The 144,179-nt window shown below is 41.7% G+C and overlaps 4 protein-coding genes across 9 annotated transcripts in view; 3 read left to right on the plus strand and 1 right to left on the minus strand.

Moving 5' to 3' along the window:
* Positions 1-5,439, minus strand: part of LOC137619614 (zinc finger protein 676-like) — a 39,926-nt gene extending 34,487 nt beyond the window's left edge. The window contains exon 1 of the mRNA XM_068349799.1: positions 5,354-5,439. The gene's annotated coding sequence lies outside the window, so the exon portion shown is untranslated. The remainder of the gene's footprint in view (positions 1-5,353) is intronic.
* LOC137619613 (gastric triacylglycerol lipase-like) overlaps positions 1-8,770 on the plus strand; it is a 15,359-nt gene extending 6,589 nt beyond the window's left edge. The window contains exons 5-10 of the mRNA XM_068349795.1: positions 1-101; positions 1,830-1,922; positions 2,557-2,715; positions 6,518-6,602; positions 7,350-7,492; positions 8,096-8,770. The exon at positions 1-101 is cut by the window's left edge and continues 50 nt beyond it. Of these exons, the coding sequence (XP_068205896.1) occupies positions 1-101; positions 1,830-1,922; positions 2,557-2,715; positions 6,518-6,602; positions 7,350-7,492; positions 8,096-8,248 (734 nt within the window). The 3' untranslated portion in view covers positions 8,249-8,770. The remainder of the gene's footprint in view (positions 102-1,829; positions 1,923-2,556; positions 2,716-6,517; positions 6,603-7,349; positions 7,493-8,095) is intronic.
* Positions 8,771-10,990: 2,220 nt separating this feature from the next.
* On the plus strand, positions 10,991-73,899 carry LOC137619615 (zinc finger protein 436-like). 2 transcript variants are annotated; one of them, XM_068349800.1, is made up of 9 exons: positions 10,991-11,127; positions 14,749-15,724; positions 20,515-20,627; positions 25,007-25,174; positions 27,004-27,170; positions 28,032-28,143; positions 54,185-54,312; positions 68,943-69,040; positions 73,060-73,899. In XM_068349800.1, the coding sequence occupies exons 2-8, from the start codon at positions 14,798-14,800 to the stop codon at positions 68,975-68,977; spliced, it is 1,650 nt and encodes a 549-aa protein (XP_068205901.1). In that variant the 5' UTR covers positions 10,991-11,127; positions 14,749-14,797; the 3' UTR covers positions 68,978-69,040; positions 73,060-73,899. The 2 variants fall into 2 exon arrangements, with proteins under 2 accessions (XP_068205901.1, XP_068205902.1); XM_068349801.1 differs by lacking the exon at positions 54,185-54,312.
* An 18,590-nt stretch (positions 73,900-92,489) lies between these two features.
* Positions 92,490-144,179, plus strand: part of LOC137619616 (transcription factor IIIA-like) — a 169,589-nt gene continuing 117,899 nt past the window's right edge. Inside the window, exons 1-5 of one of the 5 annotated variants that reach the window (XM_068349805.1) lie at positions 92,498-92,727; positions 118,138-118,209; positions 124,138-124,973; positions 125,028-125,305; positions 141,914-142,090. In XM_068349805.1, coding sequence (XP_068205906.1) covers positions 124,274-124,973; positions 125,028-125,305; positions 141,914-142,090 — 1,155 coding nt within the window. In that variant the 5' untranslated portion in view covers positions 92,498-92,727; positions 118,138-118,209; positions 124,138-124,273. Of the gene's footprint in view, positions 92,728-118,137; positions 118,210-124,137; positions 125,306-141,913; positions 142,091-144,179 lie in introns of all 5 variants that reach the window. The other 4 variants (XM_068349804.1, XM_068349802.1, XM_068349803.1 and 1 more) reach the window with 4 other exon arrangements.

Below are 144,179 nucleotides of genomic sequence, written 5' to 3' on the forward strand. Positions count from 1 at the left end.
GAACCAAAACAGGAGCGAACCAGCTAAGTTACATCGGCCACTCCATGGGAAACATGATGTTCTTCGCTATGATGAGCATACATCCTCACATTAATTCATGGGTAATTAATTTTTCATTTTTTCTTTTTTAATTTCATGTCACTTATGCAGAAGGCCGTTAGCTATTAGAAATGTGTAAACTGGAGGATATTCTCACATGTCAGAATATCCGATACTTTAGCTTGTTCTCGTTACCATGTTGTTCTTTTTTTCTCTCAGTGTTATTCCATTTATTATTCTTTCCATAGCTCTTTAAGTTGTAACTAGCTTATGTTCTAAGACTTTAGTAAGGCTGTGAGTTTCCAATGCACAAGTCAAAACTGATAAGAGCATCCGATTAAATACCTATCTTTTTAGAGAGAGTGACATTTAACATTTCATAATCTCATTTTGTTACCAAAAGCTCTCCATCTCATGCTTGTCCTTCTTTTAATTTCGGTCTCGTGTCCTGGGGAAACTCTTACTGCCTGCCCTATAAATACGTAGATTCATTAACAATCTCTAGAGGTTCATCCATAACCCTTACTTGTTGTCTCTCTCACTTCCATAGAACATTATCATAGTTTTACTTATATTCATTTTCAGTCCTACAAAATCTTGATTTCTCTATTCAAATCTATCATCTTTTTGTAATTCCTCCCATGATTCACTAAGCAAAACTTGACATCTGCAAAGCTTAAATTGTTAAGAAATTCTCATTCACTGTTACTTACTACATTTTCACAATTTTGATTTTTAAAAACTTCTTCTAGGCATGCCGTGGATAATTTAGGAGAGATCGGGCTCTCCCATTCTAACTCATTTTTTCAATCGGAATTGTCTCACTATCTTTGTGTAGTTGTAGGATTGCTGTACTTCCTGTATAGATATCTTCAAGTGTTCTTACATCATCATCATCTCCTCCCACGCCTATTGACGCAAAGGGCCTCGGTTAGATTTCGCCAATCGTCTCTATCTCGAGCTTTTAATTCAACACTTCTCCATTCATCATCATCTACTTCACTCTTCATAGTTCTCACCCATGTAGGCTTGGGTCCTTCAACTATTCTAGTGCCTTGTGGAGCCCAGTTGAAAGTCTGGTGAGCTAATCTCTCTTGGGAGTGCAAAGAGCATGGCCAAACCATCTCCATCTACTCCTCACCATGATATCATCCATATATGGCACTTGAGTAATTTCTCTAATAGTTTCATTTCTAATCTTGTCCTGCCATTTAATTCCCAATATTCTTCTGAGGGCTTTCATCTCAAATCTACTAAATCTGTTGGATAGTGTTTCTTTGTCATAACATGATTCATGTCCATATTGTAACACAGATCTCACTAAACTAATATATAGTCTGATTTTTAGATGTAATTTCAAGCGATTTGATTTCCAGATTTGACTAGACTTTGCCATTATCTGATTTGCTTTTTTCAGTCTTTCATTAAACTCCAGATCTAAAGACTTTGTATCAGAGATCATGGTTCTTGAATATTTAAATGATTCCACGTCATTAATCCTTTCTCCTTCCAATGATATTTCATCTTCCATTGCATATTCTGTTCGCACCATCTCTGTATTTCTTCTATTTATCTTGACCCCAACGCCCTGTGATGTTTCATGCATTCTGATAAGCAAGCATTGTAAATCGTGTGGTGTTCTGGTAATAAGAACAACGTCATGAGCATACTCTTGGTGACAGCTAATTTCCTATTACTAATCCAGTCCAATAGATTCATCTATTCCTTGTCTTTGAATATAAATATTTACTATGTTTTTGTCTTGGTTCTCTTTTCAAACCAATCACAAGGTCAGAGTCATGGCAGGATTGGGACCCGTTGCTTACATGTATAATGGACATGCGCAGCTTGGACTACTGGCGCCAATCACTGATAAGCTCGAGGTATGTAGAATTACAGTCTGTGGAATAATTGTTCTAATTCCGCCTCTAATAAACACACACGTTATATTTACACACACATTTTATATATATATATATATATATATATATATATATATATATATATATATATATATATATATATATATATATATATATATACTGTACATATATGTGTTTGTGTATATATATATATATATATATATATATATATATATATATATATACTGTACATATATGTGTTTGTGTATATATATATATATATATATATATATATATATATATATACTGTACATATATGTGTTTGTGTATATATATATATATATATATATATATATATATTGATATATTGTGTATCTATCTATCTATCTATTTATCTATATATATATATATATATATATATATATATATATATATATATATATATATATATATATATATAAACTGTGCGTGTATCCGTGTTTTGTGTATGCTTATATATTAACTTTTATGTATGTGTACATTATATACCTTTATTCAAGCAAGGGTTCTTATTTTTCTTCAGTGTCATTATTACGATTATCATCATTATAACACAAGTCTATCCTTAACCTTTGCACCATCGCTCAATTTCTTACAACCGCCTTTTCTCCGGCAGCGTTCACTAGCTAAAAAAGGACTGCTGGAATTCATGGCACCTACAAAAACGACATCAAAAATAGTCTCTGGACTGTGTTCGGACGCCATCTTCATTCAACCGATATGTCAACTCATACTAGATCTCATCGCTGGACCCAGTTCGAGGAACGTGGACCCGGTGAGATTGTATACCTACGGTATTACGTTATAGTACGACCCCTTCTCTAACTGTCTTATCTCTACTTTGTCCGTCAGTATCGAATATAATAATTAGAAAATTGCCTTTTTGAAAAACGGGTATTTTCGATATTTTCAATTTCCGTAACAATATCGACCTCATTTTCCAAATTACTTGAGATAATGAAAAGACGTATATTTTTTTGCTTTTCATTTCAGATTAGTACTATAAAAATGTGAATGTTAGAAGTTTAAGGTGACCGTTTCCTTTCATGTGACATTATTATTATTATTATTATTATTATTATTATTATTATTATTATTATTATTATTATTATTATTATTATTATTAATATTGGTGTTGTTGTTATTGTTGTTACCTCCGCCAACGAAGTTGGAAGAAGGATATGTTTTACCCCCTGTTTGTGTGCGAGTGTCTTTGTGAATACCTTCCTGGCCACAATTTTAATAGTAATGAAACTTGCAGGGATTAACTTATGTAAAAAGCTGGAAATCATTAAATTTTGAAAGGTTAAGGTCAAGGTCACAGTCATGTAAAATGTCCAATTCACGTAATCAGCCATAAGTTTGGACATCGTTGTCACAGACTTCAAACTTGGTTCAAATTTAAGAGTATGAAAATCCACGCCAATTAATACATGTAAAGGTCGAAGGTCAAGGTCGAGTCCAAGGTCAAGGTTAACCAATAAGTCAAATTTCGGTCATCAACCATACGGCCACAATTTTAATTGTAAAGTAATGAAACTTGCTGGGATTTTAAACTTATGTAAAAAGCTGGAAATTATTACATATTGGAAGGTCAAAGATCAAGGTCACGGACAAACAAAACGTCCATATCACATAATCAGCCATAAGTTTAGACATCCTTGTTACAGAGACTTCTAATTTGGTTCATATTTGAGTGTATGAAAATCAACAACAATTAATACATGTCAAGGTCAAGCAAAAATCCAATTCTAGGTCAAATGTCAAGGTCAACCAAAGGTAGAGAAATAAGCTGCCGTGGCGGAGGTCTGCGCTCTACTGCGTGCTCCTCTAGTTAACTTGAAAACACCATGCTGAACCTTGTTTCTAATTAACCTAACAAGAGACTCTCCTTCCTTTAACTGGTTGATTTCAGGTACGCAAAGTATAGAATTCAACGTCTTAAGTTAATGTCTAAAAATGTTTGTAGGCTTATCTAGCAAATCAAAAACTCTCTGATAATTATCATCCCTAATAGGAATATTATCAAATACGCTAAGAGCCTCACCAGATAAGGGATTTTTTAAATAGATAAGCTTTTGTGTTCCGGTAAGATTGAGCATGGCAGCCAAAGCATTTTTTTTTCTTTTTTAAACTGTAATAAGCAAAATTATTTGTAAAAGCTTGAAGCTGAATATGGGGCAAAGGTAATTTAACAATTTTGCCTACGGGATTCGAACTTTGGACCCCGAATCCTTTTAGCATCCAGCTCCCCCCCCCCTTTTTTTTCGTTAAAGACATACAATCTCAAGCTATGGTTCAAGGGATAACTCCTAGCAGAAGACAATATATCATCAATGTCCGATTCGGACCTATCTTCGCAAATGGACGAATTGAACCTTTCTATCAGCCAATTTCTCAGTTATCGAGTCAATATACTGATCTAGCAATTAGTAGAATGTTAAATCTTTATCACTAACAGATTCTATGGCCTTTATATCCTGGGTTATTTGACCCTTTATGTGGGATCTTTTATTGACCTTCTTAATGGTCTTAGGCATTATTGGCAAGTGTGTTAATAGTCAAAATATTGCAAAATTAATGATTCTGAGATGACCTAAAATTAAAATAAAACTGATATTTATCATACAGGCGAGTGATTCTGATTATAGGAACTTAAAATCCATTATAGACAATCATTCTTAATATAAACAACAAAGAAGATTTAAAAATCTAACCAACAAATAACAGGCCTATGAAACCCTAAAGGGAACTTGAAATTATAAGGTACGACATTCTAATTAATTGTGGACAAAACTTATCCAATAATTTGAAGGTATATATTCATAGAGTAATTCGGCAAATACTCTGAGAACAGACATCCTCGGTGCCATCAGTATAATTAACCAAAGATTTACAAAAGTAACCACAGAAACTTTATAATAGTATAAGCACTAACGCTTAAAATCAGACAAGGATTAACAAACGCTTACCTAACCAAATGAAAATAAACATGTTACTTACAACCATTTCGCCTAGATCAAAACTAACACGAAAAAACGAAAATAGACTAAAATAAATTACGAATATGAACTGCCATTAAACACAAAATCATAGACAAGAAAGAAAAAATAGGAACAGAAAAATGTAGCCTACAGATAACAATATGCACATATCATGCTTAGGCTACAGTATAATAAACAAAACACACTCGATGACAAAGAGCCAGCCATATAACCACAATAAGCCATAGAAAATAACAAAGGCATAAATTTAATAAAAGCATTTACGAACTTCAAAACAAATTGACCACATGGCAGGGAACGCATTGGCCACCGAACACATTATTCAATTCTCGAAAATATTGCGTTTTATGTAAATAACGGCATTCATTTAAATGATTTAATATTTGAGATAATAAACAACTTTCTCACCTGTAAATATCTGCCCTGGAACTTCTTCAATTTAATCTAAAGTTCGAGAATCAGAGCTAAACTTAAATTAACACTTAACACACCTGTATCTTCGAACTGACTGAAATTTCCATCAATAGTTTCCAGACTTCTACTCAACCATTTATAATAACCAATATAAATGTCAATCATAAAGGAAGTAGTAGTAAAGAGAAACAATGCATGATTATTAATAAGTACCATGTTTACCATTACTATTACTCAAAACGGCATATCAGGGAAGAATATTACTTTATAATTTACGTCAAATGATTAGCGCGGTGTTCGTATTTATATATGACCTTGGCTTAAGTACACAACAAATGTTACAACCACTGAAATATAACCAAAGGAAGAAACACAATGATAGGAGAGAAAGTGCCGAAATAAAAATAATATACTATACCAATATTTGCAACAGCAATGCCCAATTTAAAGACAATATTAAGAACAAAGTATTATGAACATCGAAAATTACGAAGACAAACACTAACAATATACGATGAAGAACAACACGAGCAACTGCTATGCTTAAACCGTAATTACCACCAATAGATAAAAGAAACTAAAGGTCTTCCTAAGAGGAAGTTTATAGTTCCATTTTGATGATTATAGGTCCTTTATCCATAATATACACGATTTAGCACAACTAATAATGTTACTAAATAATAATTTCAATACTATAGGGAAAGTAATCCAATTTAGAAAGACAATAGAAAAATAACAGATACATTATACATGAGAAAAAAAGTAAAAGAAAAATATATGAAATATTTTAAGGTCTGTAACAACGTTAACTAGATCAGTTATATTATAAACTATGAACTTTTGCAAATAATAGATATTTAACTTTTCATTTAAAGAATCGGCTATAATCATGGGCTCTATGTATGACTGCCATGTTTATTCAATGATTTTAGCATACCAATAAGACAGACTTGAACTTCTTTGTTACCATAGGATAGATTTTAATAACTCTTTGTAGACGAAATTGATGTATAGCCAAGAGACAGATTTGAACTTATTTTTATTTTCTTTTGTCGAATTATTGGACATTTTAAACTTCTTATTTGCACCCATGAGGAGGATTAAACTTTAATCTGGCAATTATTGGGCAGATTTCAATTTGGAACTTTTGTCTTGCAGGCTTACATATCAGTTATAGCAGCACATACTCCAGCTGGGTCCTCATTCCGCGTCTTTGCTCAACTTTTACAATTTGTTCGAGACAGTGAGTGTTTTTCTTTTCATCTATTTCTTTATGCAGTAGCGAGCCATCAGTTCATCTTTCTGAATATATGGAAAAAAAAAATCTTAACTGATGAAACTGTAGTAAAACGCTTGGTAAAATGAATTTTTAACAAACAAATTTAAAGTTGCATTAGTTCCATGTCGAGTACAACCATGTTTCTTTACAATTACTTTAATTATTCAATTTCAAGAATGTATATCTTAATAGCAACTGGAATCTCACGGGTGTTGCTTAACTTGTTTTGTAATGTTTCTTTGATTTAGCATCATTAGCATTTTATTCCCAGTACGCCTAATCATGGATAAATAGGCTAAACTAATTCATCTTACCAGTGCACAAATGAGTAACCACCAAGAAAATCAGAAATCTCAGTGTAACTTAACTTTTCGGGTGTGTGCGTTACACACACACACACACACACACACACACACACACACACATATATATATATATATATATATATATATATATATATATATATATATATATATATATATATATATATATGTATATATATATATATATATATATATATATATATATATATATATATATATATATATATATATATATATATATATATATAATCAAACTAGAAAGTTTGCCGGCGTGGACTGGCACAGAAACCATAAACAAACGCAAATAGAAGGACATGTATGAGGCATTTGTTCTGCAGTGGACTAGTAACGGCTGATAGATGATGATGATACTTTATATATATTTCAGGATCCTTCCAGGCATATGATTGGGGCCCGACCCAGAACTACAAAGAATATGGAAGCGAAAAACCTCCTCTTTTGAAACTGTCAGCCGTCACCGTTCCCGTTGCTGGGTTTTGGTCCTCAAGTGATGTGCTGGCTCACCCAAAGGTAATTTTCGGGCTAGGTCTAGGCCAAGACTCTACACACATTTCCATACCACCAAATAATCAGCAGTCCTTTGATAGCAAACATTTATACCATGAAAATAGTATATTTCCAAATTTAACTGTAAAAGACAAATTCAATGACAATGGCAAGGATTTTAATTCATCCCTAGTAAGGCTATGTGGATATTATTATTATTATTATTATTATTATTATTATTATTAGCTCAGGTACAACCCTAGTTGAAAAACAGGATGCTATAAGCCCAAGGACTCCAACAGGGGAAAATAGCCCAGTGAAGACAGTAAATTAAGAAATAAATAAACTATGTGAGAAGTAATGAATAACTAAAGTCAAATATTTAAAGAACAATGGCTACATTAAAACAGATCATTCATAAATAAACTATAAAAAGAGACTTATTTCAGCCTGTTCAACAGCATTTGCTGTAAGTTTGAACTTTTGAAGTTCTACCCGATTAGGAAGCTCATTGCACAACTTGGTCACAGCTGGAATAAAACTTCTAAAATACCATGTGATATTGATCCGCATGATGGAGAAGGTATGACTAATAGGATTAATGTAGTTACTCTCTTATTATTTCAGGACGTTGAGCGCACGTTGAGTGAGCTGCCCAATCTTGTGGTTAACCATCGAGTTCAGCATGACAACTTTAATCATCTAGATTTCTTATGGGCTGAGAATGCTAAAAGCTTAGTCTACCGACATGTCATCGACTTCTTTAATCAATATTACTGATTCAACACTGTGTGTGAACATATCTGTAAATAGGTAAAAAAAAGAAAACAAAATGCAAAGAAGGGAGATAGCAACGTCTGATATTTTGAACTTTGACTATATACCTCAAGAATTAAGATTCAGGGATCGTTCAGAAATACAATTTTCACATATTGTTTTGTTTATCGTCAGTCTGGTAAGACTTGGGTACAACGAAATCTCTAGTTTGATTATGTAATAACTATTAGGGATCTAGTTTCAATATTCTTAAAGTTATTTTGAGGATTCAAAGTCTTCGATGGTTATGGCATTCGTATGAAGCGAGCGTGGACCTCTCTCGAAATATTTGACCCCATCGAAGCAGTGTCGGTTGGCCCTGTTACCAATTGTGACTTTCCCAAGTATCTTGAAACTATTTTGTTAATTTGAGCTATTTTCTATTATGATCGTCCTCTTTTTGTGTTTATGTTACTAATTAATTTTAATTCATTGATTGTTGTGTTTGTTATTTACCTGTATTGAGACTACTTGTTGTCAAAATTATAGAAATAATATATTTAACTTGATCTTTTTTTAATGTGAACCCAACGTGAACTAAAGATGAAATTGATCAAGAGAATGTTATCGTTCAGTAGTAATATATTAGACAGGAAAGACTCTCTCTCTCTCTCTCTCTCTCTCTCTCTCTCTCTCTCTCTCTATATATATATATATATATATATATATATATATATATATATATATATATATAATATATATATATATATATACATATATGATAAATCCGCACATGGGAAAATACAAGGAATATGTTCATTTTGAAAATCACCGGTAATTATTTGAGAGAGAGAGAGAGAGAGAGAGAGAGAGAGAGAGAGAGAGAGAGAGAGAGAGAGAGAGAGAGAGAGAGATTTTATAAGAATCTTAACCCTACGATAAAAAATCAGAGTAATATGACTTGGAGTTTGAAATACTGTAGACCTACGTGAATCATATCTTAAAATGAAAAAGGCGTAACCCTTTAAATGAAGTGTGTATCAACTTATAAAATTACAATAGAATATTCGCATGAGAATATGATGAAAACAGCATGGTGTCACAGAATAGGGAGTAAAGTTAGAAAAACTAAAGAGAACAAATAATAACGAGACGAATGTAGGCACAAAACCAGTGCCTTGTGACCTCGAACTCTGAATTGTCCAATCTGCGTTAGCCAAGTGTTGTGGCGGATGCCGCCTATGTTTTGCTGATCTGTCATATTGTTGAATCACATCCTTTGCCCCACAGGGCTGGAGAAGGAGAGGAGGCAGCGGCGGAAATGTAAATCGTTAGAAAATTGGGATATCACCCCTTCCTAGACCCAAGTGGACACCCATGGTACCCCATCCGGGTTCGTGCCACACATAAGGAGGAAGTATGGCCAAGACTCCAGAGTCAGTCTGTTAGTACCGACCCGCCGCCGGAGGCCGATCCTGGCTTTACTGACATCTATTACAGAATTTTTATAATGTAGATTTTTTTCAATAACTTCCTAAAAACCCCGCTGTTTGTCTCTCCGTTGCCAGACCCTAGAACTTTGTAACTTTGATGTAGGCTACCATTAATCATTAAGGAGCACTTAGAAGATTTTGCATTTTGAATCCAACTTTATAATTTGTGACTAACATTTTCAAGGAAACTCAACGCTACCGTAAGATTAGTTATGTGCTCAAATCTTGTGAATTACTTTTTGTTAAATACACGAAATGTCCGAAAAGATACAGAGTAACTTCTGTCATTATCCTTGTTCCCATATTTTTATGTCTTAAGCCTCTATTACCACTAGGGCACGTGACAATGGGGAAAGTGGAGGGAGGTAGCAGGAGTGGTATGCGATAGAAAAAGGACAATCAATGTAACAGTAAAGATCTATAGCACAGTAATAAGACCAGTGTTAATGTGTGGATCAGAAACGTGGGCTTTAAGTCGAAAAGATGAAACAAAGCTGGGGAGAACAAAGATTGGTGATAAGGTGGCTTATGAGAATATCACTGTTTGAAAAATTGGAAAATTATGAATTGATAAGAACGGTAAATTAGTGAAGATTACTGAGATGATGAGTATCACGACTGGGATGGTGTGGGCACGTGTTAAGGATGGATTATGGGGAGGGGGTGAGGGAGGCAGAGAATTAGATGATGAGACAAGGTGAAGGATGATATGGAGTGATGTTTAATGGAAGATTATGCCTTTGATAGAAGGCACTGAAGAGGGCGCATCAAGCAACCAACCCCTTAATGTAGGGTCAATGGTGGGGAAGAAGAAGAACAATATTAGAATATTCGTATGAAATTATATATTACATGGAATATTCGAATTAAAAGGTTGGCTAAATGAATGGAAAATAATACAAAGAAATGTATAAGATATCAATTATCAGAGCTGGATTGACTAAATTAGAAATTAGATTATGAGAGGTATAGATGGGGAAATATTTTCTATTATATGAATTAAGATGTATTTTATATAAAAAGATTAAGGTAAAATAAGATGACAAGATGTAATTCTAAGCATCACTAGGGTGACAAATATATCAACTTTAGTTATTATTCCTAAACCTATATCCTTAAATAGCAACAAATGATAAAATGTTTAAAAATGTATTATACTGTTAAAATGTATTATGGAGTTAAAAAAATATATTATACAGTAACAGCATCATCAGTACACCATACTCGGGTACACCAAATAAAAGCAAAACAAGTAGCCGTTCTAGAGATTATTAACTACTACAATACTTGACATAAAATTTTTATTTAGTGAAGTTGACAAGTAAATACGCAAGATATATTTAATTTAAATGACTCCTTTTGATATATTACTGGATAGCATGCTATTGAAATGAATTTCTTCAGTTTGGTGTAAGTTGAAAATCAACGTTATGTAATATGGGGTCAAATCTTTCTCTTCTAGTGGGCCAATTTGCCAAATTCGATATCGGCTTCGCTCTACTAGTTTCGGCCAAACCTACTTGTCCATAGATAATTTGACACTTGGCTAGGAATTGAAAACAACAACAACCTTCAATTAAATGACATTGGTTAAAAGGATAGATGAATTTTTAGCTAAATGAATCAAATGAATATCTTTTTGTCCTGTTTATAGCATAGCATAGCCTTGTTTTAACTTATCATTGCCTTACGCTGTTTATGCTAAATGTATTTAAGGTTTTTTTTGGGGGGAGGGTAAACATAAAACGAGATATTTATGCCAATTTAGGGTAGTTTGTAGCGCTACGGCCAAGCGTCCTAATTTGTTTATTATCGCTCCGACTGTTATCTTGTATAGAATAAAAACGTTTGGAAATGGTCAACGGATCTTAAATATGTTGTGTAAGGGGGGGGTCCTGGGGGGGCGCAGCCCCCCTGGGTAAGGACACGGCTTTTAGCATAGGTTAGGTGGGTTTTTTAAGTTAGCTTCTCCCGTCGTACTCGTAGGTAAGGAAACTGTTGTGTAGGGGGGAGGGTCCGGGGGGGCGAAGGCCCCCTGGGTAAGGATACGGCTTTTAGCATAGGTTAGGTGGTTTTCTTAAGTTAGCTTCTCCCGTCAAAATCGATTTTAGAACGACGGCCACACTTTAGAACGACGGCCACACTTTAGAACGACGGCCACAGTTCAGAATATTCCCGTTTTCTACGGGATCTGGCCGTCATGCTACAAAGGCTCCCCAATTTCAACTCTAGTGAGCAATAATTGAGTTGTAAAGCAGCTGGAATTTATTTAGCTCATGTGCTTTCTATCAGAGTGCCAGACCACCTCAAATCCATCAATCAATCAATCCTGCTTTCTATTGTTCATTTTGCTGTCCGAGCTCCTTTAACTTACTTCAGTCAAGGTATTTCCTTCAGTTGCACTTGGGTGTCAAGTGGTTTTGCAGGCCCCAGTGATGGGCTTGATATCCAAAATTCATAAATTCCAGCTGAAATCCTATACAGTAGGTCCTCTGGTTACAACTGAGATCCTTTCCTAAGGTGTGTTGTAACTCAAGTTTTTATGTAGGTTAAGTTGGACCACACCTACCTACAGTACTTTATGTAATCAACAAAGGCACTCGCCTATACTGGAGCCTTTGTATATCAGTGGCCAGTTCCTCCCATTTGGAATAAAAATTGATATAAACTAACCTAAATTTTTCCCCCTAACCTAACCTACAAGCTGTGTACTTACCTGCCGTATTCTAAGTTAGCTGTAATCATACAGACAGGTGGCCGCTATCATACATACACCCCCTATGCTACTATGCTAAGGCACTAGTAAAGTCATAGGTAATATTACGGTAGATTCCCACCCAGCATATAGGAGGTTGATGTTTTTTTTTTCGGGAGCGAAGTGAGCACACGGTGGAGCAAAATTCATTAGATTTCGGTAATATTTCAATGAAGTCTAATGGTTTTTGCTCCGCCGTGCACTTGCTTCGCTTGCAAAACTAAAAACATCAAGCTTCTGTGTACTGGCAAGTGGTAATGGCGCTGGGTGGGACTCTACTGTAATATTATCAAGTTATAATGTGCGATGTATTGTATTGTTTATTAACTATATTGTACAGTACTTTACATAAATTGCTACATGTACTGTACACTACAATATGTAAATGTAGGCTATATGTGCGTTGAGTTGTCAAACAGTGCGAGTACTTCGAACCGAAGCAGCAAACACTTATAGTACAATTAAACTGTACTGTAGTGATAGTACAGTACATATATTACAGTAATATACTGTACACTAAAGTATTAGCGAGTATTATATTAGATAGGAACAACAGTATTTTGTTGCCATGTGTCCCGATGACTACTGTAGTGTTACGTACTGTACCGTACCATAGCCTTACTGTGTCCAGTAATAGTTTACATGTGTACTGTTCACTTATTGAAATGTCTTCATTGAATTACAAAATACTTATACTGTGATAGAAACCAAGTAAAAACAATATTAGCTTTGTATTTAGTATATTAATCGACTGCGCGTAGGCAACAGGCAGTGAGTTGGTAGGGTTAGGAGTTATCCCACCCTATGGCAGCAAGTATTCTCAGTTTCTCGTTCTTTGCGCTTGTCTCTGTTACCTTAACCCCACAAAGAGCAAGGGCTGACTTTACTCCAACCGGACCTGAGACAGATTCCACTATTTTACAGATATTAACCTGCATTTGTAGAGTTAATGACCTTGGAGAAGTACCTTGCTCTCCTCCTAAGGGGAGGAGAGCTTCCATCAATCGGCTGTGTTGTGCACCTCAGGATATTAGACCTCTCCTAGAGTTTCTCTGGTCAATCCTCACCTTGGAAGCACTAGGAAAGGTCGATACTGTACACAGATCTTTGTAAGAAAGAATTCCTTAAGGAAAGAATTCCTTAAGGGCAGAGAGATCCCAGATGATTCCTCCAGCTTTCTCTCATTAAAGGAAGTACTACCATATACAGGAGGCTTCTTCCCCCTTACCTCTTGATCCTGTAGTGGCAGCTCTGACCCCAAGTGTCACTGCGGACCGCCTAACAATGCAAGCCATTACCTTTTCATTGACTGTGGCTACAAGTATGGAGAGCTCATTGATTGAGGCTACAAGAATGGAGAGCACAGCAATGGCAACTCTTCAGGCCACCTCCTGGATTGATCACAGTGAACTTTTTAAACGGTCCGGAGGACTTGTCCGACTCTGACACAAAGAAGGCTCTCAAGAACATTGTCATGATAAGAGCCAGAACTGCCGAGTTCTTGACTCAAGTGGCCAACCAGTGTGCGAGCTGGGTCATGAAGAGGCGCAATGCAATGGCCTCCATGTTTCATAAACTGATTGGCCAGTGGGAGATCCTAGATATCAGAAATGCATCACTGCAGGGTCCTTCTCTGTTTCTGACAGGAAATTCAGGCACTAACCTAGAAGTGGAAGAAAGCAAGCCTGGACTCACCTCTGCACTGAGCAATGTCCTTCCGGCAACCTCAGTTTACCTCCACTTCCAGTTAGGCAGCATCATTGACTCCAGCTAGACGGGCACATATGCCTGCACGGAGAAGCAACCTTCACTCTGCTCCTTCCATCCTGAGCTGGGAAACAAATGAGCTCCTTCCTCGCAGACAAGGTCAAGGATGAGGCTGATGCAGGGGAAAGGATGAAAGCGACAACCTTGCTAGTAGGGGCCAATCCTCTCTTGATGCCACCTGTGGGAGGATGCCTCTAACCAAGATGGAGGAGGTGGTGGTATCTCAGGGCAAAAAAATGGACGGTAGACATCCTTTGATCCGGATACTAAAGGACCCAGGTCTGTTTAGTTAGGAAAAGTACAAACTACTTTTAAGTTTTAGGACCTTAAATGAATGAGGTTTGTATAGCTAAGAAAAATGCAAATTAGTTTTAGACTTTGTTATAATTGATTTATTAATTGATAGTGATTGAATTAATTAAATGTGGAAGCATTGTGTACTGTACAGTATATTCATTGTTATAATGCCAAGGTATTGCTGAATTTAATAAATATTTAATTTGTTTCAGATCCTGAAATTGTAAATTGTGACCTTTTAAATGTTGACTAGTTTGATATATGAAAGTTATATCATTAGGAATTAAAATGGAAGTCAAGGCTAGTTTGTCACAGCTTCAGGATACAGCCATTCAGCTTACTTCTAATTCAAAGGTTAGTAGTAACAAGTCTTTTTTACCGAGTGAGAATGAGACTCTTGATGGTAAGACCTTTACTGTGGATACTTCAGCAAAACAGCATAATCTGGAAGAGGATATCAGGCAAGAAGACTCTGATAACAGTAGATGTACAGTGATAAACCATGATCTTGAAAGATGTGTAGGTGATGATGTAGAAGCAGGCAATTCAAAAAATTGTGATAGGAAGAAGCTAGAAACCCATGAAAATTCAATTGAATCTTTTCATATCAAAGTTGAGCCTCCTTTAGAATGTACTAATGAACCTAGTGAAGGAATTACAAACAATGCAGTTATTGTAGATGGTGATAATTATAATATGTTGTGTAAGGTAAAGGAGGAAAATGCCTCTATGAAGTGTGGAACAAGTGAAGATTGTAATTCTGATACTGATACTGCTAAGGAAGCTGAAGTAAATGTGGATGAGCAGGTAAATCTAGATGTCAGAAATCATTTGTTGTGTAAACTGGAGGTGGAGGATGAGGTCTTGAATTATGATTCGAGTGAAGACAGTTCCGATACTGAAACTGAGAAAGAAGGTAAAAAAGGGAGTGTTGGTGAAACTAGGGTGAGTGAAAATGTCAAGAAAAATATTTTTCGCATGTTGGAAGAAGAGCAGGCAGCCTTGGACTTCAGCATTAGTCAAGCTTGTGGCAGTGATACGGAACGTATGAAAGAACTGCAGCACAAGAGGAAGATGGCTGCATCGGGCCTGGGGTTTCCATTATACGTCTGCCCTTATGAAGGTTGTGAGAAAGAGTTCAACAGACCTTGGCGACTTGCTGAGCATGAACACACACATACAGGAAAGGTGAATATCAATTCCTTATCAATGAATAATACTGTACTATTTCCATGGCTTACATGATATTTATTTTTCTATATGCTTCTGAAGATACCTTTGATGCCGAGAATAAGAATGAGACTCTAAAATATATATGATGGGTAGTTAAGAGGAGATCAGAGGGCCTTTTGTAAAACATATTGCTGGCTTATCGGGAATTATGTTGCATGCTTAATTTCCTTTTGTTGCTTTTCATATGGCTACATATAGAGCTGCTTCTCCCTGTGTCACCAAATCTAACACTTCTACTCATCACACTGTCAAGTCTAGCACCTCCGCTCCTTGCTCCAACAAGTCTAACACTCATAATGAGGGCTAAGTTTATGGCTGTCAGAGCTTACCATTCGTTGGGATTAAGTGTCAGAGACACCAGAAAATTCAGGAAAATATCAAATAATGGCTTCACTTTTAAGGAAACTTCAAGATCCACTGTATTTCTACATGAAATCAAACCATTGTCCGTTAATAAGAGTATGACTTTCATAAAGCTAGAACAGCTGTTAAAATTCAACAAGGTAGTTATAACTACCAGCAGGTGGCAAGGAAGTCCTGCCCACTCACTTATAACTTGGGCTGTAAGCATTACACACATATTTGACTGCCTCTCAAATTTTGGCTGTTTTGTTTGTGCTTTCTCATGTTAGAATAACTAGGTAAGTGTGGATATGTGCTGTTGTGTCTGGGTAAATCTGGATAAATAATGAGAAGAAAAATGATATGCAGTTGTTTTCAGGTAAAGCCGCAAATGTGTGGCAGGTATACTGTATGTGGAAACCTACTTTAATCCAATCGTCCTTTTGCCTTTTGTGGAGGCATGACTGTTTGGAGTCATCCCCTTGTTACGTGTGGCTGTACAACTATACTGTAACGTAAACTTAAGGAAGTTTGTCTTTCTCGGGCATTGCTGATGTTCCATCAACAGTGCTATCTTAAGAGTTCTTAGCGCTTCAGTCCTGAGGTTCAAAGATTTTTCGTAGCACCAACAGGACAAAGAGAAAGATATCCAAGAACACTTGTTTCTTTCTAGCTTTGTTACATTATAGTTGAGCCTATTCCTCAACCAGTGAGGTGGTTGAAGCTCCAACTTTGGCAAGGGCTCACAAAGTTAGCACTCAAGAACTTGTAGCTCATGTGTTAAGACAAGAGTCTGCTAAGCCAGACATCCCTTATCTCCCACTACCTGCGATAGTTTAACCACAAGTCTTTGGGTACCTTTACCCTTGGTCCTGTAGTGACTGCTCAACAAGCTATGTAGCCAGCCTAGCTCTACAAGATAAGATGCAATTTGTTTTAAGATAGTTCTCTTGTTTGAGGGTACACTCAGGCACACTATTCTATCTTATTTCTCTCCCGCTTGTTTTGTTACAGTTTTTGTAGCTTATATATGAAATATTTATTATAATGTTGCTGCTGTTTTTAGAATACTGTATTTTATTTTTCCTTGTTTCCTTTCCTCACTGGTCTATTTTCCCTGTTGGGGCCCCTGAACTTATAGCATACTGCATTTCCAACTAGGGTTTTAGCTTAGCTTTTGATAATAATTATACTGTACAGGATTTGGCATAAAACTTAAAGGATAGGTCGAATGACTTGCTTTCTACTGCACTGTCTGCCCCTCTCTTGGGGATGCAGCAGCTGTGGGCACTAAGATTTGAAGTGGACACCAGATACTGATGAGCTTCATAACCGAGCAATCTTTCTTTACAGTAGGATCTGTTAAGAAGTATCTTCCCCATCCTCTCATCCCAGACTAAGGAAAGGATAGATAGAATGTACTGTATTCAAACACATTTATTAAAATAGCTGCAAATACATTCGGACAAAATGTCTCGTCCGAGCATAAGGTTATCCTGTGACCGAGTACCCTTTTCTCAGTACGGGCCTAACCTGATGCCTGTGGCATCCACATGCGCAGACCGTTAGGAGCTTGGCATGATTCATCATCTTTGCTCTTGTACAAGACTAGATGCTCTGACAATTCCTGGAAAGTTGAACCAGTCAGTAATTGGGTTCATAGTAACTTCCTCCCCTTCAAGGATGAGCCTCCTAGTAAATAACAATGGTTTGTATAGGAACAAATCACAAATTATTTTAGTAAATAGTATTTTTCATAACTCAAACAAACCTGAGCCCTTTAAGTTACACTTCCTGACTCGACCACTACGCAAGTCTCAAGCCTAAATGTCAAAAGTTAGTTTCTTAATGACTGACATGTAGGCAGGGTTTCCTCACCACCTATGGGTAGTTATAAGTACCTTATTAAATTTTAAAATCCATTCCAGGTCCGATGAAGTCGAACTCCTAATAAAGGACTCAAGTTTGTATAATTAGGAAAAATACAAATTACTTTTAACATTTGTGATATTTTCTAATAGTATACAGAAACTTGATAACTTATCTATCTCACCCTTAAGAGGAAAGACAAAAGTAATAGTATTCAGATATATAACACAAAATAAAGGAAAGTATTCATAGTCATATAACACCAAATATAAAAGATAAACAGCAATGATGACTCAAAGTGGTTGGATATTCGCTTACAGTACTTAACATTATCACTCTTCCCTGTTATATGACTGAGAATCCTGTGGTGCTGTACAGTATTTGTTCTTATAAAGCAACCATCCTCTCCAACATGGGGCTGATTACAGTAGAGCCAAGTGATCGAGGAGCTTTAACACCCTCTTTCACTGTTTCCCTTGGTCTCTCTTCTTTCATGTGCTATGGACTGTACCAACCAGTGAGTGACTTGTTCCTGATCAGGGCTTCTGAATTATGAGCTTGGTTGACCACATGGCCATATCGATTTACCAGAGAAAGGGTACACTGTATCACTCTTGCTTTCTAGTACCAGGGAGAGGAAACCAACCCAGAATGGATTGACGACCACATATCTCTAGCTTTCAAGTACCGTTAACTAATTGATGGTCGGTCAAGGAAACATTTTGGGCACATAGACAATAGTTTCTATTAGGATCTGATAGGTGCTGAACTCCTTGTCTACCTCTCCGGAGTGTGATGATAAGGTAATGGTGAAGGGGGATGCCATATATCACTGTGCCTTCGTCCATCATGTGGTATCCTAAATGGGCTGTCGTCTTTCAAAGGAGACCACATCTAAGTCTTCTGGGCCAATTATGCCATTTGGCTTGGGTGTGAGGAAGGTATTGACCTTCCTCAATCCAAGCTACAGTTTGGCCACCGGCAAGTTCCTGTTGAAGGGGTAGGACCTTGCTCCACTCACTCTTGCCCTTCCAAGGCTCAGTTTAGGAGTGTTGTTAGGAGGAAGAAAAAGTGGTGGTGAGCAATGCAGAGGTAAGTCTCTCTTCCATCCAAGTCTTTTTCATATTTACCCTCCAAGTTCCATCTCTGGACATGCTAGAGAAGTGGAACGATCCTGGATTTTTGCCTAGGAAGTCTGATATGACCATTTGCTCCTCATGAGTCATCGCAAGGAAAAAGCACAATTAGGTACTCCACTCAGCTGAACCAGTACTTGCCATGCCATGTCCAGTTTCAACTTTTACGCCATACTCAGCCTTCAGCGAGAAACTCTTCATGTATTTAGTGACCAATCATTCCGAAAGCGCCTCTCTCCTTCTGCAGGTGTTCACAGAAGTGTCCACTTCTGTTGGGCCTCTTGGAATGACCTCAGTGTCATTTTAGGATGACATCAAGGCTATTTGTTGCTCTTATTACAAAATGAGGGTTATGATTGAGGGAAGTCTTATCTCAAGGCCAAGCAAAGAGCAAATGTTTGTGAATACTGTTCAACTGGAAATTTTTTCTTGTACTTGTATCAGCAAACTCAGAGGTAGTGCACCTGTTTGGTAAGAAGTGCTGAATTACTCATGGTAGCAAGGAAGAACTATTGCCAAGGGGGGAAGAGTGATTGTTACCAACTGTATAATATTGATATATAATACCGTTTCTTGGATCCGGCTCACCTCTTAACCCTTTTACCCCCAAATGACGTACTGGTACGTTTCACAAAACTCATCCCTTTACCCCCATGGATGTACCGGTACGTCCTTGCAAAAAACTGCTATCTACAGTTTTTTTTTTGCATATTTTTGATAATTTTTTGAAAAACTTCAGGCATTTTCCAAGAGAATGAGACCAACCTGACTTCTCTATGACGAAAATTAAGGCTGTTAGAGCAATTTGAAAAAAATATACTGCAAAATGTGCTTGAAAAAAAAAATAACCCCTGGGGGATAAGGGTTGGAAAGTTCCAAATAGCCTGGGGGTAAAAGGGTTAATATCACTCTTGAATGTTTTAGAAATATTTTTGGAATAAAATTTTAGCATCTAAAAATGTAAATAAACTGTTCTAAAACAAATCTTTACAAGCGTTCTTTTAAAATCATTATGATGTCTTGATAAGTGATCCGATTGTCTTCTTATGGTAAACCAGTCAGATTATGAGACACATTTATCTCCGCTGGAGAGATGTTGCAATTTGGGAAGCTGAATGTATTCCTTTTACCTGAACAGAGATGAAACAATAGAAGGATCAGAAGTGGAAAAACTAGAATCAACCTTGAAATCTGAACCCTTTAAGAAGTGAGGTTCTTATATGGGGCAATTGCATAAGCAGTGCTGTCAACCAGCTGCCAAGTTTGGTTTGGGAATCTGTAATAAAATTCTTAGTAAATTCATTGACCATACATGTGAACTAAATCATAAGTAATGCTATGTTGACAATTTTTTTTTCTTTTTAATCCTTACTGTACTGTACTATTTCATTTGCACAGAGACCTTTTGTATGCCCTGTGGAAGGATGTGGCCGTACGTATGTGCGTAAGCAGCACCTTCAGAGACATACAGCAACTGCACATGAGGAAAACAAACCTCAGGAATATTTTAAGTAAGTTTTTATGATTTTTATTTCAAACTAAATTCTTTTAAACCCATTTTATATTATTAGTCCTTTTTATGCCTCAACTAGACATTTCTGTCCCAGTTCAAAGAAAAAGAAACTAGCACCTATTCAGTGGTGTGTAAATAGGTGAAGATTCTTGGGGTTTCTAGCAGTCGTCAGGATAATTCTGCATTTTCCAATCTGTGAGCAGCAAGAAGTAAGCGGGATTGATAGGAAGGAAATAGGTTCGTTTATTTGTAAAGTAAGAATGAATAAATTACAAGTGGTAGTCTGAACTTTTGGCAGGTTGACATTCTCAGAAAGAATGATAGTTCACCATAATGCTTTTAAGCTAATATCGGGGTCCCTACTCTACTCTTATTTTATGTATTGCACTATACAAAAAAAGGCTTTACAGACTCTGACCAATCTATAGCCCTCAGGATTACTTATGGTCCTGCAATTTTGAGTAGATTAGCAATGCATTCTAAGTTTTCTAAGAGGATCCTTGGTCTCATTCAACTCTCTGTACTTCAAATGACTACCCTACCGGCTTATATTGATCTGCTATCTCTTGGTTTACAGCTTACTGATTTATCATCATTTAATCGTTCCTATGTGGCATACAAACCCTCGTTCTTTAATTAAGGAGATTCTTTTAGCACAAGCTGGAATTGGTCATTGAATTTGGATAAGGAGAAGTTATCCGACTGGTAAGGGTGCACAGCAAGAAGTCCCGCCGGCCCCTCTAGTTGGAGAAGACTCAAGTTTTATTTGGCCGTTGTTGAGTACAGATGTACAAAACAGCTCCTGAAAAGATTGTTAAATCTTTCTTATTTACAGTGTGTTGTTAAGAATGGAATGGAAGCAATAATTTTGTGTTTGCCGGGGGAATGGTGAATGTTGCAACTGCCTTATGGTGAAGCCGGCTGTATATCCTCACTCCCTCTGTGCTTCGTGTAAGGGGCATGTCTGTTCACAGGCATTCCCATGTTCCCGGTGTCAGTTGTGGCCTTTGGTGCAGTAGCAGTTGTATGCCCTAAAGAAGAAGAGGCGAACAAGGCATTTATCAGTGTCAGACTAGGCAATGCCCAGGAGCACACCAGCAAAGTCTAATGACGCTTCTGTCTCCTTAGGCTGCTGCCGCTGTAGTAATTAGTGGGGTCAGCCAAATATAACACGCATACTTACTATTGAGTTGCGACCTTGATCCTGCTAATCAACAGCTAAATAGATGGCTCCAGGAGTGTATCCTTTAGGAACATCGGGGCACCACCCCTTGTTTTAGTTCTGGGCAAGGGGACCCAACAAGTTATTGAACCTCAGGTGAGTTCTGTCTGTATGAGCATCTTTACAGTACTTTAAATGAAAATGTTTTCTTTTATACATGAACTCTATTATGTTAATACTGAGGAACTGAGTCAGGTTAATAAATGAGTAAACAAATTAAATTATGTAGAGTAAAATAATTTTTAAAGCAAAATTAAAAAGAAAGCTTAATATCCTTTAACAGGAAAAAATAAGGGGGCAAATACATTTGGCATGCAGATACAATTATAATTAAATTTTTTTACCTTTGTTCCTAATCTATGCCTATGTTAAGAATAATACTGACCAACTGTTGTAGAAATATAACAAAAAACTAAGCATTGCAGGGTAATATGAGCGTAATATGAGCTGTTGTTGAAATTACTATAAAAATATATAGGCTTTTCAACTTCAAAAACCGTGGGAAAAACCTATTAAGATATTTAGCATTCCAATTAAATTCTAATTTTTTTCCCAGAAAAATCTTTATACAGTTACATGCAAGTACTGACTCCTGTTTTCATTTCTGGTGAAAATAAATCTAAAAGATCCACCTTCAAATTAAAATTCAATTTGGAGATAACACCACAAATTAATTTCTCAAACTCAACTTTACACAGACTTGCACAACATACAGCATACTATAGTCAGCTTAGACACTATCACTTGAGGCAAAATAAGATTAATGACATTCTACTGAACTGTTCAATATTACCTGTTGTACTTTATTTCCTTGATAACGTTAAATCTTTGTCTCCCGAAGTCTTAATAATCTCACAATATGTAATATCTTGGCTCGCTTTAAGTTCTGTAACATTGTTGTTTCTTGAAGTTATTGACTCTGATGCTTCATTCAGAAAACAAGTTACGTCTCCTTAATAGCTGTTTCTTAGCTCTTTAGCAGTTAGGGAAGGAGTATTATCACTTCACAATGTGTAAATCTTGAATACCAATAACAACATTTCATGAGCTATAACCTCAACAATTATGACTTAAGAATAGCCCTTACTTTTAACATCTATATTTCTCAAAAGATTGAAACACTGTAGCCGGGTACAGCAACAGGGCTTGACTGCACTAATACAGTAACACAACAGCTTGATCTTGCCTGCAGCACTACTTTGTGAGCACGAGGAGTCACAAAGAAAGTGACCAAAAATACGATCTCGTTATTGGCCATACATATTTACCACCCTCAACTTCTGCCCCAAGTAGAGCTTGGGTTAGAACTCATGATGTCAGAGGGGTCAGCATAACCTTGGCATTCTGTAAGAAACTCTGTGTGGAACAGGTATTCCAGGCAAGTGTCTGGAAAATACAGACTACATTCAATGCCATTACGTGTTAGGCTTGGAGGAAAGTGGAGAATGACTGGCTGTTTCCTTTTCTTTTAATCTTCCCCTCTCTGGACACAGTATTGAAAACCCTGTCTGCTGGAATTGATTCATTTGCAGGTAAGCCTAACTCAGGCGTGACTTTTCTATTTATATAGCATAGAAGTGTCATTCCCCGCATTCCTTACGAGGGGGAGTGTAATGTAACTGGGCCTACCTGTTGATACTTATATGCCTCACTTTTACTGCACAGAGATATGTTGTAATGAGGCAAAACCATTAATATATATATATATATATATATATATATATATATATATATATATATATATATATATATATATATATATATATATATATATATATATATATATATATATATATATATATATATATATTCCTAATTGTTACTACACATAGATGTGCAGTAACCATACAAAGTCATTGAGATATAGGGTATATGCCCCAGTGTTACTACATAGCGATTTTCTGCTTCGCACCCTGTTTTGCACGGGCCGTGAACCCGATGGTATTACCAAACCACCGGTGTACAAGATGTAAGGAACCTTAACTCTGCACCACTTACAAGGGTCCAAGTTTTGGTATCCCAGGATAATTACCCAGCCAGTTGTAATATAGACTTCCTCCCACCTAAGGATAAGTCTCCCAAGTAAAGGACGAAAGTTTATGTTTGTGCTGGAACATGACAGATTTGGAGATAATTTGTATTTTTCCTAACCATATAAACCTGAGTCCTTCACTCATACTTTCCTACCATCACCTACCCCCGAGAAAGACCCGGCTGCAGTCGGAAGGAGTGATCAGTGAGTAATCAGTGGCATAGGGCTTTGCCTCTCCCAGACAGTATTTACTGGCCACCTGTTTGCACCTTGTGATAAAAGTTTAATAGCTGTATGCTCCACTTTTGCTGGTAATCTATCCCTATGTAAATGACTCGGCTTTATATAGTTAGGAAAAATGCAAATTATCTATAAATTTGTCATTCATATACCTACCCAATTTCATAGATATCTTCCTACATCCCCCATCTAATAGGCTCAGAAACTAACTGATTAAAAAATAAAACATTATATGCTATTATGCTCAAAATACTGGCATTTGGTGATGAGATGTCTACTCATGAGCAGGCTGTTTAAAATCCAGGTTAGACTCATTTTCATTTTATCTTGCTGACAGCTAGAGTTTGAAATGTAGGCAAATAAGTATTGAGTATTAAGATTATTGTCATTGGGAAAATATGTTTATTCCAATTTACAATTAAGCATTAAGGTAGATTTAATTTATAATTTGATAGTTTATTATTATTTCCATCTGTAGAGAGATTTGTACAGTTTTGGGAGGTGGCTCTCCCTTTTCCTCAATAGCCCCATCTGCCATGGGAGTAGAGGAGGAGGAGGAGGAGGTTACATGTGTGAAGCTATCCTTTCTCTCATGCTTAATTGCCATTGTGTTTTATTTCAAATAATTTTCATTTGATGGAAAGACTTATTTGGCATAGTTGTAATGTGGAAAACACGTAGTATCCTCTCTATACATTCAAATATTTTCTCAAATAATGCCCTCAAAGAAGGACAACCAAGTACAGTACTCTAGGAAGTAATAGTTTTCCTTTTTTTAAGAATTATCACCCAAAGGTCACTTAGTTTGATATGTATTATATGTCAGTACAAAATATGTTGGAATTCAACTCCTTGTAAGAATTCTTTACCATTTATCTTACAGGTGTGATGTCTGTAACAAGATGATGAAGAATAGGTATAGTTTTGCTAAACATTGGTATCGTGCGCACATAAGGCAGAACTATAAATGTGAAGAATGTGGACAGACTTTTCCAAAACAGCAGCAGTTAAAAAGCCACTCATTTGTACATACGGGTGTTGAACCATACTTGTAAGTTCAGAAGTTCTTTATAAGATGTTTGTTTTCTGGAAACTCTTAGTTATCTTGTGACACTTGATGATAAAACAGTTTATTAACTGAAACCTTTGATGAGGTAGGGTTTAAAAAAGTATAGCATCAGTGGGGCCTTAAAGGAGTTCCTCTTCATCTGAGTTTTTCCCTATCTGTAAACAAACCTTTCGTCCTTTTAATTAGTTAGATATCATCGGCGGCCCTTGAACGGCCATTGAATCATTAACAAGGTTATTGGTTGACAGTAGGGAGCCCGAGTAGGAAGCCTCGCCCAAGTTCCTGCACAGAATAGCCACTTTTGTTTTTGGCTGCAATAAGTACTGAGGTATAGTTGCCCTTTCTTGATTGTTGAGTCTTTTTTTTTTTTCTTTTTAAATTTGTTTGTGATTAATGCTGGGTTTTTATTTTATTTTTTTGTGAGCACTCACTTGCAGGTAGAATTGCACTGAAAGGTACGCATTTGGTGAAGTAAATTACATATACGTACTTCTGAAACCCCATGTCTAGTGTACCTTTCTGAGAGGTTCACTGTAAACAGCCATTCCTTTGGGATGTTCTCACTCCTCCGATCAAGAAAGCAATGAACTCATAGGTAAGTTGTCTCTCTTAGTGATAATTTTTCTGCCTCGGGATGGTTACTTGATTCAGACTGAGTGTCGCCTGTACCTGCATGCCCAATAGTGGAAATTATTCATCTGGCGTGCTCCCCTGGTAATGACAGTGTTCCCCGGAAGGGCATCCTTGTTTAACAGTCAGTTAGTGTTTCCAGTGCTCCTCTTGCGCCAAATCCCCAATGTAGTAGTTTGTGATGTGGCAGGAGAAGCTCTTGGAGTGCAGCATTAGCAACGAATAGTAGTTGGCAAGAGGAAGGAGTTTACTCTGTCTCTTCCTCCTTTACCAGTCTCTACTCCCTCCTCCATTCCCTTCATTGAATATTTCTTCCTTGAGAAAAAGAGTTGCATTGGAAGGCCTTTTGCTTAAAGTTCCTTGAAACTTAGAGCGATCAAGGTCGGGTATGATGGTACTCGCCTACTAACTAGTACCTTTGGCGTCAGTCAAGTGAGAGTGAGCCGATGTTAGTTACCATTGTTGCACTAGCAGCAGCTTAGCTGGTTTACTTGGACTGAACATCAGCATCATAGGCCAAAGGAGGGTGGGAAAGTACGTGCCCACCTTTCTTGTTCCTTCTGCACATTATATGTGAGGATTTTATGAATTGATAACAATGTAGCATGAGCCTATTGAACATTCCCTGCTAGATGTTGGCAACAGGAACAATACTCTTCACTGTGGACATAGCGGTTATGTTATTAGACCACCTCTGTAAATAGTGGTTATCAGTGGATGATGCGTTCAGCTTTTGGAAGTCTTTGTTCCATAGTATACAGTTTTAAATTCTATGCCTTGCAATCTAGTACAGTACAGTTATCAATTATGTATATCACTGTATCTTTAGCTTGACAAGACAACTGCAGTTTAATTCTGTCAAAGTTTAGAAATTATGATAGTTGATTAAAATCAAGAGAGATCAATGAAAATATTATAATCACATAGTTAATTGTTTTTTGTTCAACTATACAACAATGGATGCCTATACACAATATTAGTGAATTATAAGAAAGGTTGATTAGTCACGTGTTTTCAGAAGATTGTAATACTCCCAGGACTGGGGACAAGGAGAAGGAACACCCCTCTCATTTTCCCTTTCCATTAACCCTCTTCCCTACTCGGGGAAAGGGAAGGAAAAAGGTACCTTTATTGCATCTTTTCATGTATGTCCTAATTTACTATACTTTTCTCACTTACAGATGTGATTCCCCGGGTTGCGGAGCACGTTTTATGCTTCCAAGTAGATTGAGGCGGCATGCTTTAGTGCATGTGCAGAATCGTTATGCCTGTCCTAATGAAACTTGTGGCGAGACATTTAATGTGTACCATGATCTCCGAAAACATCTTGCTACCAGCCATCCTAAAGGTATTTACAATAGGAAATATGTTTTTCAGAGAGGGCTTTGTAACCCCTCAATATAACAGACTTTTTACTTATAAGTTCCTTATTAAAGATGAAGAGGATAATTTTGTGTCGATCGTCTTGAATACAAATGACCCAGTCATCAAAATATTTTTCAACAGTATTCAAAAGGGTAATTTTGATAGCTTTCATCCTAATTATTACCTTATCAAATCATATTATTACCATTATACCATTATATTGGAATCTCAATTTACAAGGCCACCATAGAACTATTTTCAACATGGTAAAGTTACCTTTTCAAAGTTGATATACTGCTTCATGAGTTCATTTTTTTTTTCATATCAAATTTACCCTTTACAGTAATAGTTATCATTGAAATTGTTTCATGGGGTAGATTTTTATGAAACATTTACAGTAGCTAAAAGGTACAGTATAATGATATAGATGTTCTCAGTTGATCTTTGTCTTTATAACTCAGTAAAATTCATCCTCAGTATTTCAAGTGCACTGATTGTATGTCATAAAATGGCGAGTGGAAATTCTAAAATCTATCTAGAATATATTCCCTGAACTAGCGCTGTATTGCAATGTCATCTTAATTCTGTGTAATTATTTAATCAGAGCAATAAGCTAAGATTATATACTGTACTCTTAAGATAACATATAGCCAGAAAGAAGCAGTGTATCACACTATGCAAGCAAGTGTATACAGTACAAGCAAAAGGGGGGTGCCAAAGAAATCCATATACAGTACACTGTATGTCTTTATATGATATGAAAATATTTTAGTTGAAGTGAGTACTCTGAGTCCTTGTCATCATACAGCAATGAAAAAATGTAATAAACTTTTCTTTTTTCCAGTGTGTAATATATGTGGGAAAGAATTTAAGCAGTTGCGTCAGCTTAAAATTCACCGTGAGACCCACGGTGATGTACACAACAGATTATTTAGTTCAGTCAGAGACTTAGATAGGTAAGTCTGTCGTAATTTTATTGGATTTTTTGGTAAGGTAAACACATCGAGGATTATTTAATTCTGTTTACTGTACTGGGCATATTTCAAAGGAATTTGTAACTCGGTTATAGTGTAATACTGTACATATAAATCAATTATTCTGCTTCAAAGGCAAGTGTACTTGGCCCAATCTTATTCTGCATCTATACTATTGGTCTATCGAAAATGCTACAAAGGCGTGGCGTGAAGTTTAAACTATTTGCAGATGACACACAATTTTACTTCTCCATAAATGAAATACATGACACTACTGAAACTTTAAACTGAATCCTTGATAGTGGTAGAAAATGGATGACATTTAAACAACTAAAATTAAATGAGAACAAAACTGAATTCATGGTGGTGGGCAAGAGGAGCAGCGTGAGAAACTTAGGTGATATTCAAATGAACATAAATAATGACTCGGTTCCGATATCTAGTAAAGTTCGAGATCTACAGTAGGTGTATTTCTTGACTGTAACCTGTTTCAAAATGCCCAAATAAATAATGTAAAAAAAACTGCTGGTTATCATCTAAGAAATATTGAATTTATAAAAAAGTACCTAGACAAAAATCCAACTGTATTCTCTAGGGCCTGTCACGACCCTCCCCTTTGATGAAGGGATTATCTAAATGGAAGACAGCCTGTGAATAGTGGTTTACACACGCCTTTGTTAAATACACGACACCAACAAGGTGTTCGCGCGAGGGTTGTAACCTCTGCATTCCATGCTTTTATCTTTCTCTAGTATATTTGGAAGATTTATATTAGAAAAGTGTAAAGAAGGACCCTTTTCACCAGCCGTCACAGATCGACCCAGAAATTGAATTTATAAAAAAAGCACCTAGATGAAAATTTTGTAAAGAAACTTGTGATAAACCGTGTTATTACCAGGATTGACTGCTGCAACTCTGTCTACTACAATTTACCAAAAGTGCAACTTAAGAAATTACAAAACATAATAAACAGAGGAGCAAGACTGATAAAAGGTGTCCCACCTAGAGAAAGGATCACCCCTATACTAATCGATTTACACTGGCTGCCGATTAAAGCGAGAATTGAATTTAAAATAGGTACAATAATCCACCAAGTTATCAGAACCGGGCATCCAAAATGCTTAAAAGAATTGCTACACATTGCTCAGCCAACAAGTCGTGTCAACACCAGAATAGTTACAGATGGCTTCAAACTATTGGAACCTAGATATATGTCTACTATATAATAAGCTCCCACGAAACATTTGAATGATTGAAGACCTTGAGGCTTTCAAGAAGAAACTGAAGACTCTTATTTCATGAGTCTTTTGACAGTGACGATTTGACAGTAAATGAACAATATATGATATGAAATGTTAATACTCTGAACGAACAAGGTAAAACGTCACTGGAGGTCCTGTAGAGAGTGGGGTTCCCCTGCTGTATGGGACCGGTAAAGCAGCCGTCAAAGTAAAAGTATCAAAGTAAAAGAAGTGATTTATGACAGTCAGAGATGTCTGACTTTTTATCCAAAGAGATTTAGTGTTTGTGAACTTTGAATTTCTTTTTAAATTAGTTGTGTTTGTGGTCCTGTTTGTTTAAGAAAGATCAGACTGTTTGGTATATTACAAATAAAATTGTAAACTTTTGGTCCTTTTACTTTTATTATATACTTAATTAAGACTTTTAAATTACTATAATTTTGTGGTGTACTATAAATATTTTCTGAAACTACATCTCTAATGTATAATACAATAACTTCATATAGAGAGAGGTAAAATATCTACCTTCAGTAAAACAGGAGGCTATAAGCCCAAGGATTACAACAAGGAAAAGCAGCCAGTGTGGAAATTAAATAGAGAAATAATTAATAAAATATATATGGGAAATAATGAAGACAAAAATGAAATATGTGTTCATATGCATTACAAACTGTCTTACCTATACCAAATAGTTGATTGAAGTAAAATAAGCAATAGGTTGGTGACATGTGAAACCTCCTTTCAAGGAGAAGTCCCCCATTTTAACTGCTGAGAGCTTTTTTTTTTTAAACTTTATTTTCTTTAGTTTTGTGTATTAATTTATTTTCATAGCCCTCCTCTTTGCATATTCATAATAGCTTCAGAAAGTACATATCGTCCAATTCTCTTTTGTTTCTGCATAATTTGTAATATAATGTCAATAAGTTGTATGGTCTTTAGGAGAAGCTGTTCAATTGAGTATGGTCAATACTATATAGAACTTGTCTTTTGCTTTGTGTTCGTTCCTACATGAATACAAACCATTGTCCTTTGATAGAAGTATAACTACAGCTAATCTGGATTGGTCTTTGAAATTTAACAAGGTAGTTATCCTGCAGGGGTTGGGGAAGCCTTCCCCACCTGGCGGTCATGTAGACACTTAATTTTGTCTTTGACTGCAAGCAGTACACATGTATTATTGCTGCCTCTTAATTTTGAGTTTTAATTTTGCTCCCTCTTTCTAGAATAAATAGATAAGTATGCAGACAGGCTATCATGCTTGAGGGATAAATTAAAGAAAGGATGCAAGGATATGACATTGTTTCCTGACAAAGCTGCAAATGTGTGACAGGTTTATATGCAAACATGCCTATAATTTTATCAGCCTTATTCCTGTTATGACTTGCATGACTTCCAAACCATCAATCTGCCTTGTATGTTGGTATGACAGTAACAGCCTAAACATGAAGTTGATCTTACTTGGACACCTCTGGTGTTTTGTCAACAGGAGAAGTTTTTGGGTGCCTCCAGGATTTCTAAGGTTGCCCCTGCAGTGTTTTCCCAATTCCTGCTACACCCATGGAGGTATAGAAGTACATTATACAATAGTACCTTAGTTTACAAGTTTAATTTGTTCAGGAATTGAGCTTGTACAGTATATAGAAATACACGTACGTATGTAGAAATACTCGTATGCCGAAGAAATTTTCTACATAAATACTCCAAAGCTCAATACTGTAATGTATTCCACCCCCCAGAAACTTTGAAATATACAGTACCATGAATATCTGGAAAATATATGTAAATAATTAATGAAGCATAAATAAATAATGATTTTTTTTAATATGTTACTTTACCTTGGAGACTGACGACTGGCGATTGGAGATGTAGGCTGTGATAGGTGGAGGAAGAGGGAGACTAGGAGGCTGAGCACGTACGTATGCCATACACAACACTTATAAAACTTATGAATTTAACAATCACCTTTAATTTTATTGTGTACAATAATATATTCTTACTTTTCTACAATTGTATTTTAGGAATATGAAAATTACGAAACACTTAACTCAGGGAATGTAATTTTTATACCCTGTAATGCATTTGCTGTTTTATATTTTTTTGTATTTTTTATTCTATTTTTATTTTCTTATGTAGATTTTGCACATATGCCATAAGGTTTACCAGGTTCACCTTCCCTTTTCAAAGACCTTTTTAGGAATCTATCCAAAGAGATTTGCTTCTGCCTACTCATTAGCATTCTACGAAAACGTGTAAGGTGTACGTCATTGAATTGGGCAATTACTTGATGGTTTTATTTACTTGATAATTTCTTTCTATTTTCAAATTAAGCAGATTGTAGAAGTACTACGCTCACGTTGGCGGGCAAGTCACTCACATGTACACCACAGTCATGCTTTTCTCTCCGAAACACAAAGGAATACCTGATGCGAAGCACGCAAACGAAAACAACATATAATGGCAGACAATAAAATACAATGAAATTCAATAAATCGGCATATTGAGAAAATGGGAGAAAAAGGAACATGGCGTAAAAGGAATAATAGCAAAACTTTCCAATTTCGGGTAGTTGCCGACTTGGAGAGGAAACTATACCATTTTAACAAAACTTAGTCCTCCAGAATCGGGTATAATACCGATCTTGACAGGCAGGACTAAAATTAATGAAAGCGCGTTCCAATTCCCCCTAAAAACTCAACAAACCAAGAATTCTCGCATGAAAGGCTACCGACCGAAGCCGCTAACTAACACTGTCCAAATAGCCTAAATAAAAGATAAAATCATGCCAAAACATTGAATTAGATGTCCATAACAAAAATAAGACTACAATTAGTAAAAGGAACTAATAGAAAGTCTTACAAAACAAAGAGATCCCGAGGAAGCGACACCAAAAGACCGCATACACACCCGTAATGGAGCGTCAACAAAGTGGCTGAGCTAAAACCCAACAAGGGTATAGAATGAACGTGTGTCGCTAACTAGAAATCCCAAACAGACAAATATAATACTGTACTCAATTTGGGAGCATGGATCTCCAAAACGCCTGACATCTTCACAAACAAAATAACACAGAGCTACGAAAAACACGTTCGAACGTTACGGGTGCTAACAAGGAATGATGGGAGAAAGATAGGTGGTGAGGGGGGGGGGGGGAGGTGCTGTAGTGAACGACACCTCGTAGTAATGGGGGATTTTGAGGAGGGAGAAGTCTAATTGGAGAGGGATCTCTGGTAGTGGTATCACTCGCCCCAGTTTTAATACCGACACCCTTTAGGGGTGAGCGAGCTGGATATATTCCTAGCATTCCATGCAACTTTTTTCTCTGGTATATATAGCAGTATTTATACCTTTGAAATGGTGCTTTAAGGAGCATTTCACTGGGCGACACAGGTTCCTCGCCCAGAAATAGATTTTTCCTTTGTCAAAATCCCTTTTCTATAATTTCCTTCCTAATCCCAATTGACATCATACATTTCTTCTTCTCATTACTACCCTTACCACTCAATTTATTTCCAATCATGGTGAATAATCACACAAATGTATAATTCTCAGAAAAATGTTAAAAATAACACAAGGAAATGCAGGAGATGCTTTCAGATGCTGACAAATACACGACTGGGGCCTATTTCCGTTTTTTCCTGTAGTGTGTAGTGTGGCGCTACGAGCCTGAGCTGTTCTCGTATCTTGGAGTTTTCCTCGTATGTCGAGCCGAATTTCCTCGCGAATTTTACCTTGTATCTTGAAAAACTTGTATGTTGATACACTCTTAAGTCGAGGTTCCATTGTACCTGCTGGTATTGCATCTGCTGCTGTGAAGAGTCCACTGTGTCCTCATACTCAGTGGAAGCATCATCATTGGTTTCCATAACCCCCGAAGAAGATGAGCAAGAAAAAGCATGTTGGATTCTGATCCTCTTCTAGTTCATCCTCCTGCTCTGCCTGCTTTTCATTAATTTCTTCAGATCCTTCTTCTTTTAAGAAGAAAATATCATCACTGAAGTCTAGGAAAATCTATCAAAAGGAGTCTTGTAAGACTACGACCAATCTCTCCCCCTCTTACAAGTGAGGGAGACCTTTTGGTATCAAGAAAAAACCCAGACCAAAAATGCAATAATCTTAATTTCCAAAATTCCAAGCTAGAGGTCCTTAAATTGCATTCCCACATCAACCACACCATAAGTTCTAGGTTTTAGGTCAAATGAGTTTTTAGCTAACCTGACATGTAAGTGGGGCTTCCCTGCTACCTACTGGTAGTTATAACTACCTCGTTAAATATTAACAGCCATTGCAGCTTTGCTGAAGTCATACTCTTATTAAAGGACTAAGGTTTGTACATAGGAAAAATACAAATTACCACTTTGAAAGATTTTGAATTTTTTTTTTGTTAGGCCTGAAGAAAGGAAACATTTATGCATGACAAATCATTTATACTTTAGTTGAAGTCCAGGATACAGATGATTCCATGACATCATCCTCCTTATTTTTACTCTTCATGTAATATGGCATTTTATAAGATGTATGTTTCTGGAAATATTGGTCTCTTTCTAACATCATGAAGAAGTGTTGATTACTCTTACTTTTTTGCAGTGTCAGGAAGGTTTCATTTGAGGTTGTTCCAAATATATATTGCAAAAAAAAACAGGTAAATGCTTATTTCCAGATACAAATAGCTTGGCTTGGCTTGGTATGGATAGGGAAGTGGGGAATAGGGGATAAGGATAAGGATGAGTACCCCTGGATACAATCCAGTTTATAACCCGAAGGCAGGAACTCGGGATGGGAAAGAGTAAGGAAAAAAGGGGGGAAAAAGAAGTATAGGAGGAGAGTAAAAGAGAGGGGCAGACCCTCTTGCAATGTTAGGTAGAATAAGGTAGAGTGGATAGGAAAGGAAAGGAAGGGTTTTTTGGTTCACGCATCTAGCCCTGCTGCAATAAGGATGTTAAATGGCCCCCTTCGAAGGCAAAAATGGTATGATGGCAAATTATTTATGAGTTATGAATACAAATAGCTTGTGTCTCTAACTACTGCAGGGTTTCTGCCATTTGTTTAGTTCCTTGCTTTTCTAGATCTTGGACACTTTTACTTTACCAATGCCAGATGCCCGAAGTCAGCTGTCTGTTGTTCTTAGTCTAGTTTGTTGGCTAGGTGCTTAATCTATCCCACCTAAGTGTCATTTCAAGCAATTATAGTAAATGGAAACATCATGAATCAGACATTCAGACATTCAAGTCAATTATAAGTACTTTACATGGGTTTTTTGTTAATCAGACGGGATTCTTTAAAATGATTATAAATTTTGTTACAATCCCATTATCTGACTTCTCAACCCCTACTTTACAAAGCAGTATATTATTTTTTCTTCATGAAAAATTACTTAGTTCTTTGCTGTACAATTTAAGGACCCTTGATTGCAGTCATGTATACACTTAAATGTATTTCTCTGGTATGCTTTTCCGTAGATGATACTATTTTCTTGAGCAAGATTTAAGGGTTTCTTGCAAAAAAATGACAATTTATGAAAATAAATTAACTTGATTCAAAAATTACCACTTTGGGAGTTGTGAAAGTAAATATTTTGTGTTGTATTTTATTTCATTAAAAAAATTTTAATTTATCAATGTTTTGAGCATCCTGCTATTATTATTTCTGGGCTCCGACCTGTGCCGCGCAGTGAAATACTCCTAGAGCACTTATTTCTAAGGAATATAACTGCTATATATTACCAGAGAAAAAAAAGCATAGGAATGCCAGGTTGAACCCGGCTCGCTCACCTATATAAGGTGTCGGTATAAAATACTGGGGCGTGATAATTCACAACCAGAGGTCTCGCACTATTTAGATATCTCCTCTTCAAAATCCCCGCCACAGCGAGGTGCCGTTCAACACTACTACCACTAACCCAACCCACGCCAGTGACTTCACTCCTTTATAGCACTTGTTGTTATTAAGTCCAACATGTTTTTTTCTCGTGTTTATCCTTGGATTTATCATTATTTTATATCGATGGCCGATTCCCATGATACCCCATCGAAGTTAAGTACTTTATCCATGTATGTTAGCGAGATTGGGCAGTGTAACCTCTGTTTTTATTAATGGAGAAGTGTTTATATATGAACGGCGTTCCCGTTCTTACCGTTCATGGTTCGGCTCTGCCCTTTTTTCTCGTTAGTTCGTCAGTCATTAATATTTGTTCGAACTTTTAGGAGTTTTTTCCTTACATTTATATAGTACACCGTCTTTATGCTTTCATCTAGCATTAATTTTATGTTATCCTATGATATCAGTGTTAGCGTTTCATCAAGGAGTAGGTTATGTTGGTATGCCTGCATTCGTGCATATTGGTGGATTGCGTCACCTTTGAGATTGTTTCGCTAGTTCTAGGAAGACGACCATCTCACTTATTATTATTAAACATTTTAGTTTTATTTCGTACGCTCCACCTAGTTTTACATTTGGTTCGAGTGGGACTCGCGTATTTTGTTGTTTTTACTGTTCGATCTACCGCTTCAGTAACTAGGTTGGTACCCCTGCTTTCCATCTGCTGATGGCGTCATGCTTCCTCCGTTACCACTCGCCCGAGTCCCTCTCTCGCCATATTATTTCTGCATGCCTAACCTTACTTACGTGATTTCGCTTTTAATTCATTAATTATTTTTATGTATTTGTACATTGATATTATATTTATTGCTTTACTCCGTTATGATCATATTTTTGGGATTTTCATGTCATGTTGAGGGGATCTCCAGTTGGTAGCCCTGTCTACCACTACGCACTGGTGATTCCCCGGTACCATACCCCCCCCCCCACAGGTTGGGGAGGCTATTCCATCCCCCCCTCCTCCAGTGTACACCCTTCCTCTCACTCGATGGTTGTTGGTTATGACATACGGGTCAAGTATGCTTGTTCCTCAGTCTTCCCTCAACGTTCCGACATATTGAGGACTGAGTGTACCCACGGGGTGTGACTTAGTCTCATTCATTCATACCGGGCTGTTTCGTCTCCTCCCCTCCCATCGCCCCGATTGGCCATCGGTCGGGGGAGGGGGAGGGCCGGGACCACCGGGGACTATCACACGTGATTAGTCGGTATGACTACACCTTGGTGTAACTTTTGCTTTTAGCTATGGTTGTAAGAATGAGCACTTAAATTAGGAGTGTCCCCACCTACGGTACCTCCTGCTATTATCGTCCGCATAGGACTTATTAATATCATTATATTATATTCTACATGAATCATTACCTTCGTCCCGGTACCTCTGGTTGGGTAGTGGGGGTTCCATTGGCTCCCCCGCGCTCTCCCGTGGTACCCTCCCGTCATCAGACATCGGAGCCTCCGAGCTCTTAAATACAAGATCTGTTGATACTGACACAGTTTTGATTAATATCCTCCCTTCGGGAGCCCTATTCAATTACAGACATTAGTTTTAGATCATAACTGGAGTTTTCTATTTATGTATTTTAAGGATGTATCTTAGGTTACTTTAAGTTTACTTTAAGTTACTTTTAAGTTTACTTTAAGTTACTTTAAGTTTACTTTACCAACCCTGTTCCCTTTTTATTTTATACCTCCCTGGTAATGACGGGATGGTATATTCCTCGCTATGACAATATTATTTCATTGATAATCTTATCTTATTACGGAATTGTTTCAACATTTCCCCGGTTACTATACCGGTTCGAAATTTTGTTCATAGCCTTTTGTCCCGATTTCATATCGGTCTATTTTAAGAATCCGGAACACCCGGATCTTTTTAGGTTATTAACCTATTATGGGATACTCACGTATCTGTATTTTATTCTATACTTCCCAAGTAGCGACGGGATAGTGTATTTCAAGCTATGACAATATTATTTCATTGATAACCTTAACTTATTACGGGATTGTTTTAACAATGTCAGTTTATTTATAAGTTATTCCCCGGTTACTAAACCGGTCCTAGAGTTGTTCATAGCCTTTTGTCCCGGTTTCATATCGGTCTACTTTAAGAACCCGGAACACCCGGATCCTTTTAGGTTACTAACCTATTATGGGACACTCACGTATCTTTCTTTTATTCTATACTTTCCAAGTAGCAACGGGATAGTATATTTCTCGCTATGACAATATTTTTTCATTGATAACCTTAACTTATTATGGAATTGTTTTAACAAAGTCAGTTAATTTATGATAAGTTTTTCCCCGGTTACTGTACCGGTCTGAACTTTGTTCATAGTCTTTTGTCCCGATTTCATATTGGTCTAATTCAAGAATTCGGAGCATCCGGATCTCTTTAGGTTACTGACCTGCTATGGGATACTTATGTATCTTTATGATATTCTATACTTTCCCAGTACCGACGGGATAGTATATTTCGCGCTATGACAATATTATTTCATTGATAATCTTCACCTTTTATGGAATTATTTTGACAATGTCAGTTAATTTATGAAAAGTTTTCTCCCCGGTTATTATACCGGTCCGAAATTTTGTTCATAGCCTTTTGTCCCGGTTTCATACCGGTCTATTTTAAGAATTCGGAACACCCGGATCTTTTTGGGTTACTACCCTACTATGGGACACTGTAGGTGCCCCTGTCGTTACTATCTATAATTATAACTTCGGATATATTATTTTGGGATTTTCATTTTATTTCCTTTGTGATTGATCGATTTAAACATTTATTCTCGATCTATTTATTTTACATTCCCAACGGAGTTACCTTGTTCATTAGTAACGATATACCCTCTTTCGGAGCTCGCAGTCTTCCATGACTTCTACCTTGGCGACTCTTTAGATCTGGGTTGGCGGGTTTGCCTGGAGTGTCAGGGCAAAGAGATCCTGTGTCTCTTCCTTTTAGGGTTTTCAAGGAAGCACGTGGCTGATGTCGGGCCACGTCCCGTTGTCCCTAAAGTTAAAGCTACCTGCCAGCCCTAGCAAAGACTCACAGGTCTTCCAAATCACCAAACCAGTTAAGACTTCTCTTGGGCCGAGAGCGAAGCCCGGCCTGAAACCTACGACCCCGGAGGCTCCCTTCGATCCGGCAGCCCTTTCAAGATTGATGCATGGCCTCTCGTGGCATGGTTAGTTTCAACCTGACCTTTCATTAGAAGAGGCCAGCGACCGATCCCAGGGATGAGGTAGAAATTTATTTCTATTTGAACACGATGTTGTGCTGATATTTATCCATATATATACATATATATATAATTTACGGACCTCTGTAGCTCACTGGCTCAAACCTCGTGTCACATACCGAGTCACCACGATTATAGGATGGAAGATTCCTGGTGCCTCTGTGAACTTGACAATTGAATGGAATTATTGCCCATTAGGGGGAAGTGAGTGCTAAACCAGATAGCCTCATACAGGGTCTCATTTGTTATGGGCTACCTCAACAGCACAATATATCATCCCGGATGCCTCTAGGCTCCCGGAATTCGTCGAAAGCAATCCGTGGAAGGGGGCCTTGCGCTCTCCCTTCAAAGATGGTATGTTAACCATCGAATGGTTTGGCACCCGGACTGTAGAAGATTTTGAATTCTACCCGCCGGGTCTACAGTTCCCTCTCTCTAGTTTCGCATGCCTTACCGAGGAGACACTCGTAAGGTTTGACAAGGTCCCCAAAGAAACCAAAATGTACCCAAAGGGGCAGGCTCAGTCCACCTGGGTCCGGCCCTTAAACGAGTGGGAGTGTGTTAACACTACGTTAACACCTCACAAGAGCCCGTACACGATGTTTCTAGTGGAGGAGTAAACCCCTACTCCGTGTGTCACTAAGATATCGGACCTTGCTCGGCAGGCAATAAACGAGGGTCAACCCCAACAGGGACAAGCCGTTACCGCAGCTGAAGGAAACGCATCCGACCTCCCTCCTGTCCCTGGGGGATCACGATTGCTGGGCTAACGCCCCGGCGACCTTCACATTGGGTAAATTAAGCGCTGACTGTGCTCCCATTCAGTTCAGTGAGTGGCTACCCAGGCTTCCGGAATCTCTGATATGCCTCGAGCTCGAAGCCTGTATGCGCCTGAGTGGACCTATCAACTCGGCTACAATGGCAGAAAAGACCTCTTTAATGTATGAAGAAGAACCACCTTTTAAGGTCTTGACAAAGTCATTACTTCAAACCTTACTGTCTGATTCCTACGACTTCTTTGCGGCCAGACGTCGTTGCTGTAGGCATGTCTTGTCTGAGGCCACTATCAGACATGAGCCTAACAAGCTCATTAAAGCCCCAGTCTGGAGCTGCTAGGGTCAATCAGAGCCTCAAGGTTCGATGGGCTTAGTCCCCAAGCACAAGTTCGAACCGGCCAGCAACCAATCTCGAGGTAGAAAGAGTCTGAGATCTTTCCATTCCTTCCAAACCGGCAGTCCCAACAGGTGGTTCACACCATCCCGGTGGCACAAGGGAGTCAACCTTTCACTTCGAAGGGTCAACCCCAACAGCAATACGTGCTGGTTCCTCAGTCCCAAGTAGCAACTACCTCCTATGCTACTTCCCCAGCCCTTAAGCCCACCTTTGAAACTCAGGGTGCTTTCCAGGGTTACCAGCGCCCCAGAGGCGCTAGCTCGAGAGGAACTTTTCGCAACAGCTACTCTCGAGGCCGGGGAGGTAAATCCGCAGCAAATCATTGGGGGTTCTCAGGTAGGGGTAGGACTTTACATCTTCCGGAACCGTTGAACGTTCAACATTTGGGCTTTCAGTATAATTTCCAAAGGTCTGGGGTGGAGTTGGATAGAATGGCCCCCTCCACCAACCAGTTTTCATCAACATCCAACGGAAGAGCTAGTCTTATATGAAAACGATTTATTGCAAAAGGAAGCAATAAAGAAAGTAAATCGTTTGTAATTTCAGGATCACTTGTTCAGCGGGCCAAAGAAAGACTCAGAATAGCGAAGAGTAATCCTAGACCTGTCGCTTCTGAATTCTTACATTTAATGCGACAAGTTTCACATGCTGACCATCTCTCAGGTGCGGACCTTGCTTCTCTGTGGGGCCGTCACCTCCCCTATGGATCTTGCAGACGTTTGCTATCATGTTCCGAAAGCAAGGCATTTTCGTCCGTTTCTAGGCTTCAACTAGGCAAACTGCCTCACAGCAACTACAGAGTGATAATCTCTTACAACAGTTTTGGTTCCAAATCAACTTCGAGAAATCTCGTTTAGTCCCGAGGACAAGTTTCAATGGTTAGGATTCAATGGGTTCTATGCTCCCACACTCTGTCTCCCAACAGCCAAGAGGAACGGTATAGCAAAACACAATAAGTTTTCTCAAAGACAAATTGTCTTCCAGAAGAAATCGAGAGAGAATCCTGGGTGCCCTCCAGTTTGCCTCAGTAACAGATATACTACTGAAGGCCAGACTGAAAGATATAAGCCGAGTATGGTGCTCCAGGAAAACGAGTAATATCGAGACAATGGGCTCGACTCCAACCAATTCTGAAGAAAAGACTTCAACCATGGACAAAGGTCAAAATCTGGCAAATCAGTTTCCTTACAATATCCACCCCCAAGCTCGTCAATTACACAGACGCCTCCCTAACAGGCGGGGGGGGGGGGGGGGGGGGATACTCTCAGTACACGGGAGTCCTGGGACTATGGTCGACAATATTCCGCCAACTTCATATCAATGTTTTAGAAGCCATGGCGGTATTTTTGACCTTAAGCAACCGGCTCCAGCCAAAAACCAACATATCAGGTTTCTTCTAGATAGATAGTGGCGGACGCACTTTCGAGGACAACTCCGCTGGAGTGGGAGTGGTCACTAGACCCAATGTCCTTCAGTTGGATTCTTTCTCAGGTTCCGGATCTCCAGATAGATCTGTTTGCAACAAAGTCCAACTACAACTAGAGTGCTACGTAGCTCCCAGCCCGGATCCTCGGGCTTACGCCACAGGCGCACTATCATTAGTCTGGAACACTTGGGAGAGAATTTACCTATTCCCACCAATAAATCTGTCGATGAAAGTGTTAGACAAGCTCGGGACTTTCAAAGGCCAAGTTGCTCTAGTAGTCCCCATCTGGCCCAAGCACAACGGGTTTCCCCTTCTGGTGGAACTGGTTCTCCACCTCGACAGATCCCCAATCCAATACAAACACAAGCAGTACAACTCGCTGTGTGTTAGCTTCCTTAAATTCAGAATGCCCTACCTTTCTGGACTTTAGGAAATTTGCAGCTCAAGAGGTGCAGATATTGATCCTCAAATACGTTATTTTTAGAATCAGATAAGAGGGGATCCACCCTTCGACAGTATGATTCGGCTGTTATGAAACTTGCCAGTTTTTAAGGGACTCAAAGGTTGAGACAATGACTATGAATCTGACAGTAACCTTCTTCAGAATTTTATTTGAATCAGACTTAGAGACTTGTACTATTACCACAAATTAAGTCACCCTTGAAGGTTTTACAATTGGCTTTAATATTGCCCTTACAGATTCATACTTCTCATCCATCCCGAGAACCTGCGCCAGATTGGAACCATCAACTCACCATAGCTCAGTTCCCTGGTTTCTGAATGAAGTAATTAAATTGGCTTCAGACACTCTTAACGAGACTTGCCATTATATTCCATTGGTTAGGAAATCCTTGTTCTTAATGAACCTGACTTCTGGCGCCAGAATATCAGAACTTTCAGCCTTGTCTAGAGATCCAGGTCATATTGAATTTTCTCTCGTCAGGGGAAGTACTCCTTTCCCCTGACAAAAGATTTTTAGCGAAAATGAGGACCCCCAGGACAGACGGTTCCCCTGGAAGATTGTCCCACTTCCGCAGGACCCATCTTTATGTCCAGTAAACACTCTGGAAGCCTACTTAAACATATCTCCCGTTCAGTCCTCGGGGCCCTTACCCATTAGAGAAGGTGAAGAACCATCATCCTGAAAGGACTCAGACAGAAGATTCTGCATTTCATTAACGGGCTACCTAGAATCATTCCCACATCACTCCCTTACGTCCATGATATATGAGCTGTAGCTACCTCAGTTAATTACTATGAACTTCACTGGACTTACTAAATATACAGGCCGGAAGTCTCCAACAGTATTTAAACGCCACTGCTTAAAACCTCTGGAAGCCTTATATTTGCTACAGTGGCAGCAGGGAATGTGATTCCTCCTGAACATAGTGAACCTTAATCAACTATGTCTTGCTATCCTCTTACCTGTTATTTTGGATTTTGTTACTTCCTCAGGTATTGTTCCAAGTTTTGGGACCATTTCTCTGGTACTATTTCACTGCGCGGCACAGGTCGGAGCCCAGAAAAGGGATTTTGACGAAGGAAAAATCTATTTCTGGGCGAGAGACCTGTGCCGCCCAGTGAACCCTCCCTTGACTTCCCTCCCAACATGGGCCCCAAACCTTGGGTGCTATGAGGAGTGACGTCACTGGCGTGGGTTGGGTTAGTGGTAGTAGTGTTGAACGGCACCTCGCTGTGGCGGGGATTTTGAAGAGGAGATATCTAAATAGTGCGAGACCTCTGGTTGTGAATTATCACGCCCCAGTATTTTATACCGACACCTTATATAGGTGAGCGAGCCGGGTTCAACCTGGCATTCCTATGCTTTTTTTTCTCTGGTAATATATAGCAGTTATATTCCTTAGAAATAAGTGCTCTAGGAGTATTTCACTGGGCGGCACAGGTCTCTCGCCCAGAAATAGATTTTTCCTTCGTCAAAATCCCTTTATTATTATTATCATCATTATTATTATTATGATGGGAGATGAGAATGAGAGAGATATTACAATAGATGAAGTGAGGAGAGCACTAGATGAAACGAGAGTAGGAAAAGCGTCTGGTATGGATGGTGTGAGAGCTGAGATGTTGAAGGAAGGGGGTGTGACTGTACTTGAATGGTTGGTGAGATTGTTTAATATGTGTTTTGTGTTGTCAATGGTACCAGTAGATTGGGTTTGTGCATGTATTGTACCACTATATAAGGGTAAGGGAGATGTGCATGAGTGTTGTAATTCAAGAGGTATTAGTTTGTTAAGCGTACAGTAGTTGGAAAAGTGTATGGTAGAGTAATGATTAATAGGATCAAGGATAAAACAGAGAATGCAATCTTAGGAATACAGGGTGGTTTTAGAAGAGGTAGGGGTTGTATGAATCAGATTTTTACAGTAAGGCAGATATGCGAGAAACATTTAGCAAAAGGTAAGGAGGTGTATGTTGCGTTTATGGATCTGGAGAAAGCGTATGATAGAGTTGATAGGGAAGCAATGTGGAATGTGATGAGGTTATATGGAGTTGGTGGAAGGTTGTTGCAAGCAGTGAAAAGTTTCTACAAAGGTAGTAAAGCATGTGTTAGGATAGGAAATGAAGTGAGTGATTGGTTTCCAGTGAGAGTGGGGCTGAGACAGGGATGTGTGATGTCGCCGTGGTTGTTTAACTTGTATGTTGATGGAGTGGTGAGAGAGGTGAATGCTCGAGTGCTTGGACGAGGATTAAAACTGGTAGACGAGAATGACCATGAATGGGAGGTAAATCAGTTGTTGTTTGCGGATGATACTGTACTGGTTGCAGACACAGAAGAGAAGCTTGGCCGATTAGTGACAGAATTTGGAAGAGTGTGTGAGAGAAGGAAGTTGAGAGTTAATGTGGGTAAGAGTAAGGTTATGAGATGTACGAGAAGGGAAGGTGGTGCAAGGTTGAATGTCATGTTGAATGGAGAGTTACTTGAGGAGGTGGATCAGTTTAAGTATTTAGGGTCTGTTGTTGCAGCAAATGGTGGAGTGGAAGCAGATGTACGTCAGAGAGTGAATGAAGGTTGCAAAGTGTTGGGGGCAGTTAAGGGAGTAGTAAAAAATAGAGGGTTGGGCATGAATGTAAAGAGAGTTCTATATGAGAAAGTGATTGTACCAACTGTGATGTATGGATCGGAGTTGTGGGGAATGAAAGTGATGGAGAGACAGAAATTGAATGTGTTTGAGATGAAGTGTCTAAGGAGTATGGCTGGTGTATCTCGAGTAGATAGCGTTAGAAACGAAGTGGTGAGAGTGAGAATGGGTGTAAGAAATGAGTTAGCAGCTAGAGTGGATATGAATGTGTTGAGGTGGTTTGGCCATGTTGAGAGAATGGAAAATGGCTGTCTGCTAAAGGTGATGAATGCAAGAGTTGATGGGAGAAGTACAAGAGTAAGGCCAAGGTTTGGGTGGATGGATGGATTGAAGGAAGCTCTGGGTGATAGGAGGATAGATGTGAGAGAGGCAAGAGAGCGTGCTAGAAATAGGAATGAATGGCGAGTGATTGTGACGCAGTTCCGGTAGGCCCTGCTGCTGCCTCCGATGCCTTAGATGACCACGGAGGTAGCAGCAGTAGGGGATTCAGCATTATGAAGCTTCATCTGTCGTGGATAATGTGGGAAAGTGGGCTGTGGCACCCTAGCAGTACCAGCTGAACTCAGTTGAGTCCCTTGTTAGGCTGGGAGGAACATAGAGAGTAGAGGTCCCCCTTTTTTTTTTTTTTTTTTCATTTGTTGATGTCGGCTACCCCCCAAAATTGGAGGAAGTGCCTTGGTATATGTATGTATGTATGTATTATTATTATTATTATTATTATTGGTAATTATTCAATTATATCTTGTACAGTAGATCCTTGTAATGGAGATAGGGTTACAATTTTTCAAAGTCATTGCTCCTTTTTGTGTTACTTGAGTTTGATTTTGAAAAGTAATTTATATTCCTAGATCAGTCATCATTTGTGGAAAATGCATATAGAGAAGTACAGTATGAGAGATAGAATGTTGAGTTTAGAGTAATTCTGTTTAATGAGAATGTTTACCCTCAATTTTTCATGGGGCATTTTATGTGATGAAATTTGATACTGTATTGTAACCCATTTTTTATGTGTTGTTGAGATGCAAAAAATGAATAGTAAAAGTGTGAATAATTTTGTCAGTTGTTTGATTAATGATAAATTTGTTCTGACACAAATACAAACCAAGTCCTTTACATAGGAAAGATAACAGCGAAGCTGTAGGACATGGTAGTTAAAACTTTTATAATGAATTGTAAACAAGCAGCCGGCAATTACCGGATGGGAAAGGGGAAGCACCACCCCTCTGTTTGCCTACTGAGTAGTCACTTTGATAGCAGTTGTCAGTGAGAACAGACTTTCTTCCACAGGCTAGACATTTTGTCGTTTAATCGCTTTCCAGCCTATTTTCTTCTTAACTCTTGGACACTTGTTCCCTTTGAGGTTGCCAACAGCATCTTGGGACATTATCCTTGGGTCTGAGACATGTTTAATGCTAGCATTGATATGATGATAGGATGTCTACTTAACAACCATGAGGTTTACCTGGAAATAGATGAAGAATTGTTAGTAATTATTCCTCAGCTGATCCCATCTCTGGTCGTCAATATTTTTGGTGGGATTTAATGATACGTTGGTATTCTTAAAATACAACTTTAGTAAATCTTCTGACTATAATGCTCTATGACAGCCAACTCTCAAGTGTGTGTGGAGCGTCCTAAACAATCTGACAAAACCAAAACATTGCTAAACAACAAAAGAGCATCGCTCTCAAAAGACTTAAATCCTACTCCAGTACAAAACTATAAAGAATCACATTCTGTCTTTGATGTACTGTAATTAACAAATGCTTGAATCCTAATATCAAAATAAATCATTTCACTTATATACAAAGCATAACATGTTTTATTCATGCAATATGATGCAATGTTGCGCAATACATGTAACACTTGAAATAATACAGTACATTATTACAATAATACATAACAAGCATGTCTCCCATGACTAGAACAGATACTCAATATGCTACCCATGAGTTAGACTTCTCCGAAGTTGAAAGGAAGCGGTATTGGGAGGAACAAGCTTCTTCACAAAGGAATACCTTATTCTTTGGATACATGTGCTTGCAAGCAATATAATATCTCCTCCAGTGAGCATTGTTGAATCAAAGTTCCCTGACTGGATTAGAATGGCAATCGCTTGACTTTGTGTGAGATCAGCTCGCTTTTTAACGAACTTGTGTGTGCTTAACATAACCACGCTCATCCTTGTGGATTAGATATGCTTAATGTTAGCATGTCTCTCATACACCTCTCTCTAGGATGTAAGCCCCACCAAAGGATTCCTGTGTTTGATGATCAACATGTCTGTCAACATGCACAACGCAAGTTCAAGCAAGAACGTGTGCTCTCACCTGAGCGCTCAATTTCCGATAGAGAGACTGAAAGTATTACTTCCTCTGTCTAACATGTTCTACCAATTACACACCCATAGACCTCACATCTCCATGGAATCACTAAAGCGTCACGTGAGAGAGGTTATCCAGTATCTCCTCTCAGAGACAGACTTTTTATGCAGAGTTGCACGAGAGGTGTCAAGATACACTCAGGAATCGTCAACTTCCTTATACCAAACCTAGTTGGCCATCCTCTATGGTTGGGGAAGGAGGAGCTTTCTCCTTTCTGAGCCTTTATGCCATGGTTAGTCAAATTTTTATTTTACCTCCGAAGATAAAAGCCCTGCTCGGTTTCGTCAATGTGAGGCCATCATACAGCATTAAAGTTAGTTTTTAGGCTGAAAGGTGTTGATACCATTATGGCAGAGCTCTCCATGCTCATACTGAGTTATGAACAGTACTGTCCTCCGAGAGAGGTAAGAGCACCACCCGTGGATATTAATAAGGTCCTGCAGTCAAATTGTTGAGGCTTCCTCAGACAGGAACCTTCCCTCAAACGGCATTCTTGCTTGCCTTAGCCTCTGACAAGTGAGTTAGCAAGCTTTATGGAATCTCCTTTAGTGTCACTCATATAGAGCGCTTGGGACAGGTCTTGTCCCCCTTAGTCCCTGAGCTTCTATCTAAAACCAAGTATTAGTCAATTCTCAATTCCAGGATTCCTTTGTCTCAGATTGCAAGCCTTAGAGATGTAGCTGACAATCTTGATCAGCTACTTTGGGTTCTGTAAGGGCACTTGTACCTTTACCTGAAACCTACAAAACAACTCGACCTCACCTGCAGCTTCTCTTCCTCAACATGATTAGAGTGAGGGAAGGTGACTAAATACGATCCTCTTTTGGCTTAGGGAAGTCATTGACTATACACATTAACCACCCTCACCTCCTGCTCCTTGTGGAGTTGGGGGTTAAACTTGTTCCGTAAGAATCTCTGTTGTATAAGTGCTGCAGGCTGGCGTTGGGAAACATCAGACAACGTTCACTGCCCTATTACATGTGGGAATCGACCTACAGGTCCCTAGACATCTTTTTACTACGACCTGTTGTAGCTACACAGCAGGTGGTATAGCTACCTCAGTTCCTTTCATAGGACTTTTTAGCTTCGCATCGAGGTTGGAAGTTGTGTGTTAGACTACGGTGAACGTGAAGATTCACTGGCCCTTACTTTTCCCTTTCATCTTCCCCCTATTGGGTACAGCATCAGAAACCCTGTCAGCTAGCTTTTCTATAACATGGTGTAGAAGTGTCATTCCACGTACAATACTCCTTACGTGGGGGAGCGTATACAGTAATGCCTCACAACACAAAATTAATTCGTTCTGGAGTGGCTTTCATAAAGGGTTTTTTTTGTTCTGTGAGTTGCATCTCCCATGCAAATTGCCTAATTTGTTCCAAACCCTACAAAACACCACATTAAATCTCATAATAAAGCTACAGTATAACCACAATGAAATACTGTACTGCCAAATACATTTGAACTATTCAATATACCTAAAATAACTGTTGATACCTGTAAATTAAGTAGTTATTACAACATAATGTAATAATAAATGTAAAATAATACAATACATACAGTACAATACTGTACATACATACATATACAAAGGCACTTCCCCCAATTTTGGGGGGTAGCCAACGTCAAACAAATAAAAAAAAAAGGGGACCTCTCCTCTCTACGATCCTCCCAGCCTGACAAGGGACTCAACCGAGTTCGGCTGGTACTGCTAGGGTATCACAGCCCACCCTCCCACATTATCCACCACAGATGAAGCTTCATAACGCTGAATCCCCTATTGCTGCTACCTCCGCAATACTGTACATGTACTAAATATACAGTTCCATATTTACTGTACTATTATAGTTACCCTTATTATAGACTGCAACTTCATTTTCTGTTGTCTGAACCCATTTTCTTCAACTCTTTGTGATGGGTGACTATTTTATTCTAGGCCTAGCTGGTAAATCTCTTTTCTTAAAATGAAAAATTTTTCGTAAAGTGAGTCATAAAAATATTGGCATCTCGTTTCGCAGCTTGAAAATTTCGTAAGAAGATTTGGAGCCTTTGTAGGGTGACGGCCAGATCCGTTTTCATTCATAGAAAATGGGAATATTAAAAAGTGGGGTGGACTGTGGCCGTCGTTCTAAAATCGAATTCGTAGAACTGTGGCCGTCGTTCTAAAAACGATTTTGCCGGGAGAAGCTAACTTAAAAAACCCACCTAACCTATGCTAAAAGCCGTATCCTTACCCAGGGGGGCTTCGCCCCCCCGGACTCCCCCCCCCCCCCCATCTTACACAGCAGTTTCCTTACCTACGAGTACGACAGGAGAAGCTAACTTAAAAAACCCACCTAACCTATGCTAAAAGCCGTGTCCTTACCCAGGGGGGCTGCGACCCCCCCCCCCCCCCCCCGACTCCCCTTTCACAACAATATAATTAACTACATAGTTGAATACTGAAATCCATGTGTACTTACATGATTAATATTCAAAATCGCTGAATTCCGAATCTTCGGGAAGCGCGCTGACGATCTTCTTTCTGACTTTCGCTGGGCGGGATGGAGCGGGAGTTATGGATGGTCCAGGAAAAGCGTGTGTAGCGGCCGTTGTTGCTGGGGTTTGGTAAGTTTTGAGAGGGTAAACACGATTGATTAATTTCAAGAATGCCTTCAGTTTACACTCTGATCCCTCTAGATATCCCTGACAAGGGACTCAACCGAGTTCGGCTGGTACTGCTAGGGTACCACAGCCCACCCTCCCACATTATCCACCACAGATGAAGCTTCATAACGCTGAATCCCCCTATTGCTGCTACCTCCGCAATACTGTACATGTACTAAATATACAGTTCCATATTTACTGTACTATTATAGTTACCCCTATTATAGACTGCAACTTCATTTTCTGTTGTCTGAACCCATTTTCTTCAACTCTTTGTGATGGGTGACTATATTTTATTCTAGGCCTAGCTGGTAAATCTCTTTTCTTAAAATGAAACATTTTTCGTAAAGTGAGTCATAAAAATATTGGCATCTCGTTTCGCAGCTTGAAAATTTCGTAAGAAGATTTGGAGCCTTTGTAGGGTGACGGCCAGATCCGTTTCCATTCATAGAAAATGGGAATATTATAAAGTGGGGTGGACTGTGGCCGTCGTTCTAAAATCGAGTTCGTAGAACTGTGGCCGTCGTTCTGAAAACGATTTTGGCGGGATAAGCTAACTTTAAAAAACCCACCTAACCTATGCTAAAAGCCGTGTCCTTACCCAGGGGGGCTTTGCCCCCCCCGGACCCCCCCCGCCTTACACAGCAGTTTCCTTACCTACGAGTACGACGGGAGAAGCTAACTTAAAAAACCCACCTAACCTATGCTAAAAGCCGTGTCCTTACCCAGGGGGCTGCGCCCCCCCGGACCCCCCTTACACAACAATATAATTAACTACATAGTTAAATACTGAAATCCATGTGTACTTACATGATTAATATTCGAAATCGCTGAATTCCGAATCTTCGGGAAGCGCGCTGACGGTCTTCTTTCTGACTTTCGCTGGGCGGGATGGAGCGGGAGTTATGGATGGTCCAGGAGAAGCGTGTGTAGCGGCCGTTGTTGCTGGGGTTTGGCAAGTTTTGAGAGGGTAAACACGATTGATTAATTTCAAGAATGCCTTCAGTTTACACTCTGATCCCTCTAGATATCCCTGACAAGGGACTCAACCGAGTTCAGCTGGTACTGCTAGGGTACCACAGCCCACCCTCCCACATTATCCACCACAGATGAAGCTTCATAACGCTGAATCCCCTATTGCTGCTACCTCCGCAATACTGTACATGTACTAAATATACAGTTCCATATTTACTGTACTATTATAGTTACCCCTATTATAGACTGCAACTTCATTTTCTGTTGTCTGAACCCATTTTCTTCATCTCTTTGTGATGGGTGACTATATTTTATTCTAGGCCTAGCTGGTAAATCTCTTTTCTTAAAATGAAACATTTTTCGTAAAGTGAGTCATAAAAATATTGGCATCTCGTTTCGCAGCTTGAAAATTTCGTAAGAAGATTTGGAGCCTTTGTAGGGTGACGGCCAGATCCGTTTCCATTCATAGAAAATGGGAATAATATAAAGTGGGGTGGACTGTGGCCGTCGTTCTAAAATCGAGTTCGTAGAACTGTGGCCGTCGTTCTGAAAACGATTTTGGCGGGATAAGCTAACTTAAAAAACCCACCTAACCTATGCTAAAAGCCGTGTCCTTACCCAGGGGGGCTTTGCCCCCCCCGGACCCCCCCGCCTTACACAGCAGTTTCCTTACCTACGAGTACGACGGGAGAAGCTAACTTAAAAAACCCACCTAACCTATGCTAAAAGCCGTGTCCTTACCCAGGGGGCTGCGCCCCCCCCGGACCCCCCTTACACAACAATATAATTAACTACATAGTTAAATACTGAAATCCATGTGTACTTACATGATTAATATTCGAAATCGCTGAATTCCGAATCTTCGGGAAGCGCGCTGACGGTCTTCTTTCTGACTTTCGCTGGGCGGGATGGAGCGGTTGTTATGGATGGTCCAGGAGAAGCGTGTGTAGCGGCCGTTGTTGCTGGGGTTTGGCAAGTTTTGAGAGGGTAAACACGATTGATTAATTTCAAGAATGCCTTCAGTTTACACTCTGATCCCTCTAGATATCCCTGACAAGGGACTCAACCGAGTTCGGCTGGTACTGCTAGGGTACCACAGCCCACCCTCCCACATTATCCACCACAGATGAAGCTTCATAACGCTGAATCCCCTATTGCTGCTACCTCCGCAATACTGTACATGTACTAAATATACAGTTCCATATTTACTGTACTATTATAGTTACCCCTATTATAGACTGCAACTTCATTTTCTGTTGTCTGAACCCATTTTCTTCAACTCTTTGTGATGGGTGACTATTTTATTCTAGGCCTAGCTGGTAAATCTCTTTTCTTAAAATGAAAAATTTTTCGTAAAGTGAGTCATAAAAATATTGGCATCTCGTTTCGCAGCTTGAAAATTTTGTAAGAAGATTTGGAGCCTTTGTAGGGTGACGGCCAGATCCGTTTCCATTCATAGAAAATGGGAATATTATAAAGTGGGGTGGACTGTGGCCGTCGTTCTAAAATTGAGTTCGTAGAACTGTGGCCGTCGTTCTAAAAACAATTTTGGCGGGAGAAGCTAACTTGAAAAACCCACCTAACCTATGCTAGTAGCCGTGTCCTTACCCAGGGGGGCTTTGCCCCCCCCCCCCCCCGGACCCCCCCGCCTTACACAGCAGTTTCCTTACCTACGAGTACGACGGGAGAAGCTAACTTAAAAAACCCACCTAACCTATGCTAAAAGCCGTGTCCTTACCCAGGGGGGCTGCGCCCCCCCGGACCCCCCTTACACAACAATATAATTAACTACATAGTTAAATACTGAAATCCATGTGTATTTACACGATTAATATTCGAAATCGCTGAATTCCGAATCTTCGGGAAGCGCGCTGACGATCTTCTTTCTGACTTTCGCTGGGCGGGATGGAGCGGGAGTTATGGATGGTCCAGGAGAAGCGTGTGTAGCGGCCGTTGTTGCTGGGGTTTGGCAAGTTTTGAGAGGGTAAACACGATTGATTAATTTCAAGAATGCCTTCAGTTTACACTCTGATCCCTCTAGATATCGCTGGCAAACACAGTAATTTGCAAAAAACTGTCATACATGTGTTTCTGTGTGCCGAAAGCAGGTATGACAGTCCTTTTCAAAATGTGCCACTGCGATTCTATAGAGTTAGTGTGTACACTGCGATCGTCCAGGCTCACAAACTTAATGCTATGATTAACTGTGTGATGTTGAAAAAAATGATTCTTTATATTATTATAAGCCTTCCAACAATCCGAAATAATAGTAGTTTCGGGATGGACGAATTCTAATAATATAGGAATCAACATCTTAGCCGAACGATCATCGACAACCTTGAAAAACGTCTCGCGTGTTTCCCGATCAATCCCTCCAAACACCCAAGCACCGTCGACCCTACTACCCCGGTTATACTTCCGTGTGCCAAACTTGCTCTCGTCGATCTCCACCACGTGACCAGGTCCGCCAATCTTCTTACTGTCGATCACAAGAATATCGACACACACGTTGTACCAATCCACGAGAGTATGCGAGGCAAACTTTTTATACGTCTGGCGAATGGTGTATTGGGGAAATTTGTAAACAAAATCACAGATGAGGATAAAAATATCCTGGCACGACAGTTGAGATTTTTAAAAAAAACTGCCTCTTTTCAAACTAATCTTTTTCCGGCACGGGATAATTACACCGCCAAAAGTACGTGTTTTCACCGGTTCTTGATTTGCCGTCGTACTTTTTAGTGACTTTGCCGATATTGCAAGTAGAACGCACACCGGAAAAATCACCTAACAGGCCTTTAAAATACAAATAATCACTGAAATTGTTAGTGGCCATGAAACTGAACACGAAAAAAAGTAGGGTCGTTAATTTGGTCGAAATTAATGATATCTTCAGAAACACGAGATGTAGCACCGGACGCCATGGTGTCTGCGCTAGAAAGAACGAGCGTGCTTCATGTGAGGTATGGTATGATCGAGATTTTTGAATTCTTGAATTCTGATTGGGCAAAAAAAGGCCCGTAGGCTAATTCGCAGGTCAAGTGGGGTCTCATTGGGTCGTTTCAAAAGTACCGCGGCCGTGATGAGTTCGGTAGTTTGACACTACAGCGGTGCTATCGCTATCGTAACGCCATCTACAGCTAGTTTTTTTAACTACGGGAGCGAGAAGATTCGTGGCCGAGTAAGAACTCGAGCCACATATAAATTTTCAGGTAATTTAGGGTTTTCGGCAAAAAACATAAAAGTGTGCGTTTAAGCACATATTTAAGATCCGTAGACTATTTCCAAACGTTTTTATTCTATACAAGATAACAGTCGGAGCGATAATAAGCAAATTAGGACTTTAACCATGCCACATGGTGTGAACCAAGCAAACCCATTGGATACTACTGCTACTTGTTTGGAACCAGGCAAACTTATTAGTATACATATGTCTCAGTGTTACCACAGAGATTTTTTGCTCAGTGTCCTTTATTGCACGGCCCATGTACCCGCTGGTAATCACACCACTGGCACACAAATGTAAGGAATCCTAACTCTTGCTACCTACAAGGTCCAAATTTAGAAATCCTAGGATTAGTTTTCCAACCAGTTGAAACAGAAATTTCTTCCCACCTAAGGATGAGTCTTCTATGTAAAGGATGAAAGTTTGTGTAGTATTTGTGGCGGAACAATTTACAAATTTAGAGATCATTTCTATTTTTCCTAACTATACAAACCATAGACCTTTACTTATACTTTCCCTCCATCGCCTATCACCTAGGAAGTCCCAGCTACAATCAAAGTGACTACTCAGTGAGCAAGCAGAGAGGTGGTACTTCCCCGCTCACCTGTTTATATCTACAGTAGTTGCAAAAGTTTTAACTTTCGTGTTCTCCAGCTTCACTGTTACTTCTCCTATGTGAAGGACTCAGGTTTGTATAGTTAGGAAAAATACAAATTATTTCCAAATTTGTTCTATTGATAACAGGATAGCCAAGGCTGCAGTTGCGTCTTATTCAGGACAACTGAATAACGAACCTGATTCAACTACAATAGAAGATACAGGAAATACGAATCAAGGAATTGTAGAAAATATTAAAGTAGAATCTACAGATGGTAAGCATAGCAAATTTCTCTCTCTCTCTCTCTCTCTCTCTCTCTCTCTCTCTCTCTCTCTCTCTCTCTCTCTCTCTCTCTCTCTCTCTCTCATTGAAAGTAGAGGCATTCAGAGTCAAACTATCTAATTTTCTATAGTCATTATGAATTTTATAGTAAAAGATTGTCTTTATCCAACCTTATTGACCTTTTCACATCAATTATAATATTTTTTCCTATGTGAATGTAAACCTTCATCCTTTACTAGGGGTAAGATTCTGGCAAAACCTGGAAACAGCAAATGAAGAATTATTGAGGTTCTGGCAGCCATCGCCCTGTAGCCACTGGTGGTACGTGTCTGATAGTTCTCAGACCCTTCATTCCCATTCTGTCCGTCAAACTGTAAAGACGTGTTCTCGATGCTCGCCAACTGGCTTGAAGTTTTTCTAATTTTCTCTCTTTTTCTCATTTCAGTATGTGTGTGAAAGAACTTAGCAGAACACGGACGTGTCCAGAACTATCAGATCGACGCTGTGGCACCTTTATAAGTAAGGTTTAGATTGATCCTCACCCTCTATGTTCTTCGTGTAGAGGGCAGCCCTGCACTTTGGATTTCCCTTGTGATGTGTGCAGGGATTTATCTTCCTCCCAACGGACGAGGTTTCTGAGTAGGAAGAAGAGATCTAAACACAATTGTTCTCCTTTGGATTCGTGCTTGAGGTCAGGAAAGTCGGCGAGATTCCGACTGCTAACTACAGAAACTCATCCATCTAGCCCTTCTTCAGTTAACTCTTTGGAGACCAAACCTGAGAAGACTGACGACTTTATGATGGCAGAGGTAACTCCCAAGGCAGTAGACTTCCCTGCATCCCATAGAGAAACAGGGAGACCATCCCTTGTAAAGGAGCTCCAGTCTTCAGTTTTGGAAATCTTGGTCATCAAGCTTTCTCCACCCCCCATAAGCATCAACTCTTATAATAGAGACATTGTCTCCGAGTTCTCTGCCTACTCCTCTGGAAGTGCTGTAAGCAAGTTTTCAGACTATAGCCCAGTTGAGCTTAGTGGCACCAAGCAGCGAGCGACGAAGAGGTGGGCCATCTACTATTGCGTACACTATCCAATTATGATCAGTTTTGTTTTTCCTCACAAGAGCAGACACCTCCACAAGTAATAGCACTAGCTAAGAAAAGGGGGCATCTGGAGGACACGCCTCTCAAAGTTCTCTACAGGCAAAAGACCCAAAAGCGAAAAGTCCCGTCAGGTGACTGGCCAGTTTCTTTTCCCTCTTTTGATCATAAGAGGGAGCGCATCAGAGTAGTCAGAGCTACTTGTTCCTCTGGATGTTAAGAAAGGAGTTTCATGTCATACAGACCTTAGGTTGTGTCAGTCAAAGTTAATCGGTTAATATAGGCTCTCTCCTATTGAGATTGTATATCGAAGAGGGTCAATACCAAAGCAAGTGATATCACAGTTATGTCTGGATCCAGAGTCCCCAGATGAGATAAAAGCCCCTCTTTCCAAACATTACGGTTCATCTTACATCTATCTCTTTTCCAGAAGATAGAAAGTCGGGGAGAAGAAGAATGTCACTTCCAAGAAAAATAGATGGGCGTCATCCGCAAGTGACTCCGTGGAGTCCCATGATCAGATGACTCCACCTAAAAGAGAAAGACTTGATTTCCCGAGCACGTCGACTCACCCGGTCCAGCCAATGAGAGACCCTTGGAGTTCATCTTTACTGAACTTAAGGAGGAGTCTTCTTTCCTGAGGGTCTTAGGACTTATCAGGAAAAGGAATAATCCAGGTGATGTTCTGAAAGCCCCCTTCTCTGGAAGGCAGACCTCCATTGATTCCTTCTTCAGGAAGAAACATACATCGAAGCAACACCTTGAGTTGCCTTGGTCAGGACAGAGAGAAGACTATCTAGGTACTGAAAGCACAGGTCTGTGCTACTAAAGTCTCTCTGCAAGCAGCTCGCTCCTCTAAGTTGATTCCTCTTGTATTTTGGAAACAAAGGAAATTCTACGTGACAGAGGAAGCCCATCCATCCCTTTTTCCCTTAGACCTTAAGGTATCAACCCTTCCCACCTTTTGTCTCATAAGGATGGTGATCAGCAGAGCCTTAATTACACTCAATCTCCAAATGACTGGTAGAACTGAAATAGCCACACGCAGAATGGTACCCAGACCTAAGCCTTCTAAAGAAGTTCTGAGAGGTCTCGACCCAGTACGACCTTTTATGTCAGCCGCACGTGAAGAAATACCACAGTGCAGTGAACTGGCTGTTACTTCATGGTTAGAGGTTATCAAACATCTCCTCAAAGTGAAAACTAAAATTTAATAGGACCAGCTCTGTAAGAGGCAGGCTTAATTCACTGGGCTGGAAAATCACTTCCCTTTTAATAATAATCCTCAGAGAGAAAAGCTTTTTTTCATGTTCAACTACAAAGCAATGCTCTAAATACCTCCAAAGTCTTCAACAGTAGTCTATCTAGCAAAGTGGGTACTCTTCTGTGCTTGGTGTCATAGGAGGAACCCTTCTCCACTCGCAACTGTTACATTAGTTGCAGATTTTTTTGTGTACCTGAAGGGTGAGAAACTCTTCTTAGTATCGGGGATTAAAGGCTATCGCTCAGCCTTGAGCCAAGTTTTCAGACTAGGAGGAGTAGAGCTGTTTTTCTTGTGGGAATTATTAGCTTTGGCTTGGAGTTTTGAACAATCTTGTCCCCCTCGGGAAATCAAATCCCCAGCTTGGAATGTGACCAGAGTCCTTAGATTACTCTGGAAGGCTCCATACAAACCAGAGCCTCAGATGGACCTCACAATTGAAACAGTGTTTTTATTAGCCTTATATTTGACCAAAAGAGTGGGAGAGCTTCATGATCTATCATACGTAGTCTCACATTCCTAGTGGTGGAGGCAGATCTCGTTCTCATTCATTCCTGAATTTGTGGAAAAGACCCAAAACTCACTGATCAGTAACTCTATGTTTGATTATTTCAATCATATTGCTCAAGGAGATGACCGATAATCCTGATGACTTGCATCTGTGTTGTGTGCAGGCAGTGAAGCTCGACATAAAATGGACAAGCTCATGTAGACCCCCCTTACAGAATCTCTTTACTAGTATAGGGATGACAAAGTAGAAAATCTCAAGAAATACCATCTCCTTCTGGTTTTGTGAAGTCATTAGTTGAACCTACAAGGAGCAATGGGATACAGCCTTGGCCTTAGCCCCTCCTACAGCTCGTGATGTCAGGGGGGTTGGTACCACTTTAGCCTTCAGAAAGAACCCTTCAGTTGCCCAAGTGTTGAAGGCAGGTGTCTGGAAGAAACAGACCACCTTTAAAGCACACTATCTTTGGGATTGCATCTGCATGTCCATGAATACATCCTCCATAGGACCTGTGGTAGCTGCCCAGCAAGTGGTGTACCATGCCTCACTCCTGTTGGTACAAAAAAGGCATCATGTCTAAGATAGGTTTTACATCATAAGTCAGGTTTAAGAGTGAGAATGTCTGACCTTCTTTCCTTTTTTCCTTCCTTTTCTCTCTTTGGATCAGCCGGTGTGATGTTATGGAGTTGGAACGGACACTGATGCATGTGAGCACGCTAATGATGGGTAGTTATTATATTAAAATAGTAGAAGTTTAGAATCCCTACACTCTTTTTGATGAGGTTGTGACAGTTACTTTTGTACTTTTCCTAGCTATGCAAACCTAAGTCTTTTAGGTTTCAATTCCCACAGCATTCATCCCACAATTCCCAGACAGAATTAAAATGAAGGCTCGTAGTGCTGTCAGACCCATAACACCACTGGATACTGGGTGATGGTTGCCAAAACCTTAATAATTCTTCATTGGCCATTTCCAGATTTCACCAGAATCTTACCTTTACTAAAGGACTTAGGTTTGTATTGCCATGAAAAATACAAATTACTGCATTTTTTACATTTGTGATATTCTGCAGTTTATGATAAAAGTAGTTCATCTGATGCACTATCAATATCCAGAAAGCAATTGACATGCTTCCCCGTAAACAGTTAATGTTATGAGTAAAGAGTTTAGGTATCTTGGAGGGAGCAGGGAACTGGTTAGAAGATTGACCAAGAAATGTGAAAAAATTATTATTGGTAGATCATTTTTTTTTTTTTTTTTTTTTTGGTAAAAATTCACAAGTGGTGCGCCTCCATTGTGCTTCATTATAAACTTGAGTGACTTGGATTTTAAGTTTGTTAGCTAAAAAAGACTTGTTTGGTGTTAATGTAAAAATAGTTAATATTATATGGTAGTTATAAAGCAGTTGCAGGAATACTGAAAAAAATAGGTGACCGGCCCTTGAAATGAGAGATGATATTCAGCTTAGACTCTTATGGAATTTACTCATAAAAAAAAATGCCAATTATGGACTACTTGGCCAAGAGATAGAGTCATCATCAAGGGGTAAACCTAAGCGCTATTATTAGTAGTGACTTACAACCTTCTAGGCAGTATATAAAAGTTGGAAATACATGAAGGAATAAGTGTCAATTCACCGCAAGGTGAAAGGGGACACTACTGACTTTATACAATGCACCAATTACTAATAAAAGACAAGTTATAGAGTTTACCATCTAATTTGGGGTTCCATCACATAGGAGGAAGTTAGAAAGGCTAGAAATAGTAGAGGGAAGAGTAACCAAATTAATACCATGAGATACTTTGGGTATTAAATGAAGTTAGAATGCCTTAACTTGTATTTTCTAGAGAAGCATTGATTAAGAAATTGGTTGATGGAAACACTTAGTACTCAAATGTAATATTAAAAGATACTGCAAGTATCTAACATAATTACCAGCCAAACTAGATCCAATTCATAGATACTGTACAGGCTTTACTGTATACAGATTCAAAACCAACTAGTACCGGTATAGGGTTTTCTTTATACATAAGATAACACCAACTTAGGTTAGAAGCAGTATCCTTACCATGGATATTTTGAACTATTGATTACTAAAAATGAGAGAAAGGAGCTGAGAGAAGCACAAAGGTTGGAGTAAAATGAAAAATGGTAAAGCACCTGGTTCATCAGAGTTTCAAATTGAAATGGTCAGGATATTGGCTGCAATATGGGAAAAGGAAATAATGCATAAAGAGTGGGAGGAGAGTTTAATGGTATCTGTGTTTAAGCAAAAGAGTGTTGTCATCACATGTGGTAACTACATGGAAATTGAACTAACAGAGGGGGATTTGAAAGTTTTGAGAGGGTACTAGATGAGAGATTGTAGAGATTGTGAAACAGCAATATGGATTCATGAGGGGAAGATGAATGTGAATGCCATCTTTGTTGTAAGACAGCTACAAGAAAAGAAGCTAGAAGCAAACCAGAAGTTTTTCTGTTCTTTGGTAGATCTAGAGAAGGCTTATGACTGAATCCCAAAAGAAATTATGTTTTGGTGCTTTAGGAAGAGGAAAGTGACAGAGAAGTTGGTTAAAATGGTTGAGACGATGTGCAAAAGAATGAGGACAAAAGCATTAACAGCAGTTGGGGAAACTGAAACCTTTGGATTTATTGATGGATTACACCGGGGGTCAGCATTAAACCCCTTTTTATATGTTCCATTCATGGACGTGAAGAAATTAGAAATTAAGAGTTGTGGGAGTTTCTGTATGCAGATAGTTTAGTGTTTACTACGGAAAATGAGGAACCAAAGCTTGAGAGAATAGAAATGAGAATGCTGAGATGGATTATGGGAATATCACTATTTGAAAGACTTGGAAATGGTGATATAAAAAGAATGACAGGTTTAGAAAAGATTACAAAGGTGATAAGAGTGTCACGACGGATATGGGTTGGACACGTGTTGAGGATGGATGGTGAGGAGGGCATAGGTAGAACCTGTTAGGGAGGGAAGATCAAGAGGGGGCCAAAGAATTAGATGGCAAGATAAGGTGAAGGAAGGTATGGAGAGAAGCAGTTTGGTGGAAGAGGATGTTTTTAATAGAGGGCAAATCAGGAAGAGGATGTTTTTAATAGAGGGCAAATCAGGAAGAGGATGTTTTTAATACAGGGCAAATCAGGAAGAGGATGTTTTTAATAGAGGGCAAATCAGGTAACCGACCCCTTAATGTAAGGGTTAAGGTGGGAAAATGATGATCATTCCTCACTTTGAAATGGATCTATGCAACATTGTCAAAAGCTTTTATGGTATAAGAGTGTTAACCCATTTACCCCCAAAGGACGTACTGGTACGTTTCACAAAAGCCATCCCTTTACCCCCATGGACGTACCGGTACGTCCTTGCAAAAAAATGCTATAAAAATTTGTTTGTTCCGTAACCAAAATACAAACCACGCTATTTACAAAGGGTATTACTTTTAGCGCAGCTGAAATGACGAGCCAATAGTTTTTAACGAGGGTTAATTACCCCCGCGCTAGTTAGCGGGGGGTGGGGAAGGGTAGCTTGCTACCCCTCCCCCCTCCACACACCGGTGACTTGCTTCACTTCACTTTTGGCTCGGCGGTGATCAGACGTGTCTGTTCATCGCCTTCGTGACAGCCTTTAATTTTCTGCTTTTTCTTTTCAGCTTGTGTGATTGGTTGGAAGTTGACCTTCAGTTATTTTCTTTTATTTACTATGCGTACATGCCCTGGAGTTGCCGGCCGTCCTTGTGGGACTTTCATGTCGGACGTTATTACGGGTCCTCACACCCTCTGCCCTCAATGTCGGGGCCGACGGTGCGACCAGGATAACATGTGCCGTGAGTGCAGGGAGTGGTCTGCCTCCCAGTGGGAGAGGTTTGGCCGTCGGCGTAAGAAGAAGTCCAAGAGAGACCGTTCTCCTCCGGGGTTAGCCTTGAAGGAGGAAGGTTCTCGGGACTCTTCTTCCGCCGCCCAAACCTCCTCCGAAGCTCCCCCTCGTCCGCCTCCTAAGGAGAGTCGTCCGAGTGGGAGCGCAGGCCCTTGTTCTGTTTCCCTACCTTCGGTGGGGGGAGAGGGCGTCGCCTCCCATAGCGAGGCGGTTCCCCCTCCTCCTCCGGGGGAGGTTATTGATAATAATGCCTTATCCAGTGATGATCTTTTACAGATTTGGTCGTCCCTGGGGCTTAAGGGCTTGCCCTCCAGGGTTGCTCTTATTGACCTTGTCTCGTTGGGGGCCGCTGTTAAACAGTCGCCGGTGGTAGCGGAGGTAGACCCTCTGTCTATTGTCGACGTCGTGGTGACAGAGGCCTCCGACGTGGCTGGGCCTTCCGACGCAGGTGCTGTTGCTGGTGATGGTGCTCAAGGCTCTCCTCCTCCTTCCGTGCATCCTTCGAAGGGGGAAGTGAGTCCTTTGGTCTCGACTGCTGCCCAGCTTCCTTCTGAGGGAAGTGTTTTGACGGAGACTCCCCTTCGGAGGACCGATGGTCCCGACGATCTCCCCCGAGGCCACCTCCGCCGTAAGGCTCACCGCCCTCTACGCCACAAGGGCCTCCCTTCCCCTTATAGGGGGACTAAGAGGCGCCTTTTTGGGTCTTCGTCCTCCGGGGGGGACTCTCCTCGTCAGCCTCAACCGACTGCTCCGCCCTCTTTGAACCTCTCTGCAGACCGCTCACCATCTCCTGCCGGATCTTCGCCTTCTGGAGAACTCGTCACCCGACGGGCAACGGTCCCTTCGGGGCTAAGGGATTCTTCCCTTACGCGAGCAGGGCTAGCGCACAAGCGCTCTCCTGCTCGCCAGCGATCTCCTGCTCGCCAGCAATCTCCTGCTCGCCAGCGATCTCCTGCTCACCAGCGATCTCCTGCTCGTCGACGATCTCCTGCTCGCCAAGACTCTCCTGCTCGCCGACACTCACCTGCTCGTCGGCTCTCCTGATGTTCGCCCCCCTCGCCAGCGCTCTCCTGCTCGTCAGCTCTCTTCCGAGCGTCAGCGCTCATTTGAGGACCATCGCCCTGCGGTCTCTGACCACCCTTTAGTTCCTGCTGAACTCCCTGCTCACCATCCACCTGGTCCTGTGGCTACGCAACATCGTGCTGCGCGTGTGTCAGAAACACATGTTCGCCAACGTGCCAGTGATCTTCCCGTTCCTGCTCGTGAACGCGCCGCACCACCTGTCCTCTCACAGGACACGCGTCGACCTTCTGCTTGCCAGCGATCACCAGCTCGCCAGCGATCACCTACACATGCTGCTCGCCATCGCACGACCCTGCATGATTGCCCGCTTACGCATGCTGCTCCTCATCGCACAACCCTGAACGATCGCCCTCCTGCGGATGCTGATCACCATCGCACCCTTTCACGCGATCATTCACCTGAGCATGCTGCTCGCCATCGCACAACCCTGCACGATCGCCCGCTTACGCATGCTGCTCCTCATCGCACAACCCTGAACGATCGCCCTCCTGCGGATGCTGATCACCATCGCACCCTTTCACGCGATCATTCACCTGCGCATGCTCCTCGCCATCGCACAACCCTGCACGATCGCCCGCTTACGCATGCTGCTCCTCATCGCACAACCCTGAACGATCGCCCTCCTGCGGATGCTGATCACCATCGCACCCTTTTTCGCGATCATTCACCTGCGCATGCTGCTCGCCATCGCACAACCCTGCACGATCGCCCGCTTACGCATGCTGCTGCTCATCGCACAACCCTGAACGCTCGCCCTCTTGCGGATGCTGATCACCATCGCACCCTATCACGCGATCATTATCGCCAGCGATCTTCTTCACCTACGCGGCAGCACGATCCCTCGCCGTCGCGCCATCGCTTGCGTTCGTCGCCTCGGACACGTGTTCATTTACCTGCCCACCCTCACGCCCACTCGCCTGCGCGCCCGCTCGCCTGCGCGCCCGCGCGATCACCCGCGCGACCATTCGCCTTTGCGCGACCGTTCGCCCTCGCGCGACCATAGTTCGCGGCGAATTCCACAGCCGGTGGTAGCAGCAGGGACGCGTGCTCCTAGACGGCACTCGGGATCACTTCCATCCAAGCACAGGTTGGTAGTGCAGGACGAAGACAGGTCAGTACAGTATTCTTCCCCACCTTCTTTTCAGGCAGGTACCGTCGTGTCCACTCCAAAGGATCGCCCGATCCCTTTCACCTTAGCGAGGATTTCGGACTCTGTGTCCTTGGAGCAGCAGACTTGGTTTGGTCCGCTGGCACGGGCGTTAGTGAGGGTTATGAAACCAGCACTCGCCGGCCAGGGTAACAAACCAGCGGCTGTCTCTCCTACGCTGAAGAGAAAGAGAGGAGTGGACTTCGTGGTGACTTCCCCCAGGGCGAAGTTGGTTCCCAAGAGGTCGGTCTCGAGGGTCCCCTCTCCTGCACGAGTACTCTCTCCTTCTCCCATGGATGAAGCCTTTCCGTCCTCAGGTGAGTCCAGTGGGGCGGTAGTCTTCCCCTCGGCACCAGGGGGGGAGACTTCGCTTCAGGCAGGAGAATCGTCTCGTGAGGAAGGGGCCCCTCGAACCTCGTTGTTGGGATCCTGTATCCCTCCCTGGAGGGAACCCAAGGATTCCAAGACCATCCCTAAATCCTCTGCAAGGATTCGTCAGGAACCCACGACTACCCAGGGGAATGTCCACGTATCACCCCAGGAAGAGATTCCTGGGGCAGGAGACTTAGCTGCCAGCCCGCAGTGAGGAGAACAGCAAGAGTCCGAACATGCCTTCTGGCAGGTCCTAAGCCTGATAAGGCAACTTAACAGTCTTACGGATCCAGTCATCCCCCCCCGTGAAGGCAAAGACACGATTCTGGATGAAGTGTTTGACGTTCGGAAGGCCCCTAAGACCAGTGCAGCTCTGCCCTGGTCTCGGGGGCTGAAGAGTGCCAGAGCTAGAGCCAATGCTCAGCTCGCACTTCTTGCCTCCTCCAGTCGTTCCACTGCCGGGAACAAACTCATCCCTCCTCCTCGCCTTCAGCAGAGGAGGTATTTCGAGATCCTGGGTGAGCACAACCTCGCTCTTCCTCTTCATCACTCTGTGGAGGAGCTGGCGAAGGGAGTTCCCTTGGAGAAACTCTCTGCCCGGCAGGTGTCGTTCTCGGCGGCAGAGATCCTTAACCACGAGAAGGTCGCTAAGTGTGCCATGCAGGCCACTTCGTGGCTGGACTTCTGGTTAGGATCTCTGGGCATCCTATTGCGATCGGAGGACTTGTCCAAGGAGACCAATAGGAAGGCCCTAGAGACCTTCTTGCTCTCGGGCACCCGCTCCATCGAGTTTTTGGCGCACCAGGTTACCACCCTGTGGGCCAACTCGGTGTTGAAGCGTCGCGATGCTGTGTCCGAGAGATTCCATCCGAAGGTCCCCGCCGTAGATGTGTGTGTAGGCTCCGACATGCCTCCCTCCTGGGGGAGAGCCTGTTTGAGCCTCAAGACTTGGAGCGAACGGCTGAGAGGTGGAGGAAATCCAGCACGGACTCCCTCCTCCACAGGGCCCTTACAACTCGGCCCTATAAGCCTCCAGCCCCGCCACAACAGCAGCAACAGCCTCGTAAGGCTCCCAAACAGGCACCGGCAGCTAAGAAAGTGGTGTCTAAGCCTCAGCCCTTTCCAGCCAAGGTCAAGAGGGGCGGTAAGTCCTCCAGGGGAGGCAAGACTTCTAGGGGTGGCGGCCGCGGCCGCAAGCCCTAGGGGTGGCAGTCCCCCTGCGTGTCCACCTGTGGGGGAATGCCTTCAGCGTTGCGTCCGCAGGTGGCAACATCACGGGGCCGATGCTTGGACGGTCTCAGTGATCGGCCAAGGTTATCGCGTCCCGTTCACGTCATCTCAACCTCCCCTGACAGCGAATCCAGTGTCGTTGAGCTCCTATGCCATGGGATCGGCAAAGGGGCTGGCCCTTCAGGCCGAAGTCGAGACCATGTTCGAGAAGGGTGCTCTCCAGGAGGTCATGGACGGCTCTCCAGGCTTCTTCAGTCGACTCTTTCTTGTAAAGAAGGCTACTGGAGGCTGGAGACCCGTCATCGATCTCTCGGCTCTGAACAGGTTTGTCAAACAAACCCGGTTCAGCATGGAGACAGCAGACACGGTCAGACTTGCGGTGAGACCACAAGACTTCATGTGTACACTGGATCTAAAGGATGCGTACTTCCAGATCCCAATCCATCCGTCTTCCAGGAAGTACCTGAGATTCTGCCTAGACAACAAGATCTACCAGTTCAAGGTGCTGTGTTTCGGTCTCTCCACAGCTCCTCAGGTGTTCACCCTGATTTCGACTTGGGCGCACAGGAACGGCATTCGTCTCCTTCATTACCTAGACGATTGGCTGATCCTAGCAGACTCGGAGTCGACCCTTCTTCGACACCGAGACAGGCTTCTAGATCTTTGCCAGGATCTGGGGATCGTGGTAAACCTCGAGAAGTCCTCTCTGCAGCCGTCCAACGACTGGTTTATCTAGGCATGCTAATAGACACCAATCTCCACAAAGCCTTTCCATCAGACGACCGGATAGCAAGGCTGAGGAGGGTGGCGGAACCTTTCCTCAGGCAAAAAGAACTCCCCGCCCAATCGTGGTTGCGCCTCTTAGGCCACCTATCCTCCCTGGCCCGTCTGGTTCCAAACAGCCGCCTCAGGATGAGATCCCTTCAATGGCGGCTCAAGTCCCGGTGGAATCAAGGATCCGATTCCCCGGACATTCTGATCCCAATGGGGTCTCTGGAACAGACGGACTTGCGGTGGTGGCTGGCCAAACAGAAACCTGCGAAAGGGAGTGAGTCTTCTCGTCCTCCCCCCGGAATTGACTCTGTTTTCGGACGCGTCAAAAGAAGGGTGGGGGGCGTACGTTCTGAACCAGAGGGCCTCAGGCCTTTGGTCAGAATCAGAAAAGTGCCTACACATCAACCTGCTAGAATTGAAGGCCGTCTTTCTGGCCCTTCAACAGTTCCAACGGTTCCTGGCGGGTCACTCCGTGGTGGTGATGAGCGACAACACCACGGTAGTGGCTTATATCAACAAGCAGGGAGGCACTTTTTCGCAACAGCTATCCCATCTTGCAGTAGAGACTCTGAGGTGGACCGAAACCCACTCGATAACACTACTGTATCAGCTCGCTTCATTCCTGGCAAGAGGAATGTGCTCGCCGACAGTCAGAGCAGGGCTTCGCAGATAGTGAGTTCCGAGTGGTCTTTGGATCCTCAGATAGCCAACAAAGTCCTGACTTTGTGGGGTTCCCCGACGGTGGACTTGTTCGCGACAGCCTTGAACTTCAAGCTGCCCCTGTACTGCTCACCAGTCCCGGACCCCAAGGCACTCTGGCAAGATGCTTTCCAGCAACGGTGGGACAACATCGACGTGTACGCCTTCCCACCATTCTGTCTGATGAGAAGGGTGCTCAACAGGACCAGACTATCGGTCAACTGTTCCATGACTCTAGTAGCTCCGCTATGGCATCACGCGGAATGGTTTCCGGACCTTCTGCAACTCCTGACGGAACTCCCAAGGGAGCTTCCTCCACGACACGAGCTTCTCAGACAACCCCACTCCGGTGTCCCTCACAGGGCCGTAGCCTCGCTTCGGCTTCACGCCTGGAGACTATCCAGCGTTTCCTCGTGGAGAGAGGCTTTTCGCAACAGGTTGCGGAGAGAATGTCTCGGCACCTGCGAAGGTCCTCTGAGGGAGTCTACCAAGCGAAGTGGAGAGTCTTTTGTGGTTGGTGTCGTGGAAGGGGTATCTCTCCACTCGATGCCACTATTCCAGCAATAGCGGACTTCCTTGTGTATCTGCGAGAAGAAATGCGCCTTTCTGTCTCGGCAGTGAAAGGCTATCGCTCAGCCTTAAGCTTGGCCTTCAGATTGAAGGGCGTGGATATTTCTTCATCGCTAGAACTCTCTTTACTCATACGTAGCTATGAGCTTACCTGCCCCCAGTCGGAAGTGAGACCCCCTCCTTGGAACGTGGTTCGAGTCCTCAGGTCTCTCAAGAGACCTCCCTTCGAGCCATTACGCCAGGCCTCCGATCGCCACCTGTCTTGGAAGACGGCTTTCCTACTCGCCTTGGCCTCGGCCAAGCGAGTTAGTGAACTTCATGGTCTCTCGTACGACATCGCCCATTCAAGGGGATGGGGGGAGGTAACGTTCAGGTTCGTCCCTGAGTTTGTGGCCAAGACTCAGAATCCTGGAGTGCCGGATCCTCGGTTCGACTCTTTCAGGATCGCGAGTCTCCGTTCTGTAACAAACGACCCAGACCAGCTGCTACTATGCCCAGTGAGGTGTCTGAGGTACTACTTGAAGAGAACGGCTGCAGTCCGTCCTCATGTGCAAGCTTTGTTTGTGAGCACAGGCAGGACAAAGAGGAGGGTCACCAGGAACACCATCTCTGCTTGGATTCGAAGGGTTATCCACCATGCCCTGAATCCTGACCCTCCTCCGTCACGTCGCCCTCGGGCCCACGATGTCGGGTATTGCTACATCCCTGTCCTTCAAGAGAAACTTCTCTGTGACGCAGGTACTTCAAGCTGGGGTCTGGAAGCGTCAAACGACCTTCACAGCCCACTACCTGCAAGACGTGACCCACAGGAGCCTCGATACGTTCTCTATCGGCCCTGTGGTGGCTGCACAACAGCTGGTCTAACCTCAGGCTCCTTTTTGGACAAGTAGCAGTAGGTTGAGGGCGTGGTTACCCGGTCTTAGTCTGTGTGAATGAAAGAGTATGTCTGACCCTTACTTCTTTCTTCATTCTCCCCTCTCTTGGGGAAACAGCATCCTGGTCCTCGCATAGCTGACCTCGACCTCTGCAGGTAACCCATGCTTCTTTGTGCTCCTAGTATTAAGCTTAATACTGTTGCGTCTCCCATACCCTGACGAGGTGGTATGGGGAACGTCCTATCCTAGAATTCCTATCTGAAGGTCTCAAGGTCAACTTCATAGGACGAGTCACACTCTCCTCCTCACACTACTTATGTAGGCCACTCGTTCCTAGCGATGCTAGGAACCTGTGAGGTACAGGGGCTCCCTCTCTCTAGTGCTGCTCACTGAGGGATCGAGCCCCCGGGCAAGCCGAAGTCAGTAAGGCTGGGGACTTTCCACCCTTCCTAAGGGGTAAGTCACCCTTTGTAAATAGCGGGGTTTGTATTTCGGTTACGGAACAAAAGACAAATTCGAAGATAATTTGTATTTTTCCTAACCATACAAACCTTAGCTATTTACACATATGTGCCCGCCATCCCTGACCCCCAAGTCAAGTCCTACCTCTAAGTGAAGTGAAGCAAGTCACCGGTGTGTGGAGGGGGGAGGGGTAGCAAGCTACCCTTCCCCACCCCCCGCTAACTAGCGCGGGGGTAATTAACCCTCGTTAAAAACTATTGGCTCGTCATTTCAGCTGCGCTAAAAGTAATACCCTTTGTAAATAGCTAAGGTTTGTATGGTTAGGAAAAATACAAATTATCTTCGAATTTGTCATTTTACATATTTTTTGATAATTTTTTGAGAAAATTCAGGCATTTTTCAAGAGAATGAGACCAACCTGACCTCTCTATGACAAAAATTAAGGCTGTTAGAGCAATTTAAAAAAAAATATACTGCAAAATGTGCTAGGAAAAAAATAACCCCTTGGGGGTTAAGGGTTGGAAATTTCCAAATACCCCGGGGGTAAAAGGGTTAATAGAGATACAAACTAATTTAAAGATAAGAAATTACTGTGCTAGCAATGAAGTCTTAAATTGGGTTTTAATTATGACTTTTTATCAAATTTCAGATCTGGATATTATGGTTTATGAAGGTCTTTGTTAAGCATAAATAATATCATCTTGTGCAATCTCCCAGAAAAAGAGTATTCGCTGATTTTAGAAAAAGGTGAGTTAGAACTGAATTATATATCTTTTTTTTTTTTATTTTTCATTTTTCATGTACGTGAATATCTTTATGTGTAACATATGAGAACTTTTATATTACTTTTCTATACTGTAAAAATCAATCCTCAATGAAGAAAAGTTATATCTTAAAATTTCATTAAAGGTTTTTCATGCCAGATCAGTTTTACAATGTTTCTCGAAGATAAGAAGACAGTATAGTAAAGTACAGTAATCTCTCGCGTATCATCTCTTGCCCATAACCACATACTCTTTAGTGCGAACTAGGGATTGTTTTTTCCTGCAGAGAGTGGCGAAAGTGTGAATAATAGATTGAGTGCAAATAAATAATTGAACTCTCCAAAAGAAAGCAAAAATTAACCCTACTTAACTGGGCAAAGTAGCCAAACACTGTGCATGAGCTTTGATTGGCTTGGGTGTTGTATGCTAGTTGGTTTACTCGATGGTGATGAGGGTGTTGACGTGTGTTGCCATGCACTCTTGCCGTTGGCCAGGTGTTGGAGGAGCATTGGTGCCCTCCAGCTTCTCTACCTGGACAGGGAAGTACTACATTTTATTATGGATACATTAATATTCCAAACTGATAAGAGGGCACCTATTAAGGACTTTGTTTCTTGTTTGCAGCCATCATTCACAGGTTGGTGGTTGAGGTGACATGGCCCAGTGCTCATTAGCATTGTGCCCCTGATTACTCTCCACCAAGGTCAACAGAGAGAAGGTTACTTTGTACCTCTTCTGTGTCTGGTTTGATTAGTGGCAAGATCATTATCTCCTTCGCCCCTCGATTACGTTGCTGGTTTTATCCTTGGAACTGAATGCTCATTTGTTTCTACATAAATACAAACCACAGTATCATCTCTAATAGGAGTATGACGTCAGTGAAGCTGGGACGACCTTTTAGACTTTTAACGAGGTAAATATAGTTGCTGGCAAGTGGAGTAACCCTCACTCTTTGAGAGTGCTTGTCTTTGCTTGTGTTTGATGATAAACGCGATCGGAATTTAGGCCGGTACATGACCAAGCTAGCTATCTGACCTGGAAGCATGTGTAGGAATAGTCATGAAAACTGTGGCGGGGACCAATGAGACTGACATGTCCAACGAATTTGTCAGCCTCCATGACCTGAGAATTATTTTGCACTGACCAGGAAACTGAGCCAGACCGTTCTGAAACCCCTTTCGAGCTGTCCTTCTCCACTCCCAAATTAGGTCTTTCAACCTATTCTTTAACACTGGATCAATTATCGAGGTAAACTGAAGAAGGCTCTAAATCTTCTCCAGTTGCCACCTGAAAGAGAAGCAGCTTCAAACAAATGATCTGACCCCACTTAGAATTCTTAGCTGAGATGCTTTTGTAAGGCTTAATGTGTCTTTCACCATATTCCAATGAAGACTTAGCCTCTGAAATATCCATCTCGGAATTAGTCTTGACTTTGCGAAGTTGATATGGAGACCTAAGTCCTGAAGAACCCATTAAACCTGATGTGTGTATTTGTGGCATAATTCTTTTGTCTCCACCCAAATCAGCCAATTGTCTAGATAAGCTATGATCTGAACTCCCTGCAACTGTGGGAGTTTGATCATTACTTTTACTAGCTTTGTAAACACTCTTGGGGCAATGTTGAGGCCAATGGCATGGCTTTGAGTCTGTACACCCCCCTCTTGAGCTGAAACCCTAGGTAAGATCGTAAGTGATGGGCATTAAGGGCATGTCAACGTGCATCTTTTAGATCTATAGTACATGTCCAAGCCCCTCATTATAGTAATTGGCTGACATGCCAGAGGGTCATTTTGGATGAATGGCACCTGATGTGTTTGTTGAGATGAGACAGATTGAGGCTCACTCTTCTCTTTCCTGGGAGTCTTTCTTCGGTACTGCACACTGAATATTCTGCCCTAGAATTTTAGAAACCTGCACTTTTCTATGACCCCTTTCTTCAGCATCTTGTTTACAAAGGAGTTGAGTCCAGGGTCCTGGCCTGATGAAAACTTATGGTGTGAAGTTGTTGTTAACCACCAACCGAAACCTTTTGAGACTACAGTATACTCTGGAAAGATTTAACATCCCCGAAGACAATAGAGATGACCCCTTAACTCTAAGATCCTCTGCCTTTATTTGGTTTGCTAGCTCTTCTCTTTCTTTTGAATGATCTCCAAGAGAAGGCAGTAGGCTGGCCTGGTCACCAACCACCCATAGAGATACTACCGCTAAAGAGTCATTGGGTCCTTTGACTGGTCTGACAGTACTACACTGGATCCCTCTCTCAGGTTATGGTTCATTTTTCCTTTGCCTACACATTTACTGAGTAGTCTGGCCTATTCTATTCACATTCTCCTCTGTCTTCATGCACCTGACAACAGTAAGATTAACAAACAATTCTTCTTCACTCAAGAGGATAACTAGTGCACTGTAATTGTTCAGTGGCTACTTTAATCTTGATAAGGTTAGAAGACTCTTCAGTTATAGTAAGCAGCTCTTCTAGGAAAATTACATTAAAAATCAAACCATTGTTCTCTAGTCTTATGCCTCATTTTTCCTTTGCCTACACATACATTGAATTTTATGGCCTATTCTATATACATTCCTTTGTCCTCATGCACTTGACAATACTGGGATTACGAAAAAATTCTTTTGCACTCGAGAGGTTAACTTCTGCACTGTAATTGTTCAGTGTCTACTTTCCTCTTGATAAGGGTAGAAGAGACTCTTTAGCTATGGTAAGCTGCACTTCTAGGAGAGGGGCACTCCAAAATTAAACACTTGTTCTCTAGTCTTTGGTAGTGCTTCATTATAGCATTCTTTGCTTTTATTTTCAATTTTGGGTGCATTCCAACTATCAATTATTAGTTAGTATTTTACTCTACAGTATCGGATTGTTGTTAGATACGAACAGATATTTTTTTGTTACTTATACATAGCGTGGTGTGGCAATGACTTTCGTATTAGGAGTTGTTTTTACCTTGTGCCGAAGCTGCAGTTATAATGTTCAGTTACCTCTGAAAAGTTGTATGAACTAAAATACCATGATAGGAAGCATGTGAAAAGAATGTACTGTAGTGCCGTACAGTGGTTTACATATTTTGTTAGTCAACTGCTGGTATGCAATGATCAGTGAGTTGGTAGATTATAAGTTGACCCACCATAGGGCAGCAAGCATTCGTGGATTCTCGATCTTTACGCCTGTCTCTGTTACCTAACCCCTGTGAATAAGAAGGACCAACTGTATATCATTATGGGACTTTTATAGGCATTTAATCATTACTGGACTTTTATTATCCTTTTAATCATTACAGGATTTTTATAGTCACCACCAATACTGGACTTGTATGGTCATTTAATCAGTATCAACAGCTTCATTTGTAGGTAACAAGGCAAATGACTTTAAGTTCAACATAATCATCTTCATCAGCCATTACTAGTCCACTGCAGAATAAAGGCCTAAGACATGTCCTTCTACTTGCATTTGTTTATGGCCTTTCTGTGCCAGTCCATGCCCAAAAACTTTCTTAATTTGTCAACCCATCGTCTTTGCTTCCTTCCCCTGTTTCTTTTACAATCTCTAGGGTCCCATTCTGTTATTCTTAATCTTAAGTTAGCAAATTATAAAACCTTACTAAGATCCATATTTTTTAAAGACCCAGATAGATTCCTTCCCTTATTAGTTCAGGCGTTAAGGGTTTGCTGTACAAGATGTTTTGTACTGATTGGTTTTTCCTCTGACTTTGTTGTCATTACTATTGGTTGTTTCAATAAACAGGTAGACTTTCTTAAGCCTTCCTCATCTGTCATGGATTAATTATAAATTCTTGTTATTTCGTGCACAGGGCTTTTTTTCATTCCCTTTTTAAGTACTGTATATATGTCCTTTTTTCTCCAACTACTGCAGATGTCTAACCACCAGACTGAGAGGGATGGGTGGTGTTGTTCATGAATTGCCATAATGATTGCTTTTGTTATTTTATAATTAATCTCTTTTTCCTTGATATTTTTTGCTTGTTTCAGGTAAACTTCCATAGAATCAATCAGGATATCGGCGTCAGATTATATCAAACCAAAACTATAGCTGGAAAGGATTAAACACTTTTTCTAAAGGTAACTGTGTAGAAAAATATATTCCTGAGTATTTTATGCCTTACACGTTTATGGGGACTTTGGTTCTTGAAGGAAAATAAATCTGGTTAAAGGTAGTTTCATATGAGAAATAGCGTAATATTGAAAATGTTTTATGCTGCTTGAAGTAAACACACGCACACAGATATTTGATATTCAGTACAGTAATCCCTTGCCATATTGTGCCCTCAGTGCATTGTGGATTGTTTCATTTATCTTATGTAAATACATATCAGAGCTTTCTGCGGGCAGATACATTTTATATTTCATTCAGATTTCAATTACTTTTGTGTTAAAAGTAGTCACATTTGGGCCCAAACATTTAATACAGCAAATTGATCTATAAAAATACAGTAAAGTATTGCATATTGTAGTACATTAACCCCTTCTACTGTACAGTACTGTGAATACCGGAAATTTGTTTGATCAGCCATATGAAGAAGCAAAACAAACATTATTTCTGGCTATTTGGATTCAGACTTTTGGATGTATGTACAGTGTAGGCTCTGAGGGTTTATTTATGGAGGGTTGGATAGAGGTTATCGTCAATGTGATGTTTCCTAGTTTGTCACTCTGGTATCTCATCAGAATCATTTCCACTGTGATTGCAATATCCTCATTGTTGATGAAGCCATCTAATAGACAGTCATTATTTGATGTTGAGCTGGTCTTCCTCATCCATATAATCTCTGAACTATTGGACTAAAATTATAGCTATCTTAATACTGTCAATTTACATATACTGTATATATACAGATATATATATATATATATATATATATATATATATATATATATATATATATGTATATATATATATATATATATATATATATATATATATATATATATATATATATATATATATATACACATATATATATATATATATATATATATATATATATATATATATATATATATACATATATATATATATATATATATATATATATATATATATATATATATATATATATACATATATATATATATATATATATATATATATATATATATATATATATATGTATATATATATATATATATATATATATATATATATATATATATATATATATATATATATATATATATATGTGTGTGTGTGTGTGTGTATATATACAGTATATATATATATATACAGTATATACAGTATATATATATATATATATATATATATATATATATATATACAGTATATACAGTATATATATATATATATATATATATATATATATATACTATATATATATATATATATATATATATATATATATATATATATATATATGTGTGTGTGTGTGTGTGTATATATATATATATTTATATATATATATATATATAATTAATGGCATTTTCGCTTCTAGAAAGCTTGAGGTTTAGCAGAAAGGCGAAGGAAAGCAGATACTTCAGCATTTGGACAGTTTATTGGCTAAGCTTTCGGGAACAACATTTCCCATCATCGGAGCTAAAAAAGGAATGTAAAACACATATCAATAGACATTACGTTAGTCAATGAAATTCTGTTAAAAAGGCAAGAATTATAACAAATACATCGAAATACTTAAAAAATGAATTGGAGGAAATATACTAAAAAATTAAACCATATAAATCAAATTAAAAATTAAAACATTAAAACATTAAATGAATGCTATAGGAAAAGAGCAATATCAAAATCAGAACAAATACACAGAAAACTTTAACGAAGAATTCACAAAACATCATAAATATGGGAATCAAAACAATAATACACAGAAATAACCTGGAATAAAAGAAAATGAAAAAAAAAATAAAATAAACTCTGGATAAGAAAGAAACACACCTAGTATGGAAAAATATCCAAGACTGAGACATGGAAGGACGGGGAGGTTTAGATGTTAGAGCGTGTAAGTAATGGTTTGAAGATTAAGTGGTTAAGTTGTTAGGCAATATGTAAAGGAACAGAGGTTGTTGAGTGATTGAGAGTAGGGGATAGCTGTTTAATGAAAAGTGATTCTAGGGTAGGTAGAGAATAGCTATTGGGTGATTGGGCTAGTATTTTGAAATTAGAATAGTTAATTAATTGCTTGCATTGTTGAGCGTGATTACGTATGGAAGAAAATTCTTTTTTATTTAAAATACAACCTGTACGGTGACTGACTCCTCTATGAGAGTCGATGCGGATCCTCAAGAGACGGTTGGAACAACCAACATAGGTTCCTAAATTACATTTAGGACAATTGTATAAGTAAACAATTGAGGACCGCATCAAATCTGGTAGAGTGTCTTTGAATGTAAATATGCTGCCTATGGATAGTGGATTTTTGAATACAAACTTAAAATCAACATAAGGATACAAATTAGAAAGGGCTTTATCAAGTTTACATTTAACATTTTTATAGTTATATATAAATGGTAGAGACACATACATTTGTTTCTTTGGTACGTTTAGTACGGTGGCTTTCGGAATAAAAAAGTTATCTAAAAACTGTTTTGTAAATTTATCAAACACGTCACATGGATAACAGTTCCTAATAAAATATGATTTTAAAAATTTAATTTCCTCGTGGAATCTACCCCAATCTGAAGAAAGATTAAAAGCTCTAAAAATTAATGTTTTACACGAGTTTACCTTAAATGAAATCGGACAGTGACTAAAAAAGTTTAACCCAAGTCCAGTAAAAGTTTGTTTTCTAAAAATGCCAGTACTAAATGCACCATTACAACGTGAAATCTTAATATCTAAAAAGGAAAGTTGATCATTATGTTCGGAGTCCAACGTGAACTTAATATTTGAATGAAATGAGTTTATGTACTCTAAAAACAAAGTGGCATGATGTCTATCTTTAAAAAGAACAAATGTATCATCAACATAACGTCTATAAAAGGGATTTTGACGAAGGAAAAATCTATTTCTGGGCGAGAGACCTGTGCCGCCCAGTGAAATACTCCTAGAGAGCACTATTTCTAAGGAATATAACTGCTATATATTACCAGAGAAAAAAAGCATAGGAATGCCAGGTTGAACCCAGCTCGCTCACCTATATAAGGTGTCGGTATAAAATACTGGGGCGTGATAATTCACAACCAGAGGTCTCGCACTATTTAGATATCTCCTCTTCAAAATCCCCGCCACAGCGAGGTGCCGTTCAACACTACTACCACTAACCCAACCCACACCAGTGACGTCACTCCTCATAGCACCCAAGGTTTGGGGCCCATGTTGGGAGGGAAGTCAAGGGAGGGTTCACTGGGCGGCACAGGTCTCTCGCCCAGAAATAGATTTTTCCTTCGTCAAAATCCCTTTTCTGGGCTCCGACCTGTGCCGCGCAGTGAAATAGTACCAGAGAAATTCATAGTAATTAACTGAGGTAGCTACATCTCATATATCATGGACGTGAGGGAGTGATGTGGGAATGATTCTAGGTAGCCCGTTAATGAAATGCAGAATCTTCTGTCTGAGTCCTTTCAGGATGATGGTTCTTCACCTTCTCTAATGGGTAAGGGCCCCGAGGACTGAACGGGAGATATGTTTAAGTAGGCTTCCAGAGTGTTTACTGGACATAAAGATGGGTCCTGCGGAAGTGGGACAATCTTCCAGGGGAACCGGCTGTCCTGGGGGTCCTCATTTTCGCTAAAAATCTTTTGTCAGGGGAAAGGAGTACTTCCCCTGACGAGAGAAATTCAATATGACCTGGATCTCTAGACAAGGCTGAAAGTTCTGATATTCTGGCGCCAGAAGTCAGGTTCATTAAGAACAAGGATTTCCTAACCAATGGAATATAATGGCAAGTCTCGTTAAGAGTGTCTGAAGCCAACTTAAGTACGTCATTCAGAAACCAGGAAACTGAGCTATGGTGAGTTGATGGTTTCAATCTGGCGCAGGTTCTCGGGATGGATGAGAAGTATGAATCTGTAAGGGCAATATTAAAGCCAATTGTAAAACCTTCAAGGCTGACTTAATTTGTGGTAATAGTACAAGTCGCTAAGTCTGATTCAAATAAAATTCTGAAGAAGGTTACTGTCAGATTCATAGTCATTGTCTCAACCTTTGAGTCCCTTAAAAACTGGCAAGTTTCATAACAGCCGAATCATACTGTCGAAGGGTGGATCTCCTCTTTTCGATTCTAAAAATAACGTATTTGAGGATCAATATCTGCACCTCTTGAGCTGCAAATTTCATAAAGTCCAGAAAGGTAGGGCATTCTGAATTTGAGGAAGCTAACACACAGCGAGTTGTACTGCTTGTGTTAGTATTGGATTGGGGATCTGTCGAGGTGGAGACCCAGTTCCACCAGAAGGGGAAACCCGTTGTGCTTGGGCCAGATGGGGACTACTAGAGCAACTTGGCCTTTGAAAGTCCTGAGCTTGTCTAACACTTTCACCGACAGATTTATTGGTGGGAATAGGTAAATTCTCTCCCAAGTGTTCCAGACTAATGATAGTGCGCCTGTGGCGTAAGCCCGAGGATCCGGGCTGGGAGCTACGTAGCACTCTAGTTGTAGTTGGACTTTGTTGCAAACAGATCTATCTGGAGATCCGGAACCTGAGAAAGAATCCAACTGAAGGACATTGGGTCTAGTGACCACTCCGACTCCAGCGGAGTTGTCCTCGAAAGTGCGTCCGCCACTATCTATCTAGAAGAAACCTGATATGTTGGTTTTTGGCTGGAGCCGGTTGCTTAAGGTCAAAATACCGCCGTGGCCTCTAAAACATTGATATGAAGTTGGCGGAATATTGTCGACCACAGTCCCAGGACTTTCGTGTACTGAGAGTATCCCCCCCCCCCCCCCGGCCTGTTAGGGAGGCGTCTGTGTAAATGACGAGCTTGGGGGTGGATATTGTAAGGAAACTGATTTGCCAGATTTTGACCTTTGTCCATGGTTGAAGTCTTTTCTTCAGAATTGGTTGAAGTCGAGCCCTTTGTCTCGATATTACTCGTTTTCCTGGAGCACCATACTCGGCTTATATCTTTCAGTCTGGCCTTCAGTAGTATATCTGTTACTGAGGCAAACTGGAGGGCACCCAGGATTCTCTCTTGATTTCTTCTGGAAGACAATTTGTCTTTGAGAAAACGTATTGTGTTTTGCTATACCGTTCCTCTTGGCTGTTGGGAGACAGAGTGTGGGAGCATAGAACCCATTGAATCCTAACCATTGAAACTTGTCTTCGGGACCAAACGAGATTTCTCGAAGTTGATTTGGAACCAAAACTGTTGTAAGAGATTATCACTCTGTAGTTGCTGTGAGGCAGTTTGCCTAGTTGAAGCCTAGAAACGGACGAAAATGCCTTGCTTTCGGAACATGATAGCAAACGTCTGCAAGATCCATAGGGGAGGTGACGGCCCCACAGAGAAGCAAGGTCCGCACCTGAGAGATGGTCAGCATGTGAAACTTGTCGCATTAAATGTAAGAATTCAGAAGCGACAGGTCTAGGATTACTCTTCGCTATTCTGAGTCTTTCTTTGGCCCGCTGAACAAGTGATCCTGAAATTACAAACGATTTACTTTCTTTATTGCTTCCTTTTGCAATAAATCGTTTTCATATAAGACTAGCTCTTCCGTTGGATGTTGATGAAAACTGGTTGGTGGAGGGGGCCATTCTATCCAACTCCACCCCAGACCTTTGGATATTATACTGAAAGCCCAAATGTTGAACGTTCAACGGTTCCGGAAGATGTAAAGTCCTACCCCTACCTGAGAACTCCCAATGATTTGCTGCGGATTTACCTCCTCGGCCTCGAGAGTAGCTGTTGCGAAAAGTTCCTCTCGAGCTAGCGCCTCTGGGGCGCTGGTAACCCTGGAAAGCACCCTGAGTTTCAAAGGTGGGCCTAAGGGCTGGGGAAGTAGCATAGGAGGTAGTTGCTACTTGGGACTGAGGAACAAGCACGTATTGCTGTTGGGGTTGACCCTTCGAAGTGAAAGGTTGACTCCCTTGTGCCACCGGGTTGGTTTGAACCACCTGTTGGGACTGCCGGTTTGGAAGGAATGGAAAGATCTCAGACTCTTTCTACCTCGAGATTGGTTGCTGGCCGGTTCGAACTTGTGCTTGGGGACTAAGCCCATCGAACCTTGAGGCTCTGATTGACCCTAGCAGCTCCAGACTGGGGCTTTAATGACCTTGTTAGGCTCATGTCTGATAGTGGCCTCAGACAAGACATGCCTACAGCAACGACGTCTGGCCGCAAAGAAGTCGTAGGAATCAGACAGTAAGGTTTGAAGAAATGACTTTGTCAAGACCTTAAAAGGTGGTTCTTCTTCATACATTAAAGAGGTCTTTTCTGCCATTGTAGCCGAGTTGATAGGTCTACTCAGGCGCATACAGGCTTCGAGCTCGAGGCATATCAGAGATTCCGGAAGCCTGGGTAGCCACTCACTGAACTGAATGGGAGCACAGTCAGCGCTTAATTTACCCAATGTGAAGGTCGCCGGGGCGTTAGCCCAGCAATCGTGATCCCCCAGGGACAGGAGGGAGGTCGGATGCGTTTCCTTCAGCTGCGGTAACGGCTTGTCCTCGTTTATTGCCTGCCGAGCAAGGTCCGATATCTTAGTGACACACGGAGTAGGGGTTTACTCCTCCACTAGAAACATCGTGTACGGGCTCTTGTGAGGTGTTAACACACTCCCACTCGTTTAAGGGCCGGACCCAGGTGGACTGAGCCTGCCCCTTTGGGTACATTTTGGTTTCTTTGGGGATCTTGTCAAACCTTACGAGTGTCTCCTCGGTAAGGCATGCGAAACTATAGAGAGGGAACTGTAGACCCGGCGGGTAGAATTCAAAATCTTCTACAGTCCGGGTGCTAAACCCTTTGATGGTTAACATACCATCTTTGAAGGGAGAGCGCAAGGCCCCCTTCCACGGATTGCTTTCGACGAATTCCGGGAGCCTAGAGGCATCCGGGATGATATATTGTGCTGTTGAGGTAGCCCATAACAAATGAGACCCTGTATGAGGCTATCTGGTTTAGCGCTCACTTCCCCCTAATGGGCAATAATTCCATTCAATTGTCAAGTTCACAGAGGCACCAGGAATCTTCCATCCTATAATCGTGGTGACTCGGTATGTGACACGAGGTTTGAGCCAGTGAGCTACAGAGGTCCGTAAATTATATATATATGTATATATATGGATAAATATCAGCACAACATCGTGTTCAAATAGAAATAAATTTCTACCAAACTAACCATGCCACGAGAGGCCATGCACCAATCTTGAAAGGGCTGTCGGATCGAAGGGAGCCTCCGGGGTCGTAGGTTTCAGGCCGGGCTTCGCTCTCGGCCCAAGAGAAGTCTTAACTGGTTTGGTGATTTGGAAGACCTGTGAGTCTTTGGTAGGGCTGGCAGGTAGCTTTAACTTTAGGGACAACGGGACGTGGCCCGACATCAGCCACGTGCTTCCTTGAAAACCCTAAAAGGAAGAGACACAGGGTCTCTTTGCCCTGACACTCCAGGCAAACCCGCCAACCCAAATCTAAAGAGTCGCCAAGGTAGAAGTCATGGAAGACTGCGAGCTCCGAAAGAGGGTATATCGTTACTAATGAACAAGGTAACTCCGTTGGGAATGTAAAATAAATAGATCGAGAATAAATGTTTAAATCGATCAATCACAAAGGAAATAAAATGAAAATCCCAAAATAATATATCCGAAGTTATAATTATAGATAGTAACGACAGGGGCACCTACAGTGTCCCATAGTAGGGTAGTAACCCAAAAATATCCGGGTGTTCCGAATTCTTAAAATAGACCGGTATGAAACCGGGACAAAAGGCTATGAACAAAATTTCGGACCGGTATAATAACCGGGGAGAAAACTTTCATAAATTAACTGACATTGTCAAAATAATTCCATAAAAGGTGAAGATTATCAATGAAATAATATTGTCATAGCGCGAAATATACTATCCCGTCGGTACTGGGGAAGTATAGAATAACATAAAGATACATAAGTATCCCATAGCAGGTCAGTAACCTAAAGAGATCCGGATGCTCCGAATTCTTGAATTAGACCAATATGAAATCGGGACAAAAGACTATGAACAAAATTCAGATCGGTACAGTAACCGGGGAAAAACTTATCATAAATTAACTGACTTTGTTAAAACAATTCCATAATAAGTTAAGGTTATCAATGAAAAAATATTGTCATAGCGAGAAATATACTATCCCGTTGCTACTTGGGAAGTATAGAATAAAATAAAGATACGTGAGTGTCCCATAATAGGTTAGTAACCTAAAAGGATCCGGGTGTTCCGGGTTCTTAAAGTAGACCGATATGAAACCGGGACAAAAGGCTATGAACAACTCTAGGACCGGTTTAGTAACCGGGGAAAAACTTATAAATAAACTGACATTGTTAAAACAATCCCGTAATAAGTTAAGGTTATCAATGAAATAATATTGTCATAGCTTGAAATACACTATCCCGTCGCTACTTGGGAAGTATAGAATAAAATACAGATACGTGAGTATCCCATAATAGGTTAATAACCTAAAAAGATCCGGGTGTTCCGGATTCTTAAAATAGACCGATATGAAATCGGGACAAAAGGCTATGAACAAAATTTCGAACCGGTATAGTAACCGGGGAAAAAATTATAAAAATTAACAGACATTGTTGAAACAATTCCGTAATAAGTTAAGATTATCAATGAAATAATATTGTCATAGCGAGGAATATACCATCCCGTCATTACCAGGGAGGTATAAAATAAAAAGGGATGCAAAAAACAGTGATGAATAAATATAATCAAAACTAGTTCCGGGGCCGGGGAACAGGGTTGGTAAAGTAAACTTAAAGTAACTTAAAGTAAACTTAAAAGTAACTTAAAGTAAACTTAAAGTAACCTAAGATACATCCTTAAAATACATAAATAGAAAACTCCAGTTATGATCTAAAACTAATGTCTGTAATTGAATAGGGCTCCCGGAGGGAGGATATTAATCAAAACTGTGTCAGTGTCAACAGATCCTGTATTTAAGAGCTCGGAGGCTCCGATGTCTGATGACGGGAGGGTACCACGGGAGAGCGCGGGGGAGCCAATGGAACCCCCACTACCCAACCAGAGGTACCGAGACGAAGGTAATGATTCATGTAGAATATAATATAATGATATGGGATATTAATAAGTCCTATGCGGACGATAATAGCAGGAGGTACCGTAGGTGGGGACACTCCTAATATAAGTGCTCATTCTTACAACCATAGCTAAAAGCAAAAGTTACACCAAGGTGCAGTCATACCGACTAATCACGTGTGATAGTCCCCGGTGGTCCCGGCCCTCCCCCTCCCCCGACCGATGGCCAATCGGGGCGACGGGAGGGGAGGAGACGAAACCGCCCGGTATGAATGAATGAGACTAAGTCACACCCCGTGGGTACACTCAGTCCTCAATATGTCGGAACGTTGAGGGAAGACTGAGGAACAAGCATACTTGACCCGTATGTCATAACCAACAACCATCGAGTGAGAGGAAGGGTGTACACTGGAGGAGGGGGGGATGGAATAGCCTCCCCAACCTGTGGGGGGGGGGTATGGTACCGGGGAATCACCAGTGCGTAGTGGTAGACAGGGCTACCAACTGGAGATCCCCTCAACATGACATGAAAATCCCAAAAATATGATCATAACGGAGTAAAGCAATAAATATAATATCAATGCACAAATACATAAAAATAATTAATGAATTAAAAGCGAAATCACGTAAGTAAGGTTAGGCATGCAGAAATAATATGGCGAGAGAGGGACTCGGGCGAGTGGTAAGGGAGGAGCATGACACCATCAGCAGATGGAAAGCAGGGGTACCAACCTAGTTACTGAAGCGGTAGATCGAACAGTAAAAACAACAAAATACGCGAGAGTCCCACTCGAACCAAATGTAAAACTAGGTGGAGCGTACGAAATAAAACTAAAATGTTTAATAATAATAAGTGAGATGGTCGTCTTCCTAGAACTAGCGAAACAATCTCAAAGGTGACGCAATCCACCAACATGCACGAATGCAGGCATACCAACATAACCTACTCCTTGATGAAACGCTAACTCTGATATCATAGGATAACATAAAATTAATGCTAGATGAAAGCATAAAGAGGTGTACTATATAAATGTAAGGAAAAAACTCCTAAAAGTTCGAACAAATATTAATGACTGACGAACTAACGAGAAAAAAGGGCAGAACCGAACCATGAACGGTAAGAACGGGGACGCCGTTCATATATAAACACTTCTCCATTAATAAAAACAGAGGTTACACTGCCCAATCTCGCTAACATTCATGGATAAAGTACTTAACTTCGATGGGGTATCATGGGAATCGGCCATCGATTATAAAATAATGATAAATCCAAGGATAAACACAAGAAAAAAACATTTTGGACTTAATAACAACAAGTGCTATAAAGGAGTGACGTCACTGGTGTGGGTTGGGTTAGTGGTAGTAGTGTTGAACGGCACCTCGCTGTGGCGGGGATTTTGAAGAGGAGATATCTAAATAGTGCGAGACCTCTGGTTGTGAATTATCACGCCCCAGTATTTTATACCGACACCTTATATAGGTGAGCGAGCTGGGTTCAACCTGGCATTCCTATGCTTTTTTTCTCTGGTAATATATAGCAGTTATATTCCTTAGAAATAGTGCTCTCTAGGAGTATTTCACTGCGCGGCACAGGTCGGAGCCCAGAAAATAGGGGTTTAAAGGACACAGGGCACTGATCAATGAACAACTTTTCTAGGTGGCACATAAATATATTAGCAAAGGTAGGGCCCAAAGGAGAACCCATTGCCATACCATCGACCTGTTTGTAGACTGTGTTATTGAAAATAAAGAAAGTTTCTGTTACGGCAAGTTCAAGTAATTTTCTAAAAGAGTTAACATTAAAACCATGAAATGAGGAAGTCGGGTTGGGAAATAGTCTAGTTAAAATAATGTCTATTGTTTCTGATAGTGGAATATTAGTAAATAAAGAGGTAACATCATAACTGACCATAAAACTATTGGGATCTTGCTGGAGAATATGAGGTACAAACTGAGATGAGTTTTGCAAGGTGTAAGCATTGGAAGTGAGATCACTGAGTAAAGGGACTAAAAATTTAGCTATACTAAAATTAGCGGAGTTGTAAGCAGCCAGAATGGGACGCAAAGGTATGTCAGCTTTGTGAACCTTGGGTAAACCATATAAAACGCTGAAGGATGAACCAGTGCTGTACAAGGAACGGTATATATATATATATATATACATACATGCATATATATATATCTATATCTATATCTATATATATATATATATATATATATATATATATATATATATATATATATATATATATATATATATATATATATATACTGTATGTATATATATATATATATATATATATATATATATATATATATATATATATATATATATATATATATATATATATCATTTGGGTACGCTAGGTTACTTTCCCCTTGTTTCCTGAGTTTCGTTTTTCCATAAAATTTTGCGGTTCTTTTTATCACCTATGGCACACTACCCATTTTCTCTTCTTTCTGACAAGCTTAACAAGCCATAAACATTGCATACATACATACATACATACATCCCAACCTCCTTATCCAAAACCCACTAAATCACTTTTGCACAGTTAACCATTTGGTACCAGTTTAGAAAACTGTGCACAAAAACTCACTTAAACTTGGCCCGAAAAAACAAAAGTTGGCAAAAAATAAAAGAAAAAAACAGTTCTTACTGGGATTAGGATTACTGTTCATTCTCCCAGAGCCAAAGAAAAGTCGAGGACCCTTGTGAGACTTCTGGTTGTAAAGGCAAGGAAAATTATTTAATTGATAAACTTTTTGAATAGTTTCTAGTGTACAGTATCTAATATCCTTTTTATGATATATTTAAAGATTTTTCATCCTAAAAAAGTATACAATTGTAAACTAGCAAATCGAGTTATCAGATAATAATAAATTTTATATAAATGATAACTTTTTTATCTTTTAATCTAGAATAACACTTTAATGAAGGAGTGTTAGAATATGATAAAATAAGAACAATTATATTTTAAATAACATTTCTTGTGCAAGTGTTAATGTTTGTCTGGTCAGTTATGGTCAGCAGTCGAGTTCCATTGTGCGAACTTTGCTTATAAAAGACATTGGTATATTTTGTTTTAAATCTATTTAAGATATAAAAAAGATAATGTCGAGTAGAGTTGAACATATCTTATGTTATTAGGTTTTGATATTCAAAAATTTTTTTTTTGAAAAAAATGCTTTTTTTTTTCAAACAAAGCAAAGCTATCAGCTTGTCAGAAATTTTATATACATTCCAACTTCATTATTATTCTATCCGGAATAACATACTTAATTTAAATATAATAGCTATCCAAGCTTATAAAATTAAGAACAGTTAAATCTTACAAATTTTAGGTACCTGTATTTTATATAGAACTTTGAAATCTTTTCATATCCGTGGTCACATATTAGGCTATTTTTATCATAAATTTTAAGTCATAAATATTACATAAGCATATAGTACAGTACATATTTAGAGCCTTTTTTTTAATCATTTTCATTGGTGATATCTTTGTCTATATGACCTGAATGCCAATTTAAGAATGGAGGGCCAAAAGAAATGATGCAGCAGGAATTAAGACTGTATTTTACTTAAAAAGACATTTAATAGTCAGAAATATGGGATATAAAAATGGTAAAAGGTGAAGGGATGTATCTGAGTATTTTGATGCGGTTAAGTCATGCTGAAAGAATTGACGGCAATAAGATATTTAAATGTTTATGTAAATATATATATATTATTTATGTGTTTGTAAATACAATTTATATGTATATTGATGATAGGGGCATGTGATAACCCTTTGAGATATTTAAACTTATGACAGGTATAAGTGTGTTATATGTAATAAGTATGACTTTTGTCACTGACATGTGAATTTGCTTAAAAGTATACAGTATACCTTTTAATGAAATATTATTGCATCTTATTTTCCTTTGACAGATTCAGATGCCTAATCCTATGTGATCAAATTGAATAAATAATGATTTAAATTGAGATTCTGTATAGACAAACTTTTGTGCAATTACTATCACATTACAATACTAAATTTTATTATTTTTATCTTTTGAAATCTTCAGGGCTTTAAAATGAGGTTAATAAAACTTCTGTTAGCTCCTAACCATAGACATCTTTGAAATGACAAATCTCTCCATGCCATCAAATGCCTTTTCTAAATGAATTTGGCTCACTTTATTTTGCTTTGATGCAATTACTTCACATATTTAAGGTTTCTTGTGAACTAACATATCTGCTGTGCTGTTCAATGCATGTTTCTGAAGCGTCACAATTTTCAAAATGTTGCAATACGCATCATATGAATCTAACTAATTGTAATGACAATGAGATCCAAATATAAGTCAATTACGGTATAAATGGGATACATTGGTAAAACAAGTAAAAATTATCAATAGATTTTTATAGAGATGTATTCCTTTGGTTCAACAGTTAACAGATTCACTGAGTAGCAATTTATCTCCTTTGTAATCAATCACAAGTACAGTAATCCATCTAAAAGTCATGTCTGATTATCATAAAGGTGTAAAAGTGTAAATTTTTTTCAAATATTTCATTTGTATATCAGTCTTGAGGTACATCTTATGCCAATAGTTACACACTACCAAGAAAATCTAGCAAGTTTCTGTTATCCCAACTTAGGTAAAGTTTACAAATATCTTACCTTTTCAAAAGTGTGTGTTATTAAGATTCATATTTTGATAACATACAGTACAGTTGTATTTAAATCATGCCTTAATGAAAGATGAAGCCAAATTTTTTCTCTCTTTATTGTGATATTAACAAATATATTATAATAGCTTCTTGGGTATAATAGGAAATGGTGCAGTCTAACTATATTATTAAAATTAGATTGATATGATGACTTGCTAAGGATTCTTTTATCTTCCAAGAGAGTACTCCAAAAACTATATTAGCAAACAAAAGTATTTCTAAAATTTTCCCTAATTTATCTATTATGTCTGAAACCTCTCTAGTCTGCTGTGATGTAGGCTATACAGTTTGTATAGCCTGTTTCAAGGTGGCTACTTGTTACTGGTTCTGTTTTAAGTTCTAACAAACAGAACTGTTTCAGAGAAACTGTGAAAATGGCAACTGATCAGTAAAATAGATATACCTTTGAAGATGTAATTGTGAGATTTTGGTATGGTAAAAGTAAGTGACTGGCCAAATTGTAGTACGGTACAGTATGGAATTAAATCTATTTTCCACTCCCTATCATGGTAAAACTTTGTATTTATCTCTACAATATATATATAGTATATATTGCATACAAAATCATAAGCCCCATAATTCTTTTAAAGGTATGGATGTAGTATATTTGGACCATATGTTCCAGTACTGGAGACAGGGTAGGTAATTCATCATCCAGGTGACCCTGGGAAAAAAAGCCTGTAATTCCTGTGAAATAAAAGTTAGAAAGGGGCTGCCAGAAAGTAGGAACAGAGGTAAGCTAGTCTGCTAAAAAATGGGTGCAGCTAGAAGGCCAAAGGAATGCTGCAAAAACTTAGTAATGCCTAAGCTCGCTGGCTGAACTACCTTTTTATCAGGGTGAAGTCATTATCTGGCTATTGGTTACATGTTTTATTCCTGATCTGGATATATTAATTGCTGGCACCTTTGTTCATTTAGTTATTTATGTAAGTTGTATGAGATTTTTTATAATTCTGACCACCTTTATCATCATCACCATCTCCTAGACTCCTACGCCTACTGATGCAAAGGACCTCAGTTAGATTTCGCCAGTTGTCTCTAAACTTGAGCTTTTAATTGTCATACCACGACTCAGGCCCATACAGTAACACCAATTTCACTAAACTAATATATAGCCTGGTTTTTATATGTAATTTCAGGCCATTTGATTTCCAAATTTTACTTGAGCTAGCCATTATCTGATTTGCTTTTTTCAATCTTTCATTAAACTCCAATTATAAAGACCCTGTATTAGAGATCATAGTTCCTAAATATTTAATAGATTCCACCTCATTAATCCTTTCTCCTTCCAATGATATTTCATCTTCCATTGCATATTCCGTTCTCATCACCACCTTTATGCTGCTAATTCTAACAGTCATGTCTTCCCCATCATAAGGATTAACACTACATAGTGTTCCAGAATTTTTATTCCAGCTGTGACCAGATTGTGAAATTATCTTCCTAATCAGGCAGTTGAATCGTTGGAACTTCAGAAGTTCAAACTTACAGTGAATGTTTTTTTTTTCTTTTGTGAACAGTCAAACAGAAGTCTCTCTTCATAGTTTATTCATGGCAGATCTATTGTAACGTTGTTACTGATCTCAAATTATATCATATTTTTTATCCCTTACTTCTTATATGTAGTTTATTTACATCCTTTCCTCACTGGGCTATTTTCCCTGTTGGGGTCTTAAAGCTTGAAACATCCTGCTTTTCCAACTAGGGTTGTAGTTTAGCTATAAATATTATTGCAGTAATATTATGAACTGTTTATGGACTAAGTTTATTCAAATATATCAATCAGGTAAAAAACTAAGACTAACTGGTGATATAGACATAGATACCAAGTTACGTGAGGTGAAGTTTGATGAACCAGAATAAGCTAAGCCAGTGATGCTTAAATCTAATTTCAAAAGTGTTCAGCTGACATTTGCTCCTTCCCTTTCACGTTAGAATAACTTCTATCCTTAGATCATATCTAAATTTTTTCAATGTTTGACCAAGATCTGTTATGTCCTGCATTGGAACCTGCTGGTCTTGCTTAAAAATTCAGACATTCAATACCATGAAATTAGTTAGGGCACACTTCATTTAGTCTAAGGATATGAAATCTTAATCTTAGAGACCTGTCTACATTGTGCTATGCAAGACAAAGCAGCATTTCATGAATCCAAAGAATCCCTGTTATATTAAGATTTACCATAGTTTTGGAGAAATTTGTGTCCTACAAGTGGCTATATCATCCTATGCCATGGTTGGTGGTTATCTGCTGTAACTGCTGACAATATAAAATATACATTTTTATAAATTAGCACACCTGACTAGGCATACTGATAAATTATTAGTACAGAATATATTTTTAGTTAGTATATTTCATTCAGTATATCTGTGTGTTATTACTATATAGAATAAATAGCTTCTCTAACATTAAATAAATGTCTCTTTGACAAATTTAATTATTATCCATTGTTGAAAAAACCTCTGTTGATACTAAATCAACTAATAAAATATATAAAGCCACTCATTTTTTTTTTATGTAAACATCAATGATTAAGCAAAATAAAGTCAATGATGGCACAGAAACCATCCTTGTCTTTCCTTGGTAGGTAATTTTTGTCCTTTGATTACTTCCATCCTCTTAAATAATTTTTGGTTGTTCACAATTAACTAGTCATTCTGTTAACGATCCAACGCAATGATTAACTGCTGCTGTGTTAAACAATCACCTTTTAGGAAATAATACAATGGAGGGACTGAAGTCTACAGCAAAGTGCAGATTTTTTAAGGGTAGCCCATCTCTTATGTTGGGTTGTGTCAGAAAGGGTTTCTATTATGGTTAAATTATAAAGAGAGCTATAAGAAATTAAATAAGATTCTCCGTACAGCTGTGTATTAAAAAGGGTGGAAACACGGGTAGTGGATTGAATAAGATACTACACTTGCACATGTAGCTTATTATTTGGTGCTAAAAGATTTTGATGCTTTTGTGGAAAACAATATTGTGAAGTATTCTTGTTTATTAGATTTATATGGTCATATTTGCCAGTGGAATAAGACTTTCTACTATGAATTAAAACCATCTTGTAGTATTATTACAGAAAAACATATCATATGATACATGTTATAGTTATATCCAATTCTATTTGTTCTTATTAGTTGTAACTAATTAATTATATTTATTGGAATTATAATCAGTGTTATGAATTAGTTTAGTTGGTTTAGGTAAATATCTTTTTTTATAATTTTGACTGTTGAATGTTTTTTATTGAATACTTGATGGCATAGAATTATTGCTGAAATACAAAGGTTTAGTAGGGTTCAGATTAATATTCTACGTAAAATAGGAATGTGTGTGTTGTATGTGTTCATGTAGATAGTGAATAAAGTAAAATGTAAGCAGAAGTACATTTGATCCTGTTGTATGCTAGGTTACCAAAAGACCCACAACAATATAAAGTAGTGGAAACCCTAAGGAAATGCGTGTGGAAGAGCTTGAGAAATTTACTTTTTAGCACCAACCTTAAGAAGTCAGTAATTTTAGTTACAAGATAGAAAAAGAAGTAAGAAAATTTAAAGGGGTGCTTATGAATAGAAAGATTTAAAGAGCACAACAGTATGAATACTTGAGAGAATAGCACTCGGAAAAAGGGAACCATAGTTTTGGCATAAGCCAAAGAAGAAAAAAAAATAGAATATGTGGTGCAAGTATGGAGACATTTGGGTTTACTACAACATTGTAATTGGTCAGTGAATACTCTCCCCTTGTTAAGGGTAGTAGAGACTCCTTTGCTATGGTAAGTATCTCTTTTAGGAGATGGACACTCCAAAACCCAACCATTGTTCTCTAGTCTTGGGTAGTGCCATATCTTTCTTGCAATTTATTTATTTCCTTTCCTTACTGGGCTATTTTTCCTCTGTGGAGCCTTGGGGCTTATAGCATCTTGTTTTTCCAACTAGGGGCATAACATTATTACATTTGTTTTACAAATATAGGAAAAATATTATATAGACATTGAAGAGGAAATATAGAAAGTAAGGACCTAAGAAAGAGATAAAAGGTAATGTGGGAAATTAAATTAAAAGAAAAAACTAGAAGAAAACATAAATGACAAAGTTGAGGTTTGTAAATGGTAATGGCAAACGGGATACATAGGTGTACTTAACACCAAGAAAACTGCCTTACAATTGAAGTCAAAGTTGAATATAATATAATTTAAAAACTTATGGAAAGGGGAAAGAAAATAATAGGCTTTGTGAGTTGTGGAGAGAGGCAGATGATACAACAGAGCATTTAGTTGCTTACCACAAATATTTTTATTTTGAACATACATAAGTTTTTTTTATAGTTTATATATGAAAGATCTGTTTATAATGATAATAATGTGTAAACTGCTCCAGTTCTCAAATGCACAATGGAACCTTGACGACCCACAACTATTGTTTGCCATATCCATTATTCAAGCATACATTAAAAAATTCATACTAATCAATTACACTTGAAATAAAAAAAATTTTACAACCCCATTATCACGAAAAAATATTTTATAAATTTTTCGAAATTATTCCTATTTGTTAATCTAACACATATATCACATCTACGGCTGTAACATTTGCTGAGTGCGGTAGAGTTGCCAGACGGAGGAAAATTTCCCAGTTTTAGGAAAATTTTGGGTCCAAAAGGGAAAAGACTTCAAAATCAAGAGGAAAACGGAAATTCTGCTGGAAGATTTCATATATATGAAATGCAGGATAGATGGTAGAAAAAAAATTGGGAAAGTCGTGAAATCTAAAGTAAAAAGGCAAGGGATACCTTCAGTTTAGGATTAAGGAAGCTTTCAATCCAACCCAAAGAATTCTCATCTTCCTGTACTTTATGAAAATGGTTCAGAACACTAAAAGTAATAAAAATTTATTTTACCTTCATTATTTTTTTTTCTTTAGTTTTCTTTAGTCTGAAGGAAGAAAAATAACACTTTATAAAGAGCAGGGATGAATATTTTAGAGAATACCATATATAAAATCATGAAAAAATATTTTGTCAAAGCCATATAAAAACAGTATTTCTTTTAGTAAATTTTTATTATATATATATATATATATATATATATATATATATATATATATATATATATATATACTGTATATATATATATATATATATATATATATATATATATATATATATATATATATATATATTATATATATATATATATATATATATATATATATATCTATATATATATATATATATATATATATATATATATATATATATATATATATATATATTATATATATATATATATATATATATATATATATATATATATATATATATATATATATATATATATATATATATATTATATATATATATATATATATATATATATATATATATATATATATATATATATATATATATATATATATATATATATATATATATATATATATATATATCTTACAAAACAGGGAAATTTGCTTGAAAAAGGGAATTTTTGAAGACAAAAACAGGGAAATTTAGTCTAACACATCTGGAGACTGGTACACGTGATTGCAATTTGCTGCCGTTTCTTAAATTCTGTAAACAAGTAAACAAGACCTAAGCGTGAGTAAGACTATGTAGAAAACACTAGAAACACCTCGATTTATGTTTTGATTAAAAAAAGTATTTCTGGAATTTTAATGTAATTGTAAGTATAAATCAGTGAAGTGGTTCTAGATAAATGTTATTTGGTACTTTTATATTACTATCAAGATATTCGGTAGTATCCTTCGTCAGCATTTGTGGGGTCAAAGGTAAGATGGAATTTGTTTCTTTTCCAAAGAATTTGTTTCTTTTCCAAAGAATTTGTTTCTTTTCCAAAGAATTTGTTTCTTTTCCAAAAATATTCACATTTTAAGACATTTTTGAAATTTGCAGCAAACAAAATGTTTTAATTTCTGACTGTGCATGAATGATGAACCGTACAGTTTCTAACTAGTTTTGATGTTATTGCTTGTACAAGTCACGGTAATTAATAGCTAAGCTACAACCTTAGTTGGAAAACCCGCATGCTATTAGGACAAGGACTCCAACACGGGAAAATAGCCTAGTGAGGAAAAGAAGTAAACTACAAAAAGAGTATACGCAATTGAAATATGTTCAAATCAGTAACAACATTAAAAAGTTTTTTCATATATAATCTATTAAAACCTTAAAAAACAAATAGAGAAATAAGATAGAGTAGTGTGTATGTAGGTATGGACATGTCTAGTAGGTTAGATTAGCTGGCAAGGTTTAGGTTAGGTTAGTTGATGTTCATTTTCTGTGCACCTGGGAAGAACTGCCTGCCGATATACAAAGGCTCTGTAATTTCAGTGTTGTCAGGTGTATAAGGACAGAGAATGTGGATAGAATAGGCCAGACTATATGGTTTATATTTAGGCAAAGGAAAAAGGGGAGTATATGTATAATAGCGGCCACCTGTATGTATGATGATGGCCGACTCAGAATTCGGCAGTATAAGTGGGGTCGCAAGGGGGGTTGTTCGCCCCTGTTAGGCAAAGACATGGTTTGTAAGTTAAGTTAGGGGGCGGGGTTGTGGGAGATTAAGTTAGTTGGGTGTCCATTTTCCATGTACAGGGAGGAATTGGCCGCTGGTATACAAAGGCTCCGAAAAGTGAGCCCTAGCCAAAGAGATGGATCCAGCGTAGTACTGGGGGTATTTTTGTTGTGAATTACAGGGCAATGTAACCTAGGAAAAAAACTACTGTTTCTTATAGAAAAAATTACGCTCTTCAAAAATGACACTCGTTTCCGTCGCAAATGAATAGTTTCAGAAATATATATACATCTATATCCTACGATAATGGGGGACCCCCAGTGGGAACTCGGGGTTTTGGGTGGGGAAAACATACTGGGGAAATGATATATAATTGTTTTCTTATAGTAAATAACGTGAATTAACCGAATTTGATGTTCATTTCAATCGGAAACAAACAGATCAACCAATTCGGATAACTTTTGAGTTGCACGGTGTCACTTCTCTTACGAACGAACGATAACATTAGCAACGTTACCAATAATACACAGTGTTACCAACGTTGACGTATGGTACACAGAGTTACCAACGGCACGCTGACATTACTAAAGATAGTAATGATAGATATTTCCATATGTATTTTAAATAATTTCTCCATATAAGTTTTACTCAATATATAAAAAGTACAAAAAGGGCACAGAACCTAACAAACCCACCTAACCTAGCCTAGTAGTATGACAGGTCACAAAATACCATTTGATCTACATCGGACGTTGGCAGCACTGGTTACTGTATTTTTTCATGACACAATCTTTGTAAAGGCGCCTCCAAAGTTTATCCAGATATACTGTTTTGTATTTTCCTCTGGTTATTATAATTTCAAGAAGGTAATGTATAGAGAAGAAAAGGCTTGTTTTACGTATATATATCGATTCCCCAGTACGTTTTCCCCACCCAAAACCCCGAGTTCCCACTGGGGGTCCCCCATTATTGGAGGATATAGATGTATATATATTTCTGAAACTATTCATTTGCGATGGGAACGAGTGTCATTTTCGAAGAGAGCGTAATTTTTTCTATAAGAAAAAGTTGTTGCTTTCCTAGGTTACATTGCCCTGTAATACACTACAATGAAACCGTACTGGGGGTGTATGTATGATAGCGGCCACCTGTATGTATTATTATGTCTAACTTAGAATATTGCAGTGTAAGGGGGGTCGCCAGGGGCCGTTAGTCCCCCCGTTAGGTAAGTAGGTAAGGACACGGCTTGTAGGTTAGGTTAGGGGGGAAAGTTTATGTTAGTTGATGTTCATTTTCAATGAACGCTTTAGGAACTGGCCGCTGATATACAAAGGCTCCTAGTACTGCCTGGCCAATCAAAGGACCCAATAACTCTAAAGTGGTAGTATCACAAATGACCCCACAGCAAAACAAGTATCTGCAGTTACAAGTAAAAAAAAATATTTTTCTCGTAATGAGCCCTTTCCCCCTCTGCACTAATGGCTGATTTTCAGAAATCAGGTCAATACCAGAAACAGCTTAGTTCATGTGAAAACAGTTGTTAGGTTTTTTTTTGTTTTGAGGTGGGAAAATATAATTACATCACATCGACTTCCAGTTTGCTCATATATTGACCACAGCTTTTACTAGAATTGTAGGGACACAACAGCATGTCTGACCATGAAGCTGACATCAAACAAAACGGACAAAAGCAATTGAAAAAGAGAGAGCAAAACGTATTAATAATTCAGCTAAGCGCTTGAAATTATGTCTGTACTCTTTGGCGGTCAAAGTGAAGGTTAGCGCTATCTGTCGGGTGGGTGGGATTTCTTCACCATTGTGCATCCTGGTGTGTTTACCTCGTTTAAAGCTTAATGGTTGGTTACAGCTTAGCTGAAGTCATTCTCATATTAAAGGTCGAAATTCTTTTACAGGTATTACGTATAGGAACAAATATACTATAGTTCTTGTGTTTCGCAAGAAATTAAAGTATCTTACCATTATTATTATTGTTACTATTACTTGCTAAGCTACAACCCTAGTTTGGAAACCAGGATTCTATTAGCCCAAGGGCTCCAATAGGGAAAATAGCCCAGTGTAGAAAGAAAATAAGGAAATAAATAAACTACAGGAGAAGTAATTAACAATTAAAATAAAATATTTCAAGTGCAGTAAAAACAATGAAAGGAATCTTTTTTTACGTAAACTATAAAAACTTAAAAAAAAAAACAAGGGGAAAAGAAATAAGATAGAATAGTGTGATTGAGCGTACCCTCAACCAAGAGATTCTTCCCCAAGACAGTAGAAGACCATGGTACAAAGGCTATTGCACTACCCCAGACTAGAGAACAATGGTTTGATTTTGGAGTGTCTTTCTCCTAGAAGTGCAGCTTACAGTAGCTAAAGAGTCTCTTGAGTCCCATCCCAGTTTGAGTTCATAAGTTGGGTATCAGATCTGTCATAACCTTCAAGAAGAACCTGTCAGTGGCGCTAATCCAGAATGTAGGAGTGTGGTATGACAGACATGTTTCACTGCCGTCTAACCTCAGGAGTTTATCTATAGGTCTCTGGATAACCTTATCCTGGTCCTGCAGTAGCCGCTCATCAAGTCATGTTGCAAACCTAGCTCCCTCACAGGGCAAGTACCACCTTGTCTAAGATAGCAGTTACGACATAAGTCTAGGAGAGGTAGAATGCCTGACTATTTTCCTCTTCTTTATTCCCTTTTTTGGAGTGAAGCAGTTGCTGTGTTGTATGCTTGATTGCACACCAAATGCAGGGAAGCCTCATAACCAAGTAACTTTTACTTACAGAAGTGTCTTCCCCATCCTCCCTAAGTGGGAGAAAGGTAGATGAAAAATATCCAACCCATTTCTCATAATGACCATTCATTCTAGCACCATATCCTTAGGTTCTTTCATGGCCCCCTAGTATAACACCTGCAACATCTTGCTCAGGTTGTTAGAAGGTTGACAGGAGTCCTTACTTTCACCAGATTGGTTTCAGGGACTTTCTTCCTCCTAAGGAAGAGTATCCAATTAAAGGTTGAAGGTTTTTATTATGTGTACGAAAAAAATCAAAAATTTTTTAATCAATTTGTATTTTTCTTACCCATACAAACAAGAGACCCTCAAGTTACAGTGCCCGCATCAGCCACCGCATAAGTCATTAAAGTGAAGGTAATGCAACCGTGTAGGGCCTATCCCGTCACCTTTCAGCTGCTACTACTACTGTACTATCTCATTAATAGTTTAAGCTGCTATTCTTGCTTTATTGAAATCCTAGTGAAGGTCTCTTGGTTATTTGGTTAAAAAAAATACAAATAACTTAAAATTTATGATTCTTTTTATCTATTTCTGAAGTCTGACTACTAAGGATTCTTGTTGAATTTGTTCTTGTAAATTTTAAGTTTCTGTAGAAGTTAGCACAAGTTAGATTACAAATTTGTTCTTGTAAATTTTAAGTTTTCAATATTAAACTTACCCGATAATCATGTAGCTGTCAACTCCGTTGCCCGACAGAATTCTACGGGAGGGATACGCCAGCTATCACAATACTAGAAGGGGGTGTACTCACCAGCGCCACCTGTGGCCAGGTACTACAGTACTTCTTGTTGACACCTCCTCAATTTTTCCTCTGTCGTGCTTCCGGCAAGACGTTCTGGGATACGCTTATGATCTTGGAGTATTTTCACGGCTTTTGGTGAAGTATTTCTCTCAGATTTCGGCTGTCGCTTTACTGGAAAACTTCTATATTAGCTTAGATAGCTATTATTTAGACTGATTAATGGTTAACGATCTTTTTGCTTGATTTGGAATCCCCACTTGGCTAACTCTTTGATTCAAGATGTCTGACATTTCACAAGCCCCACCCCATAGACGATGTAGGTCTTGTAATAGGCGTATTCCGAAGGCCTCGGTAGATCCTCACACCGCTTGTTCTGACTGTAGGGAAAGACCCTGTCAGTTGGAAGATCGATGTGAGGAATGCGCCGGACTTTCGGAACTTGATTTTGTCCGATTTCTTAAGTATTCAACCAAGTTAGAGAGAGAGAGAGTTAGGAGAAGTTCTTCTCGCTCTTCACTTTTTTCCTCACCTCATGATCCCCTACCTTTTCCTCCCCCTGTAGTGGCTACCCCCGAACCTACTATTTGCCCTCAACCTGATATGTCTGTTGTTTTGCGTGCCATTCAGGCTTTAGGTGACAAAGTGGAGTCGGTGGTTAGTGATCATAAGTCTCTTTTGGCCGAAGTCAAGGAACTTAAGGTCAAGAGTGCAGTGGGTGGTAATAGTGCCAGTGCTGTGACGAGTGCTAGTGTCAGTGCAGTGCCAAGTGCTAGTGTCAGTGTCAGTGTGGTGCGTGAGGGTACTTCTGTGCGTGCCAGTCGTCCTCCCAGTCCGGGACCTCTTGCAAGCTCCCAAGCCCAGGGGAGAAGCAATGTCGAAGGGCAAAAGGGTTCGGCAGGCCTTGATCGGCACACAGAAGTATCCTCGGTGGTTGCGGGCGTGTCTTCCAGAGACCGTCACTCCCACCCGCAGACGATTGAGCCCGTCTTTTACTCGTCTGCTGAAGAATTGTCAGGGAGGAAACGTTGGACTCAGGTCTCAAGACCTCTCAAACGCAGAGTCCAGACCTCAAGAGCTCTACAACCTGGCTGCAGTCATTGGATCAGCTCTGACTCGCCGCAGTCATCAGTTGAAGGCACTCCTCCTAAGAGGAGTAAGGTGCTGCCGCAACAGATCTCTTATGTTAAGGCTTTGCCTCAGCAGACCTTAGTGTCTGCCGACCCCAAGTTGACTCTACTGCAGTCCATGCAGTCACAACTTGCGGTCTTGATGCGTGAGTGTCAGGCTGAGAAGGTTACACCTCCTCCTGCGATCGCTCCGCCTAACCGCAGTCCTGCCTGCCAGGCGTACGATGTTGAGGCTCCTCAGGATACCTTACCACGTACTGAGTTACCAGTTTCCAGTGGTGTGCAGCTACCTCCGCCTTCCTTAAGGCAACCTCAGCAATGGGAACAGGAAGCTTATACCCTACTTCCTCCGCTTCCACTTGCGGTTCCACCAGTGAGGCAACACTCTCTTGAGGTACAACAACCTCTCCCATCCATGAGGCAGACACCTCAGCTCTCGCTGCAGCGACCTCAACCCTCCTCAAGGCGAGAGCCTCAACACCTTAGCCTTGCGCCTCAGGAACCTCAACTCGCGAGACAAGTTATGCGTTCTGCGCAGCCTCTACCCCAACTCTCGCAGCTCACACCTCAGGAACCTCAACTCGTTCCTCAGGAACTTGCTACTGCGCATCCGCTCACCTTACAGCAAGCGCAACCCTTGAGGCAAGACACTCATGCCAGGAGTCAGCCTCCTCCACCCATGCGCCTACCTTCTGCTACTTCTTTTGACCAGCCTTTGCAGCCTGAGCCTCAGGTGTTGCCTCAGCAGCAGAGACTTGAGGATGAAACCACAAGCGTTTTTGCTCCCGCTCGTGCTGACTCTGCTGTTCAGCATACCTTACCTCTCACTTCGCTACACTCTGGTGATGAGGTTTCTGATGATGAGGTTGCACACCTGGATCCCTCATCAGACGTGGATGAATCCAAGTCTTCTCCGCCTCCTATTGACTTTCGTAAGGTCTTGGCTCTTTTCAGAGAGGTATACCCAGACCATTTTGTCTCTGCTACCCCCCGCTCTCCGCCATCTGAGTTTTCGCTGGGCATGCAGCCAGCCAAGTCATCTTATACTAAGCTCGTCTTTGCAAGGTCCTCTAAGAGAGCGTTAAGAATTTTAGGGGAGTGGTTGCAGTCTAAGCAACAACTAGGAAAGACTTCCTTTATGTTTCCTCCGACTAAGCTCACTTCTAAAGCGGGCGTTTGGTATGCCACAGGAGAGGAACCAGGCTTGGGAGTACCTGCCTCTGCCCAGGCCGACTTCTCAAGCTTGGTAGACTCTCCTCGTAGAACAGCAATGAGGCGCTCTAAGGTTTGCTGGACCTTCTCCGATCTAGATCACTTCCTAAAGGGTGTATTTAGAGCCTTTGAGATGTTCAATTTCCTAGACTGGTGCCTGGGGGCCCTTAGCAAGAAGACCTCCCCTGCGGACAAGGACTCAGCCATGCTCTTAATGTCCTGCATGGATAAGGCTATTAGGGATGGATCTGGCGAGCTTGCTTCGATGTTTGTGTCAGGAGTGCTTAAGAAAAGGGAGCAGCTTTGTTCATTCCTTTCCTCCAGCATCACACCTTGTCAAAGGTCTCAACTCCTTTTCGCTCCGCTCTCTAAGTTCCTGTTTCCTGAAGAGCTTGTTAAGGACTTGTCTGCGGCCCTGATACAAAAGGACACCCATGATCTTGTGGCCTCATCGGCTCGTAAGACTAAGGTTGCTACCTCAGTCCCCAGGACTTATCGCACCCCAGTGGCTGATACTCCTGCTACGAGGTTTATTCCGCCCTTTCGTGGTAGAGCCCCCAGCCGTGGAAGCTCCCGTCCAGACTCTTCCAGGAGCAAGTCTAGGAAAGGTTCCAAGGCTTCTAAAGGCAAAAACTGACTCTCCTCCTCTCCAGACAGCAGTAGGCGCCAGACTCAAGATCTTCTGGCAAGCCTGGGAAAAGAGAGGTGCAGACGCCCAGTCTGTCAGTTGGCTGAGGGAGGGTTACAGGATACCATTCTGCCGCAAACCCCCTCTGACCACATCTCCCATCAACCTCTCTCCCAACTACAAAGAAAAGGACAAGAGGCTAGCGTTGCACCAGGAGGTGTCGCTCCTGTTACAGAAGAAGGCAGTGGTTATAGTCCGGGACCATCAATCCCCGGGCTTCTACAACCGTCTCTTTCTGGTGGCCAAAAAGACAGGAGGTTGGAGACCGGTGCTGGACGTCAGCGCGCTCAATGCTTATGTCACCAAGCAGACGTTCACGATGGAGACGACGAAGTCGGTCCTAGCAGCGGTCAGGCAGGAGGACTGGATGGTCTCGTTGGACCTGAAAGATGCTTACTTTCACGTTCCTATTCATCCAGACTCCCAACCTTTCCTGAGATTCGTTTTTGGAAAGGTTGTCTACCAATTCCAAGCCCTGTGTTTTGGCCTAAGCACAGCTCCTATGGTGTTTACGCATCTGATGAGGAATATAGCAAAATTCCTCCACTTATCGGACATCAGAGCCTCCCTTTACTTAGACGACTGGCTGTTGAGAGCCTCCACGAGTCGTCGCTGTCTGGAGAGTCTCAACTGGACTTTAGACTTGATCAAAGAACTGGGTCTGTTAGTCAATCTAGAAAAGTCCCAGCTCATTCCCTCCCAATCCATTGTGTACCTGGGAATGGAGATTCGGAGTCAGGATTTTCGGGCTTTTCCATCGGCCCCAAGGATAAGCCAAGCCCTAGATTGCATCCTGAGCATGCTGAAGAGGAGCAGTTGCTCGGTGAGACAGTGGATGAGTCTCACAGGGACCCTTTCATCGTTGGCCCTGTTCGTCGAGCTAGGGAGACTCCACCTCCGCCCTCTTCAATTCCATCTTGCAGCTCATTGGGACAAGGGTTTGACTCTCGAAGCAGTCTCTATCCCAGTCACCAAAGAGATGAAGACCACTCTCTTGTGGTGGAAGACCAATCTCCTTCTCAGGGAGGGCCTATCGTTGGCGATTCAGACCCCCAATCTTCATCTCTTCTCGGATGCATCGGACTCGGGCTGGGGCGCGACCTTGAACGGACGGGAGTGCTCGGGAACGTGGAACGAGGAACAGGAAACGCTCCACATCAACTGCAAGGAGCTACTAGCAGTTCATTTAGCCCTATTGAACTTCAAGTCCCTCCTGCTAGGCAAGGTGGTGGAGGTGAACTCCGACAACACCACAGCCTTGGCTTACATCTCCAAGCAAGGAGGGACCCATTCGAGGAGCCTATACGAGATAGCAAGGGACCTCCTCATTTGGTCAAGAGGTCTAAACCTCACCCTAGTTACGAGGTTCATTCAGGGCAACATGAACGTCTCAGCAGATCGCCTAAGCAGAAGGGATCAGGTCATCCCCACGGAATGGACCCTCCACAAGAGCGTGTGCAACAGACTTTGGACCTTGTGGGGTCAGCCGACAATAGATCTGTTTGCCACCTCCATGACCAAGAGACTTCCTTTGTACTGTTCCCCAGTTCCAGACCCAGCAGCAGTTCATGTGGATGCTTTTCTGCTGAACTGGTCCCATCTCGACCTTTACGCATTCCCACCGTTCAAGATCATAAACAAAGTCCTTCAGAAGTTCATCTCGCACGAAGGGACACGGCTGACGCTGGTTGCTCCCCTTTGGCCTGCAAGAGAATGGTTCACAGAGGTACTACAATGGCTGGTCGACGTCCCCAGGACTCTCCCTCTAAGAGTGGACCTTCTACGTCAACCTCACGTAGACAGGTTGCACCCAAACCTCCACGCTCTTCGGCTGACTGCCTTCAGACTGTCGAAAGATTCGCTAGAGCTAGAGGCTTTTCGAAGGAGGCAGCCAGTGCGATTGCCAGAGCAAGGAGGGTATCCACTCGTAGAGTCTACCAATCCAAGTGGGAAGTCTTCCGGAGCTGGTGTAGAGCCAATGCAGTTTCCTCTACCAATACCTCTGTGACCCAAATAGCTGACTTCCTATTACATCTTAGGAATGAGAGATCCCTTTCAGCTCCTACGATTAAAAGGTACAGGAGTATGTTGGCTTCAGTTCTCCGCCACAGAGGTTTGGACCTTTCTTCCAACAAGGACCTTCAAGACATCCTTAAGTCTTTTGAGACTACTAAAGAACGTCGTCTACCCACTCCAGGCTGGAATCTAGACGTAGTCTTAAGGTTCCTTATGTCACCTAGGTTCGAACCTCTCCAGTCAGCTTCCTTCAAGGACCTTACCCTCAAGACTCTTTTTCTCGTCTGCCTTGCAACAGCTAAGAGAGTCAGTGAGGTTCATGCCTTCAGCAAGAACATTGGGTTCACATCCGAATCTGCAACATGTTCTTTACAGCTTGGATTCTTAGCTAAGAATGAACTTCCTTCACGTCCTTGGCCTAGATCGTTTGAGATACCTAGCCTCTCCAACATGGTAGGTAACGAGCTAGAAAGAGTTCTTTGCCCTGTCAGAGCTCTGAAATTTTATCTTAATAGGTCAAAACCTATTCGAGGACAATCAGAAGCCTTATGGTGTGCAATCAAGAACCCTTCGAGGCCCATGTCCAAGAACGGGGTTTCGTATTATATAAGGCTTCTGATTAGAGAAGCCCATTCTCACTTAAAGGAGGAAGACCTTGCTTTGCTGAAGGTAAGGACCCACGAAGTGAGAGCCGTAGCTACTTCGATGGCCTTTAATAAAAACCGTTCTCTGCAGAGCATAATGGATGCAACCTATTGGAGGAGCAAGTCAGTGTTTGCATCATTTTATCTTAAAGATGTCCAGTCTCTTTACGAGAACTGCTACACCCTGGGACCATTCGTAGCAGCGAGTGCAGTAGTAGGTGAGGGCTCAGCCACTACATTCCCTTAATCCCATAACCTTTTTTAACCTTTCTCTTGAATGCTTTTATTGTTGTTTTTATGGTTGTTACGGTAGGCTAAGAAGCCTTCCGCATCCTTTTGATTTGGCGGGTGGTCAATTCATTCTTGAGAAGCGCCTGGGTTAGAGGTTGTGTAGAGGTCCTTTAGTAGGGGTTGCAGCCCTATATACTTTAGCACCTTTGAGTTGATTCAGCCTCCTAAGAGGAACGCTGCGCTCAGTAAGGAAGACGAACTTAAAAAAAGGCAGAGTAACGGTTCAAGTCGACTTCCTTACCAGGTACTTATTATTTCATTGTTATTTTGAGATAACTGATTATATGAAATACGGGATACTTAGCTATCCTTTAATCTTGTACACTGGTTTTCACCCACCCCCCTGGGTGTGAATCAGCTACATGATTATCGGGTAAGTTTAATATTGAAAAATGTTATTTTTATTAGTAAAATAAATTTTTGAATATACTTACCCGATAATCATGATTTAATTGACCCTCCCTTCCTCCCCATAGAGAACCAGTGGACCGAGGAAAAATTGAGGAGGTGTCAACAAGAAGTACTGTAGTACCTGGCCACAGGTGGCGCTGGTGAGTACACCCCCTTCTAGTATTGTGATAGCTGGCGTATCCCTCCCGTAGAATTCTGTCGGGCAACGGAGTTGACAGCTACATGATTATCGGGTAAGTATATTCAAAAATTTATTTTACTAATAAAAATAACATTTTTTGTTGAAGTTAGCACAAGTTAGATTACAAATTTGTTCTTGTAAATTTTAAGTTTCTGTAGAAGTTAGCACAAGTTAGATTACAAATTTGTTCTTGTAAATTTTTAGTTTCTGTAGAAGTTAGCACAAGTTAGATGACAAATTTATTCTTGTAAATTTTTAGTTTCTGTAGAAGTTAGCACAAGTTAGATGACAAATTTTTTCTTGTAAATTTTTAGTTTCTGTAGAAGTTAGCACAAGTTAGATGACAAATTTTTTCTTGCAAATTTCTAGCTTCTATAGAAGTTAGCACATGTTAGATGACATGTCAGTTGAGGTTATGCATGCTAGGAGTTGATCTTTAGTCAACTCTCTTTTATTCCAGCATTAAGATCAAAGAACCAGGTACCTTGTTACCGAGCTAATGGTAGTACTAAACTGTATAATAAATGTCCACTATTCTAATCCTCTCATTATTATTAAGTATTATTTTGTCACTGGCAATGATTAAACGTTCTTTTGGTAAAGTGTAATGCCATTTGAAAGGTACCTTTCACAGATTAGAAAGCAGAGCTAAAAAATGTTAGTAAACAAGAATGCTGTACTTCAATATCTAGAGTATTGTATTGTCTGGAAAGCAGTTCTTGAGGTATTGGGTATAAAGAAGGAAAATTTTTTGTACAGTATTGGGAAGTTTTCCAATAAGGCACCTTAACAGAATGCCGATGCTATGCACCGTAGTTGTCCTAAGGGAACTAGTCATTCATAGTACATATCTTTGATTTAATTTCTTCATGGTATGTAGATTAACAATAATTTATCTTTGCTCTAGGCTTAAGTTTTCTCAAATGACTTCTTCATACACAAATATAATTCACAGTCCTTTAATAGGAATATGACTTTAGCAAAGCAGGAACAATCATTAAAACTTAGCTAGGTAAAGTACAGTTGTTAACTACTAATATGTGGTGTGGGTGAGAGCTCTGCTTACCTTTCAGTCAGCAAGAAGTGTGTCAGGTTTAGGTCTAATCCTGCTGATGATCCTCATCATCTGGGTTTTTTTGGTAGAGGTTATGGCTTGGAACTATCATCCCCTTGTAATGAGTGCAGGTTGAGGCCTCCTCTGCAGCTCTGCAGTGTAGAAATCTTCATGGAAAGGGGAAGTATTAACTTTTCTTCAGTAAAGGTAATACTCCTCCATCCTTCCATTTTGGTTTGCCTGGTGAGGTTCAGACTAGTGATGAGCTGAACCTTGTGAAGGTTAGGCCTTCCTTGGGTACCAATGGTGCTCCATCAGCTGGGAAGCTATTGGAAGTCTTGGCTGCCTCTAGGATTTCTAAGTGCCCTTACTGAGACTGGCCTGCCTCCTGTTTCACCGTTGAAGCATTGTAAGGTGTAGCACTCTCTGGTGTGGTCTTCAATACTGTTTAAGAAGACCCTGTTGCCTTTTCTTCTGTATTAACATCTTTGATGTCCTCCAAGACCTCAGCCCGAAGAAGGCTGGTAAGAGGAAGAAGTGTGTTTTTCCAGTTGTTTTGCCTCCTTGTTTTCATCAGAATCTTCAGATGCTGCTGATTTCAAGTAGCAGTAGTCTTGGAAGATTGATCGTTAGGAGTCTTGTGGTGGAGAAGTTTGTAAACTTCGTTCACCATATGCTGTAGATGGCAAGTATTTTGCGATCTGCCATCCATGAGGAAGACTTCATGCTTTCAGTGGATCTGAAGGATGCAGTTTTTCCAATAGCCATCCATTACTCTAGAAAGTATTTCCATTTAATCCTGGGGGAAACGGTGTACCAGTTCAAAACCGAGTGATTTGGACTTCTTGGGTAGTGCCATAACCTCTGTACTATGGTCTTCCGCTGTCTTGGAGTAGAGTTCTCTTGCTTGTGGGTACACATGGACACACTATTCTATCTTATTTCTCTTCCTCTTGTTTTTTAAAGGTTTATGGTTTGTGTATGAAAAATTTTCTTTGATATTGTTACTGTTGTTAAAATATATTATTATTAATTACTACTCTTGTAGTTTATCTGTTTCCTCACTTACTTATTTTCTCTATTGAAGTTCTTGCTTAGCAAGTAATAATAATAATATTATGTATGCAAACTCATTTCTCATGATTACAGTATTGTGCATTTACATAACATATCTGTTGCATGGATGTAGGCTGTTCCATGCACCAGTTACCTGTAAGGGCCTACCTTAACACTTACTATACTGTATTGTCATGCTTATGATGTTAGGAGGTAGACCGGAGTATTCCCCTCCTCTTTATATGACCATGGGCTCTGACATTTCCCATGAAGGTAAACACAGCCAGTTAGGTTTATCGGGACTTCCTCTCTCCTGAGAACATTTCTTTTAGCAAAGGGCATTGTTTTGTATTCATATAGAAAGAAATCACAAATTCTTAAAGTAATTTCTATCTGTCCTAGCTATACAAACCTGAGTTTGTTATACTTCCCAGGCCTAAGGTTAAAAGTGAGTGTAGACCTGACTGTCAGGTGTGAGGAGCTTATCCTCCACCCACTATAGTCAATTTTTTTTAGTGCGGCAGTTTTGCACCGACTCGCAGCGGTTCCCTTTTAGCTCGGAAAAGTTTCCTGCTATTTGATTGGTTAGAATTATCTTGTCTAACCAATCAGAATTCAGGAAACTTTTCCGAGCTAAAAGGGCACCCCTGCGAGTCGGTGTAAATATGCCTCGCTAAAAAGAACATACTATAGTAAGTATTATTACCTCGTTTAAAGTTTAACGTCCGTTTCCTGCTAAGTTGAAATCATACTCCATTTAAATGACTGGTTTTATAGTTGGGAAAAATAAAATTCATGATTTTCACTGTGAAAAATTAATAGTTTTCAACAAACGTTTTTTTGTAGTTGTATTCAAAATCAAACACTGTCCACCTAGTACTGTATTTACAATATCTTTTTTCTGTTTATTATATTTGATTTTATTATCTTCATCATCTAATCTTTAATCCTAATTGGAAAAGCTGAATGCTACAAGAACAAGGGTTTATGTACAGAAGCAATCTGGAAATCTATTTGTAAAATATTTATATTGGTTTTCATATGGTTTTTATATGCTTTAAGAGAAAATTATATACTGTAGTGGTATTCTGTATTTTAGATTTTTAGCTATTGTCATCAGCACTGTACCCTGTACATGTAAAATCACGATATTTACTGTAATATCAAATACTTTAAATATGTATCACAAGGTGTTCTTAACGTCAATACTGTACATTAATTAGTTCTTTTTAAGTAAACGCTATACAGTAATAAGTTTTAAGTAAGCAATGAAAAATTATGTATTTTATTCTTAAGATAGTCATGATCAGAATAGAAATTGACCATTTAGTCTAATGCAATGTTATATTCTTTATTGTAATTTCAAGGCTAAATTGTTTTGGGGTATTGCTACAGGTATTGAATGTTTCTGTTTTGTACTTTTGTTTTTAGGAAAGTTACTTTTTTCAATATTAAACTTACCCGATAATCATGTAGCTGTCAACTCCGTTGCCCGACAGAATTCTACGGGAGGGATACGCCAGCTATCACTATACTAGAAGGGGGTGTACTCACAAGCGCCACCTGTGGCCAGGTACTACAGTACTTGTTGTTGACCGTTGACGCCACCTCACTTTTTCCTCTGTCGTGCTTCCGGCAAGACGTTCTTGGATACGCTTATGATTTTGGAGTATTGTTCACGGTTTGGTGAAGTATTTCTCTAAAATTTGCAGCTATTCGCTATACTAGAAACTTCTATATTAGCTTAGTTAGCTTTTGGAATTAATTTAATTATGGTGACGAAGAGAGTATGAACTCTCTTTCACCTTTAAATGGCCGACCCTTCCCTTAGACGGAAGTGTTGGTGTCTAAGAGAGTATAGACTCTCTTTCTTAATTTTGCTTAACAAAAGTTATAGATTTATTTTATATCTCTCCGTCTTTTATAGGCCTCTTCGATTAACTTCCTTTTATTATAAAATTATTAAAATTAATTTTTATATTTGTTTATATTCGACCTTTCCTAATGGTAGGCGGTCTTTTCTTGTACCGAAGTTAATTAACATTGAGCCCGTCATTTCGGTTTTACCTGTTAACATATTATGCTATTTTAATGTTTTTGAAAGAATTTCTTTGATAGTCTCGTACTGTTTTCAAAGTTGAACTAACGTTTTGTTTTGTCTCTGCAGTTGTTGACGTTTCAGAACGTTCAACTTGCGCTCTATCGTTACGATAGAGAGAGAATTTTCACGGTGTCACGTTGCAGTAAGAGTAACCGTGTCTAGCGTTTTGTTCATTCTTTCTTAACTTAATGGTTTTAATTCTACAAAGGAACTTTTCATTTTGGGAAATATTTTCCTTTAACAATAATATGTTTTAACGATATATATGATTGGGCTCTTCTCTCAGGTTCTAAGTCAAGAGAGAGAGAGAGAGAGAGAGAGAGAGATAGAGACGGAGGGAGAAAGAGGAGGATAAACGTTTCGTTCAAGCGAGTAACGTTGTTATCGTTTTTGCTCTTCTCCCTAGTCTCTTTAGGGGAAGAAGGTAAACGTTTCTAGAGTTTTTTCTTGTTCTCAAGCTTTATGCGGTGAGAGATTTTAAACGTAGTTTATTTGATCTAGTGTTTAGTCTCTTTCCAGCCACTGAATTATTTATCTTTCATTAGATTTTTCTGTTACATTGTAATTCTGTTTTCGCAATTACTAACTTTTGAGAAAGGATAGAATTGCGTGTTTCAGGTACAAACCACTTAAAGTTTCGAGTTCAGTGAAATAAGTGCAAACAGAAAATCAAAAGTGATAAGTGATTAGCGCAAAGTGTGTCAGTGTTGTGCGTGAGGGTACTTCTGTGCGTGCCAGTCGTCCTCCCAGTCCGGGACCTCTTGCAAGCTCCCAAGCCCAGGGGAGAAGCAATGTCGAAGGGCAAAAGGGTTCGGCAGGCCTTGATCGGCGCACAGAAGTATCCTCGGTGGTTGCGGGCGTGTCTTAAGAGACCGTCACTCCCACCCGCAGACGATTGAGCCCTTATTTTGCTCGTCTGCAGAAGAAATTTCGGGGAGAAAACGCTGGTCTCAGGTCTCAAGACCTCTTAAACGTAAAGTCCAGACCTATGCCAGACGTACGAAGTTAGAGTTCAACAACCCGGATGCAGTCATTGGGTTAGCTCTGACTCTCCTCAGTCTCAGGTGACTGCACACCTCCTAAGAGAGGTAAGGCGATGCCACAACAGACCTTATCGTCTGTTGATCCCAAGACGACTTTGCTGCAGTCCATGCAGTCGCAGCTTGGGGTCTTAATGCGTGAGTTTCAGGCTGAGAAGGTTACACCTCCTCCTGCGAACGCTCCGCCTCTCCGCAGTCCAGTCTGCCAGGCGTACGAAGTTGAGGTTCCTCAGGCTACCTTACCGCGTTCTGAGTTGCCAGTTACCAGCGGTGTGCAGCAACCTCCGCCTCCTCCTGCGAGAGCTCCGCCTCACCGCAGTCCAGTCTGCCAGGCGTACGAAGTTGAGGTTCCTCAGGCTACCTTACCGCGTTCTGAGTTGCCAGTTACCAGCGTTGTGCAGCAACCTTAACCTTCCTTAAGGCAACCTCAGCAATGGGAGCAGGAGTCTTATGCCTTACTTCCTCCGCTTCCGCTTGCGGTTCCACCAGCAAGGCAACAATCTCTTGAGGTACGACAACCTCTTCCATCAATGAGGCAGCCACCTCAGCACTCGCTGCAGCTTAGGCTAGCTCCTCAGGAACCTCAACTCGCGAGACAAGAACTGCGTTCTGCGCAGCCGCTATCTCAACTCTCGCAGCTCACACCTCAGGAACCTTAACTCGTTCCTCAGGAACCTGCTACTGCGCATCCGCAACCCTTACAGCAAGCGCAACTCTTGAGGCAACAACCTCATGCTATGAGTCAGCCACCTCAACGCTTGCATCTGCCACTTTCTCCTCAACTTGAGAAATAACAAATGACAATAATAACACCTCATTACTTTCATAACTTGCATTTGTAATCATATACATGTATGCCTACACAAACATTATGATAATGGAGGTTATTTGTCTTACTTATATAAAAATATATATGTATTCCTTGCAATATATTTTTAACAATATCGCAAAATATGGCAAAAATATCTTCAAAACAAAAATGAATCATGAGTTATGAATGTAAGGTAAATATTTTGTTGATATTAAAACCCCATGCAAGCATGCATGAAGCACTCTAGCACTGGTCATGGAATTTCTGAGAAATGTTAAACGCCATGCAACACGCTCTGCTTACCTTACAGCATGCTCTACATACAGCATGCTCTGCATACAGCATGCTCTGCATACAGCATGCTCTGCATACAACATGCTCTGCATACAGCATGTTCTGCATTCAGCATGCTCTGCATACAGCATGCTCTACATACAGCATGCTCTGCATACAACATGCTCTGCATACAGCATGCTCTGCATTCAGCATGCTCTGCATACAACATGCTCTGCATACAGCATGCTCTGCATACAACATGCTCTACATACAGCATGCTCTGCATACAGCATGCTCTGCATACAACATGCTCTGCATACCTTACCGCATGCTTCTCAGTCCTACATCTTTGGTTGTTGCCAACTCACTAGACTGTCAAGCAGTTTCATAATGTTGCCTTCTAGTCTGCTGCTTTTGCACCATTGAAACCCTCACTGAGAGAACTTAACTTTTCTCGGATATGGTCCCTGTAGATGAGAAAGCGCTTTTCTCCCTCCTTCTGATATTCCCTTGAGGACTCTGTCATTTGGAGAGGAGCCTTTAGCTGCGTAGCCTCCTATGGACTTTTATTTAAGCATAACATGCTTCCAGGGAAGGTAATGGTTCCACTTCAGTCACTAACCCCGTCTGTTACCACACCTGCTCCCATAGACCTTGAGCTGTGTTGCAAGACATGCAGTCCAAGCTTAGTCCTTGTTAAAGGATTTTTTGTTTACGGAGTCAGTGTGTCACTGGGAAGACGTTCAACAACCAGCAGAAGTGACTTGTTGTGACGCAGTGCGGCAACCTCAGCAACCCGATAAGGAGTTGTCTGTACGACCCAGACAGTCTAGACAGCTTCGGGTTGTCGCTGTACTTCCTCGCTTCCCCATGGTTGACAGTTCACAGACTGTGCAGCAGTACCATGATCTTGTGTCCGGCTCCGTCAGACGACTGGCTTTTAAGAGCTCCCACAAGTCGTCGCTGTCTGGAGATTCTCAGATGGACTATGGATCTGACCAAGGAACTGGGCCTCCTGGTCAATTTTGAGGAGTCTCAGCTCATCCCATCCCAGACCATTGTCTCCCTGGGTATGGATCTTCAGAGTCGAGCTTTTCGGGCTTTTCCGTCGGCCCCAAGGATCTACTAAGCCCTAGAATGCATCCAGAGCATGCTGAGAAGGAACCGATGCTCAGTCAGGTAGTGGATGAGTCTAACAGGGACACTTTCATCGCTGGCCCTGTTCATCGTGTTAGGGAGACTCCACCTCCCCCCCTTCAGTATCATCTAGCTGCTCACTGGATAAAGGACATGACGCTAGAGACGGTCTCAGTTCCTGTTTCCGAAGAGAGGAGGTCTTCTCTCGCGTGGTGTAAGAACAGCTTTCTTCTCAAGGAAGTCTACCTTTGGCTGTTCAGAAACCCGACCGCCGTCTCCTCTCGGACACATCAGACACGGGCTGGGGTGCGACTTTGGACGGACAGGAATGATCGAGAACATGGAATCAGGAGCAAAGGACACTTCACATCAATTGCAGGAGTTGTTGGCGGTTCTTCTGGCCTTGATAAACTTCAAGTCCCTCCAGCTTAACAAAGTGGTGGAGGTGGACTCTGACAACACCACAGCCCTGGCTTACACCTTCAAGCAGGGAGGGACTCTTTCGTGAAGTTGTTCTAGATCGCAAGGGACCTCCTCTTCTGGTCTAAAGATCGAAAGCTCACGCTGGTAACGAGGTTCATTCAGGGCGGTATGAATGTCATGGCAGATCACCTCAGCCGGAAGGGTCAGGTCATCCCCACAGAGTGGACCCTTCACAAGAATGTTTGCAGCAGACTTTGGGCCCTGTGGGGTCAGCCAACCATAGATCTGTTCGCTACCTCGATAACCTAGAGACTCCTATTGTATTGTTCTCCGATTCCAGACCCAGCAGCAGTTCACGTGGATGCTTTTCTGCTGGATTGGTTCCATCTCGACCCGTATGCATTCCCGCCGTTCAAGATTGTCAACAGGGTACTTCAGAAGTTCTCCTCTCGCAAAGGGACACGGCTGACGTTGGTTGGCTCCGCTCTGGCCCGCGAGAGAATGGTTCTTAGAGGTACTGCAATGGCTGGTCGACATTCCCAGGACTCTTCCTCTAGGAGTGAACCTTCTACGTCTACCTCACGTAAAGAAGGTACACCCGAACCTCCACGCTCTTCGTCTGACTGCCTTCAGACTTTCGAAAGACTCTCAAGAGCTAGGGGCTTTTCGAAGGAGGCAGCCAGAGCGATTGCCAAAGCAAGGAGAACATCCACTCTCAGAATCTATCAGTCTCAAGGGGAAGTCTTCCGTAGCTGGTACAAGACCAATGCAGTTTCCTCAACCAGTACCACTGTAACCCAGATTGCTGACTTCCTGTTATATCTAAGGAAAGTAAAATCCCTTTCAGCTCCTACGATCAAGGGTTATAGAAGTATGTTGGCAGCGGTTTTCCGCCACAGAGGCTTGGATCTTTCCACCAACAAAGATCTACAGGACCTCCCTAGGTCTTTTGAGACCTCAAAGGAACGTCGGTTGTCCACTCCAGGCTGGAATCTAGACGTGGTCCTAAGGTTCCTTATGTCATCAAGATTTGAACCTCTCCAATCAGCCTCTTTTTAGGACCTCACATTAAAAACTCTTTTCCTCGTGTGCTTGACAACAGCTAAAAGAGTACGTGAGATCCAAGCCTTCAGCAGGATCATTGTTTTCACATCTGAAACGGCTACATGTTCCTTGCAGCTCGGTTTTTGCTAAACGAGCTTCCTTCACGTCCTTGGCCTAAGTCGTTCGAGATCCCAAGCCTGTCCAACTTGGTGGGGAATGAACTGGAGAGAGTACTTTGCCCAGTTAGAGCTCTTAGGTACTATCTAAAAGGTCTTAACCTTTACAAGGACAATCAGAAGCCTTATAGTGTGCTATCAAGAAACCTTCTTTTCCAAGTTCTAAGAACTCAGTTTCTTACTATTCAGGCTTCTGATTAGAGAAACACATTCTCATCTGAAGGAAGAAGACCTTGCTTTGCTGAAGGTAAGGACACATGAAGTGGGAGCTGTGGCTACTTCAGTGGCCTTCAAACAGAGCCATTCTCTGCAGAGTGTTATGGATGCAACCTATTGGAGAAGCAAGTCAGTGTTCGCATCATTCTATCTCAAAGATGTCCAGTCTCTTTACGAGTACTGCTACACCCTGGGACCATTCGTAGCAACGAATGCAGTAGTAGGCGAGGGCTCAGCCACTACATTCCCATAATCCCATAACCTTTTAACCTTTCTCTTGAATACTTTTTATGGGTTGTACGGTCGGCTAAGAAGCCTTCCACATCCTTGTTGATTTGGCGGGTGGTCAATTCTTTCTTGAGAAGCGCCGAGGTTAAAGGTTGTGATGAGGTCCTTTAGTATGGGTTGCAGCCCTGTATACTTTAGCACCTTTGAGTTGATTCAGCCTTCCAAGAGGAACGCTGCGCTCAGTAAGGAAGACGATCTTATTAAAGGCAGAGTAACGGTTCAAGTCGACTTCCTTACCAGGTACTTATTATTTCATTGTTATTGTGGATAACTGATTATATGAAATACGGGATACTTAGCTATCCTTTAGTCTTGTGCACTGGTTTTTCACCCACCCCCCTGGGTGTGAATCAGCTACATGATTATCGGGTAAGTTTAATATTGAAAAATGTTATTTTCATTAGTAAAATAAATTTTTGAATATACTTACCCGATAATCATGATTTAATTGACCCACCCTTCCTCCCCATAGAGAACCAGTGGACCGAGGAAAAAGTGAGGTGGCGTCAACAACAAGTACTGTAGTACCTGGCCACAGGTGGCGCTTGTGAGTACACCCCCTTCTAGTATAGTGATAGCTGGCGTATCCCTCCCGTAGAATTCTGTCGGGCAACGGAGTTGACAGCTACATGATTATCGGGTAAGTATATTCAAAAATTTATTTTACTAATGAAAATAACATTTTTCTTTTTAAGTATTCCACATACAGTATTCAAGTTATTCATATTTAAAGCAACGTGTATTGCACTGATATTTTAAGATCGTTCAAAAGGAGCTTGTTCCATACAATCTCCTGTAATTTCTGATTGTTTGAATGATTCGCTTTGGTATTCACGTGTGTTCCTCAACATATTTTCTGGTTAGTCTTTACTAAGCTAAGTTTGTTCAGTGTTGTACTGTATTGTCATTTGATCCTACATAAGTAGATACCATCATCCTTTACTATTGGAGAATGGATAACAGCGAATCTGGAATGTGGCAGTTAAAATGTAGAATGAGATGTAAACAACTGACAGGTGGTTTAACCTGTCAGTAGTGGAGGGGCAACCCCCCCCCCCCCCCCCCCCCCCCGCCCCCTTCCTGTTAGCTCACTGACAACTCTTGGATTTCAGCTGTTAGGGAAAACAGATGTCTCTTTTGAACTGGCAGAATATCTCTCTCTCTCTCTCTCTCTCTCTCTCTCTCTCTCTCTCTCTCTCTCTCTCTCTCTCTCTCTCTCTCTCTCTCTCTCTCTCTTTTTTTTTTTTTCTGTTGGGGGAGGGTGTAACCCTCTTAAGTAGAGGAAAGCTCAAGCAGCTTTTTCTACTTTTTCTCTTTCATCCGATACTTCTCAAGTGGCCTCCTCTGGGGGACACTCAAACAAGAGTGGTGACGTCTTAACTCTTGGGCAAGCCCAGTGTCATGGGGTTTAACCCATAAAGGGCAAGAAGTCATCCATTGACTTTCTGGGCTGCACCCCCTCCAATGCCACATGGTCGATCTTGACCAAGGAAGTCCTGTACTATGTAGAGGACCAGTTCTCCGGAGATAAGGACCTTTAAAGATTGAGAAAGTTGTCACATTGGATTCCAGTTTTTTTTCCCAAACAGAAAAAAAGTATTATAGTTCTGTCGAGGCTTTTCCATCCCAACTGCCGTTGGAGCCAGTTGTGGCTACGCTTACTCCAGGGTGTTCTTCCAGGAGACCCGCAACTGTTTTAGTCTGTCACAGGCAGGCCAAGGACATGCAGAGGCAGGGGAAAGGGAAGAGGAAGACATCTAAGCGAGGATGGGCACTCCCCCACCATACCACCAGTGATGGGATGCCTACAAAGGAATTGGAGGTGATGGTTCCACGGGGTGGAAAGCTCGATGGTCTAAGATTCAGCTTTCCCTCTCCCGATTAAAACTCCGACAACGTCGTCATCTTATCACCGGGGTTCTGTTGACGATCTTGTCTTTCAACAAGAGGTTCAGGCCTTGCTAGACAAGGATGCTCTTCAGGAGGCTGAAGACGGGTTGCTCAGCTTCTATTATTATTATTATTATTATTACTTGCTAAGCTACAACCCTAGTTGGAAAAGCAGGATGCTATAAGGCCAAGGGCTCCAACAGGGAAAATAGCCCAGTGAGGATTGAAACAAGAAAATAAATAAACTACAAGAGAAGCAATGAACAATTGAGATTAAAGATTTTAAGAACAGTAACAACACCAAACTAAGTCTTTCCTACATAAACTATAAAACCTTTAAAAAAAACGAAGAAGGGAAATAAGATGGTGTTCCTAACTGTACCCTTAAGCAAGAGAACTCTATCCCTAGACAGTAGTACACCATAGTACAAAGGCTATGGCCCTACCTAAGACTAGAGAAAAAGAGCTGCTTACCATAGTTAAAAAACATCTATTCTACCCTTACCAAGATGAACAATAATAGTACAGCAGTTAACCCCTTGAGCAAAAAGAGTTGTTTGTTGACCTCAGTCTTGATAAGTGTATAAGGACATAAGAGAATGTGGAAAGAATAGGCCAGACTATTCGGTGTATGTGTAGGCAAAGGAAAAATGAGCTGTAACCAGAGAGACGTCAAAGAACCCAATAGCTCTCTAGCAATAGTGCCTCAATGGATGGCTGGTGCCCTGGCAACTTATTTTCTATTGTCTCTTTCTTTTAAAGGCATCTGTATGCTGGAGACCAATCATTGACCTCTCAGCCCTGAACAACTTCAGAATGGGGACAGAAACCACAGTCATTCAGGTGTTAAGAATGCAAAATTTTACGATTACTGTACTCTTAAACCTGGTGGAAGTCTGTTTGTAGGTACCAGTTTATCCATTGTCCAGGAAATATCTTCGATTGGTCATCAATGGGAAGGCATTCCAGTTCAAGGTCATCTGTTTTGGCTTTTCAACCGCACTAGGTTTTCACAAGGATCTAGCTGGTATCATCATGGGTGCACGCCAATGGGATCCTCTGCTACGCTACCTGGATGACTGGTTAATGTTAGCAGAGCCTTCTAGTCCATGGGGACATGGTTCTTGCATTTTGCCAAGACCTTGGGGTCTTGGTGAACTGAGTGAAATCTGTCCTTTTCATCACATAGAGGCTAGTGTACTGGGGGATGGAAATAGACACAGTTCAAGGAAAAGTGTTTTCCTCTTTCAGTTAGCACATCAATGGCAGTTTCTTCTTAGCTACCTAACATCGTTGGAGTGTCTAGTTTTCGTAGGTAGACTTTGCCTGCGGTCTTTGTAGTGGATCAGGATGCTAGAGAACTTCAAATCCAATAAAAAAAATCTTTGTAGTGGGAGTTGAAATTATTTTGGTCCCAGCAGCAGGATGATCTTGCTAGTTCCTATCAAAGAAAAACTACCATGAGCATATCAGCATACTGAAAATGAAGGCAGCATGGCTAGCCCTTTAGGAATTATGCCCTCTTCTCAAAACTGGTGTTGATGAGCAACAACGCCTTCATGTTGTCCTACATATACAAGCAAGGAGAAACCATGTCCCACCAGCTGCGCTATTTAGTAGTAGGCCCTCAAGTGGGCAGAGGCCAACGCAATCTCTCTCTTAGTCTTTTTCTTCCCTGGCAAGAAAAATGTAATGGCTGACAAATTGAACAGGACACAAATTGTTTGGGCCAAATGGTCTTTGTGTCCTCATATAGCAACAAAGATCCTGACTTTGTGGGATCCTCCAATGATCCACCTGTTTGTTACAACTCTGAACCACAAACTTCCAGTTTATTTCTCTCCAGTGCCAGATCTAGCGACATGTTTCAGCATCTGTGGGACAGCCTCGATGCTAGTGTTTTCCACCTTTCTCCTTACTAAGAAAGATCCTGAACTGGGTCCAAGTGACTGAACTTGCACATGGCTCTAGTAGCTCCGAAGTGGTCACACATGGAGGGGTATGCAGACCTCCTTCTGTGAGCACCTCTCTGGCCTTCAGAAGAAACTTTTCTGTGTTGCAGGTTCTCCAGGCAGGCGTCTGGAAACATCAGATGACCCTCACCTCCCATTACCTGTGGGATGTAACTCACAGGTCCATGGATACATTTATCCATCTTGGCTGATTTTACAAGATCAGTAAGTACAGATCAAGGGCTGCGGTTACAATTTAGTCTTGGAGGAAAGGGAAGAATGACTGACTTTTTCATTCCTTTCAGTCTTCTCCCTCTCATGGGAGTACCTCACCAGGTGGACTTGATCTGAAATTAGGTAAGATCACTTTGCTTTCAGGTACCTAGTTTTTACACACTAGGAAGTTTTTCCCTACACCCCTTATGAGAGGCGTTGTGTGATATTTCAAGGCAAACCCAATACTGTAATCCATAATTTGGTTTTCAAGGTTACATTCAACAAACCTATTTTCTTCATTTGCCAACTTACAGCCCAGAGGTTTCTAGGGTAAGTATAACTCTTCAAGGTGCAGGCCATGACACCCACAAGTTTTTTTTTTATGGTTCATAAGGGGTAAGGAACCTTGACTATGCAGCATGTCGGATGAACTAGTCGTGTTACCGGGTTAGTTTCCGACCAGTTGGAAAGGGACTTCCTCCCACCTAGGGACGAGTCTCCTATTGTAAAGACGATGGTTTGTATTTGCGTAGGAACAAATCACTAATTTTAAACGTAATTTGTATTTTGACTACTGTATACAAAACTGAGTCCTTTACTTGAACCTTCCTGCCAGCACGATTCCCGAGTAAGTCCTGGCTGCCATTCAAGTGAGTTGTCAGCAAGTTGAAGTGGGGGCCTATTGCCTCCCTGCCACTGCCAGGTAAACCCTTTGTCGCTTGTTTAGACCCCGTTATAAGTTTTAACACCACCGTGTTCCAGTTTTGCTGTTATCCATTCTCCAATAGTAAAGGAGTTAGGTTTGTATTATTAGGAGAAGTACAAATGACTTTAAAAATTTGTGACTTTTCTTCAATTGTTGGTCAAGTTGACATCAGAAGTCTCCAAAGCTGTCATCAAAGGAGTTTTATAGCAGCACAACACTGCACTAATCATTGCGGTAAGGAATCAATTTTCAGTTTCATATCATGTACTCCCATTCACTTCATCTTCATAACCCATATTGCATTTCTTTTATTGTGTAGTACTGACAACACAAATTGTAACCATTCTGTCTTATGCATGACCCCTTGTTAGTGATTAATTACATATACTCATGAGTTGGTATACATCCATGATTTGGTTGACTCTATGATTTCAATTAATCTCCCCAAATTTTCATAACAACAAGAACCCTAATTTACAACTGACTTGTATTAAATGAAGTCATACAAAAAATGTATAATATATTTCAATAAATCTTCCCAATATTAATTAGCTATTACCTCTTTTAAGCTTAAGCTTCCTGACAAAAAAGTTTCAATTCTACCATTACTGTATATTAACCATGGTTTCCCGACAACAGTCAACAATCTAGTCGACTGATTCTGGCTCGACCCTTTACCTTTGCAGTTTGACAGTATTTTTTTCTGTCTGTGATCCAGTTTTTTCATAATAAGCTGCCCTCATGGTTGTTTGTCTATCTTTAGTTTGTTTCTATGTATATACAAACTTTATTTCCTTTAAGATAGTGAATATATCTTCAGCACTGCTGGAATAGCCATGATATGTCTTCAGCAATGCTAGAGTGGCCATTGAAACATTAACAAGGTAATTGGCTAATGATAAGTGGCACAAAGTGAAACCCCGCCCACCTACTTGTCACAGAGTAACCACTTTTTCCTTTGGCTGTGGGAGGCACAGGTGTGCTGCTGCTTTCCTCTCTTGGCTATTGGATCCATTTTTATATTTGTTTGTGCTAAGTTTTTTTTTATTTTTTTTATTTTAAGCGTTCTTGCTTATACTGTATGTGGAAGCTCATTGAAAGCTAAGCATGAGAGGAAGTGAATTTTGTTCCCATGATGATATAAATCTTTGGAGAACCATGTGTGTTATTTCCCTTCGTAAAGGGATGACTGTCAGCAGCCCTCTATTTATTGGAGTTAAATTCTTGCTCTTCCAATTAGGAGAAAGATGAATTTTGAGTGTAACTCTCCTCTTGTAGTAGTAGTAGTAGTAGTAGTTTCTCTGTCTCTGGACTGAGTTATTCGTTTGGACAGTGTTTCTCCCTGTCTGCATTCCCTATACAGTAGTGAAATTACACTACATGTTTAGACATCAAGTGTTTTAGAACTGCATTTGGACATCACGTAATTTGACACATCGCGAGGTCTCTCCTGTGATGTTCCAACTTCCAAGCCTATCCTCTAGTATTGCTGAAGACACTGGCACTTGTGTCAGAAGAGATAGCAGTGATGGACATGAAGGCAATAGAAGTCATCCAACACAAGTCTCCTCGGTTCCATAGTCGGCTTGCTTGTGGAGAAATCAACTGGGGAATGGAGACCAGTTATCAACGTCTGTCCTCAGAACAAACTCCATACAAGATGGAGGTAGCGGGCACTGTTCATGAAGCCATCGTGAAGGAAAACTTTACGCTTTTTGTGGACCTGAAGGACCAGTATTTTAAGATAAAGATTTGTCAATCTAACAGAAAGTACCTCCTTTTTGTCCTCGAGGGAGTTGTGCTTCAGAATTTGGACTGTCTACTGCTCCCCTCGTCTTCACACAAGTATTTACCCTTGTCTCAGTTTGAGCCTACCTACCCAAACAGGATTCGTCTTGTGAGGATTCTTGACAATTGGCTGATCTTGTCATGCTCAGGGAGGCAGTTGCTTCAGGATCAAGACAAACTTCTATGTTTTTGCCTCAATCTGGGAATTTTAATCATTCAGGAAAAGTCAAGTATCACACCCAAGGGAAGGTTGGAGTACCTGGTAATGTTGATAGACATGGCAGCCACAAGAATCTTTTCGGCAGACAATTGCATTAACAGACTCAGGGAGGTAATGCACCCATTTCTGACAGATTAAAAACTTCCCACTTGTTGATAGCAACCCTTCTTAGAGCATCATTGTTGTTAAAGAAGCTTGTGCTGTTTGAGGCATAACTGGTTAGCAGCTACTGATCCCTCCCACCTGTTGGTTACGGTAGAACAAGAAATGATGGACAATCTTTATTTTTGGCTGAAAGACTAAGATAACACCAGGAGAGTTCCACTCAACTCCCCACTTCTCGACATCCTGCTGTTCACAGACTCGTCCAAGGGGGTAGCTGAGGTACATACCTAAGGGACCAGACATAGGGAACGTGATCTGATGTAGAAGTGTATGTACTTCTACCTTTTGAAAATGTTAGTAGCACTTTTGGCTCTCCACATTTTCCAAGAGTTTGATAGGGCCCTTAGTAATGTTGATGAGCGACATCAGTAGCATAGTTGTTTACGTCAGCAGACAAGGAGGAAGTGTCTCGCAGTACTTCTTTGAGTTGCCAGACACATACGGGCTTGTTCGTTTGACAATGCAGTAGAGCTTCCAGCGAAGTCCATCTCAGGCTAGCTGACATGCTCAGCTACCAGGAGCAGGTGGTAGGAGTGGAATTGATTTTATTACCCTGTGTGGCAGAAAAGCTTCTTGGTCTTTTTAGGTTTCTGATTGATTGCTTTGTTTGCCGCCTGGCTGAACAAGAAGCTTCCAATGTTTTGATCCCTAGTTCTAGACCTGTTAGCAGTGATACAGGATGCCTTCCAACTTCAAGGAAACTACATGGATGCTTACGCCTTTCTACCAGTCTGCCTGATATGTCGTGTCATCAACAATACCCACGTGCCAAATGGTATCTGGATTTGCGGATGCCCCTCGTTGAACTACTGAAATAATTATCCCAATGGCCCAGTCTTCTCTCTCAGCCCTGTCTCCAGAGGCACCATTATTCAGTGGCATCCTTTTCACTTCACTAATGACGACTATCCAATGTCTTTAAGCGAAAGTCTTTTCTCGAGGCACTGCACAGGAGATGGTTGTCTGATTATATGAGAAGATCGTCTGCAGCTGTCTACCATGGAAAGTGGACATCTGCGATTGATGTCTTAAACCTGATATTTCTACTGTCAGAGCCTCTGTGCAATTAATAGCCAATTGCCTCGCCTTCTTTTGTCGAGAGAAGCTCCTCTCGGTCTCTGCAGTGAAAGGCCATCGCTTATGCTTGAGCTAGGTTGTTTTACTGAAAGGCTTGGATCTCTCTTCTTCATGAGAATTTTCCATGCCAATGAGAGCTTCAAGAAAGTGCACCAGTGGCAAGTCACAAGAGTTCTCAGCTCTTTCATGTGGTGGCCATACGAACCCCTGATTAAGATTTGACACTTGACTTTCTTCTTGGCAAAGAGAGTAAGTGAGTTGCATGTCATCTTGTATGCCTTGAGTTATTCCAAGAGTTTGTGGCCAAGACCCAGAACCCCACTGTCCATAACCCAGGGTTGAGCCCTTTTCCATCTCCTCTCTCTCTTGAGTCGCTACTAACTATCAGGATGACCTGCTGGTATGTCCTATGAGGGTACAAGAGCTTTATCTCAAGAGAACTCATTGCTTTAGACCAAAGCAGCAGAGGCTATTTCCCAGCACTGGAATGGTAAAGAAGCTGATATCCAAGAACACAGTCTCACTCTGCCTCTGTGAGACCATCAAAAGCACTTATATGGCCTCCGGAGAGTCTACAGTAGAACCACATAGAATGCAAGTTCATGAAGTCAGGGGTATTCGCTTTACTCTAGCCTTCAAAAAGAATCTGACTGTAGCGCAAAGGCTGAAGATGTGAGTATAGAAGCACCAGACAATCTTCACTGCCCACTACTTTCTAGAGTATACCCACAAATCCCTGGATACTCTTTATCCTGGGCAAATTGTAGCATGACAGCTAGTCGCGTAGTGAGCTTCTCTTCTGCATTGGTCAAGAAGTGACGTAAGTCTAGGAATGGAAGGTGAGAAATGTCTGGCTTTTTGTCCTTTCTTCTTACATCTGCATGAAGGGAACTACATAAACCTGAGACCTTCAAGTACTGATCTCCTCAACTGCCCCCACAAGTCATAGGTTAAAGGTCAAAGTGAGGATTGTTCTACCTGTTGGGAGGGCAGAGTTTAACTCCCACTTGACAAGGAACTATTGTTTGTCTTGTTAAAAGTTAATGGCTGTTCCAGCTTTGCTGAAATTCTACTCATATTGAAAGTCTCAGGTTTGCATATGTAGTTAGGAAAACTACAAATTACCAGTACTTTAGATATTTAATTTTGTAATTTTTATTTTCTTTAATGCAAACTCATCAGTTTAAAGAAAATGCCCACATACAAGCTTTTTTTTATCATGAAATAATTCTAAACAACCCAGAGTGACTTAGATTACCACCCTGGATGCTGACTATCGATTGTTTATTTTTGTTTTGAATGTACCTAAAGAGGATTGTACAATCAGCATAAGAGAATGTGAATTGATAGATTTGTATGAAAGAAAATACGAATATTTTTTCAGATTATTTTTGTGATGCTTAATAGACCTGATAGGTAGCGCCACAGGGCAAAGTGACTTATTGCTACCAGGAACTTCATATAATCTACTAGGCCTCTTCAGCTTCAAATTAATGTTGTTAGGAAAATTGGCGATCTGATTTTAGAATTTGTAAGAGTAAAAAGGTATGTCTATTTGGTTTTTAAATTGGTAAGCTAAAAACCATATGGCAGAATAAGTTGAGGTGATACTACCTGAGTTAATGATAGAGCTAACTGGATATTGGTAACGAACAGGAATGGGAACAAGACTTGAATCATTAATGGGGTTGTTGGTTCATGGTATGTATCAAGAATTGTCTGTCATAGAACGCATTGGCACTTTAGTATGTAGGCTAGTAGTATTATGTTGGATATTTATGAATCTAATGGTTAGTTTCATAAGGTTCAAATATGCCATCAAAATGATGAGCCTTTATATGCAGTGATTTTGTGGATGTCTATCAAACATCAAACCGGGGTACCAAGTCCCTTTCATAGACTGTCTGCCACCTCTGACCAGGACTGACGATCCAACCATTTTATTTGAGAGGCTCAGTAAAGGACCTTGTCTTATTAGAGGGAATATCCAAATTGTAGGCCAAAGGAGCCGTGGAAGAAGTTTATATTGGCATAGGAATAAACTACAAATTTTTAAAACAATTTGTATTTTTATTCCTAGCAATACAAACCCGAGTCATTTATCAAAGATGCTGCCTCAACCGTCCCACAAGTTTTATGACCAGGAGAAAGTGAAGAGCGTCATGAGGCGGAACTCTGCGCAGCCATGCACTTTGGTTGCTTAGCAATTGTTTGATGCAATCAAACCCCATTTTCTTTGATTCCGTGGCCATAGAAAAAACGAAACAAGGAGTAACTCGTGTAAATGAGCCGGGTATGTATAGCTAGGAAAAAATACAAATTGTTTTAAAAGATTTTAGTTTTTCCACTCATATTCTAGTGATGTCAAACATATTTTATAAGGATATGTACAGGTCTATTATGATACCAGTTATATGAAGTTTTTGGTATTAATAGGCTTGTGGTTGTGTTTGCCCTGTGGCTCCACCTATTGATTCTACCAGGCATCATAGGTAAGCGGGAGATGGGAGAGTGGGGTAGATAATTTCTTATTTTTTAGTTGGATGTCAAGAGGTCATTGGCTTTGATGATTAAAGCCTAAGGACAGGGCAAGTATTGATAAGATAGATGTTATTAAAATTCAGTTTTTCTCCTTCGCATTTGGAATTTTATTTTTTATACCTTTTGCAGAGTTCATAATTTCTTATGTGTATATATCTGAGTAAATTCATTGTATTTGTATTCTAGAAATTGAGTATTATACAGAAAATTGGTAAACTGTAGTTCACTTGAGAGGAATAACTCAATTTTCTTATGAGTCAGTGATAATTATTTTACATATTAAAGAATGCTTCTATTTTTATAATTATTTAATGTAGTTTACCGAAAAGAGGAAGGATGTGTTGGTTTCTGACTTCTTTGTTATTTTCCAGTGTTAGAAGAAAGAAAAAATGAGGAAAACCTGGAATTTGAACCAGCAGAAGAGACAGTTATAGTAATGAAGATATAGTGGTATCCTAGGAAGTGGATCTGAAATGTGAAGACCATGTTTTCAAATTGCTAGGGATAATGGAAGCAAGTTTATTAATGGAAAGAAAACAGATAATTGAATCAGAGGGTGGAAAAAAAGGAGACAAGGAAGTTCCAAGTCACCAGAAAGATGGAGAATCGTTAGTTCTTGAGGGAAATGAAGAAAGAGAGAATTCTCTTAAAAATAGGGAAGATGAAATAGTATCCCAAACTAATGAAGTGAATGGGGAGATGATAGATGTAATGAAAGAGTTAATTGACAAGGATTTAAGTGAGTGTAAAAAGGGATCCGATACAGGAGATGATCCCAAAACCTCATGTTTAGAAACTATTAAGGTTGAGAGTGGTGAGACACAAAGAAAATCATTGACAGAAGAGAAAACAAATGAAAGTGGCACAGAGATCCATAAAAGGAGAAGGAGAGAGTGCAAAGATAAACAACCACTTAAAGATGATTTTGTGTATGAGTGGGGAGGTAACCAAATGAAAGGAAAGCGAAAGAGGCAGGAGGAATCGGATGGAAATGATGGAGGTAGAGGACCGTTCATGCAAAAAAAGAGAGTATGTAAAAGGGGACTGGAATTTAAATTGAGGGAAACAAAAGTAAAATCTGGCAATTCTTGTGCAAATGAAAATGGAAGGACATCCAAAGTTAGCAGTTACAATACTAGAAAAAATCTCAAGAAAAGTGATGGTGATAATTTACACACCACTTATAATAGAATTTCAACCAGGAAAGGTTCAAAGAAAGTGCAAAACAAAGATATCAATTGTAAGGAAAATTCTAGGACAGGTTCAAAGAAAATGCAAAACAAAGATATTGATTGTGAGGAAAAATCTCGGAAAAGTTCAAAGAAAATGCAAGAAGGTATAACTATCAATTGTGAGGGAAAAAGTCTACAAGTGATCAGGAATACAGAAAAATCTCACCAGGAGCAGACTGCAGAGTGTATTGATAATGCTTTAGGAACCAAAGAAATAAAAGAAGGAGGCGGATCGTTTATAATTTTACCAAATGCAACTCAGCGTGGCAAGATGAAGCTCATTAGCAGCGATGGCTTTACATTCATTGTAAGTAATTTGCAGAGTCAGTAAAGAACAAACTTTGGTCTGCTCTAGAATTTTCTCCTACTAATAATAGTCCTGTTAATTTTACTTGTTACTCTGGCTATCAGAACATAGAAGACTTGCCACCAAGATGTTTGCATACTGTAGTACTTTTGAGATAGTAAGACATCCTTGTTGTAGAAAAAAAGTCTACCTTATTTATCAAAACTCTGGTTATACTTGAATATTTTTATCGAATCATATATTTTTATTGTTTGTCTTCTGTCACAATATGACTAATCATTATTTATTGTAGGTAATTAGTAGTATTTTTTTTTATCTGTGTGCCAGGCTGTTTTAACGTCATTGATTATTAAGTTATTTTATAAATTTTTACGCAAAAAAAAAAAAATGCAAACAAGATTATACGTAAATAAGTTTTGAATTGAGTGTAAAGAAATGCAGAATATTGGATTTAACTAATTTTTTGTCAGCATGTGGGATTTAGGAATAGCTATTGTATTAACTTGCCAAGGATAGATTTCACAAAATGTAACCAAGTTTTCTTCAAGAAGTTGTTTGTTCCGTAACCGAAATACAAACCACGCTATTTACATAGGGTTTACTTTCGGCGTAGCTGAAATGACGAACCATTAAATTTTTAACGAGGGTTAACTACCCCCCGCTAGTTAGCAGGGGGGTAGGGAAGGGGTAGCTTGCTACCCCTCCCCCCCCCACACCTGTGAGTTGTCTCACTTCACTTTTTGGCTCGGACGAAGACAGTCGTTGCTGTTTTTCGTCCTCGTTAATGACAGCCTTAATTTGTTTTTGGACTTTTTCTAGTTCTGTGTGCTTGGAAGTTGGCCTCGACCGTTGTCATCGTTATGCGCAAGTGCCCTGGACTCGCTGGCCGCCCTTGTGGGACCTTCATGTCAGCGGAGGACACCGATCCTCACACCCTTTGCCCGCAGTGCCGAGGCCGACGGTGTGATAGGGAGAATACGTGCAGTGAGTGTAGGGAGTGGTCTACCTCCCAGTGGGAGAAGTTCGACCACCGGCGTAAGAAGAAGTCTAAGAGAGACCGTTCTCCTTCAGGGGCAACCTTGAAGAAGGAAGGCTCCAAGGACTCCTCTTCCGCCGCCCGAACCTCCTCCGAAGCTCCCACTCGATCGGTCTCTCGTAAGAGGCTGCCGAGTGGTAGCGCAGGCCTTAGTGGTGTTTCCCGTCCTTGGGGTGCGGGAGAGGGCGTTGCCTCCCTTAGCGAGGCAGCTCCCTCTTCTCCTCCAGGGGAGGATAATTTGGATTTTGAGGATTTGGTCGACACTGTTTTGGCCGAGCCTTCCGACGGGTCTGGTCAAACCCTTGATACTGCTCCTGTTGCGGACGTTGCTGATGGCTCTCCTCCTCCCTCCGAAGATCCTGAGAGGGGGGAGGGGAGTCCCACGGTCTCTCCTGCGGGCGGGTCTCCCCCTCGGGGGAGCGCGCTGACAGAGACTCCTCTTCGGAGGACTAATGACCCGGACGCCCTTCCTCGTGGTCGTATTTGATGTAAGGCCCGTCGGCCTCTTCGCAGCAGAGGCCTTCCTTCTCCCTATAGAGGAGTTAGGAGGCGCCTCTTTGGGTCGTCCTCTCCTGATCCTCCCCCTAAGGAGGAGCCCCCCCATCAGGAGCAGCCCGTCACAGCAACGCCCCTTGACCTCTCCGCGGATAGTTCGCGATCCCCTACGCCTGCCAGACCTTCCGACCTGCCTTCTCCATTCCTGGCTGCAGATGCGGTTTGGGTGCCTTCTCACCCTGTTATCCAACAGGCACCGATCCCTTCGGGGTTAAGGGACTCTTACTCACGGTGTGGGTAAGTCCCTTGCGCGTCAGGGTTCCCCTGCGCGCCTACCTGTGTGTTCGAGTGCAGTAGCGCTCAAGCGCTCCCCAGAGTTAAAGTCTTCGGACTTAACTCGCCAGCGATCACCTGCTCTCCAGCGCTCTGCTTCTCGCAGGTCTCCTGCGAAGCAGCGCCCTCATGTTCCTGATGTGCGCATTGCGCGCCCACGTTCTCCTGAGCGCCATCGTTCTCCTGTGCGCAGCTGCGCTATTGCACGCGCATTCTTCCACACGCGGCAATGCGCCCGCGCGCGATTCCTTTAATGCCTTTTCGCGTTAGAACCGCCGCGATTCCCATTCCCGCAGGGAACATCAGCACGGCCAACTGACAGGGACATGGACTTCCAGATCAGCCTCTGGATCGCCTCTGCGCAAGCGTAGGATTACCCACCAGGACCAGGACCAGGACCAGGAAGGATCTACGGAGAGGTCCATGCAACACTTTTTTCCTCTTCTTTTCAGGCAGGTCCCGTGGTGTCCACTCCGAAGGATCAGGAGATCCCCTTCCCTCCAGCGGGGATAACTGACACTGCCTCAGTTACCCGTCAGCCTTGGTTCCGTCACATTATGAACGTAGTGGTTCAGGCTGTGAAGCCCGCCCTCGTTGATATGGGACTTAAACCAACGGCACGCTCACCCCTGCTGAAGAGAAGGAGAGGAGTGGACTTCGTGGAGACTTCTCCTCGGGTGAAGTTGGGTCCCAAGAGGTCGGTTAGAAGGACTCCTACGCCTTCTCCTACACGTGCTGTTTCTCCTTCTCCTGTGGACGAGTTATCTCTTTCTTCAGGAGAGTCCAGCGAGGCAGGGTTGTCTCCCACGGCACCAATGGGAGGAACCCCTCCTCTTTGGAGAGAAGCTGCTCGCGAGGAAGCCCCCTTCCGGACCTCTTTGCTGGAGTCCTGTATTCCTCCTAGGAGGGAGCCCAAGGACTCCAAGACGATTCCTAAATCGTCATCCAGGATACGTCCAGAGCCAACTAAACCCCGGGAGGACGTCCACGTATCTCCCCAAGATGAGCCTTTGGGGACCGGAGACTTAGCTGCCAGTCCGCAAGGAGGAGACCAGTTTGAGTCGGAACACGCTTTCTGGCAGGTCCTAGGCTTGATGAGGCAGCTCAACAAGTTTAAGGACCGGGAGACTGCCCCTCGTGAGGGCAAGGTCACGGTACTAGACGAAGTCTACGGCACCCAGAAACCCCCAAAGTCCAGCGCAGCTTTGCCTTGGTCCAAAGGGATGAAAGGGGCCAGGGACAGAGTCGAAGCCCAGCTCTCTGAGCTCGCCTCCTCCGGTCGTTCTTCTGCCGGGTTCAAACTGCTCCCACCTCCTCGAGTACATCAGAGGAGGTACTTTGAGATCATGGGGGAGTCCAGTATGGCCCTTCCGATCCACCATTCCGTGGAAGAGCTGACCAGGGGAACTCCTCTCAAGAAGCTCTCCGACCGGCAGGTGACGTTCTCGGTGTCGGAGATCCTGAACCTTGAGAAGGTCGCGAAGAGTGCCATGCAGGCAACTTCGTGGCTGGACGTTTGGCTGGGATCTCTGGGCATCCTATTGCGCTCTGAGGATCTGTCAAGGAGAGCAATAGGAAGGCTTTGGAGACCTTCCTCCTCTCGGGCACGCGTTTGATCGAGTTCCTCGCTCACCAGGTGGCTAACCTGTGGGCTAACTCGATCCTCAAGCGTCGCGACGCAGTGGCCGAGAGGCTCCATCTGAAGGTCCCCGCCGTGGACGTCTGAAGGCTCAGGCACTCCTCCATTACTGGGAGGGATCTGCTCGAGCCCAGGGACATGTAACGAACAGCCGAGATGTGGAGGAGATCGAATCAAGATTCTCTCCTCCAGAGGGCCCTGACCTCTCGGCCCTACAAGCCTCCGGCACCTCAACAGCAACAGCAGCCTCGCAAGACACCGAAGCAGGCTCCGGCAGCTAAGACAGGGGTGTCTAAGCCGCAGCCCTTTCAGACCAAGGACAGAAGGTGCGGCAAGTCCTCTAGGGGAGGTAAGAATCCTAGAGGCAGCGGCCGAGGCCGCAACGCTAGGATTGGCAATCCCCCCGCGTGTCCACCTGTGGGGGGATGTCTAAAAAGTTGCGTGCACAGGTAGCAGCAACTTGGGGCCGATTCTTGGACGGTCTCTGTGATCAGCCAAGGTTATCGTGTCCCATTCACGACATCTTCACCTCCCCTGACAGCGAATCCAGTGCCGCTGAACTCCTATGCCATGGGATCGGCAAAGGGGTTAGCCCTTCGGGCGGAAGTCGAGACCATGCTCAAGAAGGATGCTCTCCAGGAGGTCGACGACGGCTACCCAGGCTTCTTCAGTCGACTCTTTCTTGTAAAGAAGGCGTCTGAAGGCTGGAGACCAGTCATCGACCTCTCAGCCCTGAACAAGTTTGTCAAGCAAACTTCGTTCAGCATGGAGACAGCAGACACGGTCAGACTTGAAGTGAGACCGCAAGACTTCATGTGCACACTGGATCTGAAGGACGCGTACTTCCAGATCCCAATCCATCCGTCTTCCAGGAAGTACTTGAGATTCAGCCTAGACAGCAAGGTCTACCAGTTCAAGGTGCTGTGTTTCGGTCTCTCCACAGCTCCTCAGGTGTTCACCAGAGTGTTCGCTCTGATTTCGTCTTGGGCGCACAGGAACGGCATACGTCTCCTCCGTTATCTGGACGACTGGCTGTTCCTGGCAGACTCGGAGTCGACCCTTCTTCGACACCGAGACAGGCTTCTGGAGGTTTGCCGAGACCTGGGGGTCGTGGTAAACCTCGAGAAGTCCTCTCTGCTACCGACGAAATGACTGGTATATCTAGGCATGATATTAGACACCGATCTCCACAAGCCTTTCCATTAGGCGGGAAGAGCTTCCGGCCTATTCGTGGTTGCTTCTTCTAGGTCACCTTTCCTCCCTGGCACGTCTAGTTCCGAACGGCCGCCTCAGAATAAGATCCCTGCAATGGCGGCTAAAGTCCCGGTGGAATCAAGGCTCCGATTCTCCGGACTTTCTGGCTCCTATAGGATCCACGGAACTGACGGACCTTCGGTGGTGGCTGAATGACGTGAACCTTCGGAAGGGAGTGGATCTTCTCGTCCTCCCCCCGGAATTGACTCTGTTTTCGGACGCGTCAAAAGAAGGGTGGGGGGCCCACATTCTGAACCAAAGGATCTCAGGCCTCTGGTCAGAATCAGAAAAGTACCTCCACATCAACCTGCTAGAAATGAAGGCCATTTTCCTGGCTCTTCAACAGTTCCAACGGACACTGGCGGGCCACTCCGTAGTGGTGATGAGCGACAACATTACGGTAGTGGCTTACTTCAACAAGCAGGGAGGTACCTTTTCTCGACAGCTATCCCATCTTGGAGTAGAGATTCTGAGGTGGTCCGAAGCCCACTCGGTCACACTTTCGGCTCGCTTCATTCCAGGCAAAAGGAATGTGCTCCCCGACAGTCTGAGCAGAGCGACGCAGATAGTGAGTACCGAGTGGTCTTTGGATCCTCAGATAGCCAACAAAGTCCTGACTTTGTGGGGTTCCCCGACAGTAGATCTGTTCGTGACAGCCTTGAAGTCCAAGCTGCCCCTCTACTGCTCTCCAGTCCCGGACCCCAAGGCTCTCTGTCAAGATGCTTTTCAGCAGAGGTGGAACAACATCGACGTTTACGCCTTCCCACCATTCTGTCTGATAAGAAGGGTGCTCAACAAGACCAGACTATCGGTCAATCTCTCCATGACTCTTGTAGCTCCGCTATGGCATCACGCGGAATGGTTCCCGGACCTTCTGCAGCTCCTGACGGAGCTTCCGAGGGAACTCCCCCCACGACACGAGCTACTCAGACAACCACACTGCAACGGAGTCTACCAGGCGAAGTGGAAAGTCTTCTGTGGTTGGTGTCGTGGGAGGGGTATCTCTCCACTCGATGCCACTATTCCAGCAATAGCGGAGTTTCTTGTGTATTTTCGAGAGGAAATGTGCCTTTCAGTTCCAGCGTTGAAAGGCTATCGCTCAGCCTTAAGCCTGGCGTTTAGGCTGAAAGGAGTGGACATTTCCTCTTCGTTAGAACTTTCTCTACTCATACGCAGCTATGAGCTTACCTGCCCTCAGTCAGAAGTAAGACCTCCTCCTTGGAACGTGGTTCAGGTCCTCAGGGCTCTGAAGAGATCCCCGTTTGAACCATTACGCCAGGCGTCTGATCGCCACCTGTCTTGGAAGACGGCTTTTCTACTCGCTTTGGCCTCTGCCAAGCGGGTCAGTGAACTTCATGGTCTTTCTTACGACGTCGCCCATTCAAGGGGAAGGGGGAGGTAATGTTCAGGTTTGTCCCTGAGTTTGTTGCCAAGACTCAGAACCCTGGGGTGTCAGACCCTAGGTTCGACTCCTTTAGGGTAACGAGTCTTCGTTCTGTAACAAGTGACCCAGACCAACTGTTACTTTGCCCAGTGAGGAGTCTGAGGCATTACTTGAAGAGAACAGCTGCAGTCCGTCCTCAGGTGCAAGCGTTATTCGTAAGCACAGGAAGGACAAAGAGGAGGGTCACCTAGAACACCATCTCGGCCTGGATCCGGAAGGTTATTCAACATACCTTGGATCCTGACCCTCCTCCGTCACGCCGCCCTAGAGCGCACGATGTCAGGGGCATCGCTACGTCCCTGGCATTCAAGAGAAATTTCTCTGTGACGCAGGTTTTGCAAGCTCGGGTGTGGAAGCGCCAGACGACCTTCACAGCCCACTACCTGCAGGACGTGACCCACAGGAGCTTCGATACATTCTCTATTGGCCCCGTGGTGGCTGCACAACAGCTGGTCTAACCTCAGGCTCCTTAATGGACAGGTAGCAGAAGGTTGGGGTCATTGTTACCCGGTTTTAGTCTGCGTGATTGAAAGAGTATGTCTGGCCCTTACTTCTTTCTTCATTCTCCCCTCCCTTGGGGAAAGCAGCATCCTGGTCTCTGCATAGCTGACCTCGACCTCTGCAGGTAAACCATGCTCCCTTGTGCTCCTAGTATTAACTATAATACTGTTTGCGTCCCCCATACCCTGACGAGGTGGTATTGGGAACGTCCTAGCCTAGATTTCTATCTAAAGAACTCCAGGTCAACTTCCTAGGTGAGTCACAACTTCCTCCACACACAACTTATGTAGGCCGCACGTCCGTAGCAAGCTTCGGAGAGTGTGAGGTGCAGGGACCCCCTTTCTCGAGTACTGCTCACTTGGTTTTCGGGTCCCCGGGTAAAGCCAAAAGCCAGTAAGGCTGGGGACTTTCCACCCTTCCTAAGGGGTAAGTCACCCTATGTAAATAGCGTGGTTTGTATTTCGGTTACGGAACAAATGACAAATTCGGAGATAATTTGCATTTCCCCTCCCCATACAAACCTTAGCTATTTACACATATTTGCCCGCCAGCCCTGTCCCCCAAGTCAAGTCCTACCTCTAAGTGAAGTGAGACAACTCACAGGTGTGGGGGGGGGGGAGGGGAGGGGTAGCAAGCTACCCCTCCCCTACCCTGCTAACTAGCGGGGGTTAGTTAACCCTCGTTAAAATTTTAATGTCTCATCATTTCAGCTACGCCGAAAGTAAACCCTATGTAAATAGCTAAGGTTTGTATGGTTAGGAAAAATACAAATTATCTCCGAATTTGTCATATTTGTCAGTTGCAGCATTTGCTTCTTTGAAGTCTGTCAGTCATGTGGGACCTTTCTTCTATGTTTGATAGGGTACTGTGTAGATAAGGGATTTTGATCTGAAATGACTTTATTCAGTTACCCCTCTGTTTGTTTTATGATACTTTGAGACATTGTTCTCAAGAGCTTTTCCTCAGTAAAGGGATACGACTTAATGTGTTCCCTTGGGCTTCACTTTAACAAACCTTACTGAATTGATTTTGTGCACTTATTTTCTTTTCTACTCTCGTATCTGTGGCAATAAATCTAGAAATAATAAAAATGTAGATTTCAAAATGCCATAGGTACTTTACTATGTGGAAGTTCCAAATTCAAGATTTGATCAATATTTAATGCCATTCATTTCTAGAACGTGGATTTATCAATGTTTTTGTATTTCTTGTATTATTTAATATGCTTTGTCAAGAGGCTGGTCTGATATCTGAAGAGCGAAAGTTTAGGTAGCCATACACATCTGGGTGTACACTCATAGTATTATAAGTAGCTCAGCACAAGTATAAAATTCATGGCAAGTTCATAAACCTTTTATTGTATTTTACCAATTGAAAGTTATATTTGCTTCATAACTGGAATACAAACCACGCTATTTATTAGGGGTATTACTTTCGGCGTAGCTGAAATGACGAGCCATTAAAGTTTAGCGTGGGTTAACTACCCGCACCGCTAGTTAGCTGAGGTTAGGGGGGTAGCTTGATACCACTCCTACTCCCACACCTGTGATGCAGCTCACTTTACTTTTGGCTTGGATGGTGAACGGACGTTGCCGCTCTTCCTCCTTCGCCTTTATTGGACTGCCATTAATCTGCTTTTGCTTTTTCTTTGTTCTAGTGTGTGTTTGTGTGTTGACATCTGCAAGCATGCATACCTGCCCTGGACTCACCGGCCGGCCTTGCGGAACTTTTATGTCGGCAGTGGAGACTGACCCCCTCACCCTTTGTCCTGCCTGCAGAGGTCAACGGTGTGATTGTAACAATAAGTGTAATGAATGTAGGAAGTGGTCTGCCTCCCAGTGGGAGAGGTTTGGGCGACGGCGGAAGAAGTAGTCTAAGCGGGATATTTCTCCTTTGAAGGCTCCTTCGAAGGGGGAAAAAGCCAAGGCCTCTTCTTTCGTCTCCCGACCCTCCTCCGAAGCTCCTACTCGTTCGGTCTCTTCCGAGAGACCGTCTAGTAGTAGCGTAGACCAATTTAATATCGGCCAACCCCGATACTCGAGAGATGGTGTTGCTTTCCCTAGCGAAGCGGCCCCACCTCTCCCCCCGGGTGATGCCTTGTCAATAACTTCTATGTTTCAGATTTGGTCGTCCTTGGGGCTCCCAAGTCCTCCCTCCAAGGACTCATTGCTGCAAATCATCAGCCTTGGTGCCAGTGTGCAGCAGTCATTGTTGCCGTTGGAGGTAGATCCTCTGGCCCTTGTCAATGTTGTGGTGTCAGAGGTGTCGCCTGTGATCTCGACCAACTCCCCTGCTCCTCCAGACTCTCCAGCTGTTGCTGCCAATTTAATTTTCCCCGTTCCTGATCATCTTCGAGGGGGAAACTTAAGTCCAACGTCTGTCTCTCCTGCGAGTGTTTCTCCCTCTCGGGGGAGTTCACTCATAGAGACTCCTCTTCGGAGGACTGCTGCGGCTCATGGTCAGCTTGCTGATCCAACGGCCCCTAGAGGATGTCTTCGCCGTAAAGCTTGCCCTCTGCTTCGCCTTAGAGGTCTCCCTTCACTATCGGTGAAAAGGCGCCTCTTCGGCTCTTCTGCCTCGTCGTGGCAGCCTTCACCCGCAGAGGAGTCTCCGCTGCAGTCGTCTTTTGGTCCTGGACCTGCTACTAGTCCACCGACTTCAGTCCTGGACTTCTCTGCAGATCGTTTGCGATCTCCATCGGCGGATGTTCGCCCCTCCAAAGGGCACATCCCAGTTCCTGATCTACCTGCCGACCTTCCATCGCCGTTCCTGTTCCCGGTAAAGCCTCTTGAGGCCCTACCGAAGTGCGCAGCTGTGCACCATCGCCCTACAGCTCGCCAACTTCCTGCAGTGCACCGGCGCTCACCAGCAGCCCGTCAGCACCAGCCTGCTCGTCAGCACTCTACAATGCTTCAGTGCACTCCTTCACCTGCTCGCCCTCAGCGCCTACCAGCGCGCCAACGATCTCCAGCGTAACTGATCCTACCAAACCTGCTCACATACGCGCAACTTCGGTCTCCTGCTTGCCAACGTAGGCGGCAGCTGCAACCTGCGCCTATGCGCCAACAATCTCCCACACGCCAGCGAACTCTTGCGCTCCAGCACTCTACTGCGCACCAGCGCTTTCCCGCCTGCAAGCACTCTCCTGTGTGCCAACGCTCTCCCGCACGCCAACACTTTCCCACACGCCAGCACTCTTCTGCGCGTCATCGAGCTCCAGGCGGGCCAGCCTTCTCCTGTGTGCCAGCCTTCTCCTGTGCACCAGCGCTCTCCTACGCGCCAACACTTCCCTGCGTGCATGCGCCGTCATTCGCTCGCCCGCGCGCCATCACTCGCCCGCGCGTACACAACATCAGATCTCGTCTGCACACTCACCATCTCTCTCCTACGCGCCAGCGCTCGCCTACGCCCAGCGCTCGCCTACGTGCCAGCGCTCGCCTACGCGCCAGCGCTCTCCTAAGCGCCAGCACTCTCCTGCTCGCCAGAACTCTCCCACGCTCACGCACCAGGTCACGCGCACTTGACACTTGCCCACGCGCACTTGCCAACATTTGCCCGCGCCTGCGCGCCAGCTCTCGCCCGTGCGCACGCTCCAACGCTCGCCAGCACGTGCACAAGAACTGCACTCGTTCAGGTCACCATCCCCTCAGTCCCCTCCCTGCAAACTCCTTTCAGCGCGCCCATCGGGAAAAGGGGATCAGGCTTCTGCAGAGGGGTTCAGGATCCTAAACTGCCTTCAAAGGTGGGCCCACCCATAACTGAAACTCCTCGTAGGAAACCTTCGGTCCCTTTCTCTTCAGGGATCTGTCTGACAGTGTATCGATCAGTCAGCAGCCTTGGTTCAGTGCCTTAGTCAGAGCTATAGCACAGGTCTTCAATCCTTCCCTGTCTGGCTGCTCATCGGAGGAGCCTATTGCTCCAGACTCGGCACAGAACCATGGCTTCCTCGAGGGTAAAACTGACTCTGATCAGGCCATCAAGGCTAGTCCCTCCTGTATCTTCCCCGGGATACTCTCCCACCTCACCTTTGCCAAGGGATTCGCGTGAGGAAAGGACCTCCTCCATTCCACCATTGGAGGAGGCCTCCCCTCACGCAGAGAGTTCCCTACCTTCATCGAGATCAGGAAAGACACAACATCTAGGCCTTTGATGTTTCAGTCCTACCTCCTTCCTTGGAAGGAGCCCAAAGACTCCAAGACCGTGCCAGAGTCCTCCACTAGGACTACCAAGACGGAGACAGCCAGCCACTCGAGGGATGTCCGTGACACACCCCGGGAAGAGTTCTCGGGGTTGGAAGATGGAGACTTCGCTGCAAGTCCAACGTCGGAAGGAGAGCAAAAAGTCAGAACATGCATTCTTGCAGGTCCTGACTCCTATAAGGGTTCTCAACGGGTTTACCGACCCAGAGATACTTCCTCAAGGGTTAAAGGGTGCCAGGGCTAAGATCACCCTACAGCTCTCCGAGTATGCCTCCTCCCATCGTTCCGGCTCTACCAACAAGCTCCTCCCACCTCCTCGTGTCCAACAGAGGAGGTACTTCGAGGTCCTCTCCACCATTCCTTGGAAGAGCTGACTAAAGGGGTCTCTCTAGAGAGACTCTCCAGCCGGTAGGTCTCTTTCTCGGCGACCGAGATTCTTAATCAGGAAAAGGTCACGAAGTATGCTATGCAGGCTACTTCGTGGCTTGATATCTGGTTAGGGACCTTGGGAATCCTGGTACGAACTGAGGATTTCTCCAAGGAACGTACCAGGAAGGCAATGGAGACTTTCCTTCTCTCGGTCACACGCACAATCAAGTTTCTCGCCTACCAAGTTTCGAACTCGTGGGCAAATACCATCTTGAAACGTCGAGATGCAGTGTCTGAGAGATTCCACCAACAATTCCCTAACATCGAGACCACTAGGCTTAGACATTCCTCTCTAAGGGAGCCCACCTGTTTGAGTCTAAGGATGTGGAACATGCTGCTGAGAGATGGAGGAAGTCCCATCAGGACTCCCTCCTCCATAGGGGTTTGACATCCAAGCCCGGTAAACCAACAGCTCCTCAGCAGTCCTGCCCAACCAAGACCATGACGACCAAGATAGCAGCGAAGACAATGGTTTCTAAGAAGCCCTTTCCTGCCAAGGACAGGAAAGGCACTAAGTCCTCCAGGAGAGGGAAAAATCCTAGAGGGAGCAGCCGAGGCCACAAACGCTAGGATAGGCATTCCCCCTGCTTGTCCACCAGTGGGGGATGCCTACAAAGTTGCTCGGACAGGTGGAAGCAACTCGGGTCCGAATCCTGGACAAAATCCTGGACAATCTCCGTGATTCGTCTAGGATATCGCGTCCCGTTCATAACATCTCTTCGTCCCCTGACCAGGAATCCAGTGTCGATAGACTCCTTTGCCATGGGATTAGCAAAGGGGCCGGCCTTTCGGGCAGAAGTCCAGACCCTGTTGAAGAAGGGCGCTCTCCAGAAGGTCCTTGACGGGTCCCCAGGCTTCTTCAGTCGACTCTTTCTTGTAAGAAAGGCATCTTGAGGCTGGAGACCAGTCATCGACCTCTCAGCCCTGAACAAGTTTGTCAAGCAAACTCCGTTCAGCAGGGAGACGGCAAACACGGTCAGACTAGCGGTAAGACCACAGGACTTCATGTGTACACTGGACCTAAAGGACGCGCACTTCCGAATCCCAGTCCATCCGTCTTCAAGGAAGTACTTAAGATTCAGCCTAGACAACAGGAAATACCAGTTCAAGGTGCTGTGCTTCGGTCTTTCCACAGCACCTCAAGTTTTCACCAGAGTGTTTGCCCTAGTGTCATCTTGGGCACACAGGATTGGCATTCGTCTCATCTGTTATCTTGACGACTGTCTAATCCAAGCAGATTTGGTGTCAACCCTTCTTCAACACTGAGGCAAACTTTTGAGACTTTGCCAAGATCTAGGGATCATGGTAAGTCTCGAGAAGTCATCATTGCTTCCTACACAGAGACTGGTATACCTAGGCATGATAATATTCACCAATCCCCACAAAGCCTTACCATCAGACGACAGAATAGCAAGGCTGAGGAAGGTTGCAAGACCCTTCCTCAGATGAGAACTCCCAGCTCAGACGTGGTTACGTCTCCTCGGTCACCTTTCATCACTGGCCCGTCTAGTTCCCAATGGTCGCCTCACGATGAGATTCCTCCAGTGGCGACTCAAGTCCTGGTGGAATCAGACTCGCGATTCCCGGGACATCCGGATACCCATGTGATTAGCGGAGCTTACGGACCTCGAGTGGCAGCATCCCCACGGTCCTCCCGCAGGAGTGGTGCCCCAGCCCAGTCCTCCTTTAGGCAAAATACACTGGCTCAAGGAGTGCTAGCAGCCTTGAGGGAAGGGGATTTCATGATGGCCATGGATCATCAAGGACGACCTTTTCAGATCCCTGTGCATCCCTCCAGCAGGAAGTTCCTCAGAGTGAAGTGGGGATTCCAGTCTCTGCAGTTTCAGGACTCTCTGCTTCGGACCGTCAACGGCTCCTCAGGTGTTCACAAGGGTGGTCACTGTAGTATCAGCCTGGGCCCACAAGCAGGGCATCAGGCTGATCCAGTACCTAGATGACTGGTTGCTGCTTTCAGCCTCAGAGACAGTCTTAAAGGAGCAAGGAGCGAAGCTATTGCAGTTCTGCAGGGAACTAGGGATCACCATCAACTTGGGAAAGTCCCAGTTAGACCCCACCACCAGGATAACATACCTAGGGATCGTCCTGGACTCCCAATTAGGATGGCATTCCCCTCTCAAGAGAGGCTGAGCAACCTGGATCAAGTTATTCGACCATTCCTGACAGGTGCGCTAATGAGAGCCAAGGACTGGCAGAGGCTCGTGGGCCACCTGGTCTCGTGGGAAAAGTTGGTTCCTCGGGAGGCTCAAGCTGAGACCAGTCCAATGGAAACTGAAGGACCGTTGGCCACAGGGAGCCCCTCCTCAAGAACTAGTCAAGATGTCTCCAGACTCCAGGAACATGTTCCTCTGGTGATCCGACAGGGCGAACATCCTTGAGGGGTTACCATTCGCGTCCGTTCCTCCAGAGGTGATGCTCTTCACAGACGTATCAAAGGAGGGGTGGGTAGCCCATCTGCTTGGGGAAACAGCAGAGAGGAAGTGGTCCCCGGAGGAGAAGACCCTTCACATAAACATGCTTGAGCTACTAGGAGGCCAAAAGGCCCTCGCAAGGTTTGCCCATCGCGTCCGGGGAAACACGGTAGCACTCAGGTGCGACAACTCCACCGTGGTGGCATACATAAAGAAGCAAGTAGGATTGAGATCAAGGGGGTTGTGCAACCTCACGTCTCAAATACTGGAATGGGCCGAAAAGGAACACATCAGCCTCACAGCCAGGTTCATTCCGGGAAAAGGAACGTTCTAGCCGACGGCCTCGGCAGGACAGGGCAAGTAGTGGGGTCGGAGTGGTCCCTACACCCACAGGTAGCCCAGAAGGTCCTCCAGAGGTGGAGCTCACCGGTGATAGACCTTTTCGCCACGGGGTTCAACGCACAATTCCCCGTGTTCTGTTCCCCGGTGCCAGACCCAGCAACAGAGTTCGAAGATGACTCCCAACACTCGTGGGACGGATTCGACGTACAGTATATGCCTTCCATCCCTTCGGGATTCTCAGGCAGGTTCTCAACAGGATCAGGCAACCAATAGATACAAGGTTGATTTTGGTAGCGCCCTGGTGGCCGGAGAGAGAGCTTTTTGCAGACCTACAAGACCTGGCTATCCTTCCTCCGTGGCCTCTGCCGGTAAGAGAAGCTCGGCTACACCAGCCCCACTTCCAAAGGTTTCACGAAAACCCCCAGTGCCTTCAGCTACACGCGTGGAGGTTATCGGGCATCTACTAAGGAAGGAAGGATACTCGAAGAGGACAGCCTTGAGGATGTCTGATTATCTTAGGAAATCCTTGGTCAGTGTTTTCCAGGCCAAGTGGGCCACATTCGTGAAGTGGTATGCGGTTCAGAACCTGAGGCCCCTGGATGCATCTGTCCACAGGATTGCAGGCTTCCTGGTCTACCTAAGGCTAAGGGACTACCTAGAGGTTTTCTATTCCAGCCATCAAAGGGGCCGAGCAGCACTGGGACAAGTATTTCCACTCAGAGGCATTGACCAGGTGGGCCTCTCATCAGTTTTCCATTCTCATCAGTAGTGTCGAGCAATCTTGTTACCCTTGCGCCTCTCGGGTCCCGCAGTGGGACGTGGCTTAGGTTCTCAAGGTTTGGTCTAGGCCACCCTTTGAACCTCTCAAAGTTATCCTGGATAAAGACCTCACCCTCAAGGCAGTGTTCTTACTAGCTCTGGCCTCGGAGGGTGAATGAGCTCCATGACTTGTCGTTTGCAGTCTCACACTCGAAAGGGTCGAAGGACCTGGCCTTTTAGTTTCTGCCTGTTTTGGTGGCCAAAACACAGAACCCAGCCATCGTAGACTCAAGGTTTGAAGGATTCTCGATCCCGGCGTTCCCTCACTCAGACAGCCCGGAAGACTTGTTCCTGTGCCCAGTGAGAACTATCAGGAAGTACCTTAACAGGACGGCCAGACTTTGGCCGGGCATCAAAAGTCTGTTTGTTCCTCAGGCCCAGTGTAGAAAGCAGTGTCTAAGTACACTGTCTCCTTCTGGCTTTGACAAGTCATAAAAGGGCTTATGACAGTGAGGGGTCGGCAGTCCCTGGCAAGACACGACCCCATGACATTAGGGGGCTTAGCACCTCCCTGGAATTCGACAAGAACATGACAGTAGGTCAAATCATGAGGGCGGGCACATGGTCCAGGCAGTCCACCTTTACGTCCCACTACCTGAAAGACTATGAGGAAGTCCCTGGACTCCTTCCCTATCGGACCAGTCATTTCCGCCCTTCGGGGGGAGTAATTGCAAGCGACACAAGTTTCCGCTTTACTCCCCCCTTTTTCCTTACTACCCTTTTTGCCCCTTTTCCTTTCCCTCCTCCCATGTGAGAGATGGATGTTGTAGAAGACCATGTCCGGATTATGCATAAAGGTGACTTCAATCAAGTAGGCTTTTGCGTGCTTCACCCGACTCTCCTACCCTGGACCTAGCCTCCTATCTAGGTCCCGTATCACGTACCAGTATGGCGGGTCGTCCTGTAAGTCCACTCCCGCCCCCTAAAGTGTAAGTCTCCTAAGAAAGTAGTTCAAGGTAAGTACTCCGTGTTGGAACAAATCACAAATTTGAAGTAATTTGTATTTTTCCTAACAGTACTTACCTCGAACTACTTTCGGGTTATTGCCCGCCCATCCTGCCCCGGGTGCATTATAGGAGATTGAATGGTATTTTCACATTTGTTTACTGACGAGTCAGACCTAGCAGCACACACTCGTGAGCTGACCCAGGGTAGCCTCGGGGCGAGTATCCATCCACTACGGGGCGACCCAACAAGGGAAGCGGAGATAGGGGGAACTACGCAAAATTCTTGGTTGGATAGGGAGGAGATCCCAGATACTCCTAAGAAAGTAGTTCGAGGTAAGTACTGTTAGGAAAAATACAAATTACTTAAAATTTGGGATTTTTCCTAATGATACAAACCTTAGCTATTTATACAAACTTGCCCTCCAGCCCTATCCCCCTTGAAGTCCTACCTCCAAGCAAAGTGAGCTAAATCACAGGTGTGTGAGTGGGACCGGTAGCAAGCTACCCCCCCCCCCCCCCCCTAACTAGCAGTGCGGGTAGTTAACCCTCGCTAAACTTTAATGGTTCGTCATTTCATCCACGCCGAAAGTAATACCCTTAATAAATAGCTAAGGTTTGTATCGTTAGGAAAAATACAAATTATCTACGAATTTTTCATGTTAGCTGAGAGATGTAAATTATATGATGTACAGTACTCCACAACTGTTGTGTAATTTATTTTTTTTTTATTTTCTATTGCAGGTGAAACATCGTCTGAAAGGTAAAACCGTCTGGACATGTTGTTATCGTCCAAAGAAAAAGCCATATTGTGATGTCCGTGTCGAACAGCACTTGAGTTATGGAACGTTTGAAGTGAAGGGAACACATATTCATTCTCCAAAGTCAGCGGAATTTGCAAGGAGCTATATTGACTCACTAGTAAGTAATTTCTTCTTCACTGAATTGTTTTTAGAAAAAAATTATACCTTATGATGTTTTCTGATTTTGTATAACTGTATGCTTATGTTTTAAGATTTTTTCAGCAGTTTGGAACAAAATGAATATGGTAATTGTAAAGGTGATAGGAGGGTCACACACAGCATAAATAAATGTGGAATGTGAGAAGGGATTGGAAGTAAAGATAGGAGAATAAATTAATAGATATTTCAACATTTATTAAAGATGAAAAAGTCTTTTCACTGAGATGTATTTAAGACCCTTTGCTCTTATGGAAAAGAGGTAACAATGCAAAAAACAGGTGAGCATAAACTGTTCTCTCACTGGCTTTACATTTTGATTTATTCTTTTCTGAAGCGAAGGATTGACTAGATGCGATTTTCTTTTGCTTCCATTATTTTTCGCAATGGTAGTACTGTTCTGTATACTGCTCACGTCCTTTTCTTGGAATATTTGAGGTACAGCATGTCTCCAAAGTTTGTGCAAGCTAGATTTTGGTCTTAATTCAAAGTAAATATGATCTATTTTATCACCTAAAATAGATCCTTATTTTGAATGCATCTATTTTAGAAAACTCTCTGTGCTCCATACTCATCTCTAGTCTCTTGTAAGAGGATCTTGTAAATGATTATTAATGTTTAGCTGAAACTTCAACTAAAGATTGATAAACTAAACATAAAAATATAGAAAGTCTTATTATGGGCTCAGGCTCTATTTTATTTTTTTGTGGGGGGCTCCCCTTCTGCTGTCTCCATTCTTTTCAGGCTACATCATTCCTGTGGGTCAAGTTAGTAGTAATTCGGGTATTCAAGGTGTTTAGGCTTCATAATTTAATTCTTGAACTTAGATCAGTGTTTTCTGGTTTGTTAGATAATAGTCTTGGAAATATTGAATATATTATGAATTAGAGAACCCACATTGGTGCTTCACATTTGCTTAAAATTCCTCCTTGTTCCTACACAAATACAAACCTTTGTCCCTTAATAGGAGTATGCTTTCAGGAAAGCTGGACATGGCTTTTAAAATTAATAACGGGTAGTGGCTATTGCGGATGCCCACCCTACGAACCACTGAGCAGTCGCTTTGTTTTCAGCCGCTAGAACGCATAGACGTACCTCCGGCATCCTCATCTGAGCTTCAATCCATTGCTCGTTCCTTTAGATAAATGTGTTGGCAAATAGTTGTGTGCAAGGAATATTAAAGAAGAATGGATTTACTGTTGTTTCCTGATAATAGCAGCTTTGCTAGTTGTCTGTGCAAAACTGTGTATATCCACATTCTTATTCTTATTGGACATTATTCATGTGTACTTTTTATTCCTTCTCTGGTGTGGCCTTCTGACAACTGCAACGGCGTAGCCCTTAAGAGGTTTAAAAGTCTTTGCTGCTACCTCTAGAAGAAGAATATTTCATCAAATAATCTCTCCCATGGTAACTAGAGCCTCTGTTCTTGTGCGAGTACCGAGAGTTGTCCTAGAGTGAGAAGAAACATCATTGCATATAACACTAGGGAATTAGTCTGGATACTGTGTATGTGTGTTCACACACCTTTTAACTGTGGTAATTTGTGAAAGTGGTCAAAATGAGACTACTTGACAAATGTGTTGGTTGGAAGGAAGACAAGAAAATCATTATGGATTGTGAGACTATTCCCAATGAATCTATTGTAGCTCAACATAAACTGGCGGTGGCAAATTTTAGGCTTTATGCTGAAAGCAGTAAGGTAAAGAAAAGCTAGCCAGGAGAAGGCAAGAAAATCCAGAAGTAAAGTGGAAAGGGTCAAAGAAGAGAGGTATGTAAATGTCTCCTAAAGAGATTTGGTATGCTATGAAAGAAATTATTTTACCAGCAGATGCTTAGATGTATGAGAAGACAAGTGTTGAGCAACAACACTTTAATTTTGTAAACCCTTACCACTGCAAGGACTTATTATTATTAAACTACGCAGCCATTCCTTTTCAAACCATGAGCAATGTAATTTGCAAAGGGAAGAAAGCTTGGAAACCTTACCTCTGCATTGGAACATTTTCATAACATTCTTTATAACTCATGCAAATCCTGCAGGTGAGGTG

This window comes from Palaemon carinicauda, chromosome 26, assembly GCF_036898095.1.
Source record: "Palaemon carinicauda isolate YSFRI2023 chromosome 26, ASM3689809v2, whole genome shotgun sequence".
In the NCBI taxonomy this organism is placed as follows: domain Eukaryota; kingdom Metazoa; phylum Arthropoda; class Malacostraca; order Decapoda; family Palaemonidae; genus Palaemon; species Palaemon carinicauda.

Coding starts and splice junctions, on each gene's coding strand:
- LOC137619615 (XM_068349800.1), top strand. CDS start 14,798: ATGAAAGTTATATCATTAGGAATTAAAATGGAAGTCAAGGCTAGTTTG. Junction 20,628..25,006: donor AAACCTCAGGAATATTTTAA/GTAAGTTTTTAT, acceptor TTTATCTTACAG/GTGTGATGTCTGTAACAAGA. Junction 54,313..68,942: donor TAAAGTAGAATCTACAGATG/GTAAGCATAGCA, acceptor ATCAAATTTCAG/ATCTGGATATTATGGTTTAT.